Source organism: Notamacropus eugenii, chromosome 1 (assembly GCF_028372415.1).
Source record: "Notamacropus eugenii isolate mMacEug1 chromosome 1, mMacEug1.pri_v2, whole genome shotgun sequence".
Lineage (NCBI taxonomy): Eukaryota > Metazoa > Chordata > Mammalia > Diprotodontia > Macropodidae > Notamacropus > Notamacropus eugenii.
The window spans coordinates 364,773,973-364,918,151 of NC_092872.1; the positions used below are offsets into that span (position 1 = coordinate 364,773,973).

Genomic DNA, 144,179 nt, shown 5'->3' on the forward strand with positions numbered 1-144,179 from the left:
AAGAAGTAAGCTAGAAGTAGAATAAGGTAGAAGAGATTGCCATAAAGAAAAAGATTGCCATCCCCCTGTGAATTCAGAAGAACTACAGTCAAAGAAAGTAGACAAACCAAGCAAATACAGTACTGCACAGATGATGCTGATAACTTCCCCCCTCTTCCTGTTCTTTCCCATTCCCCACCCCCAGTGTGATGCTATCAAATGCTAGTGTAGGGACATAGGTTCACTAGGTTTAAAAAAATGAATGGATTAATTTATCTCTGCATTAATGGAAATAGAGAACAATTATTAAGATCATTAATTTGGGCCTTGCTTATATTTCTGGAGGAAAAGATTAACCCTCTGTTTAAATACTTTGTCCTATCTTTATTAAAAATCATTAGTGATCATAAGGGAAAACAGCTAGACAGTACAGTGGATAGAGTGCCAAGCCTGAAGTCAGGAAGACTTATCTTCCTGAATTCAGATCTGGCCCCAGACACTTGCTAGCTGCATGACACTGGACAAGCCACTTAACCTAGCTTGCTTCAGTTTTCCCATCTGTAAAATGAGCTGGAAACAGAAATAGTAAACCTCTCCAGTGTCTTTGTCAAGAAAACCCCAAATAGGGTCATGAAGTGTCAGATGCAACTGAAAAATGACTGACTGAATTTCATAGCAAGAACCTTTGTGGCTTGATATCAAGGTAGGAAACATGAATTTTTAACCACTTTTTATATCATGGTCCCTTTTGGCAATCTGGTGAAGAGCCCTTCTCAGAAAGTGATTTTAAATACGTAACATAAGATTATAAAAGAAACCAATTACATCAAAACATAGTTATGAGAACATTTTTTAAAACAAGTTCACAGATCCCAAGTTAAAAACCACTCCCCTGAAGTCTTATTTAACTTTATAGAAACAATGTCTGTCTGTGTTCATCCTTCATTTTCAAAGAAGGCCATGACATCAGAGAAATGATGACATGACTTATTCTTGACTTTGTTTTGAGTGAGGGAGCATTGTGTGAAGTCACCAATCTCACTTTCATCTCCTGAGCCATCTGGATCGAGTGACCAGATATTCACCAAGATGACTGAAGAAGGTCCAGGATGCAATGGGAGATCTTGGCCTATTCAGGTATTCACTTAAAGTGAGGTAATGCCCATTCAGGGATAGGCCTCTTTAAGAAGTAAACAGGGAAAGACCCCTTTAATGAGCAAAAGAGAAAAAAAAAGTAAATCCATCTGGGAGGGAAAGAGCAACAGTGACTATTGATAATCACTCTGAAGCCAGGAGTACAGAAACAATGTTGTACAGTGAAGAATACTGATATTAGAAGAAGACATGGGTTAGATTTCTGACTGCTATTTATTCCTTCTGTGACTTTGGGAATATAACAACCCTCTCTGGGACTCAGTTTTCCCAACTAATGTTCTTTCCAACTCTAAATCTTATGATTTGTACTCCCACTACATTATTATGCCTCCCAATACAAGCACAAATAGAATACAAGACTTAGACTCTAGATTTTAGTTGGTATTTGTCTTTTCTGTTGATGTACACGTAAGCAAGTAAAGGCCCAAGATTTACTTTTGCCTGCTAGAGCATCATCCTGTGCCAGAGTTAATATTAACTAGGGTTTAAACTGTTTCATAATACCATTTAACAGCATAAATAAGGGACTGACAGATATAACACTGGTAAGAACAGGAAGCTCCTTGGGAATCTACTGTAAGTTATCATTTTTAACTTTTTTTTTTAACTTGGGAATATTCAACTTTTGACTTTTGTAATTGCCGGGAACATGGATGATCTCGGTGACCTCTGGGCATTTATCTGAAACATTGGTAATTGCATTTTCAGAAGGGGGGGCCATAGAGAGACCTTTGAAATTCTCCTGTATTTATTTGAACTTTCTTTTCAAAGTGATATGAAAGAATGTTATTCAATTTCTGCCAAAAATATTAAAGGGCAGGCCAATTAAAGGAAAATTTCGTCACTCAAAAACATTTCAACAAAATGAATATAAAACAATGATCTTTGGAATGGCTCTGAATCTCATTTCATTACCAAAAACAATACATTATAGAAGTATAATTTGGGACAGGAGTCACTTTTTATTTTACAAATAGCCTTATGATTCATTTAGAGGAAACCTAAGAATTAAAATTATACCCTCCTTTTCAGTTATGGCAAAGATTTGGAAGAGGAGGACAAAAGGTTGTAGGTTGGGGTTAAAGAGAAAAATATTAGGGAAAACTAGATAAGAAAGTGATCTCAAAGCACAGACACAAAGGAAAAGGCTCCATAATATCTATAGAAATAAATCTCCAATTAGATATTGCAATAAAATATTGATAATAGATCTGATGTTTATGGGTTACTTTGTGGTTTACAAAGTGACTTCTATATATTATCTCTTTTGATCTTCTGACCTGTAAGGTAGTTTGGGAAACTTAGGACAAGAAATGAAAGAGACCAAAAGAAAGAAAAAAGTGTGTAAGTTAAGTAGTCCAATGGATAGTGTACTGAACTTAGAGTCAGGAAGGTCTGAGTTCAAATTCAACCTCCAATACTTACTAGCTGAATGATCCTGAGAAAGTCACTTAACCTCTGTCTACCTCCGTTTTCTCATCTGCAAAATGGAGATTGTTGTGAGGTAAAATGAAAGAATATTTGTAAAACATTTTGCACACAATAAAGCATGCCAAACAATGTCTCAGTGCAAATATAGCCTATTTTTAATTTCATAAAGACAGGGAGATGTCCCACTTCTCTTATTCCCAGGTATCTTAGACACATACAATGTGCTCAGAGCCATAAGAGGTGCTATGGAGTCTAGTTTACTGAACCACTCTGAGCTAACTGATTTCTTGAATTCAACCCAGATTCCTCTCTTAATGAGTGACAGCACTAGAACAACACAGAGTACTGGGTTCTTAGATCAATACCCAAAGTCATAGCACTAGAAAATGCCAACCAAACTACTGTGTCTGATTTATGGATGTATACAACATTGGGGTGAAACTTGGTAGAAGGAGGCCCCTGACCCTTGACTGATGTATGTTAATGAGAAAAATAATAGCATTTTAGGGTATTGCAGCAAATGGATTTCAATCCATGGCTCCTCTGGAAACCCTTAGATAACATGAAATAATTGAGGGGCACGGATTCAGTCCAAGGATATTCCAGGCTTGAGCTAAGGCAATTTTAAAACCAAAGAGGCCATTTCAGATTGGGACTAAGTTTCTAGGTCTATGAAAAATAGGAATGGCATCTCTGGTATGAACCCAGAATGGGTGTGACCATTCCAAAATCTTGAGACAATAGGAAAAAAGAAGAGACCTTTCGGAACCTTTGGGTTCTGAAAATACATCATTGGCTTTCATATACCGAGGCCAGTGATTGCTTTTGGGGCCTAAGTCTGTGAACTGTACAAATTAACATAAGCATTAAGGGAGGAAAGCAAAGGGGCCTAAAAAAGAGAGAAAGAAAAGGAAGAAAAGAGAATAGTAGGAAAAAAAAAACAGAGAAAAATGTGAAAAGAAAGTATAGGGGGAAAAAAATCAGAGGTAGATGGTAGAAGAGTGGGTGACAAGAAGCAATTGTCTCATTCATCATGTGCCACACTTTGTTAATACCTACCATACCTGAAAATATTTTTTCTTGGTAGACAAGACTTTCAAATTTAGGCCTTGTCTCAAAAGACGTACAAGCGAAGCGAACATTTTGGTTCCCTGCACTTTTGTATGGTTATGTGGGTAAATTTCAACTCAACAGTAAGATAAGTTTATATACAAGAAGCCCCCAAGTGAAATAGCAGGCCTTGGGAAATAGTGAGTTCTTCTTTAATAAAGTTATTTAAGCAGAAAATGGATGATCACTCATCAAGGACATTGTAAACAGGATCTATGATTTGAATACGAGTTGGTCTAGACCAGGACTTTTCAGCCTTTTTTGTGTCATGGACCCCTTTGGTAGTCTGATGAAAGCTACAGGCCCCTTCTCAGAATATGCATTTTTAAATGCATAAAGTAAAATACATAAGATTACAAAGAAAACTAATTCTATTGGCACACAGTTACCAAGATTTTTTTGTTTTTGCTTTTTGTTTTTTTAAAAACAACTATACAGAACCCAGGTTAAAAAGACCTGGATTAGATGAACTCTTTCTTTCTTGGGTCCCTTCTAACTCTAATTATATTGTTTTCATTCTGAGCCATAATCAAAGCCTAAAAAAGCTATTGGCATAATGGTATATAACAATGTGACCTCATGAGCTTTAATTTCCTTTCATAAGTTTGTTTGGTTGGCTGTTTTCCCTTGAAGATCCTTTCCAAAAAACCATTTTGAAGGAAAATCATTGGACTGGTCATTTCTAGTTTCAGCTCTTTCAATAACTCTTTTTACAAACTTGGGCAAGTTATTTTATCTCCCTAAAACACAGATTTCTGCTCTGAAAGATGACAAGGATGGACTGAAGTCATTCTAGGGATCCTTCCAGCTCAATATTCACGGTTTATATGTAGACAAGAAGATCCCATCAGACAGTGAGAGACTTCACTGTCCTCCCAGAATAGTCTCCTCCTTCTTCCCTAAAGGGACTTTAAGCACTAACATTTTTTCTGACTTCCTTGGTTAACTGGAATGATTCCAGAATGGTATTGGACTATCTCCAAGTTAATTTTGACCAGCGTTACACAAAGAGATATGACACCTTTGGCTTTAGGGCATATATACATATGTGGCATCCACACTATCAGTGGTAGTAGTTTTTCAGTTTGGTTGTTTTGTTGTTTTTTTTTGCCCCACACAAGATTTAGGGTGCCAGGTTCTAAAAGGGAGAATCATTCCTCTTTTTATTTCTATGGATCACGACACCAACTTCTTTCTTTTGCTGGTTAAATATTGACCACATTTTGCCTGAGGATAGAATCATAGACTTGTAGAGCTGGAAAGCGCCTTAGAGATCACCAAGTGAAGCACTTGCAATTCCATTTTTAGAGGTTTATCTCTTTAGATTGGATTTTGATCATTGTTCATTAAAAATCCACTTGGAGGAGGGGGAGTCACACAAGTTATTTTCGGTTATTTGAACCTCAATGAATGAAAATCCTCTGAGAGGAGATTACAAATAAACATGGGAAGAGAGAAAACAAGGAAGGGGTCAGTGTCCTCTGGAGTATAATGGACTGGCTAAAAGATAAGCCTTCCTGATAGCAATGCAACAATTTCGCTTAATTTTAATCCTCACCCCAACCTCTATTCTCTATCCAAAGTTTTAACTAGAAACCTGGGCACCTGGGACAGCTGAGGCACAAAGAAACTGTGAGAAAATCCCTTGTGATTCACACACTTTCTTCTCCTCCTGAGTCCCTGTAATTTGGTGTCTCAGACTGCCCAACCAAAACTTCCCTTCTCATGCTACCAGGCCCTAATTCCTCATCCCTATCCACCTCAGTGCTATCCTGCTATTCCTTCCCCTTTCACCCTGTTCTACTGTAAGTGAAATTTCCTTTATCTTATGCCATGACCTCATACTGTACATCTTCTATCACTTATAGAAACTTGGAATCAGGAGTATGCTAGTAAATGTTTAACAACCAGCTCTCTGAAAAAAATATACTTAGGACACACTTTTAAGTTTAACTTGAATTATTAAAATTTTTTCCATCTCTTTCTTATGGCTAGACAATCAACAACAACAAAAACCAATCCCTGAGTTGTAGCATTTGCTGATTTCTGTGGTATAAATGCTCACACTGCAAATTTAACAATTGGCTCTTGTCACAAAATGAGTCAGATACCGTATCTCTGACTGCTCTCTCTGGAATTACATGTTCTTTCCCTCAGGTCTCCTGATACACTGGGCTAGGAGAAGGAGAAATACTACTTGCTCCTCACTGCCAATTCCAGATTTTCCCTGTACTTTTCTCCCTCAGAAATCTTTCTTTACAACAATCCTAGGGGGCGGTGTCAATCTGCCCCCTTTTCAAGATCACACTGCCTCCACAGTTTTCCATCTACTTTATCCTTTGTTCTGGGACTTAGTTACTTGAAGAGACACATTGGTGCCTTCTCAAACACTGTTCTGCCTCTGAATGTACTCTGTGAAATACCTCTTCAGCTCACCACATAGTTCTACATCCACTGAGGCAGCTAGGTGTCGAAGTGTACTGAGCACTGAGCCTGGAGTCAGAAAGATCTAAGTTTAAATATGACTTCAGACACTTACTAGCTATAAATAAGCAAATTGATCAATTGTAAAATGAGGATAATAATAGCACCTACATCCCAGGGTTGTTGTAAGGATCAAATGAGATATTTGCAAAGCACTTAACATTATGCCTTGCGTCTAAAAGGCACTGCATAAATGTTTATTTCTTTCCCTTCCATCCTCTTTCTACCAGTTGTAGCTAGGTAATGCAGTGGATAAAGCCCTGGGCCTAGGCTCAGAAAGATCTGAGTTCAAATTCAGCCTCAGATACTTACTAGCTGTGAGACCTTGGACAGGTCACTTAATCCCTGTCTGATTCAGTTTCTTAGCTGTAAAGTGGGGACACACAGAAGAAGAAAATGGCAAACCAGTCCAGTATCTTTGCCAAGAAAACTCCATGGACAAGTCCATGGGGTCACAAAGAGTCAGACATAGCTAAATGACTGGACAACAACTTCTCTTTGACACAGGGTCTAGCCTATGGGAAAGTTTGAGAAGCTTGATAGCATGAAACTCTGAGGGAAAGGAAGGTCCCTGGCATGCTCAGCCTAAGATACTGTCTCCCTTCCCCAGGCTTGTCTTCTCCTTCCCCTGTGTTGGCTTCATGCCTTGCCTCCATAGTCTAATTGAGATGAAAGGGTCTCCAGTCCAATGTTGGTCCTCGAACTGGTATGGATGGCCTGGATTTAGAGTCAAAGGTTGTACTTACAAAACCCAGCTTTATCACTTACTATTTTACATAAGTTATTTCTCTTGTGCAGGCCTCAGTTTTCTGAACCATATAATCAAGTGGTTGAACTCTATGACTACTAAGGTCCCTTTCTGTGATCTCTCTGGGCCATCATACCCTGCCTACGCCTTAGTTTGGGGGGCAGCTAGGTCACACAGTGGATAGAGTACCAGGGCTGGTTTAACCCTGTTTGCCTCAGTTTTCTTATCTGTAAAATGAGCTGGAGAAGGAAATGGCAAACCACTCCAATATCCTTGCCAAGAAAACCCCAAGAAGGGGCCGTAAAGAGTCAGACATGACTGAAAATGACTGAACAGTAACAAAAGGCCTCTGTTTGTACAGCACTTGATTAAGAAATGTCTTTCTACCTCCCCCAGAAAAGTCTTGTCCCTATTTCCTGGCATCTGGAGGACACAGTGTCCTTCATATCTGTCCCCATTCTTTCCTGTCCCAACATTCAGTACAGGTGATTCTGGTTCCCAGTGGTTTGCTGGAGTTATCTCATAGAAGCTTTCAATGTAAGCGTTTAAACCTTAGAGAGAATAAATGCTACAGATCAAAGATTGATTTATTATTTTGCTGATTGTCCAGACTTAAGAAATTTGTGAAAAAAAATTAATAATGCAATTTCTTTTTTGAAGTATGTCTTGCATACTTTTTTTTTTTAACAGAACTGGTTGTTAAATATTTACCAACACACACCCTCAACCCCCTCCAGAAGCCACTCCACCCCAATTTCTTAGGGGCAAAAGATGGCAAGACATGACTCTGGACCCTAACAGGGTGGAAGCATTGCCCCCTCAGATACTGGTGTCAGCGACAAAGCCCCAACCACTCCACCCTAAGTATATCTCTGCCTTCTCTTTAGAATTAAGTGCCCACTATATCAGATGTAATTTCTCCTTTCTTTAACACTCAGTCTTGGCCAGTAAATCCACAAAATGCATGTATTTCTATTGCACAGAATTCAGTGACAGACCTCCATGTTACATAAGCCAGACATTTTAACCAACACCATAATGTTATTATCTCTTTTAACTTATTTTAGAAATGTTCCTAAGGAAAATGCAGCTGCCCCTCTACCTGCTCCTGCTAGTGGTCTGGATTCCAAAATCTATTTTCTGCCAAAAGCAATCTGACACTGAAGAGCAAAGTCCTCAGGCAAACCATGGACTGGCCTACCACAAAATAAGGCTGGCAAATTCAGAATTTGCTGGAAGATTATTAAAGCTGTTGGTTTCTGAAAATCCTCACAAAAATGTCTTCTTTTCTCCCGTGAGCATTGCCACTGCCTTTGCCATGCTCTCCCTGGGGGCCAAAAGGGCCACCCTAACTAACCTTTTGGAGGGACTAAGTTTTAACCTCACAGAGCTCCAGGAAAGGGAGATCCACAAAGGTTTCCAAGATCTTGTTCATTTACTGAACGCTACCAACAGTGAAGTTCAGCTGGAAAGTGGCAATGGTCTCTTTATTAATGATCAACTGGAACTGCTCCAAGGGTTTTTAGATGATGTCAAGAACTTGTATGGAGCTGAAGTGTTTGCTACAAACTTTGAAGATTCTGAAGGTGCTAAGAAGCAGATTAATGATTATGTAGACAAGAAAACACATGGAAAAATTCCAGAATTAATCAAGGAGCTAGATTCCACCACAGTGATGATTCTCATAAACTACATATTTTTTGAGGGTAAGACTTCTTGTATGTATGTTGTACACATCAGCATTTCCTTCATATTTTCAATTTTGAATATGCCTGTATCTCAATTTATATAATATAGCTCTGCTCTTGAAAGTTGCATATAAATCAAAGGATTATAAATCCAATTTTCCTGTTAATCTATAGTATCTTTAGGAGTTAATATGTTTAGTTTTAGATCAACTATTTTAATAATTTTTTAATTTAATTTTTTTTCTAGATTGACTCTAATGGGAAAGGACATCTAATGCTTTAACTTACATTTCTCTGTCTGTCTGATAACTTTTCCTCTTACTTACTACAGCATGATGTGATTGAAATAGTCCGGAGTTTGGACACAGAGGATCTGGGTTCAAGTTCTGGCAACGCTGCATACTGCCTGGAATGACTATGGGCAAATCATTTTATCTTTATGGGACTCAGTTTTCTCTTCTGTAAAAAGAGGCCACATTTTCAAGGTCCTTTCCAGTTTTAAGTCCTGTAATTCTATGTTCTGATGAATATATTCATGTTATATGGGTAAAGTTCACCATTTAAAGGTAACTTAGGATGAATGCCTTTGTGTAAAGCTGAAAAGTCTCTTCACAAAATGAATAGTCACTGACCTTTGTGATTTATTGGGGTTTAGGGAGTATTTTGTTTTTAGCAGAAAGAAAGACTTGGCAACTTATCTGTAACATGAACTTAAATAGGTAGATATAGAAATAACCTATTACATTACTCCAGGGAGACTGGAGTTCTACCTTTGTGGGGAGTAGGAGGATGGCCATAGTTGAGTGATCACTCCCTTAATCTCCTATTTTCAAGAGGGATTTTAGGTGTGGAGTTTTATCTATTTATTATACATCAGCTATTTGAGGTATAGAGGAATTATTATTTTGGAGGGGTTCAGGAAAAAAGCTACTTTCCCTGGTCAAATTAATTTTTTTTTCTCATGCCTGCCTCTGCTATGTGGTATACCAGGAACAGAAAATGGCAAGAGACAGAGAAGGGGAGGGAGAGATAGAAAGAGAGGCAGACAGAGACACAAAGAGAAAGACAGGGAGACAGAGAGAGACAGACAGACAGAGACAGAGAGAAGCTCCACCTCACACCTGGAGGGTAACACTTTGTTTAATATCATACAGCTAAGCTATACCATCACATATTTATTACATAAAACATGATCCTGAGTACCAAGCAAACTTATTTATCAAAGCAAGTAGGTAAAATACTAATCAGGGAAGCCACATAGATTCATTTAAGCAACAGAACACTCAAGTTAAGAGGCTTTAAAACCCATGAGTTAGATGAAATTTCAGCTGGTTAAGAACAATCCTACACAGTGAGTCTATGCTTACATCTCTAGGGGGTGAAAGCTCTAGGAATCAAGAGAAATCTTAAAGGGTTGACTTTCCCCCTGTGAATGTGGCCCATGAGGATCTACTGCTCATCATTCAAAATCTGTACCTGGCATCCTCCCCCTTTTCTCTCTCAATAGTATCTCAGTCAACCAAGAGTCACATCTCTCTACATAACTCCCTACAGAGTCATAGAACTGTCTTTTAAGGAGGCACCAAAACTACATAGGATCTAGGCCTACAGAAGTATTGTGTGTGTGTATGTGTTCGTCCTTTGTTGCTGAAGAAGACCATGACATCAGAGAAATGATGACATGACTTGTGCTTGACTTTGTTTTTGAGTAAGGGAGGGCTTTGCAGGTCACCAGCCTCACTTCTCCTCCAGAGCCATCTGAATCCAGTGACCAGATATTCATCAGGATGACTGGAGATGACCCAGGATGAGGCAATTGGGGTTAAGTGACTTGCTCAAGGTAAGGTCACACAGCTAGTGAGTGTCAAGTATCTGAGGTGAGATTTGAACTCAGGTCTTCCTGACTCCTGCTCTATCCACTGCACTACCTAGCTGTCCCCTACAGAAGTATTTTATTTATTTATCAAAGAAAGGCTTATTTGAATTTAATTCTGTTATCACTTAGTCATCAGTTCAATCCAGTGAACATATATGTTCAGGACATGCTATGTGTAGGACACAGAACTAAGTGCCAGAGATATAAAGATAATTTTGAAAAACAAACCCTGTTCTCAAGGAACTTATATTCTGATGGAGGGTATGACATATAAACAAATAAAAAATGAGCTATTTATTTTAAGGAGAAAGCATTAAACAGAGGGGGAAAAGTTTCCCACTGGAGGTGGTACTCGAACAGAGTATTGGCAGAAGCTAAAATTCTAAGTAAAGATGATATGGCAATGAATTGCAGGCATGGGGCATTCCAATTCTAGGCAGAAGTTGGAATACTGAGTTTGAGAAAAAACTAGTATCTCAGTTTAGTTAGCATAGAGTGTTGAAGGGGAATAATATTAAATAATGCACGCGAAGTGAGTAAGAGAAAGTTTACAGAGCTGTATATTCCAAGGTAGACTATATTTTATACTAGAAGTTTAACCACCAGGTGGCACTAATAACTATTCAATGTGGAATCTCATATCCACCCAATGGCTTTGTGCATGCCCAATTAGGATGGAGATACTGAGTCAATGCTGCGTTCTCTCTAGTTACCAGAGTCATTGACCTTCTATCCCTCAGCTCTGCCTCTCTCCATAAGCAAGTATCTCTTATCATCTAGGAAAATGTAGACTTATGTAGTTAACCAATAGAATAACCCATATCCACTAGCTAAGCTCTAATTGAGCACTATTCATTCACTTTACCTCAACATAAAAGACTTGGTTCTCCTTCCAACTCACTCCAAGCCACCATTTAAATGGTCATCTTCTTAGAATAAGGAACACTCTCTTAATTTGTCCAAACTTATAAATGTTAAATGAAATCTATTTCTTCAGGCCAGCATGGTTTACAATAGGTTAATGAGATCCAAACTCAAAGTAATAGATATGGAACAGACATGCTACCACAACTGATCAATCAGAGAGGGAAAAAGCAATTTGGCAAGAAAGCAGAAGCTGTCCCTAATAAGTTCCAACCTTCGAGGCATCCCTTCTCATTCGTTGTTCAGCCTGCCTTTATGAACTCATTTCACTCTCCCCTAAACTCTAACCAAAATGAACCACTACATACTTCATGTTTTCTTTTGTTCATTCCATCTTCTTAATCTGGAAGGCCTCCCCTCACCCCACATCTCTGCCCATGAAAATTCTATACCTCCTTTAAGACCCAGTTCAAATGCCACCACTTCCTGGGAACTTTCTTTGATCCATACAGTATAAATTGGGGACCTCAAAGAGTATTTTAATGGCACTTCTTCTATGCTCCTATTGAGACATATTTTACACATAGGTATTTCTGTGGGTAGGTATGTCCTGTCTACTCTATTAGACTGTACTTTCTATGAGGTGTTTCATCTCTTCCAGGGCCTAACATAAGATTCTCTTTAGGCTGGTAATCCAGTGAATGGTAGGCACTTAATAAAAATGTAGTCTTTGATCTCAGTTGAATACTAACTGGATACTCCAGCACTCAACATTCCCAATTCACAAGGTTACACAATGATTTGTTCATTGTTATTTCTGCAGGAAAGTGGGAGACTTCTTTTAATTCTTCCCTGACTGAGCTGCAAGACTTTTATGTGAATGATAACACAACAGTACAAGTGCCAATGATGATGAAAAGGGAGAAACTGTACTACCACCATGATGATGAACTGTACTCTTCAATGGTTGTCCTACCCTATGAGGGAAATGCCTGGTTAATCTTAGTTCTACCAGATGAAGGCAAATTAGAGCAGGCACTGGATGCTATAATCACTAAAAAAGGAATATCACGTTCTAAATTTTTGGAAAAAAGGTATGGTCATAAAACTGCTAATAGCTAACAGCTATAATCAAGCAAACAAGTCACAAGTTGCTAAGTGTTCATTTCATGCCAAACACTATGATAGAAACTAAGGATATAAAGAAAGGAAAAAAACCCTGCCCTCATATTTTAATGGTAGAGACAACATAAAACCAACCATGTACATATGAGATATTCAAAGTATAAATGGGAGGCAATCCAAGAGGGAAAACACTAGCAGTTGGAAGAGAAGAGGAGAGCAGTAAAGTATTCTTACAGAAGATGGAATCTCAACTGAATCTTGACAGAAGGGAAGCCAGGAGATCGAAACAACGAAATAGAGTATTCCAGACATGGGGGACAGCTGGTGAAAAGGCAGAGTCAGGAGGAGGGTCAAGAAGGCAGTGTTTCTGGATTACAGAGGGGAGTAGAGCATAAGAAGACTGTAAAGGTAGGAAAAGGCTAGGTTGTGAAAGATTTTAATAACCAGAGGATTTTATATTGGATCCTGAAAGTAATAGGGAGCCATGGGAATTTATTAATGGGGAACTGGGAATGGCATGGTTTCTTAAGATTAGATTAGCATTTGTGTGAATAAACTGTAGTAGTGAAAAACCTGAGGCAGAGACCAACCAACAGGCTATTGCAATAGTCCAAGCATGAAGAGATAAGAGCTTACACTAAGGCAGCAACTGTGTGAATGGAAATAAGGGCACAAATAGAAGAGATGTGTTGAAGGTAGAGGGCAGCTAGGTGGCACAGTGGATAGACATCAGGGCCCAGAGTCAGGAAAACCTGAGTTCAAATCCAGCCTCAAACATTTACTAGGGGTGTGACCCTGAGCAAGTCACAATTCTTTTTACCTCAATTTCCTCAGCTACAAAATTAGCTGGAGAAGGAAATGGAAAACTATTACAGTATCTTTGCCAAGAAAACCCCAAGTAGGGTCACAAAGAGTTGGACATGACTAAAATGAATGAACAACAGTAAGTTCAAGTCAGAAACAATAAGACTTGGGAATAGATTAGATATACAAAGTTAGCGTAAGAAAAGAATTAAAGATGACCATGAGGTGATGAATCTGGGTTACTGGAAGGATAGTGGTGACAGTAATAAAAAAGTTGGGAAAGAGGAAGGTACAAAGAGAAATATCATGAGTTTAGTTTAAGCATGTTGAGCGTGAGATGCCTGTGGGACATACAGTTCTAGATAATGCAAGAAATAGTTGGTGATATAAAACCAGGAGAGACATTGGATTGCCTATGTAGGTCTAGTAATAATCTACTTAGAGATGATCATTGAAGCCATGGGAGCTGATGAGATCTCCAAATAAGATACTATAGAGGGGGAAGAGGAGAAGTCCTGCAATAAAACCTTAGGGGACATTCACCCAATATCAACGGGCATGCCCCGGATGAAGAACCAGTGAGGTTGAAAAAGAATGGTCAGGCAGGTAGAAGGAATAGGAGAGATCAGTGTCCCAAAAACTTAAAGAGAAGAGAGTGTACATGGGAAAAAAGGTAACCATAGCAAAAATTTCAGAAAAGCTGAAAAGGATGAGGACTGAGAAAAGGTCATTAGATTTGGCAATTAATAAATCATGGTGACTTTGGAGAGAGCAGTTTTAGTTGAATGATTAGGCTGAAAGTCAGACTGCAGAGAGTAAGAGAAGTGTAAACACAAATTGTAGAGGGCTTTCTCAGGAAATTTAGTCTATAAGGGAAGGAGAGCTATAGGGCAATAGCCAGCAGGGATGGTGGGATCAAGTGATGTTTTTTTAAGGATGGAGGAGACATAGGCATGCTTGAAGGCAGCAAGAAAGCAGCCAATAGATAGGAAGACATTAAAGATGAGTGAAAAAGTTGAGATAATAGAAGAAACAATCTTCTGAAGAAGATGGGATGGAATGGGACCACTTGCGCATGTAAAAGGATTTTCCTCAGAAAGCAGAAGAGTCACCTCTTCATGTGAAATAGAGGTGAAGGAGGAGATGATGGAGGAGGAGTGATTCAATATAAGGAATAGGAGGGAAGAAGAGGGAATTGTTGTCAAATGGCCTCAGTTTTTCAGTGAAGTATGGGATAAGGTCCTCAGCTTAGAGGACTGGGGACAGGATATTGAGGGAAGTTTGGAGGAGAGAAGAAAAGGTTAGATATAGCCATTGTGGTGAAAAGAAACACAAAAATATTGCCATGCTACAATGAGGGTCTATTAAGATTATAGAACATAAATTTATAGTGGACCCAATCAGAAGGTGATTTTTCTCTAACACTATTCAACAGCATGTTGAGGAGTGAAAGTGTTAGATAGTGGGTGTAATCCAAGGTTAAGGTTTGGCAAGGTATGATTAATATGATAAGATGAGGATAAGGATGGAGTATAGAGGATAGTGTAAAGTATAGTGAGGATTTCCAGCTTGCAATACACTTTATATGCATTACCCATTTGATTCTCACAATAACCCTTTTAGAACTGAAACAGACCAGAGAAATTGACTTGCCTGGGGATCCACAGTTTCTAAATATCAAAGTCAGGACCTAAACACAGGTGTGTCTCAGAATCCTGTGCTCTGACTGATACCATGGCTGTAGGCCCTCCTCACACTGCTACAAACTGAAATCATCCATTCCTTCTCATCCCATGAAAGTCCTGTACACATCTTTCTGCAAATCTTCCATAGAGGATTCAGCAACCCACTAGAGGCCTTTTCTCCTTTGAACACTTTGGGTAAAATGGTGCAACCCTTAGGCCTCCCACCTGTTATTCCTTACTCTTGCTCTCTGACTGATTCACTCACTTTTCCAGCTATATATAGTACCCTTGATGAGATGTGACCATCATAAACAATATGCCGTAGACTTCTTATATCTACCATAAGCCTTTACACACATTATAATCCACATAAGCCTTTGGGTCTTGGGTTCTTTTCCTTTGGGAATTATAATATTGAATAATTGAATTTGTATCAGATTTTAAACTGTGCAGAGGGGTTTCCAAGAGGAAAAACAAGTGGATTTGGAGTTAGGAGGGACTTGGGCTCAGATTCTGCTTCTGACACTTACTTTGGGCAAGTCACTTAAATCTCTGGGTTTTAATTTGCTCATTTGTAAAATGGAGAAAATACCCATACATCTAATCCTCTAGGATTGCTGTGAGAATCACGAGATGATGTACATAAAGCACTTTGCAAATCTTAAATTACAACATGAATATCAGTTATAATTTCTCCACACCCCACTCTATGAAGTTGATAGAATACTATATTCACTTGCTAGATAAGAACCAAAGCAAGAGGTGAAGTTACTTGCCATAGGTCATACAACTATATACTTAGGAAAAGATCTGGTTCTTGAACATAAGGCTTCTCTTGCCTTAGGTCTTTCTATGAGACCATAATTTAACTACCTTTATAAAAGGAATTCACAACCAACAATGATGTCACAGACAACTAATGGTTTTATTTTGTCTGAAATATATGGAGAATAGAATGAGATTCAAGGTAACCTTGTTCAGCTCCCTTGTTTTACTTATGGAGAAACTGAGGCCAATGGAGAAGAGACTTTCACACAATCGAGTATAGGTGGTGAGTGACAAAGCCAAGATTCAAACCAAAGACCCCTGACTCCAAATCCAGAGCTCATTCTACTGTGCCACAGTGCTTCCTATGAGGTGTGGGCAGTTGAATAAAGCAGACAAATTTGCCAGATGGTTGCATAGACTGTATTGACCACACATAAATAAAATTGCAGCTGCCATCCCAGCAGGTTTTAATGAGAGGCAGTGTGGCATTGTGGGAAAAAAACAGAGGTTCTGAAATTAAGCCCCTCGTTTACACTTCCAACATTGTGACATTAGGCAAATCCCTTAGTTTCCTGGTGTCCTTCCACATGTCTAAAATGGGATCATTCTTGCTCTTCCTAAGGCTTTGCAAACCTTAAAGTACTATAGAAATAGAAGTTATGATTAGAACATACAAAAAACGGAAACTTTCAATTTGCAAGAATTTAAAAGGCTCCAATTGGAAAATATTCTGTGACTGAGACAATGTTGCCACCAGTAGTACTTTTTATTTCTGCAAGGGGCTTAACTTGGATTTAATGTAGCTGCCTCCAATTAATCAAAAAGTGGTCATTGGATGTTATTCTGTGACCAGAAAAGCTCTGGGACTCAGGTTTTGGGTCAGATTTCCTGAAAAAGGGATCTGTTGTCCAAAAGGTTGCTCTAGGAGACAGTGCCCTCCTCCTCCACCCTAGGAAGTCTTCAAGGAGAAATTCATAGAGACCAAATAATTACACGATCTCAGAACTGGAAAGACCTCAAAGGCCATCTAGTCCAACTAAATTTTGAAGAGCAATTCCTGCTACAATAACCCAGACAAGACCTGTGGAGGATGTTCTTAACCTTTTCTTTTCTTTCCTTTTCTTTTTCTTTTCTTTTCGCAATTCCTAGACCCTTTGGCCATCTGGTGAAGCCTATGAATAGGATATCAGAATAATGTTTTTAAATGTCTAAAATGCATTGAATTAGAAAACCAATTCTATTGAAATGCAGTTTTCAAAATATATTTTAAAGTAGTTCACCAAATCACACACACACACACATACACACACACACCAGTAATAGTTCTACCACTTGTTGGGGAGGATCTGCAGAGGGGATTAGAGGAGATTTCAGTCCAGGTACAGGTTGGATTAATATGACCTCCAAAGTTCCTTTTCATTCTGGCATTCTGTGATGCTTTGAGGGATGAGTAGAAAAAGTAGTCCCCATCTCCCCATCTTCAAGGAACTTATAATCTTGGTGTTGTCATTTCTGACTCTTTGTGACCTCATTTGGGGTTTTCTTGGCAAAGATACTAGACTGCTTTACCCTTTCCTTCTCTGGCTCATTTTACAGATGAAGAAACTGAGGCAAACAGGGTTAAGTGACTTGCCCGGGGTCACACAGCTAGGAAGTATCTGAGACCAGATTTGAACTCAGGTCTGTCCTAACTTCAGGCCCAGTGTTTTATCCATTGTGCCACTTAGCTGCCCATAATCTTGGTACCCCAGGCTTCCTAGATCTCAGGCAGGCATACAAATCTACCTTCCCTCAGGACTGAAGGCAATATAGAATTGCTACAGGCTTTCTATGCCCTCCTTTCTGGGGTAGCAGGAGGCTATGAGACATAGTGGCTTAAGCTATTAGTAAGGTCATTGTATGGGCAGCTAGATAGAATAATAGAGAGAGCACTGGGTTTGGAATAAAGAAGATTCATCTTGAGTTCAAATCCACCTCAGACACTTACTGTGTGACCCTGAGCAAGTCACTTAACCCCATTTGCCTCAGTTTCCTCATCTGTAAAATGAGCTGGAGAAGAAAATAGCAAACCCCTCCAGTAGCTTTGCCAAAGAAAACCCCAAATGAGGTCCCAGAGAGTTAGTCAGAACAACAAAAATGTCCACTGAGTCCATGACCTCAGGGAGCTGAATCATTAAGCAATCAGCAAATAAAGTGGCAAACTCAAGCTCCTTCTGGGTCTCTTTTCCAACAGAAAGGTGACTATTTTTCTGCCCAGGATCTCAATCTCCACCAGTTACAATCTTGAACAACTGCTTCCCAAAATTGGCATAAGAGATGTGTTCGCTGATGATGCAGACCTCACAGGCATCACTACACAATTCAAACTACAAGTTTCCAAGGTAAGTGAGTCAATTCCACAGACATTTCTGACAGATGCTCTAGCCTTACTGAAATAGGTCAATTTATTTAAAATTTTTAAAGTGCAGAAATAGAATTTATATGCATAATAGAACTTGGTAATGCATTGGATGTGGGCATATTCTAACACAACTCCTTTAAATTCTTTTCATGGTACTGATTTGGGTTATGTAGATGACCAAAGTTTTTTTTTTAATTGCATTATTTTATTTGTTTTCAGTGTTCAACAATCATTTCCATAAATCTTAGATTTTTTTTTCTGCTCCTTATTCCTCCTTATTCCCTCCTCCCTCCCCACATCATCTCTGGGATGGTGTAGAATCTTATATAGGTCCTACATGTACATTCCCATTAAATGCATGTTGCATAGAAGAATTAAAATGAATGGGAGAAACCATAAAACAAAATAAAACATAATACAAAAGAAAATGGTTTGTTTCTATGTGCAATCCAATTCCATAGTTCTTTCTCTGGATGTGGAAGGTGTTTTGCCTCAAGAGTTCATTGGAAATTTTTTAAGTCCATGTATTTCAATGAAGTACGAAGTCTACCAGAAAAATTCCTCACACACTGTGGTTGTTGCTGTGTATAAAATTCTCCTGGATCTGTTCCTTTCACTCTGCATCAGTTCATATAAGTCTTTCCAGGCTTCTCTGAAGTCTTCCTGTTCATTGTTTCTCATAGCATAATAGTATTCCATTACAATCACATACCACAACTTGTACAGCCATTCTCCAATTGACGGGCATCCCCTTGATTTTCAGTTCTTGGCCACCACAAAGAGCTGCTATAAATATTTTTGTACATGTGGGACCCTTTCCCATTTCTGTGATCTCTTTGAGATAGTCTCAAAAGCGATATTGCTGGGTCAAAGGGTGTGTACCTTTTTGTAGCCCTTTGGGCATAGTTCCAAATTGCTCTCTAGAATGGTTAGATCAGCTCACAGCTCCACCAACAATGAATTTGTGTTCCAACTCTCCCACATGTTCTCCAACATTTATCATCTTCCTGTTTTGTCATGTTAGCCAATCTGATAGGCGTAATGTTTGATTTGCATCTCTCTAATCAATAGTGATATAGAGCATTTTTTTCATATGATTATAGAAAGCTTTCCTTCCTCTGAAAATTCCCTGTTCATATCCTTTGCCCATTTACCAATTGGGGAATGACTTGTATTCTTGTACATTTGACTCAGTTCTCTATATATTTTAGAAATGAGGCCTTTATCACAGATACTAGTTCCAAAAATTCTTTCCCAGTTTTCTGCTTGCCTCCTAATCTTGGTTGTATTGGGTTTGTTTGTGCAAAAACTTTTCAATTTAATGTAATCAAGATTATCCATTTTGCACTTCATAAGGTTCTCTATCTCTTGTTGGGTCATAAATTTCTCCATTCTTCATAAATCTGACAAATACACTATTCCTTGCTCCCCTAATTTGTTTATAGTATCAGTCTTTATACCTAGATCATGAATCCACTTGGACTTTATTCTTGTGTATGGTGTCAGGCATTGGTCTATGACCAGTTTCCACCACACTGTTATCCAGTTTTCCCAGCAATTTTTGTCACACAGTGAGTTCTTATCCCAGAAGCTGGGGGATGACCCAAGTTCTTAAAGGTTATGCCAGGGAACACAAGCCCTGGCAGGTCCCACAAAGCTAGAAAATATAAAATAAATGCTTGGTAATGGTTATCATTACCAAACCAGATGAGAAGAGCAGCTAGGTGATGCAGTGGATAGAGTCAGGAAGGCTCATCTTTGTGAGTTCAAATCTCACCTCAGAGGCTTGCTAGTTGTGTGACCCTGAATAAGTCACTTAATCTTGTTTACCTCAGTTTCCTCATCTGTAAAATGAGCTGGAGAAGGAAATGACGAACCACTCCAGTACCTTTGCCAAGAAAAGCCAGCTGGGGTCACAGTCAAACATAACTGAAATGAATGAAAACAACAATAAAGGAAATGTTAAATCAAGATGTATGGGCATAAGCAAAGGTTCACAGCTTCTAGATCAATATCTACTTTTTGTATCTTTGTATCCCCTCTGGTGAAGCCTATGGACTCCTCAGAATAATGTTTTCAAATGCATAAAATAAAATATATTGGATTGCCAAGGAAAGCAATTATATTGAAATAGAGTTATCAGAGCATTTAAAAAAAAAAAAAAAGTTCAAAGACCCCAGGTTAGGAATCCCTGTAGAGATACTTTCACAGTGTGTGGGGGGGTGAGGATGGGGAGTGGGGTGTAGGTAGGTATACAGGGGGTTCAATTTCCAAATATAGCCTAAAAAAACAAATGCTTTATACAGCCTCTACTTCTAGTTCTACATTATCTTGGGCAGGCTGCATCTCTCTGTCCTTAAGTGTTCACATGAGCAAAGGGAGAAAATTGAATTAGATGATGTCTAAACTTCATTAGATTCCACCTTACTAAACTTCTACTCATTCTATTCCACTGTATTCTAAAGTGTCACGCCTTGCTTCTCTTTTTCTTTTTACCACTTGTTGCTTAGAAATGAACTTTAGGAATAGACCTCCCCATACTATGAAATAAAAAAAATATTGTCTTTTGTGATCTTAGCTTTCCTATAATGGACTTGTTTCCCTTCCCTTTGGTTTCTCCAGCATCTTTCAAATATCCAGGCCTCCAGTACTCTCTTTCCAATCCCTCGTCATTGCTTAAATCCATCTAGAATTAATCCCAAGAAGATTTACATTTTCTTCTTTTGAAATTTATTTATGATCTTTTTTTTGGCAAGGCAATCAGAATTAAGTGACTTGCCCAGGGTCACAGAGCTAGTAAGTGCCAAGTGTCTGAGGCCAGATTTTAACTTAGGTTCTTTTGACTACAGGGCCGGTACTCTATCTATTGCACCACCTAACTGCCCGAAAGATTTACATTTTCAAACTGTAATTTCAATGGTGGAATGAATTTTTGTTATTTAGTCATTTCAGTCACTCCTCATGATCGCATTTTGGGTTTTCTTGACAAAGATATTGGAGTTGTTTGTCATTTCCCTCTCCAGATCATTTTACAGATGAGGAAACTAAGGGGTTAAATGACTTACCCAGGATCACATAGCTAGTAAGTGTCTGAGGTCAGATTTGAATTCAGGAAAATGAGTCTTCCTGACTCCAGGCCAGGCTCTCTATTTACTGTACCACCTAAGTGTTGAATGAATGGTTTTGTTAAAATACTGGCTCTGGGACTTATCACCTGAGTGGTCATATAAAAGTGAATTTTCCCTCTCTAGTTTCTGTGTCCACATCTTTACCATAAGAGACCTAAGCCAGATGTTCTTTGGGGTCCCTTTGGGTATCTTCTAGTTACACCTCCTGTGAATTTCAAGTGTATGGAACAAGTTGATGAGGACTTACCTTCTGGAAATTCCAAGAAGACTCACTCTCTCTTATTCTGCTCTTGTATAACACTAGCCCTAGTACTCTGTTAGAGGCTTACTTTCAGCTATGCCAGGTTAATGGTTACCCAGAGTAACAATGCATACCTTTCCTCTACTAGGTGTTACACAAGGCGGCACTTGAGGTGAACGAAAACGGCACTGTGGCAGCTGCTGTCACAGACACAGAGATCTACCGCAAAATAATGGCTCCCCCCATCATCATGAATTTCAACAGGCCCTTCATTATATCCCTTCTGGATACAAAAATTCACCAGCATTTATTTTTGGGGAAAATTGTTGACCCCTCAGTCAAATATTGATGGACCGGGGTTACCTGTGACTCAGAAGCTACTGTTGCAATTAATAAAATAAATAACTATAAGCGAAGGTGAATGTACTGAGTTTAGCACTTGGAACAGTTTCCACAAAGGATATTCAAGAAATCAATCAAAAAGTATTAAATCAGTATCTACCATGTGTCAAGCACTGGGAAAGGAGAAATTTTTTTTAACTCATTCTTTTTTTAGTATTTTATTTTTTTATTTTCAGTTTCAAATTCTCTCCCTCTCTCCACACCCTTTCCCTACCATCCATTATACACATGAAGCCATATAAAACACATTTCCACATTAGCCATATTGCAAAAAAATTAAAAAGCAAGAAAAATAAATAAAATTTAAAAACTACTTTAACCTACATTCAGAGTTCATCAGTTCTCTCTCTTAAGGTTAAGCATTTTCGATCATGTGTCCTTTGGAGTTGTCATGGATCATTGTATTGATCACGGTTAGCTAGGTGGCAAAGTTGCTAGAACTCTTCCTGAGTTCAAATATGGCACCAGACACTTACTAGCTATGAGACCCTGGTCATTTAACCCTCTTTGCTCATTTCCTCCTCAGTAACAATCTACAGAAGAAAATAGCAAATTATTCCAGTTTCTTTGTCAAGAAAACCCCCAAATGGGTTCACAAAGAGTGAGACACTACTGAAAAATGACTGAACTGTTGTTCATTGTTTTGATCAGAGTAGCTAAAGCTTTCACAGTTGATTATTATTATAATGAACAAACATTTATTAAGTATCTACTATGTGTCACGCACTGTGTCAGGAACTTTTTAAGTATTTCATTTGTATCTGATGATCCAGACACACATACACATGTGTAATCCTTTCCTCAAGAAACTTACATGCTTCAGGATGTGCACATTTAAGTATGTGAAATATGAGTATATAAAAAATATACAGAAAATAAATGCAAACATTAAGGGATATACTAGTAGCCAAGGGGATGAAGGAAATAGGAGATGGCATTTGAGAAGCAGCTTAAAGCAAATGAAGGCTCTAAAAGATAGAGGGAAGGGAAGAGTACATTCCAGGCACAGGGAGCAACCTGGGGAGGACAAGAAGACGAGAGGAGAAAAGTTCACATAGCAAAAAAAAGGGTTGGATATCTGATAGATAATGTTCCACAGGTATCCATTTAATGTCAAAAGATCAGGTGGAATTCTGGATGTATCCTCACAACGTAGCCCCCATTGCATATATGCAAAACTTACAGGAAAGACAAACTGGTATGGATTGGTATCTGTACTACTGGGTTGAGTATGCACATTTTGGGGGTCAATAGTGTAATATAAAAAGTACTCGACTTGAAAAACAGCAATGATATGGGTTAAGTCTGACACATACTGCTCATTTGCTATGAAGATAATAATATCTGTACTACCCATTTTGCAGAGAATTTATGGAAAAGATGTTATAGAAACATGAATCTGTCATTATTGGTAAAAACCCATTGGGCCACAGAGCACCCATTGCAGGGAGATACAAACTTGAATGCCTCTAAACATTTGAAATATGAGTTAGTATAAGGTTCTGAAAAGATGGTGAAGCAAAAGGCTCTTACCCAATTCCAGCTGAGGAAGTACCCCAAAGACCTCCTGAGGATTTGGAACAGACTGAGCCCCTATATGAAAAGGTTAGAAATGCTCCTGAGCAGGTACTTGAGAAAATATATTTGCCCTCTGGAGTTAAATGTGCCTTTCTTTTTTTCAAATCATTCATCTATACTAAAGAACTAAAGAGACTTGGGGCTTAGAAATACCAACCCCCAAAGTTTTGGGGTTTGGGGGGAGAAGAGGAAGGTTTTCCATTTGGAACAAAGAACTATTATTTAGTTTATAGTCCAGGCTTTGGGGATTGAAAAGTGGGAGACATAAAGATTGCTCCCTGGAACAGACCCAAGATGGCAGAGAAAAGGCAGTAACTAACCTAAGCTCTTCACAAAACTCTTCTGAACACCTTTAAATAATGTTATGAAACAATTCCCAGAACAGCAGAACTCATAAAAGAATGAGGTGAAATAATTTTCTAGCCAAAAACAACTTAGAGAGTTGGCAGGAAAGGTCTGATATACCTGTCTGAGAGTGGAGCACAGTCTGAGCAGGCCACATCAGCACAGACCCAGCCCTGGCAAAGCAAGATCAGGCCTTGGGAACCACTGACTCAGCAGTGACAACAGCTGCTTCTGGAGCTCTCAGCCTACAGACAGCAAGAGGCTTGACAAGTTAATTAGAAAGAGATTACAGGGTCTCTTTGCTAGCACTGAGGCAGGACTCTGTTGCTTTACCCATTCTTGGATCAAGGTCAAAGTTCTGGGGAAAAGTCCCCGGGTGAGGAGGCTTACTATCACACCAGAGTTTGTGCTACAAACTCTATATAGCAGGGACCCTACTCACAGTCCCAGGGAAGAAAAGAGAGCTTGTGATGACTCACAGAACAGAGTACAGGCTAGGAGAGGAGTAAACACACCTCTCCTTAAACCATACCACCTTGGAGGAACTGAAAATTTACAGGTTCCTATAGTATCTATGAAAACAGCTGCACAAAACTCCTGAAGCTTGGGACAGTGCACCCTCCATGATGGAAGCAGAGCTCTACTTTAGCAAAGAGTTAAAAGTCAAGACATAGGATGGGAAAATAAGCAAATAATGAAAAAAATTCTTACCACAGAAAGCTATTATGGTGACAAGGAAGAACAAAACACACACTCAGAAAAAGACAACAAAGTCAAAGCTCCTACATACAAAGTCTTCAAGAAAAATACGAATTGGCCTCAGGCCATAGAAGAGCTCAAAAAGGATTTTGAAAATCAAGTACAAGAAATGAGTGTGATACAAGAAAATCATGAAAAGAGTCAACAGCTTGGTAAAGGAGATTTAAAAAACTGAAGAAAATAACACCTTAAAAAATAGAGTAGAACAAATGGTAAAAGAGGGTAAAAAAAAAGCCAATAAAAATTCCTTTGAAAGCAGAATTGGCCAAATGGAAAAGGAGATATTAAAGCTCACTGACAGAACAGGACAAGATGGGACAAGACAGAACAGGACACTATAGTGTCCTACTGGGAGGCAGGTTGGGAGGTAGAAACTGAGGAAATTTGAGTGCAAGAGCTCAATATTCAGTTGACATCATTCCTGTCCCCCCAAAATCACTTGGGGTAGAAATCTAGGTTGATGAACTATTAATTACCCAGTGTGGGAGAAGGTTGAATTATTTTGACATTCAGCCACCAAGAAAACCATCATCAGAGAGAAGCAAATCAGAAAGTCAGGAAGTAAGGAACAGGGTAAAATAAGAGGGAGGGAAACTAAAATTACCAAAGATCTCAGGAAGAAGAAATCTCAAAGACTTTGAACCCAAATAGATAAACCAACAGGGAAAATATGAACAGCAGAATATGGCCTCCAGTTCTAGCAAACTAGTTTAGGCATCTATGAATAAATACTGCAAAACAAAGGAAAACTATCCAATGTTTGATGAGACATAGCACCCTATGCGATTTGAGGAGAACATGGAACTGCAACATGCTGTTCCTGAGTGTTTTAAAAGAAAAATAAGAATCATGAAAGAAGAATTTATGGCCTGAACAGCAAACATAACATGCAGAATAGAAAAAACTGGAACCTGCAAGAAAAGTCTCACCAAAGAAACCAAAAAAAGAACAATAGACTGGGAATGCAAAATACAGAAGTGAAGGACAATCTAGAAGAAAAGAAGCAAAAGAATTGAAAGAGAGTATGCTCATTATCCAGTTAAAATATGCTAATCTCAAAGGCAGGGTGAATAGACAACAAAGGATTATAGGTCTCCTAGAATAAGACAACTCCCTCCCAATACAAACATGCAGAAAATAATAATAATAAAAGAGAACTATCCAGAAGTTCTAAACACAGGAAATGAATATCAATTGAAAGAATTCATCAATCATCTGAAGGAAAAAATTTTTTTTCAAAAAAACAAGGCTAAAAACTGTGAAATGCCAGAAACAGTAAAAGTAGACGTTAGTTCAAGGATCAAAAACAAAAAGACACAAATCTAAATGAATACCTAACAATGAAATCCTAAATAATGAGTATGTTAAAGAACAAATCATAGAGACAATCAATTATTATGTGAAAGACAAATAATAATTATAAAACAACCTACAAAAATTTCTGGGATTCAGGTAAAGCAATCTTTGGGTGGGTGGGAGAGGGGAATCATTTCCCTCTAAACATATATTAACAAAATAGAAAAATAAAAGATTAATGAACTGAATATACATTTTAAAAATTAGAAGGCTGATAAATAAACAAACCAAAAAGAAAAACATAAATGAAAAATTTTTTTAAAAGAGGAGAAATAAATTGAAAATAGACCAGCTCAAATGGCAAAAGAGGTCCAAAAAGCCAATGAGGAGAAAAATGCTTTAAAAAGCAGAATTACCCAAATGTAAAAGGAAGTTCAAAAACTCACTGAAGAAAATAATTCTTTAAAAATTAGAATGGAGTAGATGGAAGCTAATGACTTTATGAGAAAGCAAGAAATTATAAAACAAAACTAAAAGAATGAAAAAAATAGAAGACAGTTTGAAATATATCACTACAAAAATAACTGACCTGGAAAATAGATTCAGGAGAGATAATTTAAAAATTATTGGTCTACCTGAAAACCATAATCAAAAAAAGAGCCAAGAAATTATCAAGGAAAACTGCCCTGATATTCTAGAATCTGAGGATAAAATAGAAATGGAAAGAATTCACCAATCACTTCCTGAAACAGACTCCAAAAGGAAAACTTCTAAAAACATTGTAGCTAATTCCAGAGTTCCCAAGTCAAGGAAAAAATATTACAAACAGCCAGAAAGAAATGATTCAAGTATGGTGGAAGTACAGTCAGGATAACACATGATTTAGCAGCTTTTCCACTAAAGAATCAAAGGGCTTGGAATGTGATATTCCAGAAGTCAAAGAAGATAAGATTAAAACCAAGAATGACCTATCCAGCAAAACTGAGTATAATACTTCAAAGGAAAAAAAATGGAATTTCAATGAAATAGAGAATTTCCAAGCATTCTTGTTAAAAAAGACCAGAGCTGAATAGAAAATTTGACTTTCAAATTTAAGAATCAGGAGAAACATGAAAAGGTAAACTGGAAAGAGAAGCCTTAAGGAACTCATTAAAGTTGAACTGCTTATATTCCTACATGGAAAGATGTGTAACTCATAAGACCTTTTTCAGTATTAGAGTAGTTAGAGGGAATATACATATGTAGGTGTGTATAGGTATATATGTATGTGTATATTATATATGTGTTGGTATGTATATATACATGTGTGTATATGTATATATGTGTGTGTATATATATGTATACATATATACACACACATAGAGAGGGCATATGGTGAGCTGAATATGAAGAGAGAATACCTAAAAAATATAAAATTTACTGTTGAATGGAATGTACTGAGAGTAAGAGAAAGGGAAAGGTAGAATGTAGCATATCATCTCTCATACTAGAGGGAAGAAAGAGCTATATTGGGTTGACTCTTAAGGAGCCTAACCATTTGTGATGTTTGTATTAACAAGTGGGTCAGATAGAATCTCAGCCAGACAGCGTCAGAGCTGGATTGAATCTGAGCACCTTCTCCGAGGAGAGATGGAACTTATGTACAGAAAGACAGTGGGAAAGATCTAGAGGTGGTCTAGTAGTGTGGGAGGAGGATCTAAGGAGGACTGGGGTAACAAGTGATGTAATCAAAGGTGGGAAACAGCTAGAGGTAATTGGGAGATATCAGACAATGGAGGGCCAAGCTAGGTTAAGGGTAACAGATTTGAACATGAAAAGCCAGACCATGTGGGAAGATTCAAGCGGAGTTCAAGGAGGCTCCTAGAATCTGAACCCCATCAGGACCACCTCTTCATGCAAGATGGGGATGAAGGAGGAGACAGTGAGGCAATGAGGAAAGGTATTTCAGCAATATAAGATTGAAGTAAGGGAGAAGAGAGAGCTCTTGTATAAATGATTTCAATTATTTCAGTGAAATATAAGGCAAGATTCCCAACTGAGAGGGTGGAGAAAGGGGAAGTCATTCAGGGTTTGAAGAAAAATAAAAAGTCTTGAGAAAGCCACTATGGTAAATAGATAGGGAGTCAATTTCTGTTGCTCAGCCATTTACAATTGTGTCTGATTCTTTGTGATCCCATTTGGGGTTTTCTTGACAAAGAGTGGTTTGCCCTCTCCTTCATCAGCTTATTTTATAGATGAGGAAACTGAGGCAAACAGGGTTAAGTGTCTGAGGCTGGATTTGAACTCAGGTCTTCCTGACTCTAGATCTGCTGGTTTATCCACTACACCACCTAGCAGCACCCACAGGTATGAACTCCAAAGAAGTGAAAGACAAAGGGAAAGAGCCCAAATGAACAAAAATGTTAATAACAACACTTCTGCTGTAGCAAAAAACTACAAAGTGAGGGCCCATCAATTGGACTATATGAGCAAATGAAGGTACATGAGTATATAGGATTGTGCCATAAAAAATAATGAAAGGGAGAGAATCAGAGAACTGTGGAAAGACTTAAATAAACTGATACAGAGGGAGCTGAACCAGGAGGACAATTTATGCAATGACTAGAATCATGGAAGAAAAAAGCAAATTGAAAACATTTTCAGAATATTCCAGTGAACTGCAGCTGATCTTTTGAGTTTTCTAAAAGCGGTGAATAAGAAACCTGGAATAACAACATTCTGTAAGCCAAATCTGAGCAGGACCTGTACTTCGTTCCCTTGGAATGGTGCTTCCATATGTTGCTACATAAAGAATAGGAAAAAAGAGAAAAGCTGTTCCTGTGTTTTGTTCATCATCTGAATGTTTGTTTGCTTGGGGGGGGGGGGGGGGGGTTTAGAAAAAATTTCTCTGTTTGTTGTTAGCCTTGACTGAAAACAGGTTCCAGGAAATGACCTGGCAAATATTGACTGGGCTCCCTCTGATTTCCAAAAGCTGTTTTCTCAGTAAGTAAAAGAAAATGCAGACCTGAAGCCCTGGGCAGACTCTTTGGAACAGTCCTGTAAGTACAGCTTTACTTTGGAAACCTTACATGAATATGTCTGGCTGATGTTATCTTGATTTCTCTTTCTCAGATGAACAGAGTTTGGAAGTCTCCTAAAGTAGGAATGTAGTCCTTCCACATTCTGAAGTGGGAAAATCTCTCACCATGGTCTGTAACTTTTGAAATAGTATCTGAGAGGGTGGGAAACAAAATTAATTCACTTCTTGCAGTTTAGGACTAAGGGCTAAAAAAGAAAAAGAAAGTGTTATGTTTGGAAAAGCAGTATTGCATTAGGTTTTTTCCTAAGACATTCCTTATCAATGAGCATTGAATCAGATGAAATAAAACCTCACCCAAAGAAAGATGAACCTAAAGTTTACCATTAACTAGTTAGGAAAACTGCTATTTTCTGAAGACATTTGAAACTCTTTTCCAGCTTTTTTTTTAAGTCTATTTTTCTTTTTTTCTGGACTGCTAATTTTTGTCAACACTGACACCTTCTTAGCCAGGAAACTTTCTTTTATTAATGCAGATCTGCAAAATTCCACAGGTTATTGTCTTAGATATTGAAAGGTTGAGTAACTCATTCAGGGTCACAAGGCCAGTCTATGCCAGGGTGGGAGATAATCTCAAGTCATTCGGACTCTGAGGCCAGCCTTTATCCACTATAGCATGCTGGCTCTCATTGCTCTTTATTATGATCTATAAACCATGTGATCATGAAACACTGACATCACAAGATTGATGGCTTTAAAAATGTCCAAGCATGAGTCCAACTTCTACATTTTAGAAATAAAGAAACTAAGGAGCAGACAAATAAATTGACTTACCTAAAACCACACTGATAGACAAGTAGCTGAGCCACAATCTCAGATTCTGATTTTTTAGAGACCTCAGATCCCATTCAGCCCAACACATACCTAACCAAAAGTTCTCTTTCCAAACTTCCCAATAACTGGTAATCCAGTCTTCACTTGAAGATCTCCAAGAAGGGACAATCAACTTCCTCCCAAGGTGATGCATTCCGATTCAGAATAGTTCTATTTCTTAGGAAAGTTTTCCTAACATTGAGCCTAAATCTACCCTTTCTACAACTCCTACCTATAACTCCTATTTCTTCCCTCTGGAGCCAAGTGAAACAAGTCTAATCTCCTGTCAATCTTGGAATACTTTATGAACTTGGAGACAGCTGTCACTTTTATCTTTCCTCATTAATGAGTGCCAAAAATTAGAGTTTATTTATGCTTAAATTGTCATTTTAATTCAAACTGGCTAGTAGTCAAACATATAGTCTATGCACACTTTCTTGGTAATATTTTCCTTGCAATCATATATGGCTTTTACTTACAACTTGACATATTTTACAAAAATATTCAAGTAACTATGGACAAATAAGATATATGTATGTATAGGGTAAACTGAAGATAATCTCAAAGAGAAGTCATTGTGATTAAATAGGACTGGGAAAGGCTTCTTGTAGAAGGTGAAACTTTATTTGAGGCTTGAAGGAATCCAGAGAAGCCAGGAGACAGAGATGAGGAAGGAAAGATTTCAAGGCATGAAGGATAGCCAGTGATAATTGGACTTGAGAGATGGAATGTGGTATATGAGAAATCGTAAAGAGGGCAGGATCATTGGATTGTACAGTATGTGTAGAGGGAAGCAAAATGATTGGAAAAGTAGGAAGAGAGCGGGTATTGAAGGTCATTTAAAAGCCAAATGTAGAATTTTATATCTAATTTTAGAGGAAATAAGGAGACACTGGAGTTCATTAAATTAGAGAGGGCCAGGGAGAGTGACATGGTCAGACTTGCAATTTAGAAAGATCAATTTAATAGCTGAGTAGAGGACAGAATAGAGTGGGGAGAGACGAGAAAGGGAAACCAACCAGAAGACTATTGCAATACTATAGGTGTGAGGTGATAAGAGTCTGTACTAGGGTGATGTAATATAGAGGAAAAAAGGGGAAATACAGGAGAAATGCTATAACGGTACAATCAACAATACTTGGCAATCAATTGGATTGGGGGGTAAGAGAGAGTAAGAAGCTGAGGAAGGCATCTAGTTCAGGAGCCTACGTGACTGAAAGAATGGTAGTACCTTTGACAGGCAGTACCTTAACAGGGGAGTTTGGAATAGGGGAGAGTTTTGGGGGAAAGATATTGAGTTGAGTTTTGTAAGCAAGCATATCTCATTTTATTATACTTTACTTTATTGAACTTAACAGATATTTTGGGTTGTTGTTTTGGTTTTTTTTACAAACTGAAGATCTGTGGCAACCTTGCAGCAAGCAAATCTATCTGCACTATTTTTGCAACAGTATGTGCTCACATCATGTCTCTGTGTCACATTTTGGCAATTCTCACAATATTTCAAACTTTTTCTTTATTACTATATTTGTTATGGTAATTTGTCACTAGTAATCTTTGGTATTACTATTGTAATTATTCAGGGTTCCAAGAACTATGCCCACATACGGTAGCAAACTTAATCAAACTTAAGTGTTCTGACTGCTTCACCATAGTTCCCATCCCTCTTTTCTTGGGTTTCCCTATTCCTTGAGATACAATAATATTCAAATTAAGCCAAATAATAACCTTACAATAGTATCTAAGTGTTCAAGTGAAAGGAAAATTCAATCAATGTGGCAAACTTTATTGTTGTCTTACACTAAGAAAATGCCACAGTCATCCAAACCTTTAGCAAGCACCACCCTAATTGGTCAGCAGCCATCAACATCAAAGCAAGATCCTCCACCAGCAAAAAAGATTATGACTCCCTGAAGGTGCAGATGATGATGAACATTTATTTTTATCAATAAAGTATTTTTAAATTAAGGTACGTACATTTTTTTAGACATAATACTATTGCACATTTAATAGATGACAGTATAGTGTAAACCTAACTTTCATATGCATTGAGAAACCAAAAACTTAATGTGACTCACTTTATTATAACATTCACTTTATTGTGATGATCTGGAACCAAACCTTCAAAATCTCTGAGATATGCCTGTATGTTGTGTTTGAGGTATCTATAGAAAATATAGTTTAAGATGTTCAATAAGTAGTTGAAAATGTGAGACTAAAGATCAAGAGAAAAGTTAAGATTAGATAAATATGTCTGAGAATCTTCTTCATAGAGATTGAATCCATGAGGATGGATGAAACCACCAAGAGACAGTATAGATGGAGAAAAAGGCCCAGGACAGAGCCTTAGAAGACAGTCAAAGTTAGTGGGCATGGCCTGAATGAATATCCATCAAAGGAAACTGAGAAGGAGCAGTGTGGAGAGGAAGTTGTTTCTTAATAAAGCTTGGTGCAATCCTAACGGAAACTGTAATTCTGGGCCCAGAGCTTTCTCACAATTTGAAGGTGAAATTCTTTCTAGCTGGTTTTACACAGACACCTGCTGAAAGGGGCCAGACATTAGCTCCACAAAAATGACACGTCCTACCTACCTCTAATGAGAAAGCCATCAAAAAAGAGAAGCTAACTCATCAGAAACTCAAGCAGAAAAGCAAAATTCAAGATAGGTAGCAAATGACTACCATATAGATGTAATATAGCGTTAGAGTTTTTTGAACCAACTCAGAGGTCAATAATACAAGTAATCATTCTCCACAAAAGAGAAGGTGGCACTAGATTATGGAGGACTTTGGACATCAGGCTAAATTTTACTCAATACAGAACCACTACTCTAACCAACAGTACCCGGATGGACATTTCAGTTCTTCACTTAATTTTTTGACTCTTGGTCATCTTCAATAGATACTTCACAGTACATAAAATAGACTGGGAAATCAATAAATTTTGCCTTTGTTTATGCCTTTATTTTCAAGGTTGATGGTCATTTGGTCATACTTTTGGTGACTTAAAATATACTTGCAAAAATAGTTAAATACGTCATTATGGTGAAAACAGAAGGCTTATCACAAATAGCATCTGCTCATTAGTTTATTTCATGAATATTAGAAGTTAATGGGCATTACACATGATACATATATTTATAGATTCTAGCCTGATACTTAGAGGCAGAGATAAATGAATGACAGGATTAGAAGTTCCATATGTCTGAATGAAACCTCCTATATTACAATCTAAGAAGAAAATTCTAGAAGAGAGGTTGATTAGTCAGAGCAGTTAGAAGTGAAATTAAATTCCAAAGACGGCTGCAGGAGCAACCACTGGGATAGCAAGGATGAGTACAGCAGTGCAGTACCCATGGGCTGGTTTTGCGGTAGTGGCTAGGATGGTAGCTACCTCACAGTGGTTGTGGGAAAGAGAGAGAGAAGTCTCTAAACCTTTAATAGTCACTTCATGATGTGAGTTCTGAAACTAGAGTCTGAGCAGTTCAGGCATGGTTCTAGCAGGCAAGCCTCCACTCTATAAAATAGGGAACTTGTTGGAAGGAAGGAGGGAAGAGAGGAGTTTTGTGACTTGAAGGGGCTGACTTTACTGGTATTGGTTGCTCTTTGGGAATCTATAAAAGGATAGTAAAGGCTTAACTTCTTCCCCTGTGTCTCTCTGTCATGAGAACTCTCCACACAATTTTCTTTACTTCTTTAAGCTGTTTCTAGTTCCGATTTCTATCTCCTATAGTCATAGTTAAATAGATATGACCCATAACTGACAGACATGATTCAGAGCTCATCTCTATTTATTATTTATATAGAAAGTGAGAAAAATGGAAGACACTGGTGAATAGCTTGGTATACTCAGGACTGAATAGGACAGAGTTTTGAGCTTCTGATCAAAATGCTAGGATTTTCTTCCCAAGTTAGGAGCTTAACTGATTGAGATGAGAATGTTTTAATTTTTTTATTTTAATAAACAGCAAAAATTAGACAAAGAACATGACTATGTACCCGTAGGCTAATGGAGTAATTGGTTGGCCAGATTGAGGTGACAGACTAAGTATGTCATAGAAGCTTCTGCTCCATAAAGAGAAGGACAGAATACAGATGTAGACCAAGAAAAAGTCACACCTATTGAGATTCTCAGTGAGAGGAGAAAGTTGTAGTCTGGAAAGAACTTAACTAACCCATATTCCTGGCAAGGGTGAGGAATGGGGAAGGGATGATAAAAAAGAGTAAGAATGAGAATTTCTTCCTTTCATTTTTTCTTCCTACACTAAACCTCCAAACTTTGCAGTACTAGTAGTAGTAGCAGCAGTAGTAGTAGTAGTAGTAGTAATGGTGGTGGTGGTTGTGGTGGTGGTGGTGGTGGTAGTAGTAGTAGTAGTAGTAAACATTTATATAACACTTTCTTGTGCACTGTGCTAAAATCTTTGCAATTATTATCTCATTTGATCTTGTAGAAAGCAATACTATATGCTGATTAGATACATATTCATATGCATGTTGTTTTATCATATACAAGATTTCGTATTAACACTGCCAGCATGATTGTCAGCTTACGTCAGGGAAGAAAAACTAGCTCATGGGTGAAATGTAGTGCCTAGTACTAAAAATAATAATCTACAAATGGTTTGATCAAGGGAGAGAATTGTCACCTAGTCAATAAACCAATGAATTAATAAACATTTGTTAAGCATCTACTATGTTCCAGGCACTGTGCTAAGCGCTAAGGATACAAAAAGAATCAAAAGACAGTCTCTGCTCTCAGTTCTAGATGCTATGTCTCTCTTAAAACAGTCAAAAATTGTATTAGCTCTTTCGGTTGACATATCACACTTTTGATCCATATTAACTTTTTGTCCACTAAATTTCTGCTCCCCTATCCAGCAACCCCAGAACTCCTCAACCAATCTGGAAGTCCTCCAGGTATAGGGCCAAGGGACCACCTAGAACTTAGGGTCAGGTCCCAGGATCTACCAAAACCTATAGGGCCATCCTTCAAGACTGCTAGTCAGAAGTTCTGTCTTTGCAGGATCCCAATCACTGGTAAAGAGAGCAGTCATAACTGCATCCATACTTCTAGTCATCTCAGCCTTGGGAAAACGGAAACATTCACTGAGACCCTTTAGGCTTATTCTACCTGAATTGCCCTGTCTTAATCAATTAGCACTCTACTCTGTCCAGTTGCAATGTGGGCACCATCCAGACTCATGTACTTCCCCTTTCCTGGCCACCTTCATATTCCTAGAAAAATTTAGGAAATACCTCATAGTGACAGCCAGATCATGCAAAATCCCAACTGTGTCAGTTCTCTTGAACTTTGCTGAACTTGTCTTACAATAATGTCCTGAGAAAACTGGACTGCCCTCTATCTGGCTGGTCTGATATAGGGGCTACTTATCTAAAAGCCATCTCCATATGGCAATGGCCAAAGCCACTGTTTCTGCACAGAACCTCACCCAATGCTTGGTATGCTGCAACCCACCAGAATTTGGGGGGAGGGTCTTTCACCCCCACAGCTGACTCCTGCACACCTAAAGTCACTAAAGTTTCGAAACCAGATGAGGGGAAAACACCTTTCAGTTTTCAGTCAGCCATTGCCCATGGGCTGTTTCAGCCTAACAGCACAGGGCTCTGTGTGACATTCTTGACAGTACCAGTGGGTATCACAAATTATTCAGGTACTGCCCTCATAGGATGGCTCCAGATGAAGATATGTGCCCCCAATGATTAAACCTGGACTGAGTCAGAAGGCTTCAACACCACAGCAGTCACCTGGATAAATTCAACCCAAGTTGCAGCCCCAGAAGGAATGCAGTGGACATGTGAATCACCAGTTCTCCAGTACCACACCTACAGTCAAATACCTTTCTTGCTTAATTTGATATGCACCCTAACTATCATGGGGTTGGACCTCCTCTTCTACAAGGTTGCCCCAACAATACCCACTAGACTCCCAGGAATTTTACACCATGACCAGAAGGCAATGGTACATATCCTGATTGGTCTAGTGGTCCTTACTGGACTTGTAACCTGAGGAAATGCAGGAGAAAAGGCTCATAGGAAGCTGAAGGATGAACAGATGGCTATTGCAGAACCAAATTAAAGGACCAAATGAAAGATACTGTCAGAGAACTTGACAAATTGGTTGAAGGATAACATACTTTGGGAGCTATAGTGATGGATCATCAGCTGGACTTTGGTTCCTTTTAGCCAGTCAGGGAAGAATCTGTGGTTTCATAAACTCCTGTTGCAGGTGAATTGATCCCTCAGGAAAAATAGCCCTCATCACACACCATATGAGAAACACAAAGAACTGTTGTTGCCTCATCCCAGAGATCAGGAACATCTCTGTGTGCCTATGGCTGTTTTCACTGATCTTTTCTCCTGGATTTTTCTAAGCAACTGGGCAGGATTCTTTGAGGTTTTAGTGATTATTATGCTTGCTATGATCTTGTTTAGGTTATTGCATAAACATGGTAGCATATAGTTGTGGTCAGGGGACTACAAGGTGGATTGTGTTAAATTTGTATCTTGTTCTAGTTTCCCTAACCACCCTCTTCTAATCAGTATGGCAAGTTTATAAGTAATCACTGTTAATATAAAGTAACAGTGGCAAGAAGTAAAAGTGCAAAGGGGAACCTAGAAGTCACATACAGACCATCTGAAAGAACAAAAGTAGCATAATTTGCAAACTATATCATATATTAACCAAAAATCATACCCCAAGACTATGTGCTAAATCAAGGAAAGCCATTAAGGCCTTGCTCTCAGGATCTTTTGGTTCTATATGTAAATCACAGATAAGGAAAGCAAGAAAGGAAGGAAGGAAGGAAGAAAGGAAGGAAGGAAGGAAGGAAGGAAGGAAGGAAGGAAGGAAGGAAGGAAGGAAGGAAGGAAGGAAGGAAGGAAGAAAGAAAGAGAGAAAGAGAGAGAAAGAAAGAAAGAAAGAAAGAAAGAAAGAAAGAAAGAAAGAAAGAAAGAAAGAAAGAAAGAAAGAAAGAAAGAAAGGAGAGTGGGAGGAAGGAAGGAAGGAAGATAGTCTCTGGGTAGCTAGGTGGTATATGGGATAGAACTCCAGACCTAGAGTCAGAAAAACTCAACTTTCTGAGTTCAAATCTGGCCTCAGACATTTAGTAGCTGTGTGACCCTGGTAAAGTCACTTAACCCTGTTTGACTCAGTTTTCTTATCTGTAAAATTACCTGGAGAAGGAAATGGCAAGCCATTTCAGTATCCTAGCCAAGAAAATCTCAAACTCACAAAGAGTTGGACATAATTTAAATGACTAAACAACAACAAGACAGTCTCTGCTTTCAAAAAATTTATATTCTAAGAGGAGAAGACAAACACATAAAAAGAAGCTCAAAACACTAGCACGGCCTACGGGGAAAAAGATGAGGAAACTGCAGCTGAACAGAGCAAAGGTTACAGGGACTCTGACAGGTGCCATGCCTTCATGCTCTCTCCTGATAGGAGAAATAACATGTATATCAGTGCAGTCAATGGCTGCAATAAGAAACAACATATGGTATGTAAGTGCTATTTGAACAGGATGAACAGAAGCTCTGGGAGTTCAGTTAGCTTTGGTTACGGTGAGAGAGCATTTCTGGATAGGGTGATCATGGAGGGTTTTGTGAGGCACGTAGGACTAGAGCTGGGCATGGAAGGAGAAGAAGGCTTTTTTCAGATAGAAGGAGGGGAGGCAGGAGAGCATTTCAAATAAGAAAAGCAGTGTGAGCAAAGCCTCAAGAATGGGGAAACATGCAAGTTATGTTGAGGGGAGTGACTATATGAGTTTAGCAAGATCAAACTAAGATCATACTAAGGAAAATACAGAAACTAAGGATGGAAAGTTGGTTGAGACCTGACTATAGAGAGCCTTACATATTAGAAGTTTGGGTTTCATTGTGGAGGCAAGGAGGAGTCACTGAAAGTTTTAGAAGAAGGTATTACTGACTTGATCACTCTCCATTGTTTTCAGAACCATTGGATATGGAGCCTACTTGTAAGTGGATGCTGGTGGTTGGGATGCTGGCTGTTGTCCACTGTCATCCTCTTTCTGACTGTGATGGAAATAATAAGACAGAGTTCTACTTACAGGATGAAACACACTCAGAAACATCTCTACCATGCCATAAAATATCCACTAGCAATACCATTTTTGCCCTGCGCTTGTACAAGGAATTAACTTTGGCAGCCCCCAGTGAGAACATTTTCTTCTCCCCTGTGAGCATCTCCATGGCTCTGGCCATGTTGTCCCTTGGGACACAAACTACAGTTAGGACTCAGATCCTAGAGGGTTTGGGCTTCAACCTCACAGAGATACCTGAGTCTGAAATCTACAAGAGTTTCCAGCATCTCATCCATAAGCTAAACCTGAACAACAAAAAACATGAACTGAAGGTAGGAAGTTTCATGATCTTGGATAAGCAGCTAAAACCACTTCATGAATGGCATAGTATCAAGGAATTTTATGAAGCCGCACCTTTTGCCATCAACTTCACTAATTTTTTCTCAACCAGGAGACAGATTATCAAATACATAGAGAACCAAGTCTATGGGAAAACTAGAGAATTTCTTCAAGACTTCAATCAGGACACTGTAATGATGCTTGTGAATTCTATATTTTTTAAAGGTGAGTGTTCTTATTTAAATAGATCTCTATTCCATAGAGTCACAGGACCTCAGTTTTGGAAGGATCTGAGAGATCATACAGTGAAACCTCCACTTGATGAATGAATCTGTTTCTATCTCCTTCCAAGTGATGCCCACCTTGGTCTTGTTCCCTATGCATCCCACTACCATCAGGTGAGGCAGGGAAAATAGCTTATATAAAATAGGCAGCTGTGATAATGGAATAGAAAAAGTTCTGTATTTGGAGTTGGGAAAACTGGGTTTGAATCCCATTTCCAACACTGCTTCATGTTTCAGTTATTCATGTACTCTAAAGGAAGCAAAAATTTGGCTCCTTTGATCCAAAATGAATCCAGTCACTTGATGGGAACTTGGAGCCACATCTAAGGTTTTGACCTTTACTCAGTGATTTAAAGACAGTATCTCTTTCAAAACTTGCAAATGTCTTGGGCTCTCTTTAGTTCGCATAGAATAAGGGAGTTCCAGAGTTGCTAAGGACCTCAGAGATTCATCTCAACCAGTTCAACCACAATTGAATAAATCTGAAGAAGAAACCCCCTTCCCTCACTTTTGTGCAGCCCAAGGATTACTTGAGTGAGATGCAGAAATTTTAGTCATTCCCCCATAAGAAACAAACCATAATTACAGGATTTTTTTTAACTCATAGTTTAGAGCTAGAAGGAACTTTAGAAATCACCAAGTACAAGCTTTTCATTGTACAAATGGGGACACTATGACCTGGACCATGGTAGAAAAGGCCTTGGATTTTGAGCCAGGGAGGCCTGGGTTCAAATTCATTCTTTGCTAATTACTGAGTGACTTTTAACTTCTCTGGACTGTAATTTCCTTATCAACAAAATAAGAATATTGGACAAGTTTATCACTAAAGTTTCCAAAGCTAATGATCATTATAATGTTTTTTCGAATTAACTCCTGAAATTAAAGTGGCCAACAATTTGTGAAAGGGAGAATACTGAGAACACTGAGAAGACAGAAAGGGGACAAGTCACAAAGGGCTTTGAAAGCCAAACAAGATTTTATGTTTGATTCTGGAGGTAATAGAAAACCACTAAACAGAGGAGGAGTCCCTTTATGGTCCAATGGGAACTTTAGGAAAATCACTTTGGTAGCTAAGTGGAGGCTGGATTGAAATAAGGGAGAGACCTGAGGTAAGTCAACCAACCAGAAGCTTTTGCAATCGACCAGATATGAGGTGATGAGGGCCTATAGAAGGGTGGCCACTGTGTGAATGGTGATAAAGGGATATATTGAGAGATGTTGTGAAGATGGGAGTTGGATGGAAACCATTCCACCCTACAAAGATCACCTGATCTGGTCACTTTCCTCTTGCAGGGGTCAGAGAGATTCCATTCCATTGGCTACCAGTCTCTTCTCACTTAAAAGGGAACTCACTTTCTGTCAATCATCTCTTCCTGCAAACACAGGACAAAGAGAAGCCATACCTTCCTGATTCCTCTACCTATCTCTGGGCTTGGCCTGCCTGCAAGTATAGGAGACAAATATTATTCCATCAATTCTCATCACTATTTTCGCCTGAGCTGTCTAACATCTTGAGAGGACACTGTCCTGAGGTCAAACTCCTAATGATGCTGATAATCCTTCTGAACACATTCCTCAATAATTAACAAACTTCCACATTGTCATGCATCACCAATTCCATTCTCTGTCTTCCACTGCCTGTGCTCTTATTTTTATCCTCCTCAACACAAAGCCCATGTCTCACTATAAATCTACCCACCCCTTCTACTGTGCTCTCTGAAGCACACACCCAGTAGCTAACGTACTTGTTTCATCTTAAATCTTTTCCCTTCCCAATCCTTTAATCTTCTGGCTGTCCCTGAGACCTAGCTTTGATGACACAGCTTCCCTGGCCACCCTTGCCAACACTGGTAGCACCTTCACTCATTTCTTTGTCTCATTGGTCAAGCAAGGAGAGATCATCTTACTTACCCCAGGCAACCCTTGTTCATGATCACTACTTCCAGGCTCTCTACCTCCTTTACTCAGTAATCTCTCCTCTTGTGAAGTTGACTCAATCCATATGTTCCATTCAATCAAAATTCTGGTAGCTGTTGTCTACTGACCTTCAAATCACCTTGCTTCTTTCCTCAATGAGTTCAGTATCTAGCTCTTTCTCTCCTTTAATCTCACCTTCATACTGTCCATCATGAAGTTGGAGATGTGAGTTCAGAGGTCAGGAGAGAGGTTAGGAGTAGATAAGTAGATTTGAGATAAGGAGATAATTGAATCGATGGATTCAATGGATCACCATGTGATCACCAAGGGGGTTCTCATGGTTAACAGGTATGACTTGGACAAAGATTCAGGAAAGGAGGCTGAGAATGAGTGGTGGGATAAGTTGGAACCAGGAGAGTAATTTCACGAAAAATGAGAGAGAAGAGAGTATCAAGGAGGAGGGTGATTTCAACATACATATTGATGCTCCTTCAAATGTCCTAACTTCATGGTTTCTCAACTTGCTTATTTCTCATGAACTACTCTTACATCCCACCACAACTACACACAAAGATGATCAGAGCCTTGATCTTGGCATCATCCATAAATATTCGACTTCCATGGTGATAAACTCTGAAATTCTTTTATATGATTACAATCTTTTGTCCCTCAACTTCTCTTTCTTACAAGCACAAAACATGTTCTTTGTCTTCATTGTGACCTTCAGTCTTTCAACCCCTCAGTTCTTTCCCAGGCCATCACTTCTGCACTGGCTACACTCTCCTACTTTTCCAGTTGTCCCCTTAGAGAAGCAGTTCAACACTCCACTTCTTCTCTTGAATCTCTTACCCTCTTACCCTATCACCAATTTTGCCCTGCCAACTCTCAGCTCTGGATTTCCCTAACCATCAGCTTCCTTCATTCCTCTTCCAGCTTCCAATCCTATCCTTCATCCCAAACTTCTCTCCCCAAAGGTACCAGTGATTTTTTCCCAATCTAGTGGCCTTTTCCCAATCCTCATTTTTCTGAAATTTTATTCAGCTTTTGGCACTGTCATCCTCCTCCCTGATATTCTTTACTTTCTCATTTTCCATGACTCTACTCCCCTGGTTCTCCTCCAACTTATCTGACCACTCATTCTCAGTCTCCTTTGCTGAATCTTTGTCCAAGTCATACCTGTTAACCATGATTGCCACTCAGTGGTCACTTGGTGATCTCTTAAACTCCCATGATTCAGTTATTACCTCTCTAATGATGATTCTCACATCTACTTATCTACCCCTAACCTCTCTGCTGACCTCCAACCTCACATCTCCAACTGTCTGATGAACATCTCACCCTGGATGTCCCATGAGTACCTAAAAAGTATCTAAGTACCTAAAACTCAACATGTCCAAAACTGAATTCATTGTCTTTTTCCCCAGAACCTTCTCCTGAACTTCCTATTACTGTCAAAGTTATGACCATCCTCTCAGTCACCCAGACTCAACCTAAATATCATCCTTGACTCCTCACTGTCTCTCACTTCTCTCTATGTCTACTCTGTTGTGGAGCCCTGTCCATTATATCATTGTAAAATCTCTTATATATGAACCCTTCTCTCTTCTGACACTGCCACCATGCTGGTGCAGACCTCCTTCACATTACAAATGGAATATTGCAGTAGCTCTCTAATTGGTTCAGTTCATCCTCCACTCAGCTGTCAAAGTGACCTTTCAAAAACACAAGTCTGGCCATATCACTCTACTGCTCAATAAATTTAGGTGACTCCATATCACTCCCAAGATCAAATATAAAATCCTCTGTTGGTATTTAAAGCCCTTCATTAACTGTCCCCTTCCCCTTTTCCAATTTTCTTACACTTTACTCACCCTCAGGTATTTTTTGATCCAGTGACACTAAACTCCTTGCTGTTCTACAAACCAAATATTCCATTTTCCAACCCTTGTCATTTTCTCAGCCTACCATCCATGCATCTTGTAATTTTTCCTATTTTTCTCCCCCCCCTTACAAAAACAAAGATTGAGGAAAAAGAAATGTGGTTAACAATGACAATCTCTATTCATCCCTTTTTAATTAACCCCTCTACAGTTGCTTGTGACTGTTCTCTTCCTAAGTCTACTCTCTCTCTTTCACCCTCTTCCCCTTTCCAATTCCCTGCCTATTTCCCCATTAAGAGGAATAGACTTCTATACCAAACTGTGTGTGTGTGTGTGTGTGTGTGTGTGTGTGTGTGTGCGTGCACATGCGTGCCTGTGTACATTCATTCCTCCTCTATCTGGTGATAAAAGTGAAAGTCATGTAATAGTGACTCCTTCTATGACTTCCTCCATATTTGTACATTCTTTCTCTTTCATCTCATTTACTCATTTAGATTAAATACCCTTTATTCCTCATTTCTTTCCCTATTTTTTTCTCCTTTTCTTTCCTTTCTTACAACTAACAATATATGGTAGGCTTTTATCATCTTTGTCTTATTTCTCTGTGACCCATGAGGACATTATAATTATCAAAATACACTTCCTTTTATCCATATTAGAATATAAGCACTTTATCATCATTTAGTCCCCTTCAATTCCTCAAATACAATTACCTTTCTAAATTTCTCTTGCATTCTCAGATGTCATATTTACATGAATAAAAATTCCTCATTCTATGAAAAATCCATTTTATCCTGTAAAATTATAGTGTAAATTATTCTTGGTCTTAAGTTTTTGTCTTTTGGAAAATCATATTCCAAAATCTCTTCTCCTCCATCTTAATAGCTGACAGGTCTTGTGCAATACCAACTATGTATAGTTCTTTCTTACTTGGATTAATTCTTCCTAACTTCCTCTAGTACTTTTTACTGGATGTGGAAATTCCACATTTGGTCTATAACATTACTGAGAGTTTGCATTTGATAATTTCTTTCAGGAGATATATTATTGAATTATTTCTATTTTGCCTTTGCCTTTTGGTTTTAATAGATCTGGGCAATTTCTTTTGATGATTTCTTGAAATACTGTACCCATTTTTTTGTATGGCCATTGTATTTAGGAACTCTGATGATTCCTAAATTATCTCTCCTCAGTGTTTCCTAAATCAGTTTGTTTTTTTTTTTTACTAATAGGTACTATTGTTCAATCTTTTAATTTTGTTCTAAAATTTCTTGTCCCATGGAGTCATTGAGTTCTGTTTTATTCAGTTTTATGGGATCCGCTTTTTGGTCAGTATTACATTTTCAGTTTCATTCTTCTATGTTTTTTTAGAGCTCTAATTTCATGAATAATTTTCTTTTATATCTTACTTTATTTCTTCCTGCCATTCTTGTAATTTTTGTGGTCAAACTTTTCTTTTCCTCTGAGCTCCTGCTTATAGTTGTTATGAAGTAATTTCCTTCCTCTGAATTTACCTCTTGGACCTCTCTTACCCCATAATCATTGTCTTCAGTGTCTTCTTCTTATGAGTAAACATTATTCATAATTTCAAGTTCCATTGGATTGGGATTTTATATCCCATCAGTCCCCTCTGGTACTGTTAGGGAAGTCTATTTTGTTCCTATTCCCTCTGTGGTCTGGATGTAACTGTTAGTTACACTACTAATTTGGATGGTGGCTGGTATCAGGTCCCACCTTTTGCCTCAATCCTTGGCTTCTGTCAGGGTTTCCTATAAGTTGAGGTCTCTTTTGGTCTCTTTCTCCTCTTTTCATGATCCTCAATCCAGAGATATTTCTGTATCTTATCATAGCACTGGTGGGTCCCAGTTTGATATTGGAGATCATGTTGATCTCAGTCTTCTATACAATTCTTCTGATACTGGTACCCAAACGTTGACTTGGTCCTGTTGCCTGAAGTAGCTCCTGAGGTTTCCACAGTTGAGTCCTGTCTTACTTCCCCATGGTTTATACAGAATCAGCAGCTAGTTCAGACACATGATTGTTGGAAATGACACTGGCTGGTGACACTACTGTTCTAGTCACTGGTTGGGTCCATGTGCATTTGTATAATTCATGAGGGCTCCTCTCCTGCCCTTTTTCCACTGGCTTTTAGTCAGGTTGCTGGTGCTTGTGCTGGCTTTTCTGCCCAACCTTCCATGAGCATTTGTCATTTCTATGCTTGTTGAACTAGTACTGGTTTCTCTAGTCCAACCTTCTTATGACCCTCCATGCTATTCTGACTCTTTTTGAGAATTGTTCTTTTGAATGGAGGCATTCACTTCTGAGTCTTTTTGGATTTCTCTATCTTTGGTCTTTCTGGGGCCATTGTATGATATTTGCTGGAATTTCTGTAGAAAACTTGGACTTCATAATTACCCTTCATGTTGTCATTTTAAGCAAAAGTCCCATTTCTTAATCTTTTATTCTTATCTGAACTGAGTTCCTACTCATCTCTGAATTTTTTTGAAGAAATGACTTTATCATTTTTCCTTTTATTGAATGTCCAGATATTTTCATTGATGCTTTATGACTATCAACCAATCCTTTGGGGGAAAGGGGACATATCACATTCCTAAATTTTACTTTAATTTCTTTTAAACAAGTAGTAATTCTTTGATATTCTGATTCATTGTGCTTGCAAAGTTAAAGGTGTGTTGGTGTGTTTTTTATTACTTTTTGCCTGCAAAATATATTCCTTCTTGTCATAATGTTGAAGTTTTTCTATGATGTTTCTTTTTGAATTAAACTTGTTAGTGATCTATTTACTTCTAATATTTCTGAACAATATCTTTTTGTGGGTTATTGAAATATGTTATTCAGCTTTCCTTCTCAAAAAAAATTCTGGAAGGCATAGACCATGTCTTCACAACTTCATTTCAAGCTTGATTTTGAATAACTCAGGTTTCTCTGGGCACGCCTAGTTTACCTACCATGGAGGCCTCTGGGTCCCCTACCACACACGGGTGTAGCCTCCTTTGATTAGTTGTCTATATCTTTAAAACTGGCAAGACTAAGCCAATGTCTCTCTTTTGACTGCTCTTCTTTTAGTCATCCTTATTTGCTATGTGTAGAGGGTAAAGATTCCAGTTTACCCACAGGGTAGGTTCCATGAACTTAACCAAAAGGAGGATTCCCTTCCCTGCTTCCTCTTTTACTCCAATTCGAAGAAATGGACCTGTGGATGCTTGTTTCCATTCTGTATTGTTTGTCCTACTTAGTTTTAGGTGCTGGAGGTGATCTTCATGGGATCCAGGACTTTCAGTCATGGCAACCTTGAAGCCTGTCTTCTCAAGGTACCTAGGACTAAACTTAAAGGAGTATTTTGGATTTAAAACTGGGAATGGGCTCTTTAGGAACTGAACTAAGTTATGAATCTAATCCCTTCCCCTTCCCTGAGACTGAGATAGTGCAAAGAGGTACAGGAGGATTAGATTTCCAATGTGTTAGGAAAGTTTGCATATTTGTTATTATGCCTTTTCAAGTAAATATTTCTATGTAAAAGCTCATTTACCAGTGGTGAAATAGAACTGTATTGCAAGGGACCTTATACTTGGGGAATACCATTAATGGAGACTGAAACAATTTTCAGAAAGCCTAGATACTCTTTGATACCCTTAGAGTACCAGAAATTCCCACAGAACGAGTAAAATCTAACCTGCTTGACTGTCTAAGCAATGGAGACCACCACACCAGTGTTACATGTGGGGGCCCGAGTCTAGTCTTAGTTCTAAGTCCAAACCTCCATCTCAGCTCCCAAGCACCCTGGTTTCTCAGGGCTTCCATTATGGGCTTACTGGCTGTACCATTCGGCCTGCAATCCTGGCTTCAAGGTCACTGTGGCTCAAAATCCCAACTCCTATCAGGTCCTAGCACTTGAAACTAAGGACAAACAACACAGAATAGAAATAAACACACTTCAGGCCCATTTTTTAGATTCTCCTCCTACCTATTCAGTTCATGACAACCATTTTGTGGTTGAACTGGAACCTTCACCTTTTGGCCACAACAAATAGGAGTGGTCAAAAAGAGAGTAGTTGAAAGAGTTATTAATTCAGTTCCACCAGTTTTAAAGACACAAGCCACCAATCAAAGGAGGCTACCCACACACACCTGGTAGGGGACCCAGAAGTCTCTATGTCAGGCAAGCTAGATATGTTCCAAAAGCCCCTCAAAGGCGCCTCCATATTAAATGAAATGCACATCCTGAGATAAACTAAGGCTACACTTATTTCATAGCATTCTCATGTTCTTAACTGTTTCATTATCTTTCAATTTTGTTTAATTAATTTTCCATCTACATCTACCATTTTGTTCTCCCATTCTATCTGTATCTGTTTCAGAGAATCTACTTTTATGGATAGTGTCTGTCTTTTATTCTAAATTCTCTACCTTTTTGTTAGACTTCTTCCTTAAGAGCCTCTTTTACAACTTCACTTAGCTCTTTATTCCAGGTATTCTGGAGGTTTCTTGAGTTATTCCTGTGCCATTTCCAGGTGTTTTGTAGAGCCAGGTATAATATCTTCACCTTCCTCAAGTAATATTGTCTAACTTTCCTTTGTGGTAAAATATTTGAGAAGTCTTTTAGAAAATTTTGTTCATTTCTCTTTCTGTTTGAGCTCTCTCATTTTACAGTGAAGTGCACTGAAACTCACCAAGGTTAGAAGACATGACTAAGGTCTCAAAGGTAGTAAGTAGTGGAGCCAAGGTTTGTACTCTGACCTCCTCTAACTATAGAGAGGATGAAAAGAAAACAATGATGAATCCCTGAATGTCAGCTAACAAGTTATCTTTGAATGTGGCAGCTTGAGTTTTACTCACTTCTGGTTTCCTTATTTCTGTGTCATAAGCCAAATGGATGCACCCTTTCAAACACTACTGGATTAAGAAGCACCTGAGTTCTTCTGCGAATAAGAAGATCACTGGGCCCTCTATGATGCACCAAAAGGCACCACACCGGTTTTTATATGATAAGGAGCTAGCCTGCATTGTTCTCCAAATGGAATACATTGAGGATGTCCTCATCCTTCTCATTCTACCTGATGAAGGGAAAATGAGACAAGTAGAAGATTCTCTGAAGCCAGAGACCCTGAAAAAATGGAACAAATTACTAATGCCCAGGTAACTGGGGTATCTGGATTTCTAAGGGCCTATTAAGTTATCTTAGCTGGTAGCTACTGATACAGGGCATGTGAGGAAGAATGATATCTCTTGTTTCCCTATTGATTCCAACTTTCCCCAATTACACAAGTCTATTGGAAAGGGAAATAGCAGCTCTGTTTTGTTCTTGTTCAGTCATATCTGACTCTTTGTGACCCTGTGGACTATATTCTCCATGGGGTTTTCTTGGCAAAGATATTGGAATGGTTTGTCATTTCCTCCTCCAGTGGATTAAGGCAAACTTAACCTAGGTTAAGTGACTTGCCCAGGGTCACACAGTTAATAAGTGTCTAAGCCCTGATTTGAATTCAGGCCTTTCTGACTCTAGGCCCAGCACTCTATCCACTGAGTCATCCATCTGCAGCTCTCTTTTTGCCAGTCATTTCGACAAAGAAAAACTATCTCTGCTAAATCACTTTCATAGACAGATACCCAACCACCACATAGTTCCCTTTGTTTAATTACACTTTCTGAAAGTATGAATTAAAAGACTGAAACTATGCAGAACACAATATTCTTTTTAAAAATACAGATAAGATAAATACTCTCACCTATTCCCTGCTTTCTGTCTGCCTGGGGACTGGAGATATAACTCCTTCATTTTTCCCTTTCAATATTATGCAAAAACTGGCCAGGTCAACATTTTCTCTGCTACTTAACTCCTCTCCTCTCAGCATAGCACCTACAGTTCACAGAACTACAGAATTTTAGAGTGGGGAATGACCTCAGAGATCTAGTGTTTTATAGAGCTCTTGGAGGTTTGCAAAGTAGTTTCCCATATGTTATCTTGTGTGATCCCTCCAAGAGCCCTGTGAAGTAGCTGATACTATTATCCTCACTTTACAGAGGAAAAAACTGGATCTTGGAGTTTTGGTGACTTGCCCATATCTGGAATAGGATTTGAACATGTCTCCCTGATGCCAAATCCAACATTCAATCTACTACACCACCTCAGTGCCTCAGGAAAGAAATTTTACAAATCATTTTTTTCCCCTGGACAAATATGTGAAGTATGACCTTTGAGTCCCCAGATGGAGATGAAATTACCCCAGAAAGGCAAGACAGGCAGCTGCCTCAAGTAGGACATGGCAGGGCATAGGGGTACAAAGAGAGGTATGATTAACATACCTTTAAACATAAAAATGGATTTTGCTGTGGCCAGAAAACTCTTACTCTACGGTACTTAGGTACTTATGGTACTTATTTTTAAATGTTAAATCTCAAATATTCCAGTGAAGACTTGGATCCCTTAGTGGACAACGACACATAAAGAGAACCATTTTTCTGTGGATCGTAAAATCCTTACCTGCAGCCTATCCTCAGCTTTTTTCTGCCTTTTTTTCCCTAGGTGGGGCCCTTCCCCGCAGCAAAGGCATTGCTTTCACATACATACTATAATGAGACAATGAAGTAAGGTTTTGTGGAGGAAAGAGATAAAGAAAATATCCCTGTTGATTTCTCCTAAGCATCCATTCTAGGCAGCTAGGTGGTACAATGGATAGAACTCTTGAGTCCAGGGTCAGGAAGGTCTGAGTTCAGATTTTACCTCAGACACTTACTAGCTGTGTAACCCTGGGCAAGCAACTTAATCTCTGTTTGCCTCCATTTCTTCAACTGTAAAATTGGGTTAATAATACCACCTAATTTACAGAGTTGTTGTAAGGATCAAATGAGATAATATTTGTGAAAAGTGCTCTTGGCACAGTGCCTGACACCTAATAGAAATCATATAAATAAATGCTTATTACCTTCCCTTACCTCCTCCTATTCTATAGGCTCAGTTATAGGATTCTGAGGAAAGCTTGTTATTTCAAGAAGTGCTATGTAAGTTACAGAGGTGCCTAGCTAGTTAATCCCTTTTGACTGGACCCCACCCTCAAGTAGGTGGCACCCCTCTTTCCCAGCTTCACTAAAAGTGTCACTTTCAAAAATCATCTCCCTTAGTTCAAGAGGGAAAGGAGGAAAGGAGAGAGGAAATGGGGAAGAAAGGGAAGAACTATGGGAATGATATGATTAATCAAACAGGATTTGTTTCTTCTTTCTCCTTTTTACCTATGAAGTCTACTAAATCTACACTTGCCAAAGTTTTCCATTTCTGGGGCATATAGCCTGGAAGAAATACTTCCCAAAATGGGTTTTTCCAGTATATTCACTCCGGAAGTCAATCTATCCAACGTTACTGAACAAGCACACCCGGCAATCTCAAAGGTAAAGTGATAAATGTGTATAGTTTCTTCTTTCCTTAGTCTTTCAATTGAAAGACTAGCTTTCATCTATCAGATTCCCCTACTTGGAATCTGTGACCTCATACCATAGCCACAGCGGTTCCCTCCATCTTTGTTCTTCTCAATGGCACTAAATAAAACACTACCTACACAATCAGCACTATAGGATGACTTGAAAACTCCATCACAAAAGTGACTTTTGCTCCTTGACTTCTTTCTTCTTGTGGGATCCCAAAACCACCTACCTGCTTTTGTTGTAATATCCTAGAGGAGACCAGCAGGAATTTCTAATCTTCACTTTGAATTTGGCATTTAGATACCAAAGTCCTTATTCCAGTTATTTTCTGCCCACATGGCCTTAGGAAAGTCACTTCTGTTCTCTGGGCCTCAGTTTCTCCAACTGTAAAATAAAGGGATAAGATCTTTAAGGTCTCGTTCATCTCTAAATCCAATAACTTATGTCCTTAAGTCAGCTCTTCTTTAGAGACCAGTTCTTTTATTCATAGAATCATATTCCTTTCGAGTGGGAAGTAGCCCTAAAAACCAAGATAATTCAACATCTTCATTTTACAGGTGAGTAAAGTGAAGTTAAGAACATTTTCCCAATTCACATTGCTATTAAGTGTCAGAACTGAGATTTGGTCCCATAACTTCTAACTCCCAGTCTAGTCCTCTTTCCACCAGGCCAAGATTCCTCATTTAGTTATGTTTTATTTCTTCTAGAAAGACTGAGTAGCCTGTAGCAAATAAAATTTAAAATGTAGTTCAATAATTCAGTTGAGCCTACATTTGAGCATCTTTTATTTTACTTTTAAATTCATTTTGTCTTATTTTCAGTTCCAAATTCTCCCTCTACCCTTTTTCCCTCCCTTACTCATTGAGAAGACAAGAAAAATAAAACCCATTACAAATACGTATAGACATATAAAGAATCTATGAAATCAAAATGGTCCTTTCTAGGGCCAAGCGAACAGATAGCTTCCAATTTACCCTCTAAAAACTGCCTTGAGAAATTATCTTGTCAGAGACATTGGATTTCAATTTTAATCAAGTTAAACTTTTTTTAGTGAAAGAGATCTTTGAGGTCATTTAGTCCAACTCCCTAATTATAGAGATGAAAAAATTAAAGTTTTCACATAGAAATGAGGTGACTTGCCCAAAGTAATCCAGCTAGTGTCAGAGGTAAGGTTTAAACCTAAAGCCCAGACCAGGAATGGGGAACTTGTAGCCTTAAGGCCACATGTGGTCCTTTAGGTCCTCAAGTACAATCCTTTGACTGAATCTAAACTTCACAGAATAAATCTCCTTGATAAAAGGATTTGTTCTGTAAAACTTGAACTTACTCAAAAAGCTACACCAAGGACTTAGGTCACATGTGGCCTCAAGGCTACAGGTCCCCCATCCCTGGCCCAGACCATTTTCCATTCCATCCTGCCTGGTTCAGGGCTATTAACCCTAAACTATGCTGTCTCAAGAATCCGTCTTTGAACATTGAGCTTAAGACAGAATTCTCGAGGTATATTACTTGAAGTTACTAAAGAATTATATACCTGGGGAAAATCTCAAATGTTATCTAATACAAATGCTATCCCAAAACATGAATCCTGATTACAATATCCTCAAACCAACGATTTCTGAGAGCTCTGCTCAGAAACCTCCTAGATCAAGGAACACTGAGTAAATGGCAGGGCTCCTGTATCAACTTATATCTAGCTCTGCTTATATGTAAGAGACCCATGCCAGCTTAGCTACTTTATGACAAGTGACCCTTTCCCATAGAACAAAGCAAATGTTACAGTATAGCAGAGGATAGGAAGGCAGACACTACAGATAATTCTCAATTGAACCAGACCCGAAATCTGGTCCTCTTCCTTTATGAATTTTAAAGCTGAGAAGGAACTTTGATGATCATCTAGTACAACCTTCTCACTTTAAAGGTAAGGAGACTAAGGCTCATTGGTTAAATGACTTACCCAAGGACACACTTCCTAAGAAGTATATGACAGAGTTAGACTTCATAACCAGGTCCTCTAACTCTAAGTATAATCTTTCTCCTATAACATCCTGCTTCAAGGATAGGGAAAAACAAAATCAGATTTCCCTGCTATCTTTCAAAAAAAATAGCCAGGCTGTCCCTACAATAATTTAAAAAAAGATGTCAACATCACTCTAATAATGTCTACAGACTTTAAGTATCCATTTCTTTCCTTGTCTTATATCCATAATGAAGTACATGCCCTACTGAGATAATCAAGATATTGTGTCTATCTGAGGTCCGACTAATTCTTCTGACACTGCTTTTATTACTTCTAAACTACTATTTCCCTGAAGTCCAAGGCAATCTAAACCTTGTAGGACCACTGGCAAAGTACTATGGACACAATAGGCCCTTAATGAATGCTTGTTCTTATCACTATCCTAATTTTTGTAGGACAATGGAACGTAAAGACAATTGGACTGAAAGATAGAAAACTTCTAAGTCCAAGTCTTGGTTAGAGCCTTGGTTTTCTCATCTATAAAATGAGAAAATTGGACTAAAAAAATTCCAAAGAATATTCTAGCTCTCAGTCCTCTTATCATTTTAGTCCTCCTATCATGACTTCATATCATTCCACAGGCCAAGGATTTAATGTTTTCTCCTATGTCTCATCTCCTCCAACCTGCAGTTGCTGCATCAAGTTGCGGTGGACATGAATGAGAAAGGCACCAAGGCTGCAGCCACCTCCGCCTTTCTATCCCAGCCTGAGACCCTGAGCCAAGCATCTCCATTGACTGTTCATTTTGACAGGCCCTTCCTACTGCTGATTTGGGAAGTATCTGCCCAGAGTTTGCTTTTCCTTGGAAAAATTGTAACCCCAACTGCAAGTTAACTATGGTAAGAGATAGGGGAATGGGAGCCATTTTCAGAAAAGTCACTGGGTTTTTTTTTCAATCTCTGGTTTTCCTACATAAAGTAGACAGGAGTGAAATGTCTCAATAGTGGATGATGCCAACAACAGTAATAATAAAAATTATTTGAATGTTTCATGGACATAAAGTATATCTTCTTGTGGTCTGATTACTGTAGAGCTTGCTTGTGCCCCTTTCTCTACCACATCCTAGAACTACTCACTTTATAATTTCTAATTCATTCATTCATCCATGCTCCTAAAACAGAGCCTGACTTGTAGTAGGAGATAAATAAATTCTTATTGATTGATCAGCCACTATTATGAGATATCTTAAAGACCACCTAGTCACAGATTCATGGAATTTGAGAGTTGGAAGGGACCTCCATAATCACCTATTCTAAAGCATGCCCAAAAAGGAATGTACACTAAACTATCATCCTGCTTCTGCTTGAAGCTCTCCTATCAACTACCTCTCTAGACAGGCCACTTCACTTTTGATTAGCTCTCATTGTTAGGAAGACTTTTCTGACACCAAGTCTAAATCTTCCTCTTTGTAATTTCCATCCATTGTTTCTGATTCTGCCCTATGGGACCAAACAAAAGAAATGTAATCTTTCCTCTACATGACAGTCATTCAAATACTTGGAGACAGCTCTCATATCCTCCCTCCTAGTTTTCTCTTTTACAGACTATACACTCCCAGGTCTTTCAATGCAGCAAGTCAGCTAATCAAAAAGCATTTATTAATCTCCTACTGTATGCCAGCATTGTGCTAAGCACTGGAGATACAAAGTAAGGTAAAATAAATTTCCTGTTCTTGATGAGTTTACATGCAAAGAACTAAGTACAAGCAAGATAGATTGGAGATAATCAAGAGAGGGAAGGCATTAACATTAAGGAGGATCAGGAAAGGCTTCATGTACAAGGTGCAGATTTTAACTGGGACTGGAAGGAAGCCAGGGAATCCAAGAAGCAGAAATGAGGAAGGAGAGAATTCCAGGAATGGAGATGGGGTGGTGGAGTACCATGGCAGCTCACAAAAATGCATGCAGTTGGGAGATGTACTATCTTCTTCAGAGAACAGTAAGGAGGCTAATGTCATTGGATTGCAGAATCAAGTGTAAGAAAACTAGAAAAGTGAGGGAGAACAGATGACAAGTTGTGAAGGTTTTCAATGTCAAACAGAGGCTTTTATATTTGAACCTAGGGGTGAAGTTTGTTTAATGGGGGGAAGGTAAGGAACATAATCAGATGTGGTTTTGCGGAAGATCAATTCGATAGCTAAGTAGAGGATAGACCAGAATAGGAAGAAACCTGATGCATAGAGATCGACCAGCAGACTATTGTTATAGTCAAACATGAGGTGATGAGGGCTTGCATTAGTGTGATGGCAGTGTCAAAGGAGAGAAAGGAAGCATATGGGAAAGATGTTTTGAATGCAAAATTGACAGGACTGGGCAAACAATCCAAAAAAGACAACAGAAAAGATTGGTAGCTTTCGGGGGGACACAGGGGAGCGCTTAAGAAAGATGAGAATATGGAAGTTGGCAGTGGTTAACAGAATAAGATTCAATACTGACAGCTAGGGGTTAGAGTCCCTGGGATGGGGAGGTTATGACCAGCTGGGAATTTGTTAATCATTGAGGAATAGGTTCAAATAGGTTATGTCAATAGACTCAAGGCCCTCCACAAGCCTGGTTGCTCTCTTCTGGACACTTTCCAGTTTGTCAATGTCCTTCTTTAACTGTGGTGGCCAGAACTCAACACAATACTCTAGTCAGTATAGAGCACAATGGGACTATAACCTATTCCTGGAAGTGAAGACAGCTAGGTGGCACGGGAGATAGAGTGCCAGGAAGACTCATCCTCCTAAATTCAAATCTGACCTCAGACCCTTGCTACTCATGTGACCCTGGGCATGTAATTTAACCTGTTTGATTGCGTTTCCTCAGTCTATAAAATGAGTTGGAGAAGGAAATAGCAAACCACTTGATTTTCTTTGCTAAGAAAATCCCAAATGGAGTCATGAAGAGTTGGACACAACTGAAAAATGACTGAAAAACAACAACATTTCCTGGAAACTATGCCCAACTTAATGAAGCCCAAGGTCAAATTAGTTGTGTTGGCAACCACATCATACTTCTGACTCATTGAGTTTGCAGTCCACTAACACTTTCATGTATTTTCCAGAATAGCCATTATATGCTTTCCATTAATATTTGTGAAATCGTTTATTTAGACACCAACTTTATTTTTATCTCTGCAGAATTTCATCGTATTAAATTAAGCTCAATGTTCTATCTTCTCAAGATGCTTTTTGTGAGCAGAGATTATTTTTATGTTTCTTTGCATTCAGGGTGCTTAGGCCATACCTGGCCCTTGGTAGGCACTTTATAAATGTGTCTTAATTAATTTGTAGATTGATTAGGATCCTGACTCTGCTATCCACTATGTTAAATCTCCCTCCTATATTTGTGGCATCTATAAATATTATGAGTATAGCACTTATACCTTTCTTCAACTCAATAATTAAAATGTTAAACAACACAAAGTTCAGCACACATTCCTGGTTCTAGCTCCCTCTTTTACAGATAAGGAAGCTCAGACTCATAAAGGTTAAGTGATTTGTCTATGGTCATACAGGTGGCAGAAGTGGCAGAAGCCAGATTACTTGGGAGAACCCAAATACTCTAATTCCAAATACAACACTTTGCAAAATGCAAAGCTACCTTATCTATCTACTCAATGCAGAGAGATCTCCAATGAAGTCTTTCTCCTTTGCTTTCCTCATAGCATGGAAGGGGATCCTGGAATCTTGGAAATGGTGCCAACTGGAATGCAATATTTTAACCCAGCTGAGAAGATCAAAAGTATAATCCAGTTATTGACTGTCTATAAGGACCAATCAATCTATCAAAAATATTTATTGTTTCTACTACCTCCAGGAACTGTGTTTAGCAATGGGAACAGAAATACAGATGTAGAAACAACTCTTACACTCAAAGATAATTGCATCATATCAGGGAATAAAACACATACATATTTAAGTATATACCAAATAAATGTGAAGAGAACAAGTACAAAATAAATTGTTGTTTAGCCACATTTGACTCTTTGTGTCCCCATTTGGGGTTTTCTTGGCAAAGAAACTGGACTGGTTTGAAGTGGTGAAAGAGCCCTCAGGCATGAGGAGAATGGAAAGAAAGGATCTTTATCTACAATGAATCCTGAGAAATCTTTCCTGGGTCTTTACTCATTGATTTAAACCATGAAAAGTGGGCTAGACAGTCAAAGGCTCTCCCTTTGGGGTTAAGTCCAATGGAAGAATTTTTCTGGTGCCTCTCACCATATATAGTTGTTTCTGGGGCATATTAGCACCCACCAGAAGATCATACACCTTTGACCAAATTTAGTAACTAAATTGGTGGCTTTACAAGAATGATATATATTAGGGAGTTGCTCCATCAACACTCAGGGCATAAAGGCCAGGATGCCATTTTGTATTGGATGTAGAACGTATGATCTTCCTAAGCACAAGGCAGCTATGGTATTCCTCATACCACTCAGAGCACTGACCTGTAAAGGACTAGTGAGGTGCACTTGTATGGTGTTCCTGACCCACCTCTGGCAAATTTATTTTTTGGTCTTTTCCTTCACCTCGTAGAAGAGTTTTACCCTTAATGTGGTTGATATGTATATGGGAATGACATTCATGCACCAGTCATGTTTGTCACCATGGTAGTCACTATCAAAGTTGTCACAGAGCAAATCCTCCTTCCTTAAGGGCCCATCTTTCATCGCTGCCCCTGATCAGATCACCTTGAATGCATTATGAGGAAGGTCTGAGATTGGGTTTATCACCAATAAATCTGCTTGTTTCTTTCACTTCATATACCATACCCTGACTACTAGCCTTATTAAACACTATAATGGGTTCCTAAAGCAACAACATTGTTAGTATGATTGCTTGCCCCACCTCCTAGAAACTGGGTCTTTAACAAATCAATACCTAGTAACAAGAAAAGTTCTCCGTTCCAACAATGCCTCAGTTCCAGCCTACAGGAAGATCTACCCGATAAAGATGAACTGCTTTTAAATATAGTTCCAGGTGAGCTTTTTAGGTCATTAATGGTTTCACTGCCTGCATGGAGTCACCTGGGTGTCAAGATCTCTACTCCTTCAGGGAGTTTCATATACCCTTAGGAAATAGCTCAATTACTCCCCAATTGATAGGTTTTGTTTCCCTGAGGATAATTTGGACAGCTCCTTTCCACAGAGGATTTGGGGGTTCCTGTGGAAGAGGAGGTTTTGGTGAGCAGGACAAAGAATATTGAGTGAATGGGGAGAGTTTTGGTATCAATTTATATTTAGGACTGGGTTATATACAAGAGGCTAATGAGAGCCTTAGCTAATTTATGACAAGTGACCCTATCCCATAGGAGAAAGCAGGTGTAACAGCACAGCAGAGGGTAGGAAGGCAGGCACTAGAGATAATTCTCAGTAGGAGCACACCTGAAAGCTTGTCCTGTTCTTTGATGCTTCTGGTGCTGCTCCTGCTCATTATCATCATCTAGCACCAAGTGACCCATTGTAAAATGTAAAGATTTAGTATCAATCACCACATGGACCAGATTGCTGAGATCTGGGACTAGGTCCTTTGGAACAGGCAAGGCAAACCCTACAATTTCTAGTCTTCCTTGTCCTCTACTTTAGGTCACTCCAGGGAGGCATTAAACATTTTGTTTTTGTTTTGTTTTTGCTCTATTTGTACTTTATGGATTTTTTCCTCCTTTTTCCTCCAGTACCACCTATGCCAGGCTCCTTGCATCTCCAAGATTAGGGTAATGCAATAACAGTCTTATAGCCACTTAAATGGTAGAAGGTCTTCCAGAACACTGGAATCAAACTCAAGTAGAAACAAATCCCTGTGAGTCATATATTTACATAGAAAATCACAAATTAAATACTGTATTTTTTGTTTTTCTAAAACATTTCCTAATTACATTTTAATCTGATTTGGGCTGTACTAAGGAGTTTTATGGCCTGCTTATGACTGAGTTATACACTTCTGTCCTAGAACCTTACCACCAAGGGATGGGATGGGATGTGACAAGATCAATATTTACTAGCATTCCACCTCCACCTTCAACCTACATCAGGTGTTTTTTTAAGCTACTTTTTTCCCTAAAAGGCAAAGAAGCTATCTCAAGAGCTTAATTGGCCCAGGGCTTATGAGATGATTGGGAGACAACTGGGAGCTCCAGGTGAGTAGCCTCAATTTTCTCAGTAAAGTAAGAATCAAAGTGCTCAAGGAAAGAGTAAAGGGAGGTGGAGATGTAAAAAGCTTAAGGGGGAAAGATAAGACTCAGAATAGCTTCTGTGGAGAGTTAAATAGGAAATCAACTGGGGGAGGGCAGGAAAGTAGCAAGGCCTGTAGTAAAGGCCCAGTTGAAGCTGGAATGTATAAATTTGTAGTGTATTCATTCAACATTGTTGTGTGACTTCCATAAGCTCCATTCAGAAGTATGTGACTAGGAACAGAGAAGGCAAAAGGTGTGAGGGCTGGAATTTTTCAAGAAAAAGAGGGCTAAAAGATTTGAGAGCAGAAGACTCTTTGGTGTTCAAGTGGTGAATTTTAACATCTAAATTTGGAAGGAAAGTCAAAGCAGCCGTAACTACCTAAAGAGAGGAGAAGCAACTGGAGTTCACCATGAGGGTGATATAGCACTAGTGCAATATTCACAGAACCTACAGCAGCCATGAATATCCTGGCACAATTCTGAATCAAGAAACACAATAGACTCTCCACATGGAAGACAGAACCAAAACATTTACTCAAACACCAGAAAGCCTAATCCATCATAGTAACAAAGAAATCTATACACAATAACAATGCAGAGGGCAACACCATCCTTTAGGTTTCCCACAAACCAGCTCCCTTAAACAAATCACAAAGAGGCTCCTTTAACCAGATCACAAACAGGCTCTCCCACTCATGTTAGTTGCTGCCTTTCCCAGCTCTGATTGCTCTCTGACCAGCTTTCTCTCAGCTCTGTTCCAGCTCTGCCTCTTCCTGTTTCACCCTTCCTGCTCCATGTGACCTGACTCATGTGACTCAGGCTTTCATGTGACTTAAGCAGGTCACATGGGCCTATTATTGGATGTGAAAGATCTTCCCATTAAGAAGCAAAATTACATTAACAATAAGCAAAAATGCATTATCAACACAGATGAGAATAGGGTTAGGAATGGTAAAGCCCAGTGAGAGATGGAATTATAAGAGATTCTAGTCACACAGAAGAATAGCAGATTTCAAAGGTGAAGAGGTTGTTGAGAAACAGCAGCAAAGAGAAAGTCTAGAAATGGCAGTAGGGAGCAAGGAGCATTCAGACTTCCTCTACAGGACCACCATGTTTAGGGATGTGAGTAAAGGGGCAACTGGTGGTGCTGGACAGAATGACCAAAGATGTAACATCATCTGGAAGAAACCAGATCTCTGTAAGAGAAAGGAAATAGAAGGAGTATGAAGGGAAGAGATACAAAATGAAAGAAATTTTATTCACTATGGAATAGGAAATCCAGAGGTAGCAGTGTGCTGGCAAATGTTTAACATCAAGCTCTCTGGGGTGGTTATACTCATAACAAACTTTTTAAGTTTAATCTGCATATTGACATTTTCTCCATCACTTTCTTTAATTTAAACAATCAACAAAACAAAATCAATCACTGATTTTTAGTGTTTGCAGATTTCTAAGGTGTAAATACTCACAGTGAAAATTTAATAATCTGCTAATAGGTCTGAACTGACTCCAGCACACCCCTGAGGGCACAACAGAAGAGGTGGACAGGATTAGAAAAGAAAATGGATAGGTTAAAATTGAGGAGAATGGGGATGAAAGGATGGGAGGTGGGGGGTTGGAGTTAGACTGTTCCTAGACAGCTGATGATTAATATAATAATTAGGAAAGTATCAGATGGTGGGGATAGCCATGAGATAGTAATGGGTACAGGTGAAATATAAGGCTCTTAGTCTTGAGGGTGTGTAATTGCAGAGTAAGGGTGAGAGGCACAGAGCCTTAGTTCTTCCAGGTTGGGTGGGTAGAATCAAGGCAGATGGTTTTGCAACTTGGTCTTCCAGAAGAAGAACCTGGGCAGAACCAGCCTTGCTAAGTTCAGAGAGGCACTTCACTAGAGGATTCATTGCACTGAAGTAGATGCAAAGCATTGAGTTACAGCAGGCAACCAGACAAACAAAAACACAATCAATGAAAAATGAATTTTCATCATTTTATTGATCCTATCATCTCACAGCTACTAGCGAAGGAGAGGAATACAATTCAATTCAAAAAACATTTATTAAATACCTACAATGTTTTGTGCTAGATGCTGGGAATTCTGTAAGAAATCAATGCAATAAGGCCCAAGACCATAGTTGGAAATTTCAACCTAAAATGATACAAACACAATAGATTATAACTGCCAGGATATTACATTTTCCAGAGCTAAGGTCCAGCAAGCAAGCTGTGCCCTGAGCTCAGCCTAAACAATCCTGTGTGCTCATTTTCCGGAAGTGATGGTCTCTGAGCTTGGGCAAGCACAAGCAGATCAAGACATGAAGCACAGTTGTCAATGGACTTTTTGTCACTAGACAACCTTGCCTCATGATTGCTGTTGTACCTTACTACTATTGCTACATTACACTATTTGACGCTTTGTCTTGTCACATATATATAAATCAAGATCCAACCATACTAAAGAGGGTTCCCCTCACTAAGGGTGCAGCCCCAGTACATGTATCTTGTTCCCTCCTTGTTTACAAGCCATTTCCCTCACTTTGAAATTAAACTTCTGTTTGATTCCTGACTCTCCTGCCTCTAGCTTGCTCTGTTCAGCTCTGACCATCCACAGATTAGAGGCCAGTCCAGTCCAGTTGACATTAATGGGTGTCACAAGTAGGATTAGATATGGAACTGAGCCATTGAACTCTCTGGTACCAGTGGGAACAGACTAGGCCCCACTGGAAATTTATTTTTCCAGAGTCCAACCCCCATTCACTTGGTGAGTCCTCTGCTCTCACCCCTGCTCCAATCTTCCAAACTCCTACCTTGGTTGAGCTTACCATTGTGGGGGGATGGGGAACCCCAGGGCCCTTTTAGTCACCTGGTTTGTCTTGGAACACTCTGGTAAGAATGTACTTTCTTAAGCTGCACACCTCTGTTAATTATGTCTCTGTGTGCCTCTCCTAATTTTTTTTAATTGCTTGCCTCTATAAAATTGTAACTACATGCCTCTTGTCCCTCTGGGTGCCTATGTCATTTTTAAAACTGCATACCTCTGCAAAAGTTGAAACTGTATGCCTCAGTAACCATGTGCCTCTGTATGGACTGTAACTATGCACTTTGTTAAAAACTATTTGTATCTGTTTGTATCTGTCTTGTAATTTTGTCTTGTGTTTGTGTCTTTGTAAAATGTAAAATGCCTGTGTTGTGTTTGTGTTGTGAAATAGATTCTGTTACTTTGCAAGATTTAAAATGCAGCCAGCCAGAAAAGATTCCAAGGGCTATAGCCAGAAATTAATGTTAAAGTTTAATCAACTTTTATAGTTGAAGCAATTGTCCCAGTAAACAGGACTAATTCCCACTTTTGGCTTTCCATAGGAGATTAGATAATAAGAAAAAAAGTCAGATAATTAAAGTTTGTAGAACTGCTGAAAACATCTTGGTAGATTAAGGATTTGGAAATTAATCATTTTAAAATTGCAGGGAAGAACTTCTGAGACTTTGGAGTATTTCCACTAACTCACTCCCTTCTGAAATATCTTAATAAGTTTTGAGGTGCTACTCTATAGAACTTGTTTTGAGGAAAAATAAAAATTAGATTTTATAAAAGTTTTAAAAGTAAATGGCAAGATTGATAGCTTCATTGTTCTAGGGCAGGGGTGGGGAACCTGCAGCCTTGAGGCCACATGTGGTCCTCTAGGTCCTCAAGTGCAGCCCTTTGACCCCTGAATTCATACTTCACAAAACAAATACCCTTAATAAAAGGATTTGTACCATAAAACTTGGACTCATTCAAAAGTCCACACCTAAGGACCAGCAAGACCACATGTGGCCTTGAGGCCATAAATTGCCTACCTTTGTTCTAGGTCAATGAAGGAAAGCATCTAGTTTAGAAGTAATCTCAGAGTGAAGAAAAAAATTAGGTAAGAGGTTAGCACCTTATAGCTACTTCTTATTAACCCTTCCTTCACATTTCTGACCATGAAAAGAAAAAGATTGTTTAAACCAAAGATCTCTTGTTACTCCCCCAGGTCAAAGACCCTCTCCCTCACCCTGTTAACCCCTCTCATCTCAGATCAGTTTCCCAAATACAGATGTTTTGAAAAAGTGTTGAAAAATGGAGAGAAATGTGAATTACATTTTAGTTGCAGACATTTATTAACTATGTCATCTTAGGCAACTTATTTTATCTGTTTGCTCCAGTTTCCTTATCCATAAAAGAGAAAAATTACAATGGTACCCTCCCTCCTAAAGCTGTTGTGAGGATCAAAATGATATAATGATTGTAAAGTGTTTAACACAGTGACTGGCATATGCTAAGTGTTGGGATTGGAAGCTCAATTCCGTGTGGACGGTCTCGGGCGGGTAAAAGTGGGACTTCTAAATCTTAGAGTCTTACGAGGCCCTCCATGAACAGCGGGGATTCGAGAAGGTCAGACTGAGCTAGCTCGGCTAGCTCAGGTATTTCCGCCTCTCCCCGGGAGATACGTGATGGGTGGAGTCTCCCTGCCCTCGAGATTGTCCCGGATTGGAGCACACCTAGTTACCTAACAGCACGGTATTGAGATGCAAACTGTGCGGCTGAAGGTTAAGTAGGATTGAGGAAGCCTGAAAGCTCTCTTAGCACGTGTGGAGCCAAGAGGACAGTAGGCTCCGCTCCTCTTCTTTCCTCTCTCCCCTCCCCCTCTCTCCCTGCTTGTACTTCTATTTCCAAGCCCTTAAGATCCTAGCCTCCTTAGGAAATCTCCCCCTCTTCCTCCTAAGGAAGACACCCCCTGCACTTGTAACTAGACCCTGAAATAAAGCTCAACCCTTGTTCGACTCTGGAACGTCCTTTCTCTCATATGTGCATCCGGCGTGGCCAGCCGAAGACCTCGGAGGTGAGGTAAGAAAGACTCGGGTAGCCCACACAGGCCTCTAGGCCTGGCAGCTAAGCACTACATTATTTCTTTAAACTGAATGTAATTGTTCCATACTTGATAACTCTAAAGTGGTTTTAAAATGCCCAAAGTAACAAGTTTAGTGATTTTTATATATGATAATTTGGAAATGCAATTAACTGAATTGATGTCATCTGAAGTTTTGTTTCATATTTTAGATATATGATGTTGTTTGTACTATCATTATATTTCTAAATTCTCTTATAGTATGAAATTTGAGAGAGCATTGTAACAGAAATGCTGTTTGACAAAACAACTTTTTAATCTGGATGCTATTACACATGAATAAGGTTTTTAAAAATATGTCATAAAAATATATTTGAAAACTGTTAAATTTTCAGTGAGGTATATCGTGCTATAAAACAGATTATAATACATAATAGTAAATTTTCATTTGGACATTTTTGGCCATTATGAAAGTGTATATGGTGCTTTAAAGATGCAGTTTCAACATATTCGTGTTCATCCTTCATTGCCAATGAAGACCTTGCCAACAGAGAAATGATGACATACGTTGCACTTGACTTCATTTTGAGTGAGGGAGGGCTTTGCAGGTCACCAGCCTCACTTCTCCTCCAGAGCCATCTGAATAAGCCCAAATTGTGGTTACTGACATTTTGCTATTTAAAGTAAAAGTTCCTAGGACTGCAATTTACTAGTGTTTTGCACTTTGATTACAAGGATAGTTGTCTGAATTGTCATGAAGCCAATAGTAGAAAATGTCATGTGCTAAAGTCTGAGAGCTGGTTAAGGTGGATGTCTGTGCCTGGGAAAATTTGGGGGATGACCTTGATGTAGCTTAGATAGGATTCTGATGACTCTAGTACTCATTGTACTATTTCCTTTCTAAAAAGGAAAATTCCCACCTTGTTAATCCTGAGCCATGCATTTAACACCCTGTGACTACATAATTGGGTGTCAGATATGACTCATGCCTTGAATCAAACAGAGGTAAGAGAGTTTTTCCCTCTGTTATGATACAATTGTTATAACTATGCCCCTCTTTTTCCTTTCATATCAAATTTTTATAACCAAGAAGTTTTGGAAGTATAATACTAAATCTCTTACATAATAGATTGACATTGATACATCTCTGAGTTACTGTAACAGGATGCAAGTATGAACATCTTACTATTTTAACTGTGGTCAAATTATAATATAAAGATGATATCCCCCTAAGGGGGAAATGATTAGACAAAGTAAAAAGACAAATATGTATTGTAAAAGTTTTCTAAATAAATGGAATAGTAAATTTTGAGAAGGCAACAGATTTTATATGATTGGCTTCCAAATTTATGTATCATGGAAACTCAGGTTTTGAGTATGTTTGAGTGTGTTTTAGTAATAATAAATAAGTTCTCTAAAATTTTACACATAAAAATTGTGTTGACAGTGATAAAAAAGTGAAATTATTTTCCCATTTTTAAGCTATATGTTTGATAACTTAGAAGGCATAAGATTTCACTTTATAGTTGGGCCCTCATAAATTTTTAAAAGATTCAGAATTATCTAAGAGTCTCTAGATTTGGAACCAAAGAAGTAGAACCCCCTTTAGAATTATTCTGAGAATAAAGCCTATTGCGTAAGAAAATATATCTAGGGGCCAGATAGCTACATGAGACATCTGGGACTCAAAATGTTCTGATTAAATGTACATTGAGAATGCGTTCCTAGGTTTAAAAGGAGACTTGATGTTAGTTAATATTGGTGACGTTTAAGTTTTCATGGTTACCTTGGTGACATGTAAATCTCTCTTCCCAAAATTAGTCCATTGTAAACCCTCTAAGTAGTTTGATCTGTACCTGACTTAATGCAATTATGTGACTAAGAGAATTGTGAGAATATGTGATTCCATCGTTTGAACCCAGACCAGTGTGGCTAGGAAACTGGATTATCTCTATGCGAGATTCTTAACCAAGGACCTATGTTAAGCTGACCAGAAACTCAGATCCAAAGATTGATGTAAGGAGTTTTCTCTCAATGGTACAAGCTAAAGGCCCATACCAGGTGCTTATGACTACTCCCACAGCTGCCAAACTTATGGGTGTGGATTCCTGGATCATCTGAAGAAAGCCCCTACTCCTGAGTGAACAGTAGAACCCTCCAGGGACTTCAAGGTTTGCGTAGTACAGACCCAGAAGCAGCCAACATCCAGATGAGAGAGCTGTCCTAAGATTCTAGAAAAGAGCTAAGTGTACTATCCTAGTTTTTTCTTCCTTTTTGTTGTGTGCCCAACCACCAAGACCCTGATTCAAGCATGTGTTGGCATTTTCTCTCTACACACTCTTGGCCCCCTCTCTCTTTTCTGTTTGCAAGCAAACAATGGCTAGCAATGATACCTAGGAAACAATTCCCTGACAGGTTCCCTCAAGGAACTAATCCCCCAGGGAGCATCTTATCTTGACCCAACTGGTTTCTGTGGCCTCTTGGCTTATACCTGCCTCTTTTTTATTGGCCAGAAGGGTAGGGGGTCTTTCAGACCCCCCTTCCTTTGTCCAAAAAGGGGAAATGTCAACACACTATTAGGAGACACCTTGTTTTCCAAAGATAAGGTCCAGCAAGCAAACTGTGCCCTGAGCTCAGCATAACAATAATCCTTTGTGCTCATGTTGTAGAACTGATGGTTCCTGAGCTTGGGCAAACATCAGCAGACCCAGACATGAAGCCCTGCTGTGAAGGGACTTTTTGTCCCTAGACAGCTTTGCCCCACTCTTGCTGCTGTTAACTCACTGCTGTTGGACACCACACTGTTTGACTCTGTCTAGCTGAAAGTATACAAATCAAGGTTCAACCACACTAAAGAAGATTCCTCCCAATAGGGGTGGGGCCCTGGCACATGTGTCTTGTTCCCTCCTTGCTTTCAAGCCATTTTCCTGACTTTGAAACTAAACTTCTGTTTGATTCCTGATTCTTCAGTCTCTAGCCTGCTCTGTTCAGCTCTTGTTGAATAGGTTAGAGGCTGGTTCACTTCAGTTGACGTAACTATGTCATAAGTTCATAATAGCTATTACAACTAACAGAATATAATAAAAGTATTAGAGAAGTATGCAATTACTATGCAAGATCTAAGGGAGGAAAGATTGGTTTTGACCAGAGGCAGTATAGCATAATAGATAAAGAACTGAACTTAGAGTCAGGATGATATGAGTTCAAACCCCACTTAGATACTTATTAGCAATGTGACCCTGGAAAAAGTCACTTCAACTCTCTGTGTTCTAGTTTCCTCATCTATAAAGTCACTTAAGTGCTATCTGCCTCAGTTTCCTCATCTGTAAAATGAGGACGAGTAACACCTACTTTCTCATGATCAAATGAAATAATACTATTAAAGCATTTAACATAATGCCTAGTACATGGTAGTATGTTTAGTACATGTTTTTTTCCTCTATACATAGATATATTAGATATTATATATAAAACATATATATGTATAAGGTAATAAATAGCACAGCTAGTACCTGAACTCAGGTTTTCTGGCTCTAAATTTATTCTACTTTCTGCTGAAGTAAGCTTCATACTTTTAAACCAGCACAGTTTTTGAGTAAGTCACAGATGGTACCACAGAGTAAAATGGAGATAACTCTTAATGGATGCCATTGCCTTATTGAGTATTTCACACTGCAATAAGAGAACTTCACTTCAGTTTAACTCAGTTAACTTGTTTTTTAAAGAAAGGAGGGAAATAATTAGGAACAGCTAACATTTAACTAGCATCATTTGACCTTCATAACAATCCTGGGAGGTTGATTTGAACTCAGGCTTCCTGACTTCAGGTTCAGCATTCTATCCACCCTACCCATCAGTGGTCTCATAATAGAAAGATCTCACCTTGTTTCATACAAAAAGAAAATTTCTGCATTTTCCACCTAGCTACTTTCCTGACTTCTTCATCTCCAGAGACTCATCATTCTACAAGATGAAATCAACTTGGAGACTCAAATCTCCTTAGATCATTTCCCACCCCACCAGGTAACCTACCCCAACCCCATTTTGAGCTTCTTTTTATGTGCCCTCTTCCCCATTAGTCTGTGGGTTCCTTGGGGGCAGGGACTCTTTTGTGCCTTTCTCTATAATCCTAGGGCTTAACACAGTACCTGTCCAATAGCTGGTGCTTAACAAATGTTTACTCACTCTGACTATAGCTCTAATGCATACTCAGGGAAAAAAGTATTCAATTCAACAGGTTTACTAAACTACTTACTCTGGGCAGAACCACTGACCTTGGTATGCAACAAATGAATCCACCAAATTAGAATGGTAGCTATATACAGGACACCTTCCAGGTCCAAGATCAATACTGGCCTTTGGGCAATGGACAGCTGTAATCTGTTTTTACAGGAAATTCACTAGTCTGTTTGCAGAAGCTCAAGTTCAAAGATCTACTTACTGTTTTCATAGGACTTTCACTAGTCCAATTTGCAGAAGTTCAAGGTCAAGGGTCTACTTACTCTTTCTACACAGTGACATCAACTCATACACCTACACACATGCACATAGACCCACTCACAAACACTCCCCATTTGCCACTAATCATACTCAGATCCAAATACTGGGTCTATTGGCTTTTTCATAAGCACTGTCCTTTCCCATGTAGTTTTCTAGGAGCTCAGAACTCTGTTAATAAGATATTGCTATCTACATCTCTGACTGCTCTCTAAATAATGGTGTTACCAGAACCTAAGCTACATATAGTTTCAGAGCCCCAAGAAACAGTAGAACATGCCCACCAACACGAGCACAAGTTAGCACTCTTTTGTATTCTTCAAAATCATAGCAAGTCCACAAACAAGTCAAATTCCAAGATTCCAGACAAGAGCTGAGTATACTGTCCTAGTTTTTTCTTCCTTTTTGTTATGTACCCAACCACCAAGACTGTGATTCAAGCATGTGTTGGCATTTTCTCTCTCTACACTCTTGGCCCCCTCTTTCTTTTCTGTTTGCAAGCAAACAATGGCTAGCAATGATACCTAGGAAACACTTCCCTGAGAGGTTCCCTCAAGGAACTAATCCCCCAGGGAGCATCTTATCTTGGCCCAGAGGGCTTCTGTGACCTCTTGGCTTATATCTGCCTCTTTTTTTATTGGTCAGAAGGGTAGATGCTCTTTCAGACCCTCTCCCTTTGTCCAAAAGGAGGAAATACCAACACACTATTAGGAGACACCTTGTTTTCTAGAGCTAAGGTCCAGCAAGCAAACTGTGCTGTCTTTCATGTCTGAAATGCTCTTCATTCTCACCTTTTTATCTTACCCCTAAACCCACTCCTCCTCCAAACTTCCTTATTTCTATTGAGTCCCCAGTCACTTGGGCTCAAAACTCCTGCCTTCTAGAAACTAATTGGAATGTTTTTGGTTTGGTTTTTTTTTTTTTTTTGCAATAATCCAGGTGAGAAATGAAAAGGACCTGAACTAGAGTAGTGGCTGTATGAATGGAAACAAGAGGATATAGATATATAGAAATATATATGTGAGAAATATTGTGAATGACAAGATTTGTTAACTGCTTACATTGGTAGAACGAGTGAGAGCTATGAGTTGAGGATGATACCAAGTTTGCAAACCTAGAAAACTGGGACATCATCTATTTCTTCAACAATAATAGGAGGGGCTCAGAAGTACAAATATTTTGGGAGAAAAGATAAGTGGCTCTATTTAGACATGTTCATTTTGAGATGCTATTAAGATATCCAGTTCAAAATACCCAATAAGCAGATAGAGATGTGAACTTGGAGCTCAGAAGAGAAATTAGGGTTAGATGTCATGCGCACAGAAATTATGATTAACGCAATGGGAGATGATAAGATCCCCGAGGGGGGAAGAACTAGGACAAAAACCAGAGAGATTCTCATAGCTAGAGGGTATGACAAGGATGAAGAACCATCAAAAGAAATTGATCATAAAAATCCCAAAAAGAGAGTGACTGGTAGGGAAAGATAATTGCAATATCAAACACTACAAAGAGGTCAAGAAGTATGAAGCTTGAGAACAGGTCATTAGACTTGGCAATTAAGAGATCTCTGGTAACTTTGTGGAGGTCAGGTTCAGTTGAGTAATGACATCAGAAGTCAGACTAAAGAGAGTTTTAAAAAAGAGTGAGAGGAGAGGAGACAGAGACAGGACAAAGGTGGTCATGTTTTGAGGTCTTCCAGGAAGTGTTAAGTCAACATCCAAACTGACATCTGGTCAGTGGTGTAAAGAGACAAAGGCAACTTGTAATTGGTGGCTGCACATGGTGAAAGAGATGGAGATAGAGGCAGAGGGGGAAATAGAGATGGAGATAGGACCAAAGTCAGCACTGAGGTTGTGCCAGTACAAACTTCCTATCCAAGGTCAGAGTTGCCAGTGAGGACAGGAGGAGGGACCAGGACCTAGTCACCCCATTAAGAATTGTGTCAGGATCACAGTATCAACATACAATCTGCAAAGGGGAAAAAACCATGGCCTAGCTACACACAGTGTGATGGAATTAAGGAACAAACCAAGGTAATGGATTAGGTCAACAAAATCCAGAAGCAATCAAAGTAGCAAAGCATTAAAAAGATCCAAAAGATACCAACTACTGGGGTAATAAACACTAACAGGTGAAGAGATCTCTTGACAAAAAAAGGGATAGAAATGATCATAAAACATATAATGAGCAACTTCAATGGCACAAAATTGAACAACTTTTTGATAAATAAAATTAATATAGTTAGAATTAGAAAGTAGTTAGTTAACTAGAAAACAAATTCTTGCAGCAAACTTCTCCAGTAAAAGCTTACAACTGAAGATATATGAGGAATTGTTACCAATATATAAGAACAAGAGTCATTATACAATAAATTAATGGTCAAAAAATACAAATGAGCAATTTTCAAAAGAAAAAATGCAAGCTAATAACAAACATATGAAAAATGTTCCAAATCATGAATAATAAGAGAAATATATATATTAAAATAACTATGAGGTTCAATCTCACACCTGTTAAATTGGTAAATATGACAAAAGAGGAAAATTTCAATTGTTGGAGGATGAGCACATAAATATACTATTGGTAGAACTAAGGATTGATCCAACAAACATTCTAGAAAAAAATATTTGGAACTTTGCCCAAAAGGAGCATAGTCTTTGACACAATAATACCACTACGAGGTGTATTCTCTCAAAGAAGTCAAGGAAAAAGGGAAAAGGTGCATATATACTTAAGTTTTCATAGCAGTATTATTTGTTATAGCAAAAAACTGGAAATAAAGTAGGTGTCCATCAATTGGGGCATGGATGAATAAAAACATGGTTGAGCTTAATAAAGGCTATTTGATTGACTGAGTGGCAAAAGCTGATTTTAGAGAAACCTAAGAAGACTTACATTAACTGATAAAGACTAAAATGAATAGACCAGACAAAACAATTTATATAGCATGACTACAATAATTTAAATGAAAATTACTTTAAAAGAGTGTAAAAGTCTGATTTGGTGACAATAACCTCAGAAGACTCAATGATGCAGTACTCTTCCCAACTCTTAATGCACAGTTTTGCAAACTGTAGTAGCAAAATGAGCCATACATTTTTAGACACAGCCAGTGTTTTGCTTGACTATAATTATCTGTTACAAGCGATGGCTTCTATTAGAAATTGTGTTTTGTTGTTGACTTTTGAAGGGGAGGGGTGTTGGTGGATAATAATAGTAATGTAAAAGAGCCTCAATGAAACATTAAAAATTCACAAAAGTGAATGCACAAGTAAATTCAGAAGGGGATACAGACAAATGGGACAACTTTGTTACTAATGGGTTAAATTATATACAAGGTTTTTTTTAAAGAAAAAACTATGGGTAATAGAAGCTTACAGTTTAATATACAATCTTTTTTTTATTCTTTGTATATTGAAATGTTTGTATTTGCTGATATTTGTTGTGTTTATATTTTTTAAAAAAAAGAAAAATATAAAATTTACCTTTATTCACAAAAATAAGGTAAAGGAAACTTCAGTCTATGTTTATCAGTTTCAGTAAATTCCATATTGGGTTTGTGGAAGCATGTTTTCATTTTCTCTAGAAATACTGAGAAAAGTATTTTTGTCTAACACCCTTTCCATACTCCTTGGGTAAGGCACCTTGGAAAGGTGCCTATAGAATGAAGACAAAAAGACCTTTCATTAGTTGAATAGATTGAAAGGTAATCTCTTTTATCTTCTGAAGGAATTAGACTAGGGATCCATCCCCATGAGAAGAGTTCTTTTACACACAAAAAGAGGCCTTCTTACTACCCAATTTAGAATTTTGATATAAATTTATGGGAGTGAACCCATTGACTCCACAAGGGAAGTGTTCAAGAAGAATGGAATGATGACTTGATTGCTCAATTCTGTAATATTAAGAGAATGTATTTTAAGATATCTTTTCCTTGTTCCAGATTACTATACACATTACCTGAAATTTTCTTAGGACAGAGTTATGTTGGGAGGCATGAGAAACTACAGCAGTTTGAATATCTCTCTTTCCAAGTTCAAAATGTGTATAGAGTAACATCAAATTAAATAAAAAATGTTTCTAACAAGCCAGTACAGGGGTGGGGAATCTGCAGCATCAAGGCCACATGTGGCCTTCACAGAACTGATTCAGTCAAAGGGTCTCACTTGAGGCCCTAGAGGGCCACATGTGACCTCGAGGCTGCAGGTTCTCCACCACTGGAGTGGTACTTAAACACAAAATTATTGCTAATTGTTATTATGCTTGCAGAGCTATACAAACAACTGTAGGAACAGAAAAGCCACCTCATTTTAAGAGAAGAAAAAGTTCAGACTTCCTTTGATTTAGCTTTACTATTAGATGCTTTGTGGATGAATGTTTTCTAAAACTGCTTTGGTAAACTGAATCCATGAAACAAGAGAAGGAACAGGTTGTAAGTGTGAGAGCTGCTCACCTCTCTGTAGGTTTACACCCCACTCACTCTCATGTACTGATATCTGCCAAAAAGTGATGCCCCCCCAACCCTTACAAGGAAGCATAAGGTACAGTGGCTGCAGTCAGTTAGACCTCTTCTGCTTCATAGATCCAGTCTACTGCCAGTGTTGAGAAGATCTGGAAAGAAGGTGCATTAAACTCCCTACTATTCCTTACCTGAGGAACTTGTAGCAGCTCAGCAGGAATCTATGAGTGATATACTGTTGAAATTGGAAAAGAGTCTGCAAGCTGAATTTTGAGCAGAAAATATATGAGCACCTGATGGTGCTTTTTAATTTTTTTTAAACCTAATTTATTCATTTATTTTTAGTTTTCAACATTCATTTTCACAAGATTTTGAGTTCCAATTTTCTCTTCATCTCTCCCCTCCACCCACCCCAAGACAGTGTGCATTCTGATTACCCCTTCCCCCAATCTGCCCTCCCTTCTATCACACCCCTCCCTTCTTTTATCCCCATCCCCTCAATTTTCTGGGAGGATAAGATAAATTTCTATACCCCATTACCATATTTCTTATTTCCCAATTGTATGAAAAACAATTCTCAACATTCGTTCCTAAAACTTTGAGTTCCAACTTCTCTCCCTTCTTCCCTCCACACCTATCCCCACTGAGAAGGCAAGCAATTCAATATATGTTATACATGGGTAGTTATGCAAAAGATTTTCATAAAAGTCATGGTGTGGAAGACTAACTATATTTCCCTCCATCTTCCCCTGCCCCTCATTTATTCTACTGTCTGTTTTGACCCTTTACCTCCTAGAAAGTATTAACTTCAAATTATGCCCTCATCTCATTTGCCCTCCCTTCTATCATCCCCTTAACCCTTGCTTATCCCCTTCTCCCCTACTTTTCTGTAGTGTAAGATAAGAGTTTCATAGCAAATTGAGTATGCATGTTATTCCCTCCTTAAGCCAAATGTGATGAGAGAAAGGTTCACTTTTTCCCTCTCACCTCCCCTCTCTTCCTTCCCATTCAAAAAGCTTTTTCTTGCCTCTTTTATGTGAGAGATCATTTACCCCATTCTATTTTTCCTTCCTCCTCGCAATATATTCCTCTCTCACCCCTTAATTTTATTTTTAAGTTATCATACCTTCCTATTCAATTCACCCTGTACCCTCTGTCTATATGTATATAATTCTTCCAACTACCCAAATACTGAGAAAAGTCTCAAGTTACAAATATTATCTTTCCATGTAGGAATGTAAACAGTTCAACTTTAGTAAGTCCTTTATGATATGTCTTTCCTGTTTACCTTTTCATGCTTCTCTTGATTCCTGTGTTTGAAAGTCAAATTTTCTATTCTATTCTGATCTTTTCATCAAGAATGCTTGAAAGGCCTACATTTCATTGAATCACCTTTTTCTCCCTGAAGTATTGTTTCAGTTTTGCTGGATAGGTAATTCTTGGTTTTAATCCTACTTCCTTTGTCTTCTGGAATATCATATTCCAAGCCTTTTGATCCCTTAATGTAGAAGCTGCTAGATCTTGTGTTATCCTGATTATATTTCCACAATACTCAAATTGTTTCTTTCTAGCTGCTTGCAATATTTTCTCCTTGACTTGGGAGCTCTGAAAATTGGCTACAATATTCCTAGGAGCTTTCCTTTTGGGATCTCTTTCAGGAGGTGATCAGAGGATTCTTTCAATATTGATTTTATCCTCTGGTTCTAGAATATCAGGGCAGTTTTCCTTGATAATTTCTAGAAAGAGATGCCTAGGCTCCTTTTTTATCATGGCATTTAGATAGTCCCTTCTGGATCTATTTTCCAGGTCAGTTGATTTTCCACTGAGATATTTGACATTGACTGCTATTTTTTTTTCAATCCTTTGGTTTTGTTTTATAATTTCTTGGTTTTTCATAATGTTATTAGCTTCTATCTGCTGGATTCTAATCTTTAAGGAATTATTTTCTTTAGTGAGCTTTTGGACTTTCTTTTCCATCAGATCAATTCTGCTTTTTAGGGCATTCTTCTCTTCATTGGCTTTTTGAATCTCTTTTGTCATGTGGGCTAGTCTATTTTTTACAGTGTTAATTTCTTTAGCATTTAGCAAGCATTTGACTCATTTTAAATCATTTTCTTTCATCACTCTCATTTTCCAATTTTTGCTGTACTTATCTTACTTGATTTTCAAAATCCTTTTGAGCTCTTCCATGGCCTGAAACCAATCCATATTTTTTTTAATTATTTTATTTGTTTTCAGTTTTCTACAATCCCTTTCACATACCTTAGATTTCCTCCCCCCTTCCCCCCTCCTTCTTTCTTCCCTTACCCCTTCCTCCCCAAGACGGCGTGCAATCTTATATAGGTTGTACACATACATTCTTATTGAATACATTTTCACTGTAGTCATGTTGCATAGAAGAATTAAAATAAAGGAGAGAAATCATAAAACAAAACAAAGTGTGTGTGTTTGTCCTTTGTTGCCAAAGAAGACCATGCCAGTGGAGAAATGATGACATGACTTGCACTTGACTTTGTTTTTGAGTGAGGGAGGGCTGTGTAGGTTGTCAGTCTCACTTCTCCTCCAGAGCCATCTGAATCCAGTGACCAGATATTCATCAGGATGACTAAGGATGACCCAGGATGAGGCAATTGGGGTTGTGACTTGCCCAAGGTCACATAGCTTGTGAGTGTCAAGTGTCTGAGGTGAGATTTGAACTCAGGTCCTCCTGATTCCTGTATTAGTGCTCTATCCACTGTACCACATAGCTGCCAAAACAAAACAAAGCATAACACAAGAGAAAATGTTCTGCTTAATTCTGTGATCCAATTCTATAGTTCTTTCTCTGGATATGGAAGACATTTTGCCTTGAGTCCACTGGGAATTTTTTTAGTCCTTGCATAGCTGAGAAGGACTAAGTCTACCAGAAAAATATCTTGCACACTGTGGTTGTTGTTGTGTACAAAGTTCTCCTGGTTCTGCTCCTTTCACTCAGCATCAGTTCTCATAAGATTTCCAAGACTCTCTGAAGTCTTCCTGTTCATCATTTCTCATAGCACAATGGTATTCTATTAAATTCATATGCCACTACTTGCTCAGCCATTCCCCAATTGATGGACATCCTCTTGATTTCCATTTCTTGGCCACCACAAAGATAGCAGCTATAAATATTTTTGTACATGCAGGACCCTTTCTCATTTTTATGATCTATTGGGGATATAGTCCTAGAAACAATATTGCTGGGTCAAAGGGTATGCACATTTTTGTACCCCTTTGGGCATAGTTCCAAATTGCTCTCCAGAATGGCTGGATCAGCTCACAGCTCCAACAACAATGAATTCATATTCCAACTCTCCCACATCTTCTCCAACATTTATCATCTTCCTGTTTTGTCATGTTAGTCAATCTCATAGGTGTGATGTGGTACCTCAGAGTTGTTTTTATTTGCATCTTTCTAATCAATAGTGATTTAGAGCATTTTTTTACAGGACTATAGATAGCTTTAATTTCTTCCTCTGAAAACTACCTGTTCATATCCTTTGACTATTTATCAGTTGGGGAATGACTTGTATTATTGTACATTTGACTCAGTTCTCCATACATTCTAGAAATGAGGCCTTTATCACAGATACGAGTTGCAAAAATTCTTCCCTCCTAATCTTGGTTGCATTGGGTTTGTTTGTGCAAAAACTTCAATTTAATGTAATCAAAATTATCCATTTTGAATTTTATAATGTTCTCTATCTCTTCCTTGGTCATAAATTTCTCCACTCTCCATAAATCTGACAAATACACTATTCCTTGCTCCTCTAATTTGTTTATAGTATCAATTTTTATACCTAGATCATGTATCCATTTGGACTTTACTCTTGTGTATGGTGTCAGGCATTGGTCTATGCCCAGTTTCCACCACACTGTTATCCAGTTTTCCCAGCAATTTTTGTCAAACAATGAGTTCTTATCTCAGAAGCTGGGGTCCTTGGGTTTATCAAACAATAGATTGCTATATTCATTGACTGCTGTGCCTTGAGTACCTAACCTATTCCACTGGTCTACCCCTCTACTTCTTAGCCAGTACCAAGTGCTTTTGATGATTGCTGCTTTATAATATAATTTGGTATCTGGTAGGACTAGGCCACCTTCCCTAGCTTTTCTTTCATTAGTTCCCTTGATATTCTGGACCTTTTGTTCTTCCAGATGAATTCTGATATCATTTTTTCTAGCTCTAGAAAATAATTATCGGGTAGTTTGATTGGTATTGCATTGAATAAGTAAGTTAATTTAGATAGAATTGTCATCTGACAATTTTCCAGTTACTGAGATCTGACTTCATTTGTGCGAAAAGTGTTTTGTAATTGTGTTCATATAGTCCCTGGGTTTGTTTTGGCAAATAGACTCCCAGATATTTTATAGTGTCTACTGTAGCTTTAAATGGGATTTCTTTTTCTATCTTTTGCTGTTGGACTTTGTTAGTAATAAATAGAAATGCAGATGATGTATGTGGGGTTATTTTGTAACCTGTGTCTTTGCCAAAGTTGTTTATTATTTCACGTATTTTTTTACTTGTTTCTCTGAGATTCTCTAAGTGTATCATCATATCATCTGCAAAGAGTGATAACTTAGTTGTTTCTTTCCTTATTCTAATTCCTTCAGTGTCTTTTTCTTCTCTTATTACTACAGCTAACATTTCTAGTACCATATTGAATAACAGTGGTGATAATGGACATCCTTGTTTCATCCATGAACTTATTGGAAATGCATCTAGTTTATCCCCATTGCATATAATGCTTGCTGAAGGTTTTAGGTAGATAATGTTTATTATTTTATGGAAAATTCCATTTATTCCTATGCTCTCCAGTGTTTTCAAAAGGAATGGGTGTTATGTTATGTCAAAAGCTTTTTCTGCATCTATTGAGATAAGCATGTGGTTTCTGTTAGTTTTGTTGTTGATATGATCGATAATGCTTGTAGTTTTCCTAATATTGAACCAGCTCTGCATTCCTGGTATGAATCCTATGTGATCAAAATGTATTATTCTAGTGATAAGTTGCTGCATTCTTTTTGCTAAAATCTTATTTAAAATTTTTGCATCTATATTCATTAGAGAAATTGGTCCATAATTTTCTTTCTCTGTTTTGTCTCTTCCTGGCTTAAGTATCAAAACCATATTTGTATCATAAAAAGAATTTAGTAGGACTCCTTCTTCCCCAATTTTCCCAAATAGTCTATATGGTGTTGGAATTAACTCTTCCTTAAATGTTTGATAGAATTAGCTTATAATTCCATCTGGCCCTGGAGATTTTTTCCTAGGGAGTTCATTGATGGCTTGCTCAATTTCTTTTTCTGAGATGGGATTGTTTAAGTATTCAACTTCCTCTTCTGTTAATCTGGGCAATTTATATTTTTTAAAATACTCATCCATCTCATTTAGATTGTCGAATTTATGGGCATAAAGTTGGGCAAAGTAATTTCTAATTATTGTTTTAATTTCCTCCTTATTGGGAGTTCACCCCTTTCATTTTTGATATTGGTAATTTGATTTTCTTCTTTCTTGTTTTTAATCAAATTGACCAAAGGTTTATAAATTTTATTAGCTTTTTTCATAAAACCAACTATTAGTTTTATTTATTAGTTCAATAGTTTTCTTAATTTCAATTTTATTAATCTCTCCTTTGGTTTTCAGTATTTCTGATTTGGTATTTACTTGGGGATTTTCAATTTGTTCTTTTTCTAGCTTTTTCAGCTGCATGCCCAAGTCATTGATCTCCTCTTTCTCTCTTTTATTCATGTAGGCATTCAAAGATATAAAACTTCCCCTAAGAACTGCTTTTGCAGTGTCCCATAAGATTTGATAGGCTGTCTCATTACTGTCATTCTGCTGGATGAAGTTGTTGATTGTTTCTATGATTTGTTGCTTAATGCACTCCTTCTTTAGGATTAGATTATTTAGATGCCAGTTAATTTTTGGTTTATCTTTCCATGGCCTTTTATTACATATAATTTTTATTGCATTATGATCTGAGAAGGATGCATTGACTATCTCTTTCTTTCTGCACTGGATTGTGAGGTTTTTATGCCCTAAAATATGGTCAGTTTTTGTATATGTACTATGTACTGCTGAGAAAAAGGTATATTCCTTTCTATCCCCATTCAGTTTCTCCAGAGATCTATCATATCTACCTTATCCAGGGTTTTATTCACCTCCTTAACTTCTTTTTTTTCCTTAACTTCTTTCTTGTTTATTTTGAGATTTATCAGGTTCAGAAAGGGGGAGGTTGAGGTCCCCTACTAGTATAGTTTTGCTGTCTATTTCTTCCTGTAACTGCCTTAACTTCTCCTCTAAGAATTTGGATGCTATACCACCTGGATCATATATGTTTATTAATGACATTGTTTTGTTATCTATGGTGCTTTTTAGCAGGATATAGTTTCCTTCCTTATCTCTTTTGATTAGATCTATTTTTGCTTTGGCTTTGTCTGAAATTAGGATTGCTACCCCTGCTTTTTGTACATCAGCTGAAGCACAATATATTCTGCTCCAACCTTTTACCTTTAACCTGTGTGTATCCCCCTGTTTCAAATGTGTTTCTTGTAAACAACATATTATTGGATTATGTTTTTTAATCCATTCTGCTATCTGCCTCCATTTTATGGGAGAGTTTATTCCATTCACATTTACTATCTGTGTCTTTCCCTCCATCCTCTTTCCCCCTGTTTATGCTTTTAATTCTCCCTTCTCCCTTCCCCTCCACAATAGGGTATTAACTTTTGACCACTGTCTCCCTCTGTCTTCCCTCCCTTCTTTCAGCCCCACCCCCTTTTACTCCCCTTTTCCCTTACTACTTCTTCCCTCCTTTTTAGCCTCCCATCCCTATTCTTTCCCCTTTCTGCTCCTACTGTCTATAGAGCTAGTTAGATTTCTATACTTAATTGAATTTGTTGTTCCCTCCTTGAAACAAATCAGAGGAGAGTAAATCTCAAATGATACTCATCTCCCTCCCCTCTTTCCCTGTGCTGTAATATGTTTTTGTGCCTCTTCCTGTGAGGTAATTTACCTTTTTCTTCCTTCTCCTTTTCCCATCTCCTGTTGCAATCCCTTTGAACCCTTAAATCACATATTTATCATTACATCATTTAATTTATACCTACTCCTCTATCTAGGTATAGATATCAAATTTTAAATATCAAAATAAATACATAATTCTCAAGATTAGCAAGTATCATCTTCCTTATAAAAATGTAGTTTGCCCACATTTAATAACAAGTTTTTTTCCCCTGTTTACCTTTTTTATGCCTCTCTTGAGACTTGTGTCTGAAGATCGAATTTTTTACTAAGCTCTGGCCTTTTCATCAAGAAGGTCTGGAAATCCCTTACTTCATTGAATATCCATCTCTTTGCTTGAAATATTCTGCTCAGTTTTACTGGGGAATTGATCCTTGCTTGTATTTCCAAGCCCCTTTGCCTTGCGGAATATCATAGTCCAATCCCTCTGATCTTTTAATGCAGAAACTGCAAGGTCCCTCTATGCTAATGTCTTCCTGATCCCCCTGGCTGTGCTGAGGCACACCTGAGGTCCTGGTGTTGGCAATTACAGGTTCCACCCCCCTGGGGCTTAGGATCTCCTCCAAGTTTGCTGAGGTGGGGCTGTCTGGGACACCTCTGGTCTTGCACTGATCCCCTTCAGTCACAGCAAGAGGGACTCCTTTTTGTGATTTTCCACAGGCTACGAGACTATTTACCCCTTCAGCTGATCCCACTGTTTCAGGATTTTTCCTGGGGAAATATTGTCTGGGTTTTTCAAGGTCAACAGAGGTGGGGGGGGGAGTTGGAGATAGCATTTACCTATCACTCTGCCATCTTGGCTCCCAGAAGTTCAAGTAGATGAATTACAGACATTTAATCTGTGGGCTGACAGTCTCAGGAGTGGCTCCTACATTTACCTGCCGTTCTGCCGTTCTCACTCGCTCAGTTCACTGGACTCTTGTCCTAGACTGATATGTTTGAGATTCCACACTGCTGCAGCTTCAGACTGCCCAGGGCTTCCTGCTCAGCTTTGCTATGATGGGTTTCCCACTGGCACTCCCAATTTATATTTTTCTTGGAGGCTTTGGATGGAGGAGTTTTGACTTTGTTGTCTTCTGTTTGCATGTTTTGATGTTTTGTTCTCCCTTGACACCAAAGTAAGTTCTATATAGTCTGATTCTTTTTTTGGTTTTTGCTCATCTCTCCAGCCATGTACTTGATGTTCGAGTTCTTTGTTGAGGTAGATCTCCGCTTCCAGTGAGGGTTAGGGGTGTATTGTCAGTCATTCAATTCCCCCACAATCTGTGGGCCTAGAGCTTCAGAAACAGTCACTGTCTCTGTCCCTACTGCTGCTGTGGCTGCTGCAGTTTCCTCTCCCCCATTCCCCCTCTGCAGCCCTGGGGCTGGGGCCAGACCCCTCCACTCTGGCACAATGGTCCCACAGGGTTCTTCCAATGAACTTCCAATTTGTCCTCTGTATTTTGAGGTCCCAAAGTCTAGAAACTGCCACAGGTGTGAGAGATATAGACTCCCCAAGGCTTGCTCAGGTCCTGTCTGTGCTGGTGCAGCCCATACTGGACTGGGTCCTACCATGTGCGTGGTGTGATAGACACTTCCCAGAGATCATGCAGGCTGTCATGGGCTGAAGAATTGCTCTTTCAAGTTGATAAAGGTACAGAATAAAGGGGGAGAAAAACTATCTGAGTGTTATAGGAACATGCAAGATCACCAAAAGTAAGTGGTAAAACTACCAAATGTAGAAATCAAAACAGTAAAGGAAGCTTAGACACTATTATCACAGCACACAGAACAAGCAAGATATACTCATCCTCATCAGATGGAGATAATATACTGTGTTGAGTCCAAGGCACTATTTTCTGAAAGAATATTGACAAGTAAAGAAGAGATAGAAAGCATTATGAAATGCAAAATGGATAATTTTGATTACATTAAACTGAGAAGTTTTTGCACAACCAAACCCAATGCAACCAAAATTCGGAGGGATGTAGTAAATTGGGAAAGAATTTTTACAGCTAAGCTCGGGGATAAAGGCCTCATTTCTAGAATATATAGAGAACTGACTCAAATGTATAATCATACAAGTCATTCCCCAATTGATAAATGGTCAAAGGATACGAACAGGCAATTTTCAGAAGAAGAAATTAAAGATATCTATAATCATATGAAAAAATGCTCTAAATCACTTTTGATTAGAGAGATGCAAATCAAAACAACTCTGAGGTACCACATCACACCTATAAGATTGACAAACATGACAGAACAAGAAAATGATAAATGCTGGAGAGGATGTGGGAGAGTTGGAACACTAATTCATTGTTGGTGGAGCTGTGAGCTCATCCAACCATTCTGGAGAGCAATTTGGAACTATGCCCAAAGGGCTACAAAAATGTGCATACCCTTTGACCCAGCAATATCACTACTAGGACTATATCCCCAAGAGATCATAAAAGTGGTAAAGGGTCCCACATGTACAAAAATATTTATAGCAGCACTGTTCCAAAAACTGGAAGTCAAAGGGATGCCCATCAATTGGGGAATGGCTGAATAAATTATGGTATATGAATGTAATGGAGTAGTATTGCACCATAAGAAATGATGAACAAGAAGACTTCAGAGAGGCCTGGAAGGACTTATATGATCTGATGCTGAGTGAAAGGAGCAGAACCAGGAGAACTTTGTGCACGGCAACAACCACAGTGTGCGAGAGTTTTTTCTGGTAGACTTGGAATTTCGTAATAATGTAAGAACTTATTAAAAAAAAAAAATCCCAATGGTGGATTTCTAAGGCAAAATGCCTTCCACACTCAGAGAAAGAAATATGGAAGTCATTTGCAGAATGTAGCAGATCATGTTTGTGTGTATGCCTGTTTTTGTGTATCATGTTTTGATTTGTTATATTATTTCTTCCATTTATTTTAGTTCAACTACAGAACATGACTATAGTGAAAATGTACTCAATAGGAAAGTATATGTAGAACCTATACAGAATTGTATGTGGTCGTGGGGGGGGAAGGAGGTAGTGGGGGGTAGGTGTGGGGGGGATAAAATCTTAATTTTATGGCAGCGATTGTAAACCATTTAAAAAATAATAAATAAAATAAAATAAAAATTAAGTTAAATTAAATTTAAAAAAAAGAATATTGACAAGTGGCAACTTATCCATACAGGAGGATGATAAGTGCAGATGAGCAGGACTCAAAATCATGTCATGGAAGTATCATTTCAAAGGAACTAGGAAAGGTTAGCATAGACAGGAAGGAAGAAGGAAGGAAGGTGGAGGGAAGGATAGAGGGAGGAAGGAAGGGAGGGAGGGAAGAAAAGAAAAAGAGAGAGAGAAAAAAGAAAAGAAAACTTGAGCTGTCAGAAGAGCTGTCTCTAATGATTTTTTGAGCTTTTAAATGCAGGAGATTAGATTTGTTCTGTTTGGTTCTTAAACCAAATCGAGAAGTATGGAGAGAAGTTCTCAGGAATCAGGTTTCTGTTTGATATCAGGAAAGTTGTCATACTAATGAAAAGTATCAAAAAATCAATGGAAATGATTGTTTCATAACATGTTGAGTTCTCTATCATCGCATGGTTTGAAGTACACAATGGATACTTGTCAGGGATGTTGAAAATGGGATTTAAGCTTTAGGTGAAGGCTACACTTAATTCTCTCTGCTATATAGTGATAGGACAACATTTGATATTAATTACACTGGGACCCATGGCAGTAGGCCCCTTTATGCAACTAGAAATACACCATACATGACCTAGGAAGGCTGGAAGTTCCCTGAAAAATTGGCTAGGTTTTCCCTTAAAAAAAAAGATAAAACAATAAACTATGCTAGTGATTCAATTGTTTTAGGATCTACCATCCAAAATATTGATAATCTAATGCATTTTGTCCAAAATATATATATATATGTACATATATATATACACAACAAGACTACCTACCATATACCACCTTAAAAGATCATTGACTGGACTAATATTTGTATAAATTGTTCTTTAAAAGTTTGATAGAATACTTCTCTAAATCTATCAGTATCAAGTTGGTCTTGGGCAACTTGGGAGGATGAGGGATAGGATGGGTGGGTCTTTTACAGGAGTTCTATATCCTTTCCTGACTATGTCAGATCTCTTTTAGTGTCCTTATAGTTTGGGTATGTATACTTTTCAGTCTTTTATTGTTTTTGTGTTCTCAGTTTTGCTGGGATAAAACTCTGCATAGTAAGTACTAATAATTCTTTTTATTTTGTTCTGGTTTTGCTGTGACCACCACTTGCATTGCTATTTTTAAATTTTAGTTTAAGCCCTCTCTTTTTTAATCAGGTTGGCTAAAGGACTATTGGCTATTGGTCTTCTCAAAGAACCAGCTAGTGTCTATGACCAGATTTGAATTCTGGTTCTCCTGGCTCCAGGGGCTGCACTCTGTCCTCTGCACCACCTATGTGCACCCTGTGACAACCCATGGTCAGTTTTTACAAAAATTCTGTGAGATGCTAAGAAATATGCAAATGCTTTAGGGGATCCACTTAGAAGACACCATAAACCCTTTAGATCTAGTTTTTCAAGCATTTTTTTCCAAATATATATTTTTTCATTTTGTAATACTTGTGAAATTTATCCATTTCTGAGAGAGGGAGACATTAATGCCTCCTACTGCTATTATGTTACTGGCTCCATCTCATAATTCATTTTATTTTTTGTGCTGAGATGGTATTCAGGACATATAACTCTAATACTGATATTGGTTTGTTATCTATGGTTCTCTCAAGTGTGATGTATTCTCCTTGTTCAGCTCTATTTATGTTTTGAATTTTGCTTCTCCCTTATCTAATAGCATGATTGCAATTAGTAGTACTTTTTTTTTATTTCTGCATCTCATGTATAGGAAATTTTCTTCCAGGCCTTCATTTTTTTTCTGGCTTTGTCTTTGCTTCTGAGGTCCATGTTGTAAGCTACATATTATGGGATTTTGGTTTCCAATCTGTCACTCTTGTATTATTGGATTGTTGATTCACATTTAAAGCTATGAATTGGATTCATATTTTACTCCATTGGTTTCTAATATTACTTTTTTTGAATTATACTTGGTTTTTTCCTCTTCCTCTTTTAAGACTATATTGGAACTCCCCTTATTTCTGCTTCATCTTAAGACAACATTATTCTCACAGGCTTCCTTCCCTCCCCTCATTTTCAGTCTTTCATTTGTCAATTCTTTTCCCTAGTTTCAGACTTTTAACTTCCTTTTTTAATTTTACTTAGTCACCTAATTCTGCCCCTCTTTTTCTCTCCATTAAGTAGTAAATTAAAATCATCCTTCCACTCTTCTCCTTCAAACTTCTTTTGCTAAGGTTCTTTTTTTCATAATCTGTACCTTTTTCAAAAAAAGAAAAGAAAAATTTCTTGATCATGCTATCTTCATCAATATTTTTTAATTTTTTTCTATGCAAAACTTTTATTCTTAGATTCATGGTTTTTATGTTTATTTATTCCTTCTTCAGTCTCTTTCAATTCCTCATGGAATTAAAGCTACTAGACTATTTGTTTTTCATTCCCTCTTCCAAACAAGTTCTTTGTTATTTCCTTGCAGTTCTAGCTCATTCCACCTCTATCTGTCATGCCTAAGTCTTAGAAATGTCCATTCTAATTGGCAGGAGGAAGGATAAAACTATTGCCCTATGGTTAAAATTTTCCTGTTTCCCTGATAGTGTGATCCAATTCTACTTCCTGCTGGGCCCAGGATCATTGTCTTTCCTATTGGCCATTGAATCTCTTCTCTGGCTCCTTGCTCTCCCATTCTTTTGGATGCCAGTTACACCATGAGTTCTGATTCCCCTTTTCTCAAAAAAGAAGGTTCTACATAGAGGCACAACACTCTCTGTGGTAGCACTAAATGCCTTCAAAGTATACATATTTTAAGGCACCACTCAACTGTTATAGGATATATTTCTTCCCCATGGAAGTTTTCTTCAGTGGAACCCTCTTCCATCAATGAACTCAGATTCCTCTCTTTTTCCTCCTTTTCTCAACCACCCTCTTTGCTGCATTTCCAGTGTTCATGAAGTTTCCTCTTATTCATCAAAACCAAAGAAATTATTTTCCTTTCATTATTCATTTACCATTTACTTGATTAGATTACATCACAGTTCTCCTCTATCTTCTACATCTCCTATTCCCTTTTATGCCCATCCCATTGTACACTTTAGTCTAAGAAAACACAGTAATTCATCAATGAGGGAGGAAGAACATTAGTTTTACTCCATTGATTCTCAGGCTTGTGCCTCCACAATCACATCTATTCTTTCCTAAAGTTTCATTTTTGTCTTCATCCTGTTTGTGTACTTTTAGAAAGAAATCTCTTATTAATCCCTCTGTAACTTGTTTTTTACAATATAAATATCTTCTAAATTCTAGTTTTTTTTTAACATTATATAGATGCTATCCACCTCCAGAAAGAGAACTGATGAACTCTGAGTGGAAAGTAAGGTGCATTTTTTCAATTTCAATTTTTTCAATTTCAATTTTTCCTTGCTTTTTCATACCATGGCTAATACAGAAATATTTTGCATGACTTCACATGCATAGTGGGTGTCAGATTGCTTGCCTTCCAAATGGATAAAAAAGAAGCTGGAGGGAGAGAACTGGAACCAAAATCTTTACATGAATATCTCAAACATAGTATCTATATATGAATAATTTTATGTTGTTATTTGTGTTTTCCTTGGTAGTTGCATTTCTCTCCCTTTTGTGTTTCTATTGGTTGAAATGTTAGCAAATCTAATAATCTACACATGACTGAGTCTAATTTTTATAAGAATGTTTCTCTCTTTTATTACCTCTTTCTGATGACCATTTTTCTAATTGATAGTCAGATGATTAAGCTAAGATCTGCATTTTGGGTTTCATCTTGAGCTCCTTTGCTTTTTAGAGTATATGATTCCTTCCCCTTTTGTAGTTTCTTGTGGGTGCAGAAATGTCTTGTGTTCCTTGAATTTCCTTTCCTTTCTATTTGAAGATCTTTCTCCTGATTACTTGCAGAATTTGTTGTTTGTCATTGGAATTCTTAGATTTAATCACTGTGTACCTAGGAATTTGCAATACAGGGTATTTTTTCTGGAGGTGATCTATGGATTCTTTGATTAGTACTTATTTTTCTTCTATTCAGAATTTCTGAGTGGTTTTCTTGTATTTTTTCTGGCATTACGGTACTCAGATTTTTTTTAACTTTTCTTCCTACATGACCCATGATCTTTGTTTTCTCTACAGGTCCTCTATTCAAGATGAATGTTTTGCTTGCATATAGATATGTACCTTTTTAATGTTATTACTTTTGCCTTCTCTTCTTACAGATTGTCTTTCTCTTCAATATATTTGTATTATCAATTAGATAGTTTACTTCTTTAGATACTCTCACCACTATAGTTTAACACTTTTCTATTCTCCTAAACTTTTCTGTTTTGCATGTATAACATCAATGAGATCTCTATCGCAGTCACTATAAATATGCATGCATATTTCCAGGGTAAATTCATCAAATGTAAATAACTCTCTTCCTCAAAGATGAAACCAAGGTATTTATTCAGATATCAGAAGGCCAAAAACACCATAGCAATAAAGAAATTTCTACACATCACCAATCTAGGGAGCACTGACATTCCCAAGCCTTCCCTCCATTAGGTCTCCCCACAAACAAGGTCTCCTAGGCAAAATTCCTCCCTCTCACTCACACTGGCTGCTCTGCCTCTGCTCTGCCTCGCTCTCTCCAAGCTCTGCCTCTTTCTCTAAATTCTACTCATTTGGAAAGCTCCACTCACCATGGTCTCCATGTGACCCACTGTGGACTGGGCCAAAGCTCAAAGTAGGTCACATGGGCCGATTAATGGGCAAGGAAGAGTTTCCAATTTCCTTAACATTACAATAGGCCAAAAATCTGATCCTTTGGAACTCTCTTAAGAGGCTGACTTCTCTTTGCAATTCCCTTGTCACTCACTTTCTGATTTGTCCCTTTTGATAGTGAATTTACCTCTACTGCTAGATTCCCAAGTTGCCTCAGCCTCCTCCCATCCTGGGGAATTCATTTTCTCCTAGTGAACTTTTTCCTTTCTCCCTTCTCCAAGTATCTTCTGGGGAGAAAGTATTGGATACAGATAAATTCGAATTCCCATTCTTATGGTGTAGCCAGACTTTTGTCCTACAAATATTCATTTCTCTGATTGAGGTGAGTCAGTGTCTGCCACATTTTGTAGGAGAAAGTGGATGCTCCAGGGACAGTTTCTACTATCTTATGGTTCCCTTACGTTTAATTTAACTCAGGAAGAAAGGCAAAATGATCTCTCTGCTATTTTGCCTCACCTTTCTCCATACTTGACTGGAAAAGATTGTGGCCTGCTGATGGTTGAAACAGAGTAGTGATACCACTACTACATTTATATCCCAAAGAGATCAAAGAAAAGGGGAAAGGCTACCTTGGGAAATGGTTATAGTATATAATGTCATGGAATACTATTTTGCATAAATGACAGGTAAAATGATTTCAGAAAAACCTGGGAAGACATATCTTGATGCAAATTATTGATGTAAATTAATTAATGCAAAACAAAGTGAGCAGAACCTGAAAAACATTGTAAACAGTAACAACAATATTGTAAGGATGATCAACTGTGAAAGGCTTAGCTATTCTGATCAATCCAATGATTACATATGATTCCAAAGGAAAATGCTAGCTACCTCCAGAGAGAAAACTGAATGCAGTTAGAAGCATAAATTTTTCCACTTTCTTCGTGTTTCTTGTTTTTATGGGTTGTTTTTTTCTTGCAACATCGCTCATACAGATATATGTTCTGTATGACTTTACATGTATAACTGATATCTCAATGGGCAGGGAAGGGAAGAGAGAGAGGGAAAGAATTTGGAACTCAACATTTTTTAAATGTTTGTTAAAAATGAATGAACACACAAACAAAACAAAGAAATAGAATGCTGTGAGGACATGGGGTGATGTGCTAGTAGAGAATATGATAGCAGAAACATCCCTGAGGATATCCCAAAGCTCAGCACATCACAAAACACCCTGCCAGAACGTGGAAGCTGGGACTAAGGGAGAACTCCTGAACTAATGAGGCCATTGCTTTGCTGAGCTTCTTGCTTCTTTATCCTGTAGAAATAGCTCCATTTTGCTCTCACTGTGATGAATAATTCTCCTTTGGGGGATATTCCAAGATTTAGTAGGGGTGGGAGAAAATGTTGAGTCCTCCATTTGTTGGTCACATGAACAGGAAGTCTGCCAAGATGATTACCTGAAGTGTATTTCTTTCTATCACACACACACACACACACACACACACACACACACACCCTATGATCTCTAGTGCCTCTATATTACATCCAGAATTAAATATAATCTTCTCTGGTATTTAAAGTTTTTCATAATCTCTTCTCTCTCTTTCTATTCTTTGTACACCTTACTTTCCTCCTTAATCTCTACAATCCACAATCCTAGTCTGTTTAAAATGTCTCAAATACTCTATTTTCTATCCCTGTGCCTTTGTACTATGCATCCCCAACACATGGAATATTCTTCCTCTTCACCTTTCCCCTTTGGTTTCCATGACTTACCCAGTCCCCCAGATGCTAAGTCCTTCCCCCTCTCAGGCTGCCTTCCATCTTCTCCTTAGGGGTCAGGGAGTGTGTGTATGTGTGTATGTGTGTGTGCAATTTACTCTGTGTGTATTGTATCTACCAAGTTATTTATATGCTCTCTCTCTCCATTAGAAGGTAAACTCCTTGAGGGCAGAGACTATTTTATTTTCTTTGCATCCTAGCACTTAGCAAAGTGCCTGGCAAGTAGACTGTGTTACATAAATGTTTATTGACTCACTTTCTGTCATATGAAAGATAGATTAGACTTGTTCAAGTTGGCTCCAAAGAGAAGAAAAAGGAGAATAGCACAGAAATTCAAACCTGAAGTAAGGAAAAAATTCTCATCAGCCAGAGTCACCCAAAAGAAGATTGGTTTCCTCCCAAGAGTTAGGGGAAGGAAGACTGGATAACTACTTGTAGAAGATGCTGTACATGGCATTCTCAGTTAAATGTGGGTTAGATTAGATGGTCCCTAAGGTTTTTGCAACTCTGAGAATCTAACTTTCTGATTCCAACCAAAGTATACCTTCATATTAGTTTGAAAGTTCTTAAAGAGTTTTGTATTTTGGAGAATTTCTTTACCACTTTGTCCTCTGCAACAGATGTTGGTATATTCACCGGAATAATTTTCATTTTAGAGGAGACAACTAAATATCGCATGAAAAGAGGTCTCTTCTTTCTTTGGGGTATAGAATAAAAGCAAATTTCCCAACTCCTTTCCTTACTTCTCCAAGGAAACCCTGAGAATTATTGGTCCATTTAACTGAAACTTCCTTCATCCATTTTGATTTGTAGCAATAATGTTGAGATTGATGTGATTCAGTTCCTCCTGATTAATTATTGGATATGACAGGCATCTGACATTCAGGGTACTTGCAGCCTATAAAAGTTTATAGATGTCCAAAAAATGTCATGACTCTTAGCAGCTCTTGTCCAGCTTCTGCCATTCAACCCTCAGCCATTTCCACAGTAGCAATGAAAGAGGGTGGGAAGGATGAGGCAGAGAGCTGAGGGCCACTTTATATTTTGCTTTGTTTTATGAGTTACCACACACAAAGAACTCACCAGTCTTTCCATTATGGTAGAACTTGCCAGAACTAATGTTCTCTTGGCATAGCCTTCAAGAATCTAGATTCCTTACATATCACAATGAAGCTTTAGGATAGGAATTCCCTCCAAAAATGGAGAAACTTTCTTAAACTGAACCCTGGAATTTTCACCAGATTTTGTTAGGTCTACCATTTGGAGCAAGCAGAGTCAATTGGTCAGTAAGTATTTGTTAAGTGCTTACTATATACTAGGCACTGTGCTGAGACCTGGGAGTATCAAGAAAAATAAAAAGACAGTCCCTGAATCAAGGGACTCAGTCTAATTGGAGAGAAAACATGCAACAGCTATGTACAAACAAGATATATGCAGGATAAATTAGAGACAATCAATAGCACTAGAGCTAGAAATGAAAAGGCTTCTTGCAAAAAGTAGAGTTTCAAAAGCAGATCATGTCTAATAACATTTTAACTGATGAAATCTAACTTGATCCTCTACCTTCAATAAGGTTTTCTCCATTGGGATCACAATCTCTATCCTTTCTTCTCATTTCAACTTACGGTCAATATTTACCTTGGATCAATACAGTTATTCCAGCTTCCCAACCTATAATCTGACAAAATAGGCCTTTGCCCATAAGTATAATATGCTTTCCTTCACCCTCTGCTCCTTTCCCCTTCACACTGGAAAGCAAAGTTTTCATCCCATGAAGGGGGAGGGAGGGAAGGGAGAGAGAAGGAAGGGAATCTCTTCTACTGCAGTCCAATAGCTGCCCTGTGATGGCCACTGAGCCCCAAGCAACTACTGGAATTAGCTTCTGTTTCTCTCTAAAGTCATCTGCAGGACAGGACACTCCCGTTCCTCCTCCTCTTATGGTGAGGCTTGTAGTGCCTTCATCAATCTGCTTCTCTTTCTCCTCTCCACCTCCTTGCTTCCCTGACTTCCTTCAAGTACCAGCTAAAATCCTACCTTCTGTGGCCTAGCCCTATCAGATATCAAATTGTATTATAAAGGACCAATCATCACAACCACTTGGTACTGGCTAAGAAATAGAGGAGTAGATGAGTGGAATAGGTTAGATACTCAAGACACAGTAGTCAATGAATATAGCAATCTACTGTTTGATAAACCCAAGGATCCCAGCTTCTGGGATAAGAACTCACTGTTTGACAAAAATTCCTGGGAAAACTGGATAACAGTGTGGTGGAAACTGGGCATAAACCAATGCCTGATACCATATACAAGAATAAAATCCAAATGGATACATGATCTAGGTATAAAGATTGATACTATAAACAAATTAGGGGAGCAAAGAATAGTGTATTTGTCAGATTATGGAGAATGGAGAAATATATGACCCAACAAGAGATAGAGGACATTATGAAGTGCAAAATGGATAATTTTGATTACATTAAATTGAAGTTTTTGCACAAACAAACCCAATGCAACCAAGATTAGAAAGGAAGCAGAAAACTGGGAAAGAATTTTTGCAACTAGTGTCTGTGATAAAGGCCTCATTTCTAAAATATATAGAGAACTGAGTCAAATGTACAAGAATACAAGTCATTCCCCAATTGATAAATGGCCAAAGGATATGAACAGGTAGTTTTCAGAAGAAGAAATAGAAGCTATTATAATCATATGAAAAAAATGCTCTAAATCACTATTGATTAGAGAGATGCAAATCAAAACAACTCTGAGGTACCACATCACACCTATCAGATTGGCTAACAGGAAAATCAGGAAGATGATAAACGTTGAAGAAGATGTGGGAGAGTTAGAACACTAATTCATTGTTGGTAGAACTGTGAGCTGATCTAATCATTCTGGAGAGCAATTTGCAACTATGCCAAAAGTTACAAAAATGTGCATACCCTTTGACCCAGCAATATCACTTCTGGAACTCTATCCCAAAGAGATCACAGAAATGGGGAAGGATCCCACATGTACAAAAACATTTATAGCAACTCTCTTTGTGGTGGCCAAGAACTGGAAATCAAGGGGATGCCCATCAATTGGAGAATGGCTGAACAAGTTATGGTATATGATACATGAATGTAATGGAATACTATTGTGCTATGAGAAACAATGAACAGGAAGACTTCAAAGAAGCCTGGAAGGTCTTATATGATCTGATGCTGAGTCAAAGGAGCAGAACCAGAAGAACTTTGTAAACAGCAACAACCACAGTGTGTGAGGAATTTTTCTGAAAGACTTAGCACTTCATTGCAATGCAAGGACTTAAAAAATTTCCAAAGGCCTCTTGAGGAAAAACACCTTCCACGTCCAGAGAAAGAACTATGAAATTGGATCACAGATAGAAGGAGACCATTTCCTTTTGTATTTTGTTTTGTTTTGTTTTATGGCTTCTCCCATTCATTTTAATTCTTCTTTGCAACATGCATTTAATAGGAATGTATGTGTAGAACCTGTAAAAGATTGTACGCCATCACAGGAAGGGAGAGGGAGGGAGGAGAAAAAAAATCTAAGATATATGGAAGCGATTGTCAAACACTGAAAACAAATAAAATAATTTAATTTTTAAAAAATAATAAATAAATAAATAAAATCCCACCTTCTAGAGGGAACTCTTTCCAGTTCCCCCCAAATCTATTAAATTTCCTCCATCAATTACCTCCAAATTATCCCATATATAGTGTGTTTGTGCATTGTTCTTTGCAAGTTCTCGTCCCATTTGACTGTGAACTCCTTGAGAGCAATGACTGTCTTTTGCCTTTCTTTGTATTAGGACAGTGTTTGGCACATGGGAAGAGATTAATAAATATTTTCATTGACAGACTACCTGGATGTTTTCCAGTTTTACTCTTAGCTTCCTAAAATGTGGTGCCCAGATCAATCCTCCAGAATTTTGACCAGAGCAGGGTACAACAATTGAAATATCAATTCCTTTGTTCTGGATATTAAGCCTCTGTTAAAGCAGCCTAAATTTACACTGCCATTAGGGGCTTTCATGTTCCACTGCTACATCATATTAAGCTTGTATCGCACTCAGGTGTCCCATGTTTCCCACAAGAAATGGTCTTTAGCCATATCTTTCTTTGTTTTCTCTTTCTGAAATTGGTTTTTTAAAAAAACCCAAGTGTAAGATTTTATATTCACATCAATTAGATTTCATCTTTAGATATGACACCTCTTTCTACCCTTTCAAGATTTCTCTGGATATCAGTTCTGTCAAGCTACTTACTGTGGAACACCTCTGTCTACTAGGAAGTTCTTTTCAAGCAAAGTTTGCGCTCATAATTTCTCACCACTACTATCCCCAATTGCTATATGGAATTACTCAGAAAAAAATATCTATTTTTTTTCTACCTCACAGCACTTCAAAGTTTTGAAGACCTGAAGTTCCTGTTAAGGTTTCAGTTAATATTCATGACACAAGACTGAAACACCCTGTGATCCCATCTCCAGACTAAAACCAGATTATCAGATCTCTGATGAGGAGCTTGTATGCAGCCTGGACAGACAGTTACCAGGAGTAAAAACTTTGTAGCAGCCCATCTCAGCTACCTCAGGATCTGTGGCTGCATCTCAGAGAAATAAGAACCTAAACTTAGCAACCTCCCTTCACACCCAATGGGGTTTTGTTGACAGAGTCCCACTCTACTTACAGGTGATATTTCTGCCTTAGGTAGGTCCACCTGCCTTTTAGGAGAGAAAATTTGCTTTGATTATGCAAAAGAGATAGGTTAAACCCCAAATGTGTGAATAAAGATAAAAGAAAAACAACAGAATTCAGGCTGAACATAATGACCAGTGTTAATTCTAACTGGTTGATTTTGAAAAGAAATGTCTCTTCTTTCTGTAAAAAAAATGAGGAATTATTACACTTTAATGTTAAATGTGATATCACTCCTAATTATTATGTTAGATATTTTTATATAACCATGTTTTTGCTTCTGTGGGTTTTCCAGTGACAGGACTATGGGGAAGGGGAAGTGATTGTTCTATCCAAAAAAAAAAAGGAAAGTGTCTCTACACCTCTATCTACATAGATTGAGGTCAGATTATGAAGCCTTTCAGTGTCACATGTTACTGAGGCATTCTCCAAAGGCCAATGAAGTCATTAGAAGTTTCTGATTTGGAGACAGGCAAAATAAAAGTAGGAATTCTTCCAGAGTGGATATGAATCTTCCCACTCCATTCACTTAAAAGTGGATTTAGATACACATGTTAGAACTTTAGGAAGATCTTGTGTCCAAAGAACATAAGTTTAAAAGACAAGAAACTTAATGTCAAAGATTTCCCTTGGATAATGAGAAGAAGAATCGTCTTGCACCCCAACTGATACTGTGAGAGAATGGCAAGAGCATGGAAAGGAACAAGATTACAAATGGACAAACAGACTTAGTCATTGTTTGTTCTGTACAAATAACCAGTTATGCTAGTTAATGTTCACTGGAAGAAGAGTCTCATCCACCCCTTTCCATAACTACTTAGCTATTTAAATAACACCCTAGGAAACAAGAGGTTCTGGGTCAGCTTCCTGGTGAGTTACTGCAGGACTCTGGAGAAGGAGAGGTAAGTAATGTATTCCCCTGTTAAAAACCTCAATCTCTGTGGTCTGCACTAGAGCTGGTGGGCTTGGAATCCTCAGGGAAGTGAGGGAGAACGGAATATACAGTGACTGAATTTCAGTTCTTTGAAAGAAAACTAGACCTTCCCAAAGAAAGGGGGAAGAAGAAGACCTATGTTCATGGTCCCTCAGAAGGAATAATCATAGCCATGGCTTTGTGACAACCAGCCAATCAAACTAGGTTTTAGCCTTTGTCAAGAAGGTCTTGAGGCAGCTTTTTAAAAAATAACAGATTATGAAGAACTTGCTTTTATTTGGCAGTCTACCATGAGAAAAAGAATGCTGAACTTGTGGTCCCAAGGTATGGTTCAAATCTTTGCTTTGACATTTGCCATGTGCCCTTGGATCATTTGCCTGACCTCTGTAGTGAAGTCTGTTTCCTTATCTATAAATGGTAATAATAATATAGACACAATATACCTTAAAAGGTTGTTGTAAAAACTCAAGTCAAACAATAAATCAAATAAATAAATCAAATCAAATTGATATAGTGCCTTACATATATTATCTCATTAAGTTTCACAACAGCTCTATAGGTAGATACTGCAGGCCTTATTGGTTGTTGTGGTTCAGTCATTTCAGGCATGCAGAACTCTTCAGGACCTCTTTTGAAATTTCCTTGTCAAAGATACTGGAGTGGTTGGTCATTTCATTCCTCAGTTCATTTTACAGATGGGGAAACTGAGGCAAACACTGACTTGCTCAGTGTCATACAACTTAGTGAGTATCTGAAGTTAGATTTGAACTCAAGAAGATAAGTCCTCCAAGCCCAGGGTCCTAACCACTGAGCCACCTACCTGCCCATGGCATTATTAGACACTCATACTATTGTGATTTCAATTGTAGGGGTTTCCCAAATGAGAAAACTTCTACCAATGTGGGTTGCCACCTTCTCTACAAAATGTCTTAAAGAGAATCTAGCCTCAAACACTTATTATCTCTACAATCATGGGTTCTTATCTCTACAAAATGAGGACAAGAATAATTGTCACTTAGTGTCATGCTTTGAAGTCCCTTTTGAAGCTGAGAATCTGTGATTCTGGTTCCGTTACTTTCAGCAATAAAAGGGACCCAACCTCCTCATTTTCTCTATGAAAGAAGGAGTGGCAGCCCCCATGACTAGAAAATAGATCTTCTGGTTCCAACATGCTTTCCACTACCTTCCTCTCTCTTTGAGACAAACAAGTTGTAGAAACAGGATATGCATTGACTTACCATTAGATGTCATTGACTGCTCTATCTTCTCAGATAAAGCAAACACAATAGGAGAAGTCATCACTATGGTTTCAACAACTTGGAAGAAGTAGGATCTAAGGTAACATGATTTGGCCTGGCAGAGATAAAAAAAGACCTTCCAGGTAGAGGGTCAATTTAAGTCACAGAATTTACATCTTTTAGAATCAGAAGAGTTTTCAGAGGGATTAATCTAATTCATAATCCTCACCAATGCCAAGGTCCCCAATATAATATACTAGATAAGTCATCAACCAGTCTCTTTTTCCAGGCCTCTAGTGAAGGGAGACTGCTTTCTCCAAAGGGAGCCCATTCCTCTTTTGGAGAGGAAAGTTTTGAAGGAAGTGTTTCCTTACCTCAAGAATAAATTTGCCTTTTTGCAATGTTCCTCCAGGTTCTTCCCTCTGGGCCAGAACAGGAAAAATAGAAATCTTCATATATGTATTATTATTAATGCATAAATCTGGAAGTTTCATTCTTCACTCAAAGAAAATATACACTGACTCAGTGTGACCTACAGAAAATACAAACTTGAATTGCAGCTATTATAAGGGGCCTGGGAGGACATACCCTATAACTTTCTCAATTTACAAATGAGGAGAGTGAAGCCCAGAGAGGCTAAGTAATTTCCCCAGAGACACAGAGAATTAATTAGAAGTCTGATAAGAAGTATCAGAGGCAGGATTAGAACCCCAATCCTGAGACTCTAATTACACTGCTCTTTCTACTGCACCAAAGCTGTAGTTCCCCTCAACTAGCTATTAAAGGTTTCAATCTCCTTTTCCAACCTTATTCACAGAATTCTCCTTTCACTTACTTTAAGTTCAATTAATCAATTAATAAGCCTGCATTAATTAAGCACCTACTGTGTGCCAGGCATTATGTCTGATAGGTTTTCCCTGACTGTCCCCACTACCACCCCAGATAAAAGTTGTCTTTCCCCAAATTTGTCACAGCAACTTGTCTGCAGAATTCCTTTCCTTACTGCATTCTGCATTGCACCATTCAATTAATAAACATATATTAAGTGCCTACTATGGGGCAACACGGTGCTCACATTTCCTCATATTTATTTGGGTATATTCTTTACTTTAGTCACAGACTTTCATACACAGTGTTTTTCTATCTATTGCCTCTATCTCTATCTCTTTATCACTTAACTCGTTATAACTGTTCAATCTCTCTTTAATCTCACCCAGTTTACTTTTCCTTACTACCACTGAAAGCTCATGGAAAATAAGAAATAGAGGGGGCTTCTTTAGGGTTAGATTTTTGCATATTTGTGTCCAAAGTTGATTGTGAAGCCTCTATGTGTGTTCGTCCTTCATTGCCAAAGACCATTCAATCAGAGAAATGATGACATGACTTTCACTTGACTTTGTTTTGAGTGAGGGAGGGCTGTGCAGGTCACCAGCCTCACTTCTCCTCCAGAGCCATCTGAGTCCAGTGACCAGATATTCATCAGGATGACTGGAGATGACCCAGGATGAGGCAAGTGGGAATAAGTGACTTACCCAAAGTCACACAGCTGTGAGTGTCAAGCATCTGAGGTGAGATTTGAACTCAGGTTCTCCTGACTCTTCCACTGGTGCTCTATCCACTGCACCACCTAGCTGCCCCAGTACGTTTGACACTCACTAGCTGTGTGACCTTGGGCAAGTCACTTAACTCTAATTGCCTCATCCTAGTCATCTCCAGTCATCCTGATGAATGTCTGGTCACTGGACTCAGATAAATCTGGAGGCGAAAGTGAGGCTGGTAGCCTGCACAGTCCTCCTTCACTCAAAAACAAAGTCAAGTGCAAATCATGTCACCATTTCTGTGATGGCATGGTCTTCTTCGGCAATGAAGGATGAACACACAGCACTGTAAGGACAAACAACCAAGACTTAAACACGGAAAGGCAATGATATGCTATTACTCTAGAGAAGGGATAAAGCACACTACTATCTCCTTACAGTCAGATGGTGGATTGTTAAAGAATACGAAGTCTCTATGAAAACATTTAATAATATTTTTATTTTATTTTATTAAATTATTAAATATTCAAATTTTTTTTTAGTAAATATAATAAAATGTGAAATTGAATTGAACTGAAGTATGACTTCAATTGGGCAACTAGTGGATACAAACCCAGGCCTGCAGTCAGGAAGACTCATCTTCCTGAATTTAAATCTGACCTCAGACACTTCACTAGTTGTGGGATCCTGGAGTCGTCACTTAATTCTGTTTGCTTCAATTCCTCCTCTGTAAAATACACTGAAGAAGGAAATGGCAAACCCCTCCAGTATCTGTCAAGAAAACCCTAAATAGAGTCACAAAGAGTCAGACACAAGTGACCCAAATGAATAACAAATTGTTGGGTTGATAAATAGGAAACATTAAAGCATTCCTAGCAAGTGGGAGGGAGACATGGAGGGGATAGATCTAGTTATTCAAATAATACCCCAGGGAGAGTATGGAGGCAATTCTAAGGAAGGCATTTTGGAAACTAGAAAGAAGTCTAAGTGATATTTGAATGCAGAGGTATTAAAACTGCGTGGCCTTGTTCTCTTATAGAATGATGGCGTTCTCTCTGAAATTTTGCCTGATTTTGGCTGGCCTGTGCAGCCTGGTTCCAGGTCACCTAGCTGAGGAGTTACCAGACAGTAAAGACACTGCACACCCACTCTCTGCTAGTCACAGAATTTCCCCCTATATGGCTGATTTTGGCATCAATCTCTACAGGACGCTGGTTTCTAAGTCCAACACCACCAATATATTCTTCTCTCCACTGAGCATTTTCACTGCCTTTACCCTGTTGGCTCTTGGAGCCAAATCAACCACTCATGATCAGATCCTGCAGGGATTGGGATTCAATCTCACACAGATTTCAGAGCAAGAAATCTCTGAGGGCTTCCAGCAGCTTCTCCATACACTCAACCTACCTGGAAATGAGCTTCAACTGACCACAAGCAATGGCCTCTTCATAGACAAAAAGCTAAAAATTGTGGAGAAGTTTTTGGAAGACAGCAAGAAACTCTATGCTTCAGATACCTTCTCTGCTAATTTTGAAGACCAAGAAGCTGCCAAGAAACAGATCAATGACTATGTGGAGAAGGAGACCCAAGGAAAAATAGTGAACTTGATTCAGGACCTTCACCCAGATGCTGTCTTTGTTCTGGTAAATTGCATTTTCTTTAAAGGTAAGATTAGTCCCTGAGACAGTATTCATTCCAATCTGAATAGCTGGAGAGTCGAGAGCAATGTAATAAAAGTTATTTTTCAGAACTATGTAACAGTAACAGTTTCTTAAAGGGAATGGTGATGGAGGAAATACCCCATTTTTTCCTCATAATCTCCCATCTTAAATTCTCCTATATTATCCATAAAACGAAATGACTTCATTTAGGGGATCTCTGAGCTCTCTTCTAGGTCTAACTTTCATATTCTAAAGTTTTTTCCAGTTCTAATATTCTATGATCTATGCTGTAATGTGTTGTTTGAATGTCCTTTGTAGCACTAATATTCATATGGAATGTTGAAAGAAAGTTGGACTGACATAGGTGGATTAGACATGTGGCACTCCCATGCTGTTTGATTAAGGGCTTACTCATTTAACTTCACTGATACTCAGTTTACAGCTGAGGAACTGGGGTGAGGGAGGGGTAGTACAAAGATATAGAGTTCTCAAGGATGTCTGTGGAGAGACGGTATTTGTACTGTCCAGCTCACAGTGTTGTTAGGAAGCCCACACTTTGTAAGGTTTAACTCATTTGGTGCTATTATAATGCTGTACATTCTAGGGCCTCTCTTAGGTCTAGTATCATATGATTCCCATTGGGCTGTGTATGTTGAGCATCTACTGACATGAACAGAAACTACAATATCCCCTTTTGCCAGGTGTTAACCACATATAGTATCTCATAGGCATAATCTTTGATCATAAAGAATGAATCTCGTGGCTCTCATCAGAAGATTATCTATGCTTCTAAGTCTTTGAATTTTCTGCGTTCCCACCAAGGCTTAAGATAGAAATAGAAAGAGGTGATAAAATATAAAAACCGATTTTGATTTCTAAGAAACTCTTGGAAGGTTTGTGGAATGACATGCCTGGCAACTAATCCCTGAAATCTGGATAAACTGGAATTGGTATTGGGCTTATAGTCACACACAGGTTGTTTTGTTCATCCTTTGATTTTGAAGAAAACCATGACATCAGAGAAACGATGACATGACTTGAACTTGACTTTGTTTGAGTGTGGGAGGACAGTGCAAGGTCACTCACCTCACTTGCTCCTCCTGAGCCATCTGGATCCAGTGCTCAGATACCCATCAGGATTACTGGAGATGGCCCAGGATGTAATGGAAGACCTTAGAATTTTTAGGTTAGGCCTTTTTCACTTTGAGGAAGGTAATGCCTATTGACTGAAGAGGTCTCTTTAAGAAGTACACAAGGAATGAAACTTTTAATGAACAAAAGAAAAAAAAACAAATCAAACTGGGAGAGGAAGAGAAACTGTGAATAATAATAATCACTCCAACACCATTTTTAAGTGGAGCTTGAGCAGGGACCTCTTGTTGTCCAACCTATGAGATTCAGAGTACATTGGGTTTAAGGTTTTGGGAAAAGGAAGGAAAGAAGGAAGGAAGGAAGGAAGGAAGGAAGGAAGGAAGGAAGGAAGGAAGGAAGGAAGGAAGGAAGGAAGGAAGGGAAGGAGGGAGGGAGGGAGGGAGGAAGGAAGGAAGGAAGGAAGGAAGGAAGGAAGGAAGGAAGGAAGGAAGGAAGGAAGGGAGGGAGGGAGGAAGGGAGGAAGGAAGGAAAGAGGAAGGAAAAGGACATCTAGCCAGAAAATCTAAAAGGAGGGGGAGAGGGAGACAGAAAGGAGAAGATGAATTAGTTGACAAAAAGAAACTGACTTCCTAGGTCCTACTGTCCACACTTTAATTTAATTAACATTTAATTCACATTTTGCAAGCCACTGTCCCTCTCTAAATTTCAGATGATCTATAAAATGAAATACCTGGAATAGATGATTTTCAAGGTCCTTTCTGGATCTAAAGTTCTACCTTTCCTTGGTGTGGACATTGGACAGAAAAAAAAATGCACTGCTTCTTAAACTCAGTGTGTATATTTATAATAGTTACAATGTTCTTTAAGCACATTACCCTATTAATTCCTCTCCAAAGTTCTGTGAGGGAGGTAAAACAGGTATTATTACCACTTAGGTTACAGATGCAACAGCCAAAGCATTAGAGAGGTAAAGCTAAAGGCTTTGTGCATGGCCATAATTATCTCTTGGCAGACTCAACACCTCATCTCAAGTCTTCTATCTCTATGACCAAACTTTCCTTTATATTTTTCACCCTCTCTGCTTCCAGTGAAAGTTCATGGGAAATACTAAGGTAATTTCAGTTATTTTACAAACCTGTCCAACTCTTCACGATCCCATTAGGGGCTTTCTTAGAAAAGATGCTGAAGTGGTGTGCCATTTCCCTCTCCAGCTCACTTCACAGAGGAGGAAACTGAGGAAAATAAACTTAAGTGACTTGCCCAGGGTCACACAGCTAGTAAGGAATTGTCTAAGGCCAGATTGGAAATCATGAAGATGATCTTCCTGATTCCAGGTCCAGCACTCTCTCTACTACACTACCTCTAAGTAATACCTGATTACTAAGATAATAGAAGACCCTAATTTTCCTGCCGTTGATTTTTCTATCTCCACAGCCCGCACAAATTCATTCCCTTGTACACACTCTCTTGTTAGGTAAATGGGAGAAACCCTTTGATGCAGAGCTAACTGAGGAACGCCCCTTCCACGTGGATGCTAAAACAACTGTGCCTGTTCAAACAATGAGACGCCTAGGCATGTTCCAAGTGACTTATGATGAAGACCTGGCCTGCTGGGTTGTGACAATGGACTATCGGGGAAATGCAAGTGCCTATCTTATACTGCCAGATGCAGGGAAGCTAGAACAGGTGGAGGATGCCTTAAGCAAAGAGCAGTTTCAGAAATGGTCAAGAAACTTGGACCGCAGGTAACCCTCTGACTCTGTGCTATCAGAAAAGTATTTGCAGTAAACTGGTCAGTATCAAGGTAATGGTGAGGATGTGACAATTATAATTACTACTCATATCAATTCAATGTTTATATTTGCATGGGTCTGCAATATGGCAGGATGGAGTACTCCCTCCAACAGTTCAGATAGCCCATCTCAGCCTTATAATCTTGTGCCACTCTTACTCAGGTCCTCCCATCAATTCTTCACAGGGGATCCACCTAACCTACTGGAACCATTCCTTTGGGTCTCTTAACATTACCAATTGCTACTGGCAACCTGAAAGTTTGGTTAAGAAAAGGAAACAGGCTAAATATATGCATTTTTATTATTCCCTTTAAAGTTAATAATTACTTGGACCCACGGAGAAAGGATGAATTTCTGACTGCCTAGTACAAGAACGATCAGGTTTAAACACATTTCATCAAGAGAAAGAACTTTCATAGTTGAACAAATTGTAAATTTAGTGAGACAAGGCAATTAAAGTAATCTCAGTTAGAATTTATGATTCCAGGATGTGTGAATTTCCTCTATGTAGGAGATGTCTCTGTGACACATGATAAGGAGAAAATCCCACCACTCTAGAGGAAAGCATCCTATCATAAACAGGTCTTTGAAATTGCTGACACAGGAAAGGGCATTTTAACAATATGCCATAACATATGGAAAACATCCCATTATTCAAGATAGTGTCTTGGGTTAAGAGTCTCTTAAGGAATGCTAAAAAAGCAACATCTGGATTTGTTGACATAGGAAGAAGTATTCTCTGAGTTTACTTCAAAGAACAATGAGACTATTAGGTCCAGGCTCTTCTTCATTCAAGCTCTGGCCCTTATGAAAGTCCAAAATTTATGTTACATATTATCACTACCAATATACCGTCAGCAACTACCACAGTCTAACTATCTTTTACTACACACAAGGAATTACCTTCTACTCTGTTCATCCATCTCTGATGATATAAAGGTTAAATAAATCAGCTTTGCTGATCACTTCTCAATAATCATAAGAAAATAATGGGATTTATTTACATAATTTCTTGTAATTCAGTCTTTTATATGAGGAAGAAATAAGATAAGTTTTATTCACAATTTAATTTAATGCAATATGTATTAATATGTGTTCCACTAAAAATTTCAGGGAAATTTTCTAAATTAGCTAAAAGATTTGCTTGGTGTTTGCATATGCAATATATACCATATAGTTAATCTCCTCATCAGCCATAACTGAGCTATCTCCATCATCCAGAAATCTAAAATTCTCCCTCTGATCATAGAATTTCATCTCTAACTTTACTTCACTCATTCTAAACCTCTTCTTCATCCTTACTATGACTTCTAGTACCTCTGCTTAATTTTTTCAGTTATTTCCAAATCTTCATAATCTCTTTTGGGGTTTAAAGTGGTTTTGCATTGCCTTCTCCAGTTCATTTTACAGATGAGGAAACTGAGGCAATTAGGGTTAAATGACTTGCTCAGGGTACCACAGCTGGTAAATGTCTGAGATTGGATTTGAACTCAGAACTTTCCAACTCTAGAGCCAGCACTCTATCCACTGTGTGACCTCACTGCTCCTAGTATCTCTACTCCTCCCAGTCTTCCCACCTATTGCTGTGGCTCTTGTTTCATTTTACTCTCTCTCTATGAAGCAGCTGTTCCTATACCAGAGACACTAAGCATAATGACCAGGTTTTAATGAATCCTTTGTCTTTTGTAAGAAAATCCGGCCAACTCCCAGTCCTGGGTCACCCTCAACTTTGTCACTATAATCCTGACAAAACAATAGCAGTTCTTCATGGTGGGCAAAGTGTTTTAGAAATGTTATTGAATTTTATCCTCACAATAAATCTGGAAGAGAAGTGCTATTATGATCCCCATTTCACAGGTGAGAAAACTGAGGCAGAAAGAGGGTAAGTGACTTGCCCACAGTTACAGAGATAACAGTAATAATAATAATCACTTACATTTATGTTGGACTTAAGACATGCCAGGCAGTATGCTAAATGCTTTATTATTATTATTTCACTTCATCCCCACAACCACCCTGGGAGACAGGTGTTATTATTATCCCCATTCTATAGATGAACAAACTGAGGTAGACACAGTTTAAGAGACTTGCCCAAGGTCACACAACCACTAAGTGTCTGTGTTTTCTGGACTCCAAGCACAGCACCCTATCCACTCAGTGTCACCTAGCTACTGTTTCTTTATTTACTATAGAACTATATATTGTTCTTTGCCTCTGCTTTCTCTGCTCTGCATAAACTCATAAAAGTCTCCCCATCTTTTTTCTCAATTCTTCATGTTTGTTATTTCTCAAACCATAATCCTCCAATCACAGGACTTCCAATTTTTCTTATCTTGAATAATGTCACCATATAGGGTTTTTTCTCATCCAAACCTCCTCAGGATGTGGTCTCAGTAGTGCTTTCTCTGACTCAAAAGGTAGAAACAATTGAGTAACTTTCTTGCTATAGCCTTTCCATGTGTCTCTTCATTGTCTAAGGGCTGACAAGAAATTTGGATTCTGTTGAATTAAAGTACATCTCAGAGAGCATCCATTCAATTCAATTCAAAGAGTTTTCAATAAACCCTACTATGTATAAGTCACTGAGTTAGGTACCGGGAAGAAAAGGGGAAAAAGAGAAAAGAAAAAAGCACCTGCTTAAAGGAGATTACATTCAACAGGGCTGGGAGGAGTTAAGAGAAATAAAATTCATACAATTTAAAATCCCTTCATTTTTCACCTGAAGAGAGAGTGATTTCCCTGGTACTAAAAATATTTAAGCTGAAGCTGGATAATTCAGTTTCTGAGGACCTGAGGGGGAGATTCCTGTCATAGCCAAGAAGGATATCTAAATTAAAAAATCATTTTGCTTCTGGGAAATAAGAAATAAGAAGCAATAAATATAATGATACAAAGACTCATGAGAGGGCTCATATGAACTAATGCAAATGAAGCAAGCAGTATCAGGAAACTATATACAAGAATGACAATATGAATAGAAAGACAGAAAAACAAAACATTTGGAATTGAATGGCCCTCCAGGAAAAGATTTAAGAAGTAGGTACTTCCCCATCATCTTGGCAGAAGCCAAGGACGATGAATGTGGAACACTACAAGTAATTTCAGTCCTTCTTGATGTGTTGACTGCCTTGCTTGAACAATTTATTGCCTCTTTTTTTTATTCTTCTCTATGGAGATGGTTCTCTGGGAGGGGAAGAGGGAGGAGCACATTAGGACCTACAATATAAAAAAAATAGAAACTACCTATAAATATTTATTTTAAGAAGAAATAACACTGGAACATTCTCATGTAAGCTATTTTTAACATTTCTATTTTACTATTTATTATTTATTATATTTTTTTATTTATTTTTAAGATCACTTATTTTTTTTCTTTTATCTTTCTTTATTAACAGGGCAGTTGATTTATATTTTCCAAAAGTTTCCATCTCAGGAAGCTATGATCTGAAGGTTCTACGTGATATGGGCATCACTGATGTATTTGAAGAAAAGGCAGATCTCTCTGGAATCACAGAGCAAACAAAGCTTAAGGTTTCCCAGGTAAGTCTAAGAATGCTAAGTTTTGTCTTAGTTTTACATTCCCTCAAATGTTACTAGGGTGATTATAGCAATTCGCATTTTGCTCTAAGATTGAAAAGCATTTCCTTTATAATAATCCTGGGAGCTAGGCAGGGCAAGGACTATTTTTCCTATTTGATACATGAAATTGAGGTTCAGAGATGTAAGGTGTCATCATTCATTTGAATAGAGAAAAGAATCAAAAGATTATTTAGCTAAACTCACCCAAATGAACTGACTGGCATTTTAGGGGCGGGGTCTATGATTCAATCATTTCGGGTGGAGGGGAGTTTGGGTCAACTCATCTGTCACCTCACAGTCAACAAATATAATAACTTTGAATTTGACAAGTGTAAAGACTTAAGTATTTGGGATAAGAATTAAATGTCTGCTAAAAATTTGCTGGGAAAACTGGAAAACAGTCAGGCATAAAATGGGCATAGACCAATATCTTGCACCTTTACCAAGATGAGGTCAAAATGGATACATGATCAAGACATAAAAAATAGCAGGAAAAATAGGAGAACATAGAACACATTACTTATCAGACTGATGGATAGGCTAACAATAGATACATACGAAACCTTCTCTATGAAATTTTCTCTGATCTAGTTAGTGAGAATTAAATGTCCCTAACTGAGGAATTCCATGGCCCTTTGTTGGTACCTCCTCTTATCATCCTACACCTGATATTCTAGCAATCCAGATTATTACTTCCCTGAGGAAAGGACTATGTTTTATTCATCTTGAATCCTCCTCTATGGCCCAACATTGGGTTATGAAGTCAAGAAATGTGTGTTGAATTGAATTAATCAAGCAAATGTAAACAACAAGGTATTTGCATGTTTTCAGAATAACTTACTATCTGCCCCCATCCCATCAAATTAATGGACTTTCTAGGCTTTACTAACCCCAGGGTGTGTGAAGGTGTCCAGGAATTCCTATCATTCTTTCTTTTGTCCCTGAACTGTGCTGTTCCTTTTGCTTCTAGGCTCTGCACAAGGCTGTTTTGAACATTGATGAGAAAGGAACTGAGGCTTCAGGGGCAACTTTCGTAGAAGCGATACCTATGTCCATTCCTCCTGTCATTGACTTCAACAGTCCTTTTCTGATTGCCCTTTATGAAACAAGTACAAGGAGCACAATTTTCTTAGGGAAAGTTGTGAATCCTTCTGGAAATTAACTTCATCAATCTCAGTCCCCCAAGATCTCAGTGTTTGCTCCCCTTCTACAGAATAAAACATCAGCATCCAGCTCACACCTGTACCCTCAGTGTGGATTCTCAATATCTTCCATACCAATTCATTTTGATGATTCATAGGGTTGTCTACAAATCATTAAGGCAAATAGAAAGGAAAGCTACTCGTGACAAATAAAGTCACAAACATAGGACATAAAAGGTATAAGAGAATTTAGACCTTAGCAATTTAGAGCTAAAAAGACCTTAATAATATGAAATGATGATGCTATGGTGGACCTTAGAACACAGACTTTTGTGGCCCAGAAAGGGATTGAAATAGATTCAGTCTTATGCTCTCAAAAATTCTCTGTACCATATCCCATACAGATTTCCTCTGGGTCTATCAGAAATTAACTGGTTTTCACCCAATCCAGGGGCTCCCTTGGAGACATCAGAATAGAGTTCATGTATAGACCTCTGTGAAAAAAAGTAAAAGTGACGTTATTTCAGTGGGGTTTATCTATCTTTGTAGTCCACTCAGTGGCCTAGTAATAAACTCTATATAAAACAGGCAGTGTAAAAAATTGTACATTTCATTGAATTGATCAAGTCAAAGCAATCATTTGTTAAGCATCTATTCTGTGCCAGACACTGTGACAAACAACTCAGATAAAGAGAAAGGCCAGAAACAGTCCCTGGCTTTCAAAGAGCTCAAATCTAAATGAGAAAAAATATGTAAAGAACCAAGTACAAACAAAATACATAAAATAGAGATAATCACAGAGAAAAGGTACTAATTCTCATGAAGGGGAATGAGGAAAGACTTCTTAAGAAGGGAAGATTTTAGCTGAAATTACAAAGATGACAAGGGAAGCTGGAGATGAGAAGGGAGGGCATTACAGGGACAGGAGAAAAGCACTGAAAATGATCTAAAAAATTCCAACAACAAATAATTTTTTTAAAATTTTATCTATATAATTAATAGCATTAATTTCCTAGGCTGACACTCTCAAGATCTTCCTTTATGATGAGGGCAATGAAGGGATTTTACCTAGAGAGCCTTAGTGTATCTGTTGGCTTGGCCCATGTCATTGTGCTTTAATAGCTAAAGGCAGATCTACCTGGGACACAGGCTCATGTTGGCTGTGCAATAAGGATATGGAAGGATGGGCACAGGTGAGATTATTTGGCTTACTTGGGATGACAGGTTAGAGAGATAATTTTAAAAACTCAATTACTAAACAAGATCTAGCCATAGAATCTGCTTTAGAAGGGGCAAAGTGATAGAAGTAGCTTACTCTGAAAAGGTCACAGTCTGCCAGCTTCAAATACAAGAGGACATATGATTGCTAAGTCTGAAGTCCATAGGAAATTCATGTTTTCTTTTGCTTTTTCCTCACTGGGAATTTGTTGAATCAGGGAAGGAACAGAAAGGAAGGCAGGAAGCACATAATAGATTTGTGATAATGTCATGAGATACATTGTTCATCCTTTACATAGACAATCAATGACATCATGAGAGTCACACCTTGCCTTGAGTTGGACTTGTGAGACAGAGGCACAGGCCTCACTCTCTCTTTCAGAGTCACTGAAGTTCAGTGACAAGACAAAAGATATAAGGAACCTTAAAAATGATCCCTAGGATCTTTTCCTCAGAGCACATCATTTTGTAAAGGAGGAATTTAAGGTCCACAGAGAGAGGGAAATGAATAAAAGAATGAAAAGAAAATCATTTGTTGAGTGCTTACTGTGTGACAACCTCCTTTACTATGCTCTAGAAATATGAAAGAACTGCTTAAATCTAGACAGCCTTACCTCAAGAAGCCTACATTCTATCAAAGGAAAAGACAATAATATGAATATGAAGTCACAGGGAGGGTGAATGGAGTCACAAGGGGGTTGATTGCTTCATCTTTTCAATGGGTACAAGTATTGATTTGATTATTTACCTAGAAGTAGATGTGGAAGGCAGTGGGAGGGAAGAGAGGAGGAGAAGGAGCTGTGTGAGGTAGCATATCACAGATATATCTGGAACGTAGGGTAGAAGCTGGAAGGACAGTTGGGAAGAGAGGCTGGAACAAGAAAGTATGGAGTGAAGATGACCAAAGAGTAGCAAGACGATGGTTATGCCTCTCAGGTCTAGGATTCCAACACAGGTCCACTAACTCCAAATCCAGGCCCCTTTCTACTTTACCACAATCAATAAAACCATGAAAGTAAAGTGTCACACAACCCAGGGTTGGGGTCAAGAAGGTAAGGGTGGACCACAATGTCAAAGGATGCAGAAAGTCCAAGCAGGATGACAATGAAAAAAAAAGCAATCAGATTTAACGATAAGAAAGTCATTACTAACATTGGACACAGCTGTTTCAATAAAATGTTAAAGAAGGAAAGAGATGGCAGGGGTTTGAAGAGTGGTGAAATGATGGAGGAAATTACTATAGAGAAGGGGTGACTTTCTATATCCATAAGTGCTATCTTTTAACTCAATCCAAATTTTACAGAACAAATGTTTTTATTTTTGTTAATACATTTATGTTCACATTTTCTATTTTTATTTGATTTAATTACAGCTAAATTTTATGTGTTCTTTTCACATGAAAAAGTTCTCCATCCCTGCTACATAGACCATTTTACAGCTAGGTGGCATGGTAGGTATGGTGCTCAGGAAGACCTGAGTTCAAATTCAACCTCAGACTCTTACTACATGTGTGACCCTGGTCAAGTCATTTCATCTTTGTCTACCTCAATTTCTTCACCTGTAAAATGGAGATAATAATGATACGTACCTCCCAGGGATGTCATGTACACTGCTTAGCACAGTGCCTGGCACACAGTAGATGTTATAAAGATGGCAGCCATTATCATTACTTCCAAATAGCCCTCAGGATAATAACTGTTGAAAAATGGAAAATTTGACTCATTCGTCATGAATTGCTCTTAATGACCCAATGCTAGTTCCAGGATCACCACTTTTCTCTCTGAAACTTGCTTCAACTCCCCAACTCTTCCAGGGACCTAGAAAATCCTTTACTAACCCAACTTCTCAGGACATTCTGAGACTAGAATCTTAGGTAGGATCTTAGGGTCCAAGAAGGCTACAGGGCAAAGAATGCCCCCATGAAAGAAGCCCAAAAGTCCTTATGTAAAATCACATCATTTTAGAATGAGTAAGGGTTTAGGCATTATCTGTTCAGGAATCTTTTAAACAATCATCTACTTGAAGACCTCCAGAAATGGAAAACTTGACTCATTCCCGATGCAATTTAGTCCACTTTGGTAGAGCTTCACTGATAGCAACTGTTCTTACATTGGTCTCAGTCTCCCATTCTTGACCTTCCACCCATTTCTGCTAGTTCTGCCCTCTGATGTCAAACACAAGTCTGACCTCCTTCCATACTTCATTCTAAAAATATTAGAAGATAATTAGGATGCTCCCCCTCTTAAATCTCTTCGCCAGGGTGGAAATTCTGAGTTCCTTCATCTACAAAACAACAACATATGGTCCGGGAGATCCTAGTCATTTCAATCACATGCCTTTGGCAATTCAATTCACTCAATATTTTTCAACTACTTGCAATGTGCAAAGAGAGAGTGTGGCACTATGGCCAGAGTGCAAGGCTACGAGTTGAGAAGAAAGGGCTTCCAATCCCACCTCTGACACTTCCTACTTATGTGACAGCCACAGTTTCTGTACCTCAGGACATTCTTTAGTTCTTGTCTACTAGATCATTGCCAATCTATTGCAGTCTATAACGATAAAGAGACATTTCACACTGGGAGTTTCCCTGCTTTTCAAAATCATAGATCCAGTAGGACCCAACCTCCTCATTTTCTCTATGAAAGAAGGAGTGGCAGCCCCCATGTCTAGAAAATACATCTTCTGGTTCCAACATTCTTTCCACTACCTTCCTCTATCCTTGAGGCAAACAAGTTGGAGAAACAGGAAATACATGACTTACCATTAGATGACATTGCCTGCTCTATCTTCTCAGATAGAGCAAACACAACAGGAGAGGTCATCACTAAAGTTTCAACAACTTGGATGAAGTAAGATCTAAGGTTGCATGATTAGACCTGGCAGAGATGAAAAGAGAAGACCTTCCAGTAAGAGGGTCAATTTGAGTCACAGAATTTACATCTTTTAGAATCAGAAGAGTTTTCAGAGGGTTTAATCTAATTCATAATCCTCCCCAAAGCCAGTCTCTTTTTCAAGGCCTCTAGTGAAGGGAGACCACTTTCTCCAAAGGCAGCGCATTCCTCTTTTGGATAGGAAAGTTTTGAAGGGTGTTTCCTTATCTCAAGAATAAATTTGCCTTTTTGCAATGTTCCTCCTGGTTCTTCCCTCTGGGCCAGAACAGGAAAAATAGAATTCTTCATATATGTATTATTATTAACACATAAATCTGGAAGTTTCATTCTTCACTCAAAGAAAATATACACTGACTCAGTGTGACCTACAGAAAATACAAACTTGAATTGCAGCTATTACAAGGGGCCTGGGAGGTCATACCCTATAACTTTCTCAATTTACAAATGAGGAGAGTGAAGCCCAGAGAGGCTAAGTAATTTCCCCAGAGACACAGAGAATTAATTAGAAGTCTGATAAGAAGTATCAGAGGCAGGATTAGAACCCCAATCCTGAGACTCTAATTACACTGCTCTTTCTACTGCACCAAAGCTGTAGTTCCCCTCAACTAGCTATTAAAGGTTTCAATCTCCTTTTCCAACCTTATTCACAGAATTCTCCTTTCACTTACTTTAAGTTCAATTAATCAATTAATAAGCCTGCATTAATTAAGCACCTACTGTGTGCCAGGCATTATGTCTGATAGGTTTTCCCTGACTGTCCCCACTACCACCCCAGATAAAAGTTGTCTTTCCCCAAATTTGTCACAGCAACTTGTCTGCAGAATTCCTTTCCCTACTGCATTCTAAATTGCATCATTCAATTAATAAACATATATTAAGTGCCTACTATGGGGCAACAGGGTGCTCATATTTCCTCATATTTATTTGTGTATATTCTTTACTTTAGTCACAGTTTTTAGACATGGATTAGACATGTGGCACTCACATGCTGTTTGATTAAGGGCTTACTCATTTAACTTCACTGATACTCAATTTACAGCTGAGGAACTGGGGTGAGGGAGGGGTAGTACAAAGATACAGAGTTCTCAAGGATGTCTGTGGAGAGACAGTATTTGTACTGTCCAGCTCACAGCATTGCTAGGAATCCCACACTTTATAAGGTTTAACTCAATTGGCGCTATTATAATGCTGTACATTCTAGGGCCTCTCTTAGGTCTCCTATCATGATTCCCACTAGGCTGTGTATGTTGAGCATCTACTGACATGAACAGAAACTACAATATCCCCTTTTGCCAGGTGTTAATCACATGTAGTATTTCATAGGAGTAATCTTTGATCATAAAGAATGAATCTCGTGCCTCTCCTCAGAAGATTATCCATGCTTCCAAGTCTTTGAATTCTCTGCATTCCCACCAAGGCTTAAGATAGAAATAGAAAGTGGTGATAAAATAAAAAACCCATTTTGATTTCTAAACAACACTTGGAAGGTTTGTGGAATCACACTCCTGACAACTGATCCCTGAAGAGAATCTGGATAAACTGGAATTGGTATTGGGATCATACTCACACACTGGTTGTTTTGCTCATCCTTTGTTTTTGAAGAAGACCACGACATCAGAGAAATAATGGCATGACTTGAACTTGACTTTGTTTTGAGTGTGGGAGGAAAGTGCATGGTCACTAACCTCACTTTCTCCTCCTGAGCCATCTGAATCCAGTGCCCAGATATCCATCAGGATCACTGGACATGGCCCAGGATGCAATGGAAGAATGGAAGAATGCATTTTTAGGTTAAGCATTTTCAGGTACTCCCTTTGAGGAAGGTAATGTCCATTGAGTGAAGAGGTCACTTTAAGAAGTAGACAAGGAATAAACCTTTTAATGAGCAAAAGAAAAAAAACTAAATCAAGCTGTGAGAGGAAGAGAAACTGTTAATATTGATAATCACTTTAAGACCATTGTTAAGTGGAGCTTGAGCAGGCACTTCTTCTTGCCCAACCTATGACCTTCAGAGTACACTGGGTTTAAGGTTTTGGGAAAAGGAAGAAAGGAAGGAAGGAAGGAAGGAAGGAAGGAAGGAAGGAAGGAAGGAAGGGAGGAAGGAAGGAAGGAAGGAAGGAAGGAATAAAGGCAGCAAAAGGACATCTAGCCAGTAAATCCGAAAAGAGGGGAAACACAGACAGAAAGAAGAAGATGAGCTAGTTGGCAAAAGGAAACTGGCTTCCTGGGTCCTAGTGTCCACCCTTTAATTTAATTCACATTTTGCACACCACTGTCCCTCTCTAAATTTCAGATGATCTATAAAATGAAATTGCTGGAATAGATGATTTTCAAGGTCCTTTCTGGATCTAAAGTTCCACCTTTGCTTGGTGTGATCACTGGACAGAAAAAAAATGCACTGCCTCTTAAACTCAGTGGGTATATATAATAGTTACAATGTACTTTAAGCATGTTACCCTATTCATTCCTCTCCACAGTTCTGTGAGGGAGGTAATACAGATATTATTACCACTTAGGTTACAGATGCAACAGCCAAAGCATTAGAGAGGTAAAGCTAAAGGCTTTGTGCATGGCCATAATTATTTTTTGGCAGACTCAGCACCTGATCTCAAGTCTTCTATCTCTATGACCAAATTTTCCTTTATATTTTTCACCCTCTCTATTTCCAGGGAAAGTTCATAGGAAATACTAAGGTAATTTCAGTCATTTTACAAACCTGTCCAACTCTTCATGACCCCATTAGGGCTTTCTTGGCAAAGATACTGAAATGATTTGCCATTTCCCTCTCCAGCTCACTTCACAGAGGAGGAAACTGAGGAAAATAGACTTAAGTGACTTGTCCAGGGTCACACAGCTAATCAGGAAGTGCCTAGGGCCACATATGAACTCATGACCATGATCTTCCTGATTCCAGGTCCAGCATTCTCTCCACTACACTACCTCTAAGTAATAGCTTATTAATAAGACAGTAGGAGACCCTAATTTTCCTGCCATTGATTTTTCTATCTCCACAGCCCACACAAATTTATTCCCTTCTACAAATTCTTTTCTTAGGTAAATGGGAGAAACCCTTTGATGCTCAGCTAACTGAGAAATGCCCCTTCCACGTGGATGCCAAAACAACTGTGCCTCTTCAAACAATGAGACACCTAGGAATGTTCCAAGTGACTTATGATGATGACCTGGCCTGCTGGGTTGTGACAATGGGCTATCTGGGAAATGCAAGTGCCTTTTTTTATACTGCCGGACACAGGGAAGCTAGAACAGGTGGAGGATGCCTTAAGCAAAGAGCAGTTTCAGAAATGGTCAAGAAACTTTGAACACAGGTCACCTTCTGACTCTGTGCTATCAGAAAAGCATTTGACATAAACTGGCTAGTATCAAGGTAATGGTGAGGATGTGACAATAATCATTAGTAATCATAACAATTCAATGTTCATATTTGCATGGTTCTGCAATCTAACAGGATGTGGGTACTCCCTCCAACAGTTCAGATAGCCCATCTCAGCCTTATAATCTTGTGCCACTCTTGTTCAAGTCCTCCCATCAATTCTTCCCAGGGGATCCACCTAACCTACTGGAACCATTCCTTTAGGTCTCATAATATTACCAATTGCTACTGTCAACCTGAAAGTTTATTTAACAAAAAGCAATGGGCTAAATGCATGCATTTTTATTATTTCCTATAAAGATAATGATTACATGGACCCATGGAGCAAGGATGAATTTCTGACTGCCTGGTATAAGAATGATCAGACTTAAATACATTTTATAATGAGAAAGGAACTTTCTTAGTTGAACAAACTGTAAATTTAGTGAGACAAGACAATTAACAAAGTAATGTCAGTGGGAATTTATGATTCCAGGATGTGCGAATTTCCTCTATGTAGGAGATGTCTCTGACACATGATAAGGAGAAAATCCCACCACTCTGGAGGAAAGCATCCTATCATAAACAGGTCTTTGAAATTGCTGACACAGGAAAGGGCATTTTTAACAGAGTTGACAAAGTTTCAACTGAAATTACAACTCAAGATATCTGTTTTCTTTACCATTAATATGCCATAAGGTATGGAAAATGTCCCATTATTCAAGATAGTGTCTAGGGTTAAGGGTCTCTTAAGGAATGCCATAACAGCCCCATCTGGCTTTGTTGACATAGGAAGAAGTATTCTCTGAGTTTACTTCAAAGAACAATGAGACTATTAGGTCCAGGCTCTTCTTCATTCAAGCTCTGGCCCTTATGAAAGCCAAAAATTTATATTACATATTATCACTACCAATATGCTGTCAGCAACTACCACAGTCTATCTATCTTTTACTACACACAAGGAATTACCTTCTACTCTATTCATCCATCTCTGATGATAAAAAAGTTTAATAAATCTGCTTTGTTCATGACTTCTCAATAATCATGAGAAAATAATGGAATTTGTTTACATAATCTCTTATACTTCAGTCTTTTATAGGAGGAAGAAATAAGATAAGTTTTATTCACAATTTAATTTAATGCAATATGTACTAATATGTGTTCCACTAAAAATATCAGGGAAATTTCCTAAAAATTTTGCTTGGCATTTGTGTATGGAATATATATCATATATTTAATCTCCCCATCAGCCATAACTGAGCTATCTCCATCATCCAGAAATCTAAAATTCTCCCTCTGATCATAGAATTTCATCTCTAACTTTACTTCACTCATTCTAAACCTCTTCTTCATCCTTACTGTGACTTCTAGTACCTCTGCTTAATTTTTTCAGTTATTTCCAATTCTTTATAATCTCTTTTGGGGTTTAAAGTAGTTTTCAATTTCCTTATCCAGTTCATTTTACAGATGAGGAAACTGAGGCAATTAGGGTTAAATGACTTGCTCAGGGTCACACAACTGATAAATGTCTGAGATTGGATTTGAACTCAGAACTTTCCAACTCTAGGGCCAGCACTCTATCCACTGTGTGACCTCACTGCTCCTAGTATCTCTACTCCTCCCAGTCTTCCCACCTATTGCTGTGGCTCTTGTTTCATTTTACTCTCTCTCTATGAAGCAGCTGGTCCTATGCCAGAGAGCCTAAGCATGATCACCAGGTTTTAATGAATCCTTTGTCTTTTGTAGGAAAATCTGGCCAACCCCCACTCCTGGGTCACCCTCAACTTTCTCACTATAATCCTGACAAGACAATAGCAGTTCTTCATGGTTTGCAAAGTGTTTTACAAATGTTATTGCATTTTATCCTCACAAAAAATCTGGAAGAGAGGTGCTATTATGATCCCCATTTTACAGATGAGAAAACTGAGGCAGAAAGAGGGTAAGTGACTTGCCCACAGTTACAGAGATAACAGTAATAATAATAATCACTTACATTTATGTTGGACTTAAGACATGCCAGACAGTATGCTAAATGATTTATAATTATTATTTCACTTCATCCCCACAACCACCCTGGGAGATAGGTGCTATTATTATCCCCATTCTACACATGAACAAACTGAGATAGACACAGTTTAAGAGACTTGCCCAAGGACACACAACCAGTAAGTGTCTCTGTTTTCTTCACTCCAAGCCCAGTACCCTATCCACTCAGTGTCACCTAGCTACTGTTTATCTGTTTACTATAGAACTATATATTCCTCTTTGCCTCTGATTTCTCTGCTCTGCATAAACTCATAAAAGTCTCCCCCTTTTTTTTCTCAATTCTTCATGTTTGTCATTCCTCTAATCATAATTTGTAAATCAATCCTCCAATCACAGGACTTCTAGTTTTTGGTATCATGAATAATGTCACCACATGGGGTTTTTTGTTATCCAAACCTCCTCAGGATGTGGTCTCAGTAGTGCTTTCTCTGACTCAAAAGGTAGAAACAATTGAGTAACTTTCTTGCTATAGCCTTTCCATGTGTCTCTTCATTGCCTAAGGGCTGACCAGAAATTTGGATTCTATTGAATTAAAGTACATCTCAGAGAGCATCCATTCAATTCAATTCAAAGAGTTTTTAATAAACCCTACTATGTAGAAGTCACTGAGTTAGGTACTGGGAAGAAAAGGGGAAAAAGAGAAAAGAAAAAAGCACCTGCTTAAAGGAGATTACATTCAACAGGCCTGGGAGGAGTTGAGAGAAATAAAATTCATACAATTTAAAATCCCTTCATTTTTCACCTGAAGAGAGAGTGATTTCCCTGGTACTAAAAATATTTAAGCTGAAGTTGGATAATTCAGTTTCTGAGGACCTAAGGGGGAGATTCCTGTCATAGCCAAGAAGGATATCTAAATTAAAAAATCATTTTGTTTCTGGGGAATAAGAAATAAGAAGCAATAAATATAATGATACAGAGACTCATGAGAGGGCTCATATGAACTCATGTAAAATGAAGCAAGTAGAATCAGGAAACTATATACAAGGATTATAATATGAATAGAAAAACAGAAAAACAAAACATTTGGAATTGAATGGCCCTCCAGGAAAAGATTTAAGAAGTAGGTACTTCCCCATCATCTTGGCAGAAGCCAAGGACAATGGATATGGAACACTCCAAGTAATTTCAGTCCTTTTTGATGTGTTGACTGGTTTCCTTGGACAATTTATTGCCTCCTTTTTTTGTTCTTCACTATGGAGATGGTTCCCTGGGAGGGGAAGAGGGAGGAACACATTAGGAACTACAATATAAAAAAAAAAATAGAAACTACCAATAAGTATTTATTTTAAGAAGAAATAATACTGGAACATTCTCATGTAAGCTATTTTTAATATTTCTTTTTTACTATTTATTTAATTTATAGATATATGTATTTATTTTTATTTATTTTTAAGAGCATTTATTTTTTTCTTTTATCTTTCTTTATTAACAGGGCAGTTAATTTATATTTTCCAAAAGTTTCCATCTCAGGAAGCTATGATCTGAAGGTTCTACGTGATGATGTATTTGAAGAAAAGGCAGATCTCTCTGGAATCACAGAGCAAGCAAAGTTTAAGCTTTCCCAGGTAAGTCTAAAAATTCTAAAAAATTCTAGGTTTTGTCTTTGTTTTACATTCCCTCAAATGTAACTAGTGAGTGGGATAGGTTTAGTGAAGACTTCTCAGATTGTAATTCTTCTCCCAGGGGTGAGGTAAGACTGAGAGGCTTAAGGTTACTATATTTTTAGAACAGAACATTATGATTGGATAAAGTTTACTTAATTCTTCAATGTCTTCTTTTCAAAAGGGATTGGTTAGATTTCGTGTCTAGAAGGTAAGATCATATTCTCAGCTAATGAGAATAATGGTCAGTGGCGGGGGGAGGGACTTGCGTTAGAGTCTATATAAATCACTGCCTTTTCTTTGTCTTCGGCTTTCCTACTCCTACAGGTTAGCCCCGCTTCTCGAGAATCGAATAAATCTCTTTTCTGTCATCACTTTGAGAGGCCTCTGAGTAATTGATTTATGTAAGGACCTGAGCCATCCCACACAGTTTGGGGGCTCATCATACCAGGATCTGGGGCTTTTCAGAAAGATGGCTGGCAACTCAGTTCAAAGACTGGGCGCCTGTGGGGAGATTCCCCCATGGTCTTTGAAATGGGGTCGCCGGGCCTCCCTTTCTGCAAAGTAACGACCCGAAGCAGAGGAACTCAGTGAGGACAGAAAAGAATAGAGATAGGGACTCCAAAGACACCGAAGCTGTGAAGTGTGTGAAAATGCCAACCGGTTGGTGTTGAAGGTTGCAGTCAGGCAACTTGTATGCCTACAACCCAGCGGTAAGCGGGGGTGGGGGGTGGGGGTGGGGGGAGAGCCTGGGGGTCAATTCGTTGAGTCTTAGATAGACTGGGGAGAAGGTGATGACTCCCAACCAAATTGGTGGACTGCAGGACCCCAGGGTGAAGGGCCCCCCCAAAAACGTTTGCTGGGTGACTGTGGGTGGGTGGGAGACCCCCACTGAGAGCTAGCAAGGGAGCTAGCAAAATTTGTTGAGTCATAGACTCGGAGGTGTTGGTGACAACCCTGGTCCAAAAGAATGGGGAAGGGGCAGTCCAAACCCCACCGAGCTTCGGAATGGAGTCAGGAAATACCGGTAAATAGTCCTTTGGGAAATCAATTACAAAATTGGCACGAATTACCAAATCATAGAGGAAAGGACAAGAAGAAGATGATTAAGTATTGTTGTTTCATATGGGGTGAAAAGACATTGGAGGAGGAGGCACAATCTGGCCCAAATATGGTTCCTCCGAGGATTGGGTTTGCCAAAAATTTAAACCTATATGTACTATTCTATTCTGTTAAATGTTTTGTCTGTGTATGTTGTGTTGGTATTTCTGTGTGAATGAAAGTCTGTATGTCTCTGTTTTTTTCTGATAAGGTTGTAAATTTAGCCAGCCAGCCAACAGGAGCAGAAAGGCTGAGCTGAACTGTCCTTGAAATTCCTGTTACTCCCCTTCTTCAACCCCTCCATATTAGTTTCAGAGGGGTGGAGGGACAAGGAGCAAGAGAAAGGGAGAGAAAAATTATTTTACTGTTCAGTTTATATGGTTGGTAACAGCAAGTAAAAGAATGTAGGAGAAGTAGAAAGAAATAAGTTATGTGCAGTTTCAAAGCGGCTTGAGGGAAAGGCAGGAGAATTTAAGCAGGTAGAGATGATGAGCGGGGGTATCGAGTAATCAGAAGGCTTGGAAGAAGTACAAAAGGGAGGGAGGGAATTTATCTTTTTCCCTCAGATCAAAGAGGCATGCTAGCAACAATTTAACCATTTCCTGCCTCACCCAAAAGAAGAAATTTTAGTGTAATGGGAAATAACAGAAAGTAATTGAATTCATTCTGGTTGTATTTGGAATTGTGAACAGGTGAAATGTGTCATTCTTAATTTAATGTTTAAGATAGGTTAGAATGTATTAAAGTTTGGTGTAAGTAAGCAGAAGATTAGAAAGTAAAAGAAAATCTCAAGTAAGCAACTTAGAGCTGAGAGTTTTGAATTTAGGTTTAATTAGATCAATATATTTGATGCCAGACAATGTATTTAAAGTAAAAAGATAATAAGTTTAGGTTTTTCTTTTTCTTTACAGAGTGGGAGGGCCAGAAAGGGGTGGCCTTGGGAATCCTGGCACAAATAAGAGGAGGGCAGAGACACCCAGTAGCATTTCTGCCAAAAATGTTAGATCCAGTAACAAAAGGATAGGTATTTGTTAGATGCAACGTTAATCTAATGTAACTGTTACACGATTTTAAATTTTGTAATTTATTGCATATAGATTGGGGTTTTAAAAAGATGTGATAGAAATTTGATAATTTGAAACTTATATTTGTCATCAAAAAAACGGAGTTGAATAGGTTAATGGCTTATTTTAAGTTTTAAGTAAACTTAAATAAGTTTAAATTTTTAGGTAATTCATTTAAATATTGTATTAGAATTTGCATTGTTAAGTTAATTAATGAATTGGTTAAAAAGAGCTGTCATGAATTTTTTTTTTTATAAGAGTTTCCTTGTTGTAGCATTCTTATTAAGAAAATGAGAATGCTTTAAAAATGTACGTATATATATATAGGTGTGATTTTCAAGCCTGTTTCATCTGAGCATGTATTATGTTAAAAGTTTATTTCTGCTGTTGAAAAGGAAATTTTAACTAAAATTGTTTTTGCCATGAATCAAGCATTTACTCTAAAGTTATGTTTGTAAAAGAAAGTTTATGGGCAAATGTGAAAAGGCTTTGGGTTTAGATCTTTTCTTGTGATTTCTGTCAGTTAGTTTCAAGGGGATTGTGATAAATTGTAAACTGTTCGTAAGAGAGGAAATATTTGGTGTATTAAGAAATACTTTGTAAAATCTGTTGTATGGATTTTTGGAAGGCCTACCTATCCAATTTGTATTTGTAAGTTACAAAAGTGGGAAGAATTTAGTTTCTCTAACAGGATGTGAAAATGCAGTTGATGTCATCTGAAATTTATTGTTCGGGTTCATAGCTAAAACAATTTGTTATCACTTATGAAAATTATGTTTGCCATTTGTAATTCTAATGCTAAAGCCTAAAGCTGGTACACTGTGTGTATATGTGGGAAAAGAAGCAGTCCTCAGGCTAGTAACAAGTACAGCCCCAGCAGCTGAGGAGATTGTATATAGAACTTGCTTTGGTGAGAATTTGAAAATGTGTAAGAAATGATCTTCAGTGATTGACTTTTTAGGGCCAATTTAAGATCTAAGATGTAAATAAAATCCCTGGGAACATTCTTTCTAAATCTAATGGGAATAAATAGATGTTGTATCATTGTTCCATAGAATAAGATTGGGATTTAAAATTAACTGTAATTGTATTTTATTTACAGGATTCAGGGAAAGGAATCCCTTTAAAAAAAAAGGGAGGGGGGGTGGCCCCAGGTGGTCTGGGAGCTCCAGGAATGGTCTTGATGGGAGTGGCCAGTAAACTGGAGATTTGGACTGATAGAACTAAGAGTGGGAAGTAGAATAGACTTGGGCATAGTGATAGAGTGGACCTTAGGAGAGTCGGTTCACATGGAAAAAAAAAAAAACAAGGAGTTTTCAAGGTGAGGTTTTCCAGGGCCTTTAGACAAATGAGACTAAAACTCTTTTGGGGTAATGGACAAAGGTCCCAACTTGGAATGAGATCTTTACAAGTTACAAAATGATGTAAAAGCAATTATTATTAAAACAATTGACTGAATTAATTACTGAGACTAAATCAGAGGCATCTTCAGTTTGGGGAAAAGAATTTCAGTCTAATTTTCTTAGAGGTAGGTAGCCTCTGGTAATATTTGGCATTGAAAGTTAAGTGATTGTTTTGATTTGAATTCATTAACATAAAAATTTAAGTTAGTGTTTGAACTTATCACATGTGTAGCTCATTCTTTTAGACTGAGCAGGGTTAGAAAGGGATAAAGTAGTTTGGGAAACAGATATAAATCTACTAGAGCAATGACTTATGATTGTTATTCAATCAGGAACTAGAACATGTATAGAAAGGCATGTAAGCTACTTAAGACTTGCTTCAAAAGATGTTCCTTGGCCAATGTGAAATTAGTCATGCTTGAAACTGATTATTGGAGCTTGCTATTTTAAGATTTTTGTGGGACTATTAACTGACTGTTCTTCTGAGTCTAACTCCAGGTGTGGATAGCAAGAGAGGCGATCTGAGCCACTGATCCATGATGCCAGTAAGCCTGTGAGATGCTGGTATGAACTGCAAAAAGGTGATCTCATGGGAAGGTCTGGAGAACGACTGTTCAGCCTGGGCTGAGGTAGGATTCTCCTGACTCAATTTCCCCACTGACACCTGGTAGACTTTAAGCCTGGCTGAATGCCAGTTGACAATCTACTCCTGCCTGGAACTGACATGAAGTAAGGGAGATGTCGTTTCCCTGCAATGTCCCTACTCTTAGTGGCAAATACCTAAAATCAGAAGTTTTGTAAGTAACAATACAGATCTGTTGAATAATAGATTGTTGGTAGGGGAACATCTGAGGTTAAGTCTAAAATTGAGCTAACAGGTTTAGGACTTTAGACCAACAACAATAAGTTAGGGTCCTCTAATTCTTAGTAATAGTGTGGAGATGATTAGGTCAAGGGCTTGTGAGACTAGCATGCATAGTTATTATTTTGTCCTAGTTGGTTAATGCTAAATGAAAAATGGTTTGTGGACCATATTGTAAATGCTTTAAAAGAAGCATCACATGATCAGAAGTTGGAATTGTTTTATGATGTGATATGCACTGTGTTAAAAATGATTATTTATTATATTTATATAAGTACTGGAGCCTGGTATTGACTCCTTAGTGAAATCTCATCTTCCTAATGAGGGAATGAATAATGACTTACTGTGAAATGTAGAAGCTGCATTTTAATGTGAATTTTATTTTCTTTTAAAAAAATATGACAATTTGTCAAATTTTCAATTTTGATTTTTGTAAGAGTGATAGGAATGGTAATCTAAGATGGTATTAAGTTCAGTTTTGTAGGAGAGTGGACATCTGGATTTCTACAAGAAGATAAAGAGAAGAAGATGCTGAGATGCTGTGCTGAAGACTGTTTGAAGGAGCATCCAGATCAGAAAACTGCATAAGATGATACTTCGCCCCAGACTGCTATATGAGATGGAACCTCTAAATGGACAATTCATTAATTTACCTTTCCCTTTCAATCTCTGTATGAAGGGAAGGATTCATAAGGGAAAGAATGTGAAGGGGTCATGACTATGACTATTTGTGGAGTTGTATATATATGAATAGTACTAAGAATAACACAGAATATAAAGAATGGGGATGGAAGTGGGAGAATGGGACACATAGGATGATGTTTGATACTTTCTGGAGTGTAATCAGCAGAACTGGGGAGAATTATCAACATTGTATATGGAAGAGGAAGCAACAACTATGGAGGTGTAAGTCAGAGATCATGAAAGAAGGACCATTAGGCCCGGAAGATGTGAAGTACTTTCTGGCTGCGGATTATAGGGTAAGACTGTTTCTAGAGGAAAATCCTGCTTTGAGAGGACATTATTAGATATGTGGACAGACAGCTTATACTCACCTTCCGTTAAACTGGAGGGGTGTTTGTTATATTGGATTGGTGAGACCTAATTTCTTTTTCTTGCCTGAATCAGGGAAACGGCATCTGGGGGTTCCTCTATATGATGATCTAGTCAAAAGGAAGAGGAACATTGACACCTCCTTCACTCAGACCGGAAATGCAAATGGGTGGGGTGATACTTGGCCACCTAAGAGGATAATTAGAGAGTATGGGCCTGCAACTTGGGCTCAAGATGGGAGTTGGGGTTATAGAACCCCTATATATCTGTTAAACAGACTAATCAGACTCCAAGCAGTAGTTGAAATTATCACCAATCAAACAGCAGAAGATTTGAACTTATTGGCCGATCAAGCCACACAAACTAGGGAAGCAGTACTGCAACATAGGTTGATCTTAGATTATTTACTTGCAGAAGAAGGGGTAGTTTGTAGAAAGCTCAATATATCCACATGTTGCTTGAAAACTTGATGATAATGGAAGAATAGTGAAAGAGATCACCAAAAATATTAGGAAGGTTGCTCATGTTCCTGAACAAACTTGGAACTCCCTTTTCAATACGTCTTGGTGGTCCTGTTTTGAAGGGAGCTGGTGGAAGAGATTACTGTGGTTTGGCATCATAGCAATTAGTGGTATCATATTACTTCCTATTTGTTTACCTTGTTTGATTTCACTTATTACTAAAATAGTTAGAAATTCTCTACTAAAACTTGCTAGAGTAGAAGAGAGGACTGAAGGAGCCATTCGTTTGATGATACTAAAAGAAAGGATGGGCACCTGTGGAGACAAAAGACTAGCGTGTGGGATAAAAAGACCCTTACTCAAAATCTTAAATAAATGAAGAGGTTTCTCAATAAGAACAGAAAGAAAAGGATTTATTACAATTCTCGAGCAAGGGACGTCCTTCCACCAGGTCAGGGAATCTGGTGGACGAAGGCAACTTATAGAAATTGAAGCACCATTTTTATACCCTAAAGCAGAGAATCCCACCTCCCCACTATCCCACCTCTCCATTGGCTGGGAGGTGGGCTCACAATCTAAGCGCGAAATACTAGACAAACCCTGGGAAATCTTCACCTATCCCAACACAATTACCTCATTTAATATCTAACTTAACTGCTGATGTGGCTTTAGAAAAGAGGGGAGGGGGAGCTAGTAGTGTTGATGTGGTACAGTACAACAAACAATGGGGAGATTTGAGTAACTTCCAAGTTTCAGCTACAGCCCACAGCACTTTCACAAAGAAAGCTGGTAGCTGGTGGGGGGTAGGGGGGACAACTAACTGACCGTCCACAAGCCCTGGATACCTGAAACTCACGTATCCAAGAACAGAGGCCTTATGGAAGAGAAATTTTATTTAGAAAGTTTAATATTCCCCATATTTTTATTATGAAAAGTCTTCACAATCTCCTCATCTTACTCAGTCTCTCCTCTTCTCTGTCATCTGAAGACTTTTCCTACCACTACTAATAGAGATTATCTGTTAAATGATCTCCTTCACATTTCATACTCTCATACCACTCCTTCTTCTCCTTCATTCTTTTAAAGGAGAAGACCAAATTTGGACAAAAACATGTACAATCTCTAAAATTAAATATAATTCTCACATTCTTTCCCCTATACATTCTTCCCTTCATCTATCCCCTTTTATATGAATATAGGTAGAAAGCAAAGTTAGTCAATACATTGACAAATTATAAAGTGACTATCCCCATGTTATAAGTACAGATACAGAGATTTAAGATACAAAGGTAGATCAGTGAATTATCCATTCAGAGGTTCCATTTAATCTGGGGAGGGGCATCATCTGATGAGTTTTCTGATCTAGATGCTCCTTCAGGCCATCTTCAGCACAACATCTCTGCACGTTCTTTATCTTCTTGTAGAAATCCATTTGTCCACTCTCCTACAAAACTGACCTTTAATACCATTTTAGATGACCATTCTTAAGCTTTATACACTCATCACTCTACAAATTCAAAATTGGGACTTTGGCCAGTTGTCATATTTAAGAAATCCACATCTGAATCCAATATTTACATCTTACATTCAGATCTTTTAAAGCATTTACAACATAGGCCACAAACCATTTTTCTTTTAACCAGCTGAGACAAAATAATGATTAACTATGTATGCTAACCTCACAAGCCTTGTTAACCTGATGGTCTCCACACTATTACTAGAAATTAAAAGACCCTAATTTATTGTTGTTAAGTCTGAAGTCCCAAATCTAATTGCTTAATTTTAGACTTAACCTCAGATGTTCCCTACCAACAATCTATTATTTAATAAATCTGATATTAAGTTTAGAAAACTTTTGACTATAAGAAATTGCCACTAAGAGTAGGGACATTGCAGGGAAATAATATCTCCCTAACTTCATGTCAATTCCAGGCAGGAGCAGATTGTCAGCTGGCATTCAGCCAGGCTTAAAGTCTGCCAGGTGTCAGTGGGGAAATTGAGTCAGGAGAATCCTACCTCAGCCCAGGCTGAATAGTCACTCTCCCAACTTTACCATGCCGTTCATGGCCAGCATCTCACAGGCTTACTGGCGTCATGGGTCAGAAGCTCAGACTGCCTTTCTTACTATACATACCTGGAATTAGACTCAGAAGAACAGTCACTTAATAGTCCCATAAAATCTTAGAATAGCAAGTTCCAATAATCAGGTTTCAGATATGACTATAATTTCACATTGGCTAAGGAAAATCTTTTGAAGCAAGTCTGAAGGCTTGCATATCTTTCTATACATGTTCTTGTTCCTTACAGATTTACGTCTGCTTCCCAAGCTTCTCCATACCTTTATAACCCTGCTCAGTCTAAGAGAATGAGCTACACATATGACAAATTCAAACACCAATTTCATGAAATGAATTCAAATCAAAACAGAAACATTTAACTTTTCCGTAAATGCCAAATTTTACCAGAGGTTACCTGTCTCCAAGAAGCTTAAACTAAAATTCTTTTCCCTAAACTAAAAATGTCTCTGATTTTAGTCTCAGTAATTAATTCAGTCAACTGTTTTAATGCTAATTGCCTTACATCACTTTGTAACAAGTAAAATTCTTATCCCAAATTGGGACCTTTGTCCATTACCCCCAAAAAGTTAAAGTCCCATTTATCTAAAAGGGCCCTGGAAAACCTCACCTTGTGCCACGTATACTAACTGTCTAGCGGCCCATGGAGACATGTCACTATGCCCTGTTAATCCAATTCTCCAGGTTACTGGCCACTCCCATCAAGACCATGCTGGAAACCCCTAAACCATCTGGAACCACCCTGAATTCCTTCCTCAGTCCCTCTATCACAATGGGGAACTGAGCCAGAAGGATCCCATCCCAGGCTGAGGACACAATTTTCCCCTGAGGTTTGTCCATTAGATAATAAATTTCACTTAATCAAAAATTTTACCAGGACTCACATCTTCAATTTTAAATTTGTCCTAAAAGCCAATCACTAAAAATTATTTATCACCAAAAGAAATTCCTAGTTTAAGAATTCCATATACAGCTTACACTTCACATACAGATTCCAACTTTAACAAAGTGAAGGGCCACACCTCTTAAGTAATCATTTTAGACTCTTCACATATTAGAGACCTCTAGATGGGACTGGGGCCACTCCTTTCCTTCACTACAAGAAATAGTTAACATCTGTCCTCTGAGTATCTCCAGTTCAAATTAGATCTTAAAAAATCCTTTTGTAATGACTGAACTTCCAAATAAAAGGACGGGAGGGGGGATGGGACCAGGAAGCTTTCCTAAAATTTTCCAGAGAGCTACTTGAAACCATAAAATTCCCAGTCTCCCTTCTTATAACAGATTAGCTTACAAATATAAATTTGATCGGTAAACCTTTCAAAAATCATACACAAAGATTTTATAAAGCATTTCTTAATACAACAAATATTTTCCTCTTTTAAGAACAGTTTACAGTTTATCACAAAACCCTCATCAACCTAAATGACAAAAATTAGAAGACCTAAAACCCAAGGTCTTTTCACATTTAACCATAAGTTTCCTTTTAAATACTTTGTAAATGCTTTATTCATAGCAAAAAGCAATTTTAGTTTAAACTTCTTTCTTAACAACAGACATGAACTTTTTAATCTACTTGATACATCCTTAGATGGAACAAGGCTTAAGAATCACAAATCAATTCATCATTAATTTAACAATGCAATTTCTAAATGCCAAATAACAATATCTTTCTGCTTGATCCTGATAGGAAAAGTATTCTCAGATGCTGCCTATTATTCCTTCAGGACAGATTTTAACTTGAAACCATATCAAACCTAGATTTATATTTAAAAAAACAAAACATTTTAACCCTCCTCTTCTTTTTACTCTACTTCTTTAAAGGGCTAAAGAGCCCTCTTCCATCTCCCTCCCCTCTCAAGTCCAGCAGTTTGGGGGTCTCACTCCAACCTTTAAATCATATGTGTGTGTGGGCCGGGGGGGGGGGGGGGGGGGGGGGGGGAGGGGGAGGGGCGTAACTTTTCCTTTCTCCACGTAGCCTAAGCACATGGACAGAGTTAACACTTCTGAAAGAAATCTCATCAAAATTCTAAAGTGTATTTGCAATTTTTACACACCTTTTGGTATCAAATATATTTATCTAATTTAAACATAAATTACAAATTTTAGATTTTAGATCTCATTAAATCAAAACTCAACTTTTCACTCCAGATTGCCTGTCTTTTACTCTGCTAACTTCCATTTCTGATCCTTCTTCAGGTAAGGTAGAGAATTGCCTGCCACTCCTGTATAATCAAAAAAACACCTCCTTACCCAGACAAAAGGGACTAAATAATTTAATAATACTTACAAATCACAGCAAGCAATTTTTAAATCCCATAATCTTCCATAACTTTTGTCTGTTGGTTTCCTAAACAAGCTAAGCATTTTCTTAAGGAGGGGGGAAGGAAGGAGGGGCACAAAGTCTAAACACATCCCACCCAATTTCTCCCTTCCTTTTGTATTTTAAAGGAACCCAATATTCACTACCTCTTCCTTAAAAAGAAACTTAGAGGTTAAAAACCTAACCATTTAATTTAACTTCACAATTTAATTAATAAAGCCACTATGCAAGTACTCTGCAAAGTACCATAAATCTTCCTTTTCAACTTCAAAAACTGGCCAGGCATTGGTAACATTGTAGTTTAACGTTCTTGGGTTTAGGGACAGCATTCCTAATGCCAGTTATAATTAACTCTCTCAAGTCCTGCATATGGATTCTATGGGCTTCATTATTATGGTCCCACCAAGGGTCCTGAGTAGGGTATTTTTGGTCAGCTGGTACCAACCCGGCCACTGGTGGGTACCAGTCTTCCCATTCTATCATAACAGCCTTTCTTATCATGTCCCTTTCTTCTTGAGAGAATAAGATATTTAAGACATTCATTAATTCACTCCCAGTATATATTTATTAGGTCCCCCAAAACACACCTAATTGCTCTAATAAGCCCTATGGGTCTGTCATTAGGGCTTTTATTTCTTTCTTAAAATTTCTCACCTCGGCTGCGCTAAGAGGTACATTGACATAAATCAAGCCTCCTTGAACTGACGGGACCTCTCTAAGAAAATAAAACTCAGTGGATGGTTTTTTTGGTTTCATTTTCAAGGGTAAATTTTCCTGATCCTTTAAAAGTTGTCCCAATTCTCTAAATAGAGGACCACGTAGCTCACTAGAACTACATAAGTCCTCTTCGCCTTTTTCTTTAGGTTCAGAGAGGGGGGGTGTGGAGCCACCAAGCACGCTGCATAGGAAGGAGAGAGTGAGAGGAGCGCATCCTTTCTCCTCTTCCTCCTCCTTTTTATCTTTCAATACCATCTGCTGAGCTTCTGGCATCCAAAGGGCAGCATAAGTGCCTTCCTCTGAATTAAAGGGGTTTTCAGCATTTACACACAGATTCAACTTTTAGCATATCCAATCTTCTAAGGACCCATACTTGGGCCATATTACTCCTCCTACATCTGCTTCACCCCAGATAAAACAACACTACCTTATCACTTTTTTTCATCTTTTTCCCTATATTTTGGTTACTTCATTCCAATTCTAAGTCTATTCCCGAAGGGGCCATTTACCGGTATATCAATATCATTCAATCTTTGCTCCGAAGTGACAGGCTTAGACTGCTCTTTTCCCATTGGACTTACCAAGTCCCTCACAAGAGCTACACTACTAAGGTTTTTCTTTCCCTCGAGACAAAAACCTTCCAGGAGAGGTCGCCCTAACTCCCAAGAGTCCCCCTGAAGCCTCTCCTTTCATTGAGGTTTTCCTGAATCCTTTCCCTAGATTCCAAAAATTTAGAGGGAAGTTGTCACTGAACTTCCCGAGTCTGAGACTCAATGAATAAACCTCCAGACTCCTGAGTGTTTACCTCCGGGCTATGCATGCACAACTTTCAAAGACTGTCTCCTTCACCAGCTAGCCGGAGTTTGCTTTCACCTCTTCACCTCACTGATTTGGAGCCTTTACCCTTTTTCTTACCATTTACCGTTTAATTTTCTGTTTTCTTTTTCTTTTCGTTCTCTGTCTGTTCCTCTGAGTACCTCTTTGTCTCCAGGGTTTTTGCCCCTCAGGGCAGGAATTCCTCCCTCTTTGGTCAGGGACTATCAGAGAAAGCTTTCTGATAGGCTCCTGCACCTGATCCAAATGGGAAGGAGTTGCCACTTGAGGGCATTCCTGGACCATGCACCAACTGTGTGCGATAAAAAGACCCTTACTCAAAATCTTAAATAAAGGAAGAGCCTTCTCAATAAGAACAGAAAGAAAAAGATTTATTACAATTCTCGAGCAAGGGACGTCCTTCCACCAGGTCAGGGAATCTGGTGGACGAAGGCAACTTTTAGAAATTGAAGCACCATTTTTATACCCTAAAGCAGAGAATCCCACCTCCCCACTATCCCACCTCTCCATTGGCTGGGAGGTGGGCTCACAATCTAAGCGCGAAATACTAGACAAACCCTGGGAAATCTTCACCTATCCCAACACAATTACCTCATCTAATATTTAACTTAAATGCTGATGTGGCTTTAGAAAAGAGGGGAGGGAGAGAAGCAGGAGATGGTAGTGTTGATGTGGCAACAGTACAACAAACAATGGGGAGATTTGAGTAACTTCCAAGTTTCAACTAGAGCCCACAGCACCTTCACAAAGAAAGCTGGTAGCTGGAGAGGGATGGGGGGAGGGGGGGGCGACAACCAACTAACCATCCACAAGCCCTGGATACCTGAAACTCAGGCATCCAAGGACAGAGCCTTATAGAAGAGAAGTTTTATTTAGAAAGTTCAATATTCCCCATATTTTTATTATGAAAAGTCTTCACAATCTCCTCATCTCACTCACTAGTGTGATTATAGCAAGAATAATTCATATTTACATTTTGCTCTAAGATTGAAAAGTATTTCCTTTATAATAATCCTGGCAGCTAGGCAGAGCAAGGACTATTTTTCTTATTTTACAGATGAAATTGAGGTTCAGATGTGTAAGCTGTCATCATTAGTTTAAACAGAGAAATGAATCAAAAGATTATTTAGCTGAACTGACCAAAATGAACTGGCTGGCATTTTGGGGGCAGGGTCTATGATTCAATCATTCTGGGTGGAGGGGAGTTTGGGTCAACACATCTGCCACCTCACAGTCAATAAATATAATTACTTTGCCTTTCACAAGTGTAAAGACTTAAGTACTTGGGATAAGAATTCAATATCTGGTAAAAATTTGTTGGGAAAACTGGAAAACAGTCAAGCATAAATCAGGCATACACCAACATCTTGCACCTTTACCAAGATGAGGTTAAAATGGATACATAACTGACACATAAGAAATTGCAAGAAAATTAGGAGAACATGGAACACATTACGTATCAGACTTATGGATAGGCAAAAAATAAATACATACTAAAACTTCTCTATGAAATTTTCTCTCATCTAGTTAGCCAGAATTAAATGTCCCTGAGAAATTCCATAGCCCTTTGTTGGTACGTCCTCTTATCATCCTCTACCTGATATTCTAGCAATCTAGATGATTACTCCCCTGAGGAAAGGAATATGTTTTATTCAACTTGAATTCTCCTTTACGGCCCAACATTGAGTTATGAAGTCAAGAAATGTGTGTCGAATTGAACAAATCAAATAAATTTACACAACAAGATATTTGTGTTTTTTCAAAACAACTTATTATCTGCCCCACACCCTATCAAATTAATGGACTTTCTAGGCTTTACTAACACCAGGGGGTGTGAAGATGTCCAGAAATTCCTATCACTCTTTCCTTTGTCCCTGAACTGTGCAATTCCTTTTCCTTCTAGGCTCTGCACAAGGCTGTTTTGAACATTGATGAGAAAGGAACTGAGGCTTCAGGGGCAACTTTCGTAGAAGCGATACCTATGTCCATTCCTCCTGTCATTGACTTCAACAGTCCTTTTCTGATTGCCCTTTATGAAAAAAGTACAAGGAGCACAATTTTCTTAGGGAAAGTTGTGAATCCTTCTGGAAATTAACTTCATCAATCTCAGTCCCCCAAGATCTCAGTGTTTGCTCCTCTTCTACAAAATAAAACATCAGCATCCTGCTCACACCTGTCCTCTCAGTATGGATTCTCAATATCTTCCATATCAATTCATTTTAATGATTCATAGGGATATCTACAAATTACTAAGGCAAATAGGAAGGGAAGCTACTTGTAAACACTAAAAAATTTAGACCTTAGCAATTTAGAGGTAAAAGGATTCTAAGAATATGAAATGATGGTGCTGTGGAGGACCTTAGAACACAGACTTTTGAGGCCCAGAAAGGGATTGAAATAGATTCAGTCTTATGCTCTCAAAAATTCTCTGTACCATATCCCATATAGATTTCCTCTGGGTCTATCAGAAATTAACTGGTTTTCACCCAATCCAGGGGCTCCCTTGGAGACATCAGAATAGAGTTCATGTATAGACCTCTGTGAAAAAAAGTAAAAGTGACGTGATTTCAGTGGGGTTTATCTATCTTTGTAGTCCACTCAGTGGCCTAGTAATAAACTCTATATAAAACAGGCAGTGTAAAAAATTGTACATTTCATTGAATTGATCAAGTCAAAGCAATCATTTGTTAAGCATCTATTCTGTGCCAGACACTGTGACAAACAACTCAGATAAAGAGAAAGGCCAGAAACAGTCCCTGGCCTTCAAAGAGCTCAAATCTAAATGAGAAAAAATATGTAAAGAACCAAGTACAAGCAAAATACATAAAATAGAGATAATCACAGAGAAAAGGCACTAATTCTCATGAAGGGGAATGAGGAAAGACTTCTTAAGAAGGGAAGATTTTAGCTGAGATTACAAAGAAGACAAGGGAAGCTGGAGATGAGAAGGGAGGGCATTACAGGGACAAGAGAAAGGCACTGAAAATGAGCTAAAAAATTCCAACAACAAATAATTTTTTTTAAATTTTATCTATATAATTAATAGCATTAATTTCCTAGGCTGACACTCTCAAGATCTTCCTTTATGATGAGGGAAATGAAGGGATTTTACCTAGAGAGCCTTAGTGTATCTGTTGGCTTGGCCCATGTCATTGTGCTTTAATAGCTGAAGGCAGATCTATGTGGGACACAGGTTCATGTTGGCTGTGCAATAAGGATATGGAAGGATGAGCACAGGTGAGATTATTTGGCTTATTTGGGATGACAGGTTAGAGAGATAATTTTAAAAATTCAATTACTCAACAAGATCTAGCCATACAATCTGCTTTAGAAGGGGCAAAGTGATAGGAGTAGCTTACTCTGAAAGGGCCACAGTCTGCCAGCTTCAAATACAAGAAGATATATGATTGCTAAGTCTGAAATTCATGGGAAATTCATGTTTTCTTTTGCTTTTTCCTCACTGGGAGTTTGTTGAATCAGGGGAGGAACAGAAAGGAAGGCAGGAAGAACATAATAGATTTGTGATAATGTCATGAGATATGTTGTTCATCCTTTACAAAGACAATCAATGACATCATGAGAGTCACACCTTGCCTTGAGTTGGACTTGTGAGACAGAGGCACAGGCCTCACTCTCTCTTTCAGAGTCACTGAAGTTCAGTGACAAGACAAAAGATATAAGGAACCTTAAAAATGATCCCTAGGATCCTTTACTCAGAACACCTCATTTTGTAAAGGAGGAAATTGAGGTCCACAGAGAGAAGAAAATGAACAAAAGAATGAAAAAAAAAAACATTTGTTGAATGCTTAATTTATGACAACCTCCTGTACTATGCTCTGGAAATACAAAAGAACTGCTTATATCAAGACAGCCTTACCTCAAGAAGCCTACACTCTATGAAAGGGGAAGACAATAACATGAATATGAAGTCACAGGGAGGGTGAATGGAGTCACAAGGGGTTGATGGCTTCATCTTTTCCATGGGTACAAGTATTGATTTGATTATTTACCCAGAAGTAGAGGTGGAAGGCAGTGGGAGGGAGGAGAGGAGAAGAAGGGGCTGTGTGATGTAGCATATCACAGATATATCTGGAACATAGGGTAGAAGCTGGAAGGACAGTTGGGAAGAGAGGCTGGAACAAGAAAGTATGGAGTGAAGATGACCAGAGAGTAGGAAGACAATGGTTATACCTCACGGGTCTAGGATTCCAACACAGGTCCACTAACTCCAAATCCAGGCCCCTTTCTACTTTACCACAATCAATAAAACCATGAAAGTAAAGTGCCACACAACCCAGGTTTGGGGTCAAGAAGGTAAAGGCTGACCACAATGTCAAAGGATGCAGAAAGTTCAAAGAGGATGACAATGAAAAAAAAAGCAACATTGGTCTCAGTCTCCCATTCTTGACCTTTCACCTGTTTCAACTAGTTCTGCTCTCTGATGTCAAATACAAGTCTGACCCCCTTCCATGCTTCATTCTAAAAATATTAGAAGACAATTGGGATGCTCTCCCTCTTAAATCTTCTCTTCTCCAGGCTGAAATTCCTAGTTCCTTCATCCATAAAAGAACAATATATGGTCCTTGAGATCCTAGGCATTTCAATCACATGCCTTTGGCAATTCAATTCACTCAATATTTTTCAAGTATTTACAATGTGCAAAGAGATAGTATGGCACCATGGCCAGAGTGCAGGGCTAGGTGTTGAGAAGAAAGGGCTTCCCATTCCATCTCTGATATTTCCTAGTTATGTAACAGGCCACAGTTTCTGTACCTCAGGACATTCTTTGGTTCTTGTCTACTAGATCATTGCCAATCTATTGCAATCTATAATGATAAAGAGACATTTCACACTGGGAGTTTCCCAGGCTGTCAAAATCATAGATCCTCTAATGATGATTTGATGATTCTAATAAAGTAATTGCTAGTATTTATATAGTGCATTAAGATTTGTAAAGCACTACAAACAATACAAACATTATCACATTTGATCCTTATATCAATTCTATAAGTGCCACTTTTATCCCCATTTTACAGGTCAAGAAACTGAGGTGAAAATGACTTGCTGAGGATCACATGGCTAGTAAGCATCTGAGGCAGAATTCAAACTCAGGTCTTCTCATTCTGCTTAATTCACCACCTTGTTGCACCTGTTTGAACATGAGGTTACAAAGACATATGTGCCACAGACCCTACTTTCAGGAATCATGTAACCTAATAATGGGGTTGTGGGGGGGGGGGCAGAGACAAGATGATGGAGTAGAAGGATGCACCTCTAGAAGCTTTCCCCCCAAAACCCATAAAATACCTGTAAAAAATGACTCTAAACAAATTGTAGAGCAGCAGAAGCCACAAAATGACAGAGTGAAAGAGATTTCCAGCCCAAGGCAGCCTGGAAGCCCAACAGGAAAGGTATATCACACTGGGTGCAGAGCAGAATACAGTACAGCCCTGGCTATGCCGTAGAAAGGATAGGACTGGAGCAGGCTTCAAGGCACTACCAGCAGCAGCTGTGGGTCCCAGATTCCTCAACTCACAAACAGCAAAGACAGCTTCAAAGGTCAACGAGAAATCTCTTTCACCTGGGTGAGAAGGGAATGTAGTGGTCTAGCCCTGGCCCCAGATCTAGGAGAGACAATTTAAAAATTATGGGACTACCTGAAAGCCATGATCAAAAAAAGAGCCTAGACATCATTTTTCATGAAATTATCAAGGAAAACTGCCCTGATATTCCAGAACCAAAGGGCAAAATAAATATTGAAAGAATTCATCAACTACCTCCTGAAAGAGATCTGAAAACAGAAACTCCTAGGAATATTGTAGCCAAATTCCATAGTTTCCAGGTCAAGGAGAAAATATTGCAAACAGACAGAAAGAAACAATTTGAGTATTGTGGAACTACAATCAGGATAACACAGGATCTGGAAGCTTCTACAGTAAGGGATTGAAGGGCTTGGAATATGATGTTCCAGCAGTCAAAGAAACTAGGATTAAAAACAAGAATCACATACCCAGCAAAATTAAGTATAATACTTCAAGGGAAAAATGGTCAATCAATGAAATAGAAGGCTTTCAAGCATTCTTCAGGAAAAGACCAGAGCTGAATAGAAAATTTGACTTTCAAACACAAGAATCAAGAGAAGCATGAAAGGCTAAACAGGAAAGAGAAATCATAAGGGACTTACTAAAGCTGAACTGTTTACATTCCTACATGGAAAGATAATATTTGTAACTCTTGAAACTTTTCTCAGTATTTGGGTAGTTGGAGGGATTATACAAACATACACACATACACACACACACACACACACACACACACACACAGAGAGAGAGAGGGCACAGGGTGAGTTGAATAGGAAGGAATGATATGTAAAAAGATAAAATTAAGGAGTGAGAGAGGAATATATTGGGAGGAAAAAGGGAGAAATGGAATGGGGCAAATTATCTCTCATAAATAAGGCAAGAAAAAGCTTTATCAATGGAGGGGAAAAGGAGGAGGCATTTTAATAAAAGAGGTCAGTGGCGCTCTCAAATGCCAAGGACCATCATGGTGGCAGACTCACTGCTTATACACCCTTGGAAAAGTGGGTGTTCCAGGGGTGGCTATCAATTCTGATTGGTTAACAAGTAATGCGAGAAAATGAATATTACAATGAGTGGCTTGACCAATTCTAATGAACTTTAATATGGTATTTACTTATAAATTACCCCCAGCCTTGGGAAATCTAATTAAAGAACTTATTCTCACCCAAACCTGCATAGAAAACAAAGGGCTTCCCCACCTTAAATTAAGTTCCTTGTAAGGTTGGATAGGGTCTGACCACAACTGAGGAGAATTCAAACTTCAGAGACTGAGTTTTGAATAGAGGATTTTAGAAAATGGGGGGAACTTTGGATCTCTTCAATTCATTGGTTATTAATAATATTTCTCTCATTACTAATTACTTCTTATAGTACCAAAAGAAATAAACAAATTAGATGCCCACAAATTGGGAAATAAACAAATTGTGCAACATTAGTGCTATAAAATAATACTGACCCAAAAGAAATGACAGATTTAAAGAATTCAAAGAAATGTGGAAATTCTTAGATGTACTGATAAAAGAAAAGTGGAGTAAACAGAACCAGGAAAACAAAATAGACAATGACAATGATAAAGTTGAAAGAACAATAAAAATGAATCTAAAATCTGTGTAATTATTAATGATCAATCCTGAACTTAAAAAAGAAATGAGAAAAAGCACTTTGCTTCCTTCATTGCCAAGGTATAGGATTTGGGGGGAGCAGTGGCAAGGAGGGGAAGAGGATGTCATATAAATGGTCAAGAAACAGTGGATATGTTGGTGAATTTTGCTCAACTTTTTTTTCTTTTTCATTTTAAATCATTACTGGCAGGAGAAGGAGGAATGTACTTAAAAATGAATATGATGGCTGGGAAAACTGGAAAGCTATCTGGCTAAATTAGAAATAGGCTAACATTTCAAACCATATACCAAGATAAGCTCTAAATGGGTACATGACTTAGATATACAGGATGTCATCATAAACAAATTAGAGGAACAAGAAAGAAATTACTTTTTTCAAATATATTGACAGATAAAGAACTCATGACTAAAGAATAGAGAGGATCTCAAAAGATAAATGGATGATTTTGTCTACTTATGATTAATAAAAATTTCAAAAATAAAACTAATTCAGCTAAAATTAAGAAAGAAGTAGGTGACTGGGAAAAATATTTGCCCTGTTTCTCTGATAAAGGCCTCATTTCCAAGATATACAAGAAACTAATGCTAGTTTATAAAAATCAAAACCATTCCCCAATTGATAAGTGGGTGAGGGCTACATTTTACAGTTTATTACATGCTACTCACTTTCACAAATACTGCAATCAAGTTAAACTGGCATACATACTGTTCCTCACATGGAACAATTCATTGCCCATCTCTTTACCTTTTCACAGGCTGCCCCTCACATCTATAATTTGTTCCTTCCTCACCTCTACCTTTTTACATCATCCTTATTTTCCTTCAAAGTTCATCTCTTTTCATTCCCTATGTGAAGTCTCTCCTGATACTCCACCCTCTCAGCCCAGGTAGTAGTGCTTCCCTATCCCAGACCTTCCTCCCTCTCCCCCAAGAAAAGATTTTATCTATTTTGAATACATTACACGTGTTTCAGTTTTTTCCCTGCAAGAGAGTGTAAGTTCCTGGAGAGCAATACCTTTTAATTTTGCTTTTATCTTTTTGTCCCCAGTATTTAAAATAGCACCTGGCACGTAATAGGTATTTATGCATTTAGCCATCCAAAGTTCCCCCCATTTTCTAAAATCCTCTATTCAAAACTCAGTCTCTGAAGTTTGAATTCTCCTCAGTTGTGGTCAGACCCTATCCAACCTTACAAGGAACTTAATTTAAGGTGGGGAAGCCCTTTGTTTTCTATGCAGGTTTGGGTGAAAAAATACAACTCCCTGAAGCCGCCAAATAGGGGAAGAGCTTGGGCAACAAGTTCCAGAAGCCTTTAAGGAGAGAAGATATCAAGAACTGTGACCTCTACAAGAAGTGAGTAAAAATAAATCCAGGACTATAGAGTTTGGTCATTTTGTAAGAGAAGATAGAAGCTACATTACAAGTCCCTCAAACAATATATTAACAAGCATTTATTAAGTGCATACAATATGCCAGTTACTGTCAGGTGCTGGAAAAACAAACACAAAAAAAAAGGAAACAATATCTATTCTGAAAAAACTTACATTCTAATGGAGAAGACAACCAATATGTAAAATAAACATAAAAGAATTAATGCCAATGAATACAAGGTTATCTGGGAGGGAAAACACCAGTTGTTAGAAAAATTAGGAAAAACTTCATGTAAAAGGTAGTGCTTCAGGTACATCTTGATTAAGTAAAACAGGCTCTAATACAGTAAATAAATATTATTGAGAAGATCACCACTACTAGAAAAAGTTTTATGAAATATTCATAGCACTGCTATGGTAGCACCACTATGGTGGTGGTAGCAAAAAAAAAAATGGAAACAAATTAAGTGTTCATTGATTGGGGAATGGCTGTTTTGCTGTTTGTTCTTCATTCTCAAAGAGGACTATGACATCAGGAAGATGATGCCATGACTAGCAAGTGATTTGGATTTAAGTGAGGCAGGGTTGTGCAAAGTCACCAGCCTCACTTTCTCCTCTGGAGTCATCTGGGTCCAGTGGCAAGATATAGGTCAGATGATTGGAAATGGCCCTGGAGAATGGCTAAATGCATAATAAAGGATGAGGAGGATTCTATAAGGTGGAAGTATAGAGGGAGTCTATTCCAGGCATAGGAGAGAGCCAATATTAAGACAAATAGTTAGGAACTGGAATGCCCTGATGTACAAAGAGTCTGGAAAGGTAGGTCATAGACAGTTTTAGAAGGAATTTAAAACTGAAACAGATATTTTTACCTAAGAGACAATAAGGAGACACTGGACTTTATTGTGCAGGAGAATGACAAGGTCAGATCTGTTATTAAAAAACCACTTTGGCAGCAGTGTGGAGGCTAGACTAGAATGGGAAGAGATTTGAGGCAAGGAAACCAATTGCAAGGCCATTACAATAGTCTAGTCAAGAGGTGATTAGGACTTGAACAAAGCTGTGTAAGCAAAGAGAAGGGCATGGACTTGGGAGATGTAGAGGGAGAAATGGTGAGATTTGACAACTGACTCAATATGTGGAGAGAGAAAAGGTGAGAAGCTGCATGCTTAAAAACCCAAGAGATGGAAGGATGGTGGTTTCTTCTGCAAAACTGAGGGAGTTTAGAAAAGGGTGGCTGGGGGAGAGAAAGAGATAGAAGAGAGAGAGACAATGACAGAGAGAGAAGGAGAAAGAGAGAGAGTTCTCTTTTGTACATGTTGAGTTTAAGATGTCTCCAGGTCATTTAAAATGATCAATAAGCAATTAACGATACAGGATTGACCCCTAGGGAAAACACTAGGGCTGGCTATAAAATTCTGTGCTTCATCAACATGGTGATGATAATTAGGAACTTGATAATGTTGTGATGAGAGTGGGTATAAAAAAGAAAAGAAAAGAGGGCCTACAACAGTCTTGGGAAACATTTGGTTAAAGGGTATGTTATGGATAACGAAAAAACTGAGGAGTGATCAGAGAAGCAGGAGGAAGACCAAAATCAAGTAGTATTATGACAACCCAGAGAGCAGAAAGTGATCAACAGAGATGATCGCAACAGATAAGATCATCAGATTTGGCAATTAAGAGATTGTTGAAGCATGAGGAAAGTGCTACAAAAATGAAGGACACATTTGCCCTGATTTTCAAAAAAAATAAATAAATAAAGAGAATGGAGTCTGCAAACTATACAACAAACAGTTTAATTTTAATTAATTCTTGGCAAAATGTTGTACCATTATTAAAAGGATGGTATAAAAAGCAGGAATTACTGGAAGAATTTTTACATAAAGGCAGGTTAAACGAAAGAGCTCTCGGTTCCAGGAACATAGTGACCACTGCTTAAATCAGAAAAGTATAATGTCCTTCTTGGTCCTTATGTAATATATAGCACCCAAGCGCAAGTTGTGCAGGATTCAATTCCTGAGCCATTGACCAGCAACCCACATGATTCTCTGGGCTGCATTCCTAAGAGAGGTCTAAGCCAGCATTTCTCCGTTCCTAAACAAAGAACTCAAATTCAAATAAAAAGGAGTATTTGAGCCAGATGAGGGAACTCATGATGCTGAGTTCCACATATAGTTAGCTACTTCACAGGGCTTTTGTAGGAGTTTCACCCTGCCATTGCAAGTGTAGGCTTCCTCCCACTCCCAATTTACTCTTTGCTACCTTATAAATAGTCATTTTTCTACCACCTTTAAGCCTTTCCAATAAAATCAAAGGTAAAGTAAGAGCTTCTATTATTATTTCTAGTATTATACAACAGAATTCTGGAAATTCTTTAAGGATAAGAATAATAAAATAGCCATAAGAATTAATGTAAGAAAAAGTTGAGAGAACAAACATAAAATAATGTATTACAAGGTACTCACGTAAGATGTGGTATTCAAGATGAACCTTGAATGGAACTAGGGATTCTAAGGGAAGGGGGCAAGGAGTCCATACCTTCAAGGTTTAAGGAAGAACTCACACAAAGATAATATAACAAGAGAGAGAATGCTATACGTGAAGAATAACACAATGGGTAATCTGACTTATCTATAGAATGCATGAATATAGAACAATCTTGAAATTATTGAATTGAAAAAATCTTGGAAAAAGTAAGTTGGAGCCAGATTAGAAAGAGATTTAAATGACAAATAAAGTATTTCATCCTAAAAGCAATAAGAAGTTTTTTGGGCAGGGCAGTAGATGTGGTCAGATCTATGCTTTGGTAATATTATTTTGGCATCTGAAATGAAGAAAAAAGAGAGATGAGGCAGGGAGATCAATTAAGAGATTACCACAATAGTACCAGCAAGAGGAAACGAAGGCTGTTTGAGTGAAAAGAATGGGGATAGATGCAAGAGATGTAGTGGAGTTAAAGTCAACAAATCTTAAGAACTGATTGGATAAGAAAAACGGAGGAAAGTGATGACTTTCCAAGGCTGTGACCCCCTGGGTGACTGGAAGGATAGGCAAGTTTGGAAAAATGGTGAATCTTGGAGAAAGATAATGAATTCTGTTTTGGATGTGGTGAATTTGAGATTCCTACAAAACATCCAGTTCAAGATGTCCCATAGTTTGATAAAATGTTGGAAATCTAAACGTTTCCTAAAAAGTTCCAACTTCTGATAACCAAGTAATCAATCAACTAATCAATAAGTATTTATTGAGCATCAAACTGGCTAACAACAAGCAAAAAATATGGAAACTGAGTTTAGAATCTGATCACATATTCTGAAAAATATACACATATAACCCACAAGATGGCACTAGAAAATAAGACAGCCTGGGCTGTCAAAAATCCCCTGAGCCAAAATGACTAGATGAACTTGACTGGACAACTTTCCCTCCTCCATCCACAGAGACTGAGTCTCTTTTCAAATCCAGCAACCAAAAAGGGTTCAGGTGGCACACAGAGAGGGGAAGGTAAGGAAGCAATGGGTAGAAAATTGTTGAATCCATGGGTTTTGCTTACTTGCAATCTGGCATTATTATTATAAAGTCTCAGTTGAGTTGAGTTGAGTTTTGTTTTGTTTTGTTTTTAGTTTTAGAGAAAGTCTAGGTTCAAATCCCATCTCTCATATTTACCACTTATGTGACCTTGGGCAAGTCACTTAAACTCACTGATGAACATGTGCTCCTGGGTGGTAGAATAATGACAATAGACGGTAAAGTAGAAATATCTTTCCTGAAAGAGAAGCTGAAGTAAAAGAATTAATAAGTTAATGCAAAGAAAACTAACTTGTTCTGTACCATCTGTATAGCTTCTAAGGCAAACATCAATTAAATGAAGCTTAAAATTTCTAATAATGCAGAAGGAAGTGTAAATTCCCAGCCCCTAATTAGCGTTAAAACTATAAATTAAGGTACAAGATTTATCTAGACTGAAAATTTTAACTTTCTAATTACTAATGTAAAGATTGGCAAAATAGGCATTCCTATTTTGGAAATAAATGTAATTCAATAACATTTTGATTAGAATACAAACATATTTAAATGAATCACTGAGCAATCAAAATAGGAGTGGTACCTACAGAGCACCTACATAGTTGAACAGAATATTTTATTTTGAAGAATTTTGTGAGTTTAATATTCCAGCTCTTTGTAGATCTAATAATTTGCATATATTTTACTTTTACCTTCGCCTCACACCAAAGCATTTATTTTAGCTTACACATCAAAATACATTAGTATCATTTTCAAACACCATTCCAGTTAGGAGCTACTTTAAATCTGCCTAATTATAATGTGCCTGTGTGCTATGAAATTTGTAGCATATATTTCACTTTTTGACATTTCACATTTCCTCTTAGTTATTTTTTAAAATTCCAAATCAAAAGAATATGAAATCAAATTATTTGTATTCACCTGAAATTCATCAAGTTGTGCTTATTCATGGATATATGAGTATTGGATACTTTAAGAGATGTTTATTCAAAACCTGATACAAAAAATGAACATGTGTGGATGTCATAGGTACACTTGAAACTATTGAATATGTATTAATTATGCTAACTTTTTATGGTATGTGTCCTGCAGCTAACTTACATAATTTGAAATTTTGATACCATTTTATTGTCTTATACCTAAAAACTTGGGGGCCAGAATGCCTTGTCTTTAGATAGATAGATAGATAGATAGATAGATAGATAGATAGATAGATAGATAGAGATAGATAGATAGATAGATAGATAGATAGATAGATAGATAGATAGATAGATAGATAGATAGACAGACAGAGTAAAAGTCTGGTAGTCTGAGAGTTTGGTTTGTGTGTAAGAAGTTGTACTTTCATTTTACCAAAACAAAACTTGCCCACTAGAAAAAAAATTTAGAAAAAAGAATTAATAGATTAACTTAGGACAAGAAAATCAATCAGGTTTTGGCAGGAGTCATCTGCCTTTGTATACGTCATGAACTAATAATGGTTTTTATATTTTGTAGTTCAAGATGTAAAAACAACAACAACATTCTTGGTTGAGAGTACAAAAACAAGTGGGTCAAATTTGACCTTCAGGCTATTAATATACAGATATCTGGTCTAAGCAACAGACGAGGGCCTGAACTAATGTGGCAATTGTTTGACTACAAAAAAAGGGGATGTAAACTTCATGTTATGGAGACAGACATGACAATATTGGCAACTGATTGGTTCATAGATTCAGAACTAGAAGGTCTCAAAGGACATCTAGTCCAATTCTCTCATTTTATATATAGTATCCCATTTGGGGTCACTTCCCCAATTCACACTCATGTTGGTTAGGCAGGTCCCCAGAGGATGGCTAACTACTCCCCTCATAATTCTAGAGCAACCCTTTAGGTCTGAGGGTTTCTGGTACTGTCATTTATAAGCCCCCATCCGTTGTGCTCCCCATTATCAACCAACCAATAGAACTTTATCAGCTTTTAGAAAGCTTATTTCCTAAGTAGATATTAAAGAACTGTCTCCACAATCTAGGAGTACCCTCTCCTCTTGTATACACAAGGTCCCTGGAGACACTGGACTTAAAGTTGCCAAAGGGTAAATTCACAGCTCATGATTATTGAAACCCCTTTTCTCTCTTTGTGGAGTCCTTATAAATTTCCCTTATGGGGAAGTGTTTGTTGCTAGTCTCTGATACTTACAGAGTTCTGGAGCTACCTTTCTTCATTGTGTCTTGTTTGTCTTTGATGTATCTTAGTATTGGTCCTGGAGTCAGGAAGACTCATCTTTCTCAGTTCAAATCCAGCCTCCGACAGGTGTGTGGCCCTGGACAAATCATTTGACCCTGTGTCACTTTCTTCATCTGTAAAATGAGCTAGAAAAGGAAAAGGCAAACCACTCCAGTATCTTTGCCAAAAAAAAAAAACAAAAGGGGTCATGAAGAGTCAGACACCTCTGAAAAATGATTAAACAAAACACTAGGTCACATAGATAGTAAGTGTCTGGTCCAGAATTTAAAACTAAGTCTAAGAGTGAGGAGCCAAAGATAACATCAAAATTGCAAAATTGAGTGATCAGAAAAATGATAGTGCCCTCATTAGTAATAGGGAAGTTCTGAAAAGAGGTTTGTGGGGAATGGAGGGAGATAATGAGTTCCATTTTTGACAAGTTGAGTTTGAGATTTCTATAAAACATACAATTTGAACTGGTCAATAAGCAGTTGCTTATATGGTATTAGCTTGCTGGATCTCAGAAGAGAGACTGGTTAATCTTAACCAAAGTCCTCCTGGGAACAACTTCTACACTAGCTATAGAAATAAGAACAATAAAAGAAACTAAGGGAATAAGCATTGGTAAAGATGAAGTTTAAAAATCTACAAATAAAGATCATATGATGACTTATTTAGTAAAACTAGAACTGTACCAACCTAGGTCTATAGGACAACCAACAAAAACATAAGCCAAAATAATTTTTTAAACCAGCAAAATAAGAGGACATAAGATGAACCCACAAAAATCATTAGCAGTACTAATATAAAAAATAATAAAATTAAAGTAGTCAGATCTGCTATGTAATGCATTTTTTGAAAATG

General features: G+C 38.2%; 3 protein-coding genes and 2 long non-coding RNA genes across 6 annotated transcripts; 3 read left to right on the forward strand and 2 right to left on the reverse strand.

Annotated features, from left to right (window-relative positions):
- Positions 1 to 1,618: 1,618 nt before the first annotated feature.
- On the forward strand, positions 1,619 to 22,212 carry LOC140518314 (alpha-1-antitrypsin-like). Its single transcript, XM_072630336.1, has 5 exons — positions 1,619 to 1,710; positions 7,975 to 8,613; positions 12,159 to 12,429; positions 17,951 to 18,098; positions 21,636 to 22,212. The coding sequence occupies exons 2-5, from the start codon at positions 7,977 to 7,979 to the stop codon at positions 21,834 to 21,836; spliced, it is 1,257 nt and encodes a 418-aa protein (XP_072486437.1). The 5' UTR covers positions 1,619 to 1,710; positions 7,975 to 7,976; the 3' UTR covers positions 21,837 to 22,212.
- On the reverse strand, positions 15,856 to 21,637 carry LOC140518315 (uncharacterized). The gene is made up of 2 exons (XR_011971899.1): positions 21,494 to 21,637; positions 15,856 to 20,047 (listed from the first exon to the last, which is right to left on the reverse strand). It is a non-coding gene; the product is annotated as an uncharacterized lncRNA (long non-coding RNA).
- A 6,565-nt stretch (positions 22,213 to 28,777) lies between the features above and the next one.
- On the forward strand, positions 28,778 to 55,660 carry LOC140518313 (serpin A11-like). The gene is made up of 6 exons (XM_072630335.1): positions 28,778 to 28,905; positions 37,729 to 38,382; positions 47,125 to 47,395; positions 49,495 to 49,642; positions 52,326 to 52,534; positions 55,344 to 55,660. Exons 2-5 carry the CDS (start codon positions 37,740 to 37,742, stop codon positions 52,527 to 52,529), a joined length of 1,266 nt encoding a protein of 421 aa, XP_072486436.1. The 5' UTR covers positions 28,778 to 28,905; positions 37,729 to 37,739; the 3' UTR covers positions 52,530 to 52,534; positions 55,344 to 55,660.
- A 38,115-nt stretch (positions 55,661 to 93,775) lies between these two features.
- Positions 93,776 to 106,092, forward strand: LOC140518317 (alpha-1-antiproteinase-like). The gene is made up of 5 exons (XM_072630337.1): positions 93,776 to 93,914; positions 97,762 to 98,387; positions 100,950 to 101,220; positions 104,664 to 104,808; positions 105,818 to 106,092. The coding sequence occupies exons 2-5, from the start codon at positions 97,763 to 97,765 to the stop codon at positions 106,007 to 106,009; spliced, it is 1,233 nt and encodes a 410-aa protein (XP_072486438.1). The 5' UTR covers positions 93,776 to 93,914; position 97,762; the 3' UTR covers positions 106,010 to 106,092.
- LOC140518318 (uncharacterized) lies at positions 100,949 to 130,468 on the reverse strand. 2 transcript variants are annotated; one of them, XR_011971901.1, is made up of 4 exons: positions 127,274 to 130,468; positions 111,666 to 116,721; positions 109,969 to 110,083; positions 100,949 to 108,902 (listed from the first exon to the last, which is right to left on the reverse strand). It is a non-coding gene; the product is annotated as an uncharacterized lncRNA (long non-coding RNA). The 2 variants fall into 2 exon arrangements; XR_011971900.1 differs by having other exon boundaries at positions 109,969 to 116,721.
- Between the last annotated feature and the right edge of the window lie 13,711 nt (positions 130,469 to 144,179).

Bases quoted from the DNA above. Each gene is read 5' to 3' on its own strand.
- LOC140518313 (XM_072630335.1), top strand. From the start codon at position 37,740: ATGGAGCCTACTTGTAAGTGGATGCTGGTGGTTGGGATGCTGGCTGTT. The intron at 38,383-47,124 runs GTGAGTGTTCTT...CTGTGTCATAAG, and splicing joins GAATTCTATATTTTTTAAAG to CCAAATGGATGCACCCTTTC. The intron at 49,643-52,325 runs GTAAAGTGATAA...TCCAACCTGCAG, and splicing joins CACACCCGGCAATCTCAAAG to TTGCTGCATCAAGTTGCGGT.
- LOC140518314 (XM_072630336.1), top strand. From the start codon at position 7,977: ATGTTCCTAAGGAAAATGCAGCTGCCCCTCTACCTGCTCCTGCTAGTG. The intron at 8,614-12,158 runs GTAAGACTTCTT...TTATTTCTGCAG, and splicing joins AAACTACATATTTTTTGAGG to GAAAGTGGGAGACTTCTTTT. The intron at 12,430-17,950 runs GTATGGTCATAA...CTTTTCCAACAG, and splicing joins TCTAAATTTTTGGAAAAAAG to AAAGGTGACTATTTTTCTGC.
- LOC140518317 (XM_072630337.1), top strand. From the start codon at position 97,763: ATGATGGCGTTCTCTCTGAAATTTTGCCTGATTTTGGCTGGCCTGTGC. The intron at 101,221-104,663 runs GTAACCCTCTGA...CTTTATTAACAG, and splicing joins TCAAGAAACTTGGACCGCAG to GGCAGTTGATTTATATTTTC. The intron at 104,809-105,817 runs GTAAGTCTAAGA...TTTTGCTTCTAG, and splicing joins CAAAGCTTAAGGTTTCCCAG to GCTCTGCACAAGGCTGTTTT.